This window comes from Clarias gariepinus, chromosome 9 (assembly GCF_024256425.1).
Source record: "Clarias gariepinus isolate MV-2021 ecotype Netherlands chromosome 9, CGAR_prim_01v2, whole genome shotgun sequence".
NCBI classification, from domain to species: domain Eukaryota; kingdom Metazoa; phylum Chordata; class Actinopteri; order Siluriformes; family Clariidae; genus Clarias; species Clarias gariepinus.
This window is the reverse complement of record NC_071108.1, coordinates 4,829,058-4,967,133: the sequence shown is the minus strand read 5'-3', so window position 1 is coordinate 4,967,133 and position 138,076 is coordinate 4,829,058. Positions and strand designations below refer to the sequence as shown.

At 38.5% G+C, this 138,076-nt stretch overlaps 5 protein-coding genes across 9 annotated transcripts; 1 reads left to right on the top strand and 4 right to left on the bottom strand.

Annotated features, from left to right (window-relative positions):
• Positions 1-2,504: 2,504 nt before the first annotated feature.
• Positions 2,505-4,986, bottom strand: ntpcr (nucleoside-triphosphatase, cancer-related). Its single transcript, XM_053504413.1, has 5 exons — positions 4,877-4,986; positions 3,780-3,942; positions 3,429-3,525; positions 2,870-3,070; positions 2,505-2,629 (listed from the first exon to the last, which is right to left on the bottom strand). The coding sequence occupies exons 1-5, from the start codon at positions 4,908-4,910 to the stop codon at positions 2,561-2,563; spliced, it is 564 nt and encodes a 187-aa protein (XP_053360388.1). The 5' UTR covers positions 4,911-4,986; the 3' UTR covers positions 2,505-2,560.
• A 4,721-nt stretch (positions 4,987-9,707) lies between these two features.
• Positions 9,708-17,449, top strand: zgc:113363 (uncharacterized protein LOC791449 homolog). Of its 2 annotated transcripts, none has more exons than XM_053503364.1 (5): positions 9,708-9,830; positions 11,816-11,954; positions 13,237-13,380; positions 13,900-14,133; positions 15,978-17,449. In XM_053503364.1, the coding sequence occupies exons 2-5, from the start codon at positions 11,855-11,857 to the stop codon at positions 16,232-16,234; spliced, it is 735 nt and encodes a 244-aa protein (XP_053359339.1). In that variant the 5' UTR covers positions 9,708-9,830; positions 11,816-11,854; the 3' UTR covers positions 16,235-17,449. The 2 variants fall into 2 exon arrangements, with proteins under 2 accessions (XP_053359339.1, XP_053359338.1); XM_053503363.1 differs by having other exon boundaries at positions 9,708-9,840; positions 15,978-17,448.
• Positions 17,450-26,569: 9,120 nt separating this feature from the next.
• On the bottom strand, positions 26,570-58,056 carry tfe3a (transcription factor binding to IGHM enhancer 3a). Of its 3 annotated transcripts, none has more exons than XM_053503323.1 (10): positions 57,441-58,056; positions 47,736-47,849; positions 43,414-43,654; positions 42,719-42,943; positions 35,987-36,085; positions 32,115-32,232; positions 31,033-31,089; positions 30,615-30,690; positions 30,363-30,510; positions 26,570-29,188 (listed from the first exon to the last, which is right to left on the bottom strand). In XM_053503323.1, the coding sequence occupies exons 1-10, from the start codon at positions 57,593-57,595 to the stop codon at positions 28,745-28,747; spliced, it is 1,677 nt and encodes a 558-aa protein (XP_053359298.1). In that variant the 5' UTR covers positions 57,596-58,056; the 3' UTR covers positions 26,570-28,744. The 3 variants fall into 3 exon arrangements, with proteins under 3 accessions (XP_053359298.1, XP_053359300.1, XP_053359299.1); XM_053503325.1 differs by lacking the exon at positions 57,441-58,056 and adding an exon at positions 51,587-51,743; XM_053503324.1 differs by lacking the exon at positions 57,441-58,056 and adding an exon at positions 51,207-51,253.
• Positions 58,057-59,501: 1,445 nt separating this feature from the next.
• fgd1 (FYVE, RhoGEF and PH domain containing 1) lies at positions 59,502-113,893 on the bottom strand. 2 transcript variants are annotated; one of them, XM_053504414.1, is made up of 17 exons: positions 113,029-113,893; positions 79,984-80,199; positions 79,317-79,503; positions 78,472-79,153; positions 76,372-76,610; positions 74,878-75,034; positions 73,590-73,728; positions 71,693-71,751; positions 71,071-71,217; positions 70,892-70,984; positions 70,203-70,282; positions 69,924-69,954; positions 69,725-69,826; positions 67,346-67,474; positions 67,065-67,223; positions 65,778-65,924; positions 59,502-64,888 (listed from the first exon to the last, which is right to left on the bottom strand). In XM_053504414.1, the coding sequence occupies exons 1-17, from the start codon at positions 113,174-113,176 to the stop codon at positions 64,619-64,621; spliced, it is 2,985 nt and encodes a 994-aa protein (XP_053360389.1). In that variant the 5' UTR covers positions 113,177-113,893; the 3' UTR covers positions 59,502-64,618. The 2 variants fall into 2 exon arrangements, with proteins under 2 accessions (XP_053360389.1, XP_053360390.1); XM_053504415.1 differs by lacking the exon at positions 113,029-113,893 and adding an exon at positions 91,459-91,597.
• Positions 113,894-119,203: 5,310 nt separating this feature from the next.
• On the bottom strand, positions 119,204-131,907 carry LOC128530675 (uncharacterized). The gene is made up of 9 exons (XM_053504733.1): positions 131,470-131,907; positions 128,732-128,905; positions 128,104-128,261; positions 126,477-126,675; positions 125,889-125,985; positions 124,585-124,756; positions 124,330-124,482; positions 122,070-122,218; positions 119,204-119,439 (listed from the first exon to the last, which is right to left on the bottom strand). The coding sequence occupies exons 1-9, from the start codon at positions 131,706-131,708 to the stop codon at positions 119,368-119,370; spliced, it is 1,413 nt and encodes a 470-aa protein (XP_053360708.1). The 5' UTR covers positions 131,709-131,907; the 3' UTR covers positions 119,204-119,367.
• Between the last annotated feature and the right edge of the window lie 6,169 nt (positions 131,908-138,076).

The following is a 138,076-nucleotide window of genomic DNA, read 5'->3' as shown; positions in this document are numbered from 1 at the left end:
TTGAAAAACACGTTTTTAAAACTTTATCACTGTTAAATAGTCAGTTTTTAAATGTAAATACTACTGAAAAATATTTGACTTTGAAAAGCAACATCTGTGCACTGAACTTCACATCCACATGTGCCGCCTGCATTATTCCGTGATTTTAGTTTTAGGGTTTTCATTATTTGCTTTTTTCCACTATTGTGTCATTATTTTATTTTCATTCTAACTAAATTTTAAAGACACATTAAATCATTTTAACCTAAACCGGCTTCACTTATTTCATAAAATCAAAACACAGCCACTACCACTAATAATAATAATAAAAAATAATAATAATTAACAAGAAGGAGAAAAGTTGCTTTCTCAGAGGCAAGTCTATCCCTGTGTCCACTGAAAGAAACACCTCAGTAAAAGTGACTGAAAAACTATCAAAGTACAAAGACTTCGAAATCGAGAACAAAATAATGTGGGAAATGAAAGCCATGACAATACCTATACCGTATAACTATGTCAATAACTACACCGACCAGACCCGGGTAACATCAAAATTCAAGAACTTAAGATGATTACAATACTTGCAACATCTCACATCCTAAGAAAGGCCCTTTCCATCAATAAGACTTCTACCTCATTCTAACACTAGACCTATCATTATGTACTGTAGTAATATTGCAGGAAGTTAAAAGAAATAATAATAACAATAACTAACAATAATAATAATAATAATAGATTTATGTGTACAAAACTTGGCTCATGGTTATTAAACTTGTATTTTAATACACATACTCTAATATGTTAATACACACACTTTGTATATTTTATCGGACTACCTTTTGATTTGATTACATTCAGGCATCCTTTTGATTGCCTTAGCTTATGCAATGTTACAACATTTATTTCTCTCCATGATCATCTATTGATGAAGGGAAGAGACGAACCGTTGTGTCTTCTTCAGCTCATTGCTAAGATTTAGATGTGGACTCTGTGGCGGCCGATCCATGTGTAAAAATGACATCCCTGAGCCACTCTTTCACAAATTAAGCGGGTATCCATTGTTAGAAAACTGTCATTCAATACATTCAGGTCATCAGCTAACTTCATTTTATTGCCACATAGTGTTGCTGAGCCTAGACCTAACTGAAGCAACCCCAGATCATAATAGTGTCTCTACAGGCTTTTAGAGCATGACAGGTGCATTGCTTCATCTGCATCTCTTCTTACCCCGATGTGCTGGAGCATCGCTCTGCAACAGGACACAACAAACCAAATGACCTTTTTTTATTGCTCCGAAGTCCATTCTTTATGCTCGACTTTTTTTATACTTTTTTTCATTAATAAGTGATTTTCTTAAGGCTACACAGCTGTTTAGTCCCAGTCCCTTGAGTTCCCTTGGTGTTGTGCGTGTGGAAATGTTCTAACTTTCACTATTAAACATAGCTGTGAGTTTTACTGTTGTTGTTTTTTTTACTATTTGATTTTATTAAACATTTAAATGAATTCACGATCAGTCAGGATGTTTTTCCAACCACATTTCTTCCTTGAAGATATCGGTTCACCACTATCCTTCCAGATTTTAATAATGCATTCATTATTTCCTGAGTTTAAGCAATCTCTTTAGTTGTTTTCTTTGCTTGATGCAGGACAATAATTTAAATTTTTGGAAACAGAGTAACATCTTTGTCATGACCACAGGATATCTCTTCTGACACGATTGTTTAGGAAATCAAACGCTACTCACTGCATTAGTTAGAGTTAAATAACTGAAACATATGAATCACTGCAGTAGTTATATAATTGGAAGGCTCTTAACTATTTGCACACTATCCTGGAGGCGACTGTTTTACACCTGCAGCGTATAATCCAAAAATGACTTTATTTCTAACTATCAGTCTGCACTACGTAAAAAAAACCCTAATAAAACATTTAACTTAATGATCTCATCATGCTTCATTTGTTTTTTTTAAAGGACAGTTTAATCTGTTATTTAAGGACATCAAGCTGAAGACAAGGTCTGGTCTTTATAAAATTTAGCTGCACCATAAAATTAAACATCTTTCTCTCTCTTCGCTGCCAAGTTGTAGCATTGCCAAATCCTAGTTTTGTTTTTTCAGTTTTGACAAATTGCAGGCATAAATTAAAACTAAACACTCCGTTCTAAATAATGAAACACACAGGCACATTCGTTCCAAACATCTCCTAATGATGTTTGCACAATAAAGCAACTCATTACAGCAAGAACCCGTAAAATGTTCTTCTTTTTTTCCCCCCGAACAGCTGCTCTCGTTCACAGCCGTCACTTTGACTCAGGAAAATATTCAAATAGCACATAACACCAAGAGCTGATTTGCAAATAAAAATCTGACATTTAAACCAAAGATACTGAAACGTTCAGGCTTTAACAAAGCATTCGTTAGCAAGAAGGATGTCTAGTTATAGTCACCCTTCATTACAAAAAAATAAACAGATAAAGAAAATAATCCTTTCATACTGGAACTAATCAAAACTATTACAGAAGATGATTTCTGATCATCATGAAGGTTTTATTCCACTCTTCCTCGTGTCTTCTTAGAGATCTTTATTTTAGACATTCCTTAAGTGCAGCAATAATTTCCTCCAAAATGCTATTTCTGTTCTCTTTTGTAACCTGTGAGATTAAACAAAAAAATCAAGTTAATCAAGTTAATGAAAATTAATTTATTCATAAAATACATATTATAAGTAAACAAGATATTCATCAAAGCATCAAAGCAATTACTAGTAATTTTAGTGTAAATATAGTAATAGTAATATATACCCATCTTATTATTATTGTCAGTGCAGAATATATTTTTTCAGTAGAGTGAAATTAACACTTTGGCTTGGGAAAGGAACTGCACGCAATTACCATAAAGACCTTGACGTCCTTCCTCGCTCGGATCTCCTCCACTAACCCCAGGGGTTTTCCTTTAGGAAGGGGGATCGTTCCCAGGATGGTGTAGTCCTTGCTGTCCAGAGTCTGTCTCACCGCTCGGATAAAAGCCTGACTGAAGAGCTCCATCTTCCCAATCTCATCTATAACGAACACCTTCCTGCTTTCATCGCTTGCCTGTGAAGAACAACGCAGGTAGGACTTGCAAATCAACCGACAGCTCCCAAGTGAAATTAAAAAGACAGGCAGAGGAGATTTATTTAGCTGTCTGCAAGTGTGTGTGTGTGTGTGTGTGTGTGTGTGTCAGTAAATCAGTTCTTTCCTCCAAGACAAAGCAGAATACCATGGTTTGGGTTTCTATTACCAGGCGACCCACACTGTAGTGATTTATACTTCACATTCTAGGTTCCAAGGACTGAAAATGTAATTTGTATGAAAATGAGCTCTCAGCACAATGAAATATAGTACTTTTATTTATGAAGGTGTATTTGAAACAGGGTAGGAAAAAGTCTTTCTTTTTTTTTTTTTTACTTACATTTCGAAAAAGCGGCAGTGCGAGACTCTCAAACGAGGACAGATCAACCACATACTGACCCACAGTATATTCACGTCTGCCAGATGGGGCTGTAGCTCTAACGTTAAAAATGGACAAAGCTAATTAGTACTATTCAGGTCTAACACCAGGCATTCTGCACAATCAAAAATCCCAGTTTGACTTGAACACCCCCTAGGATAATTAAGAGCCTTTAAGATTGCCTTCAAATCATTTTCCTCATTCTCATAGCTGAAGAGGGAAGCCGTCAAAACTGTTCATTTCTCCCATATACAGTATGGAGACTATATACTGTATGGGGACATTCTGTAGAAAGTGAAATATACTAGATACCCGACTCTGGCCAAGATTCCTCTCTGTCCGTTTACAGTGACTACATCAAATCCCACTCTCCTCCCGCTTTCCCGGACCTCCTCTGTGCAGAAGCCGTGGATGCTCACACCAGTTGAGCTTATCGCCTCCCAAACCTTCTGGACTAGTGTAGTTTTCCCCACTCCTGATAAAAAAAGCAAGAACAAAACCATGTCATTTATAAAAACATGTAATTCTGTTAGGTCTTATTAAAGAGCTTTAGAGCAGAGATTCACTATGAGTATTAGGGTAAACGGCAAACCATTGTCAATCGCCGACTGAGAAAATCAACCACGGGCAACCATGGAAAAATTATCACTGCTTACAGTTTTCTGGGATTAAGGGCCAGTATTGAAACATTATCAGGAAAATTTTTCTACAATCCTCAGTGCTTGATACAGTGAGGAGTTGAAGAGCTGAAGCCTAAACTTCAGATTAAACGCAGAGAACTGTTGTTTGGTCCCCTGGAAGCAGCCCTACAAGGACAAAGATTCACTTCTGATCAAGTCTTCAGGCTCGCAGCTCAGCCTAAAACATTTTTTAATGAGGGACTACGAAAGATTGTTGATGGACAAAGTGTATTGAAAAATAAGTGGATGTTTAAAAAAATGATGTACTTAATCTTCCTAAAGTTAATTAAAATAAATTCTATAGCCATTTAGAGTGCAGATACTGTAAAAAGTTACAGGATGAATCATGAGAACATTAAAATTGATGTCTTGGAAGTGACAAATGATTAAATTTTATATGGATATACTGCTATACCAATGTCCATACCACTAGAGGACGCTCTAAAACATCAGTTTCCAACTTTTAACTGCTGCTGGATGCATTTTAAACTTAATAGCATAATTTCTTCATCATTAGTAAGCATGACAAGTGTAGCAAACTTATAATATAGATATTGCATGCTTGCTAATATTCAATTCAAGTGTAAAATCACTACTGTATTTATTCCATAACAACATTAAAAATAACCTGACTGCCATTTAACATTTACTAAGTAACACGTTTAAAATTATTTCTAAACAAATGCAAACTACAGAGCCGTAAAAAAAATAATCTGATTAGCAAACTACCTGGAGAACCTGTCAGAAAAACGTGTTTAATCATGATAAAGTAAGTTAGTTTAAGCTGGAAACGAAAAACACAACAGACATTTTCTCATGCTGGAGACACAGGAGATCAACTTCCGGTGTGGTCATCACCGCGCATGCGCAGATTACAGTTAATAATACTGTTATCGTTCCACTAAAAATGATAAATAAAATAAAACAATTATAATGAACAATTTACAAACTAATGACAAAAAGTGCCACACAAAATAAAAGTTTAAGCCTATATATTTTTGGGTCGACCAAAATATTTTTTTAAATTAATATCAAGACGCAATAAGTGCAACAGACTATTTTCCAGAAATAAACACTACACACATTTTATTTATTTTATATAGCATTAATATTTTACAGCATTTAATTTCAATGCTAGTCTTTAACTAGTCCGTAATACAGTAGCATGCATGTTACTTAGCAACCAATGGCGCATGCGCAGCTGCTAAGCACAAGTTATAATGTCTGGCTTAGTATTTTTTTTTCTCAATAAAATTAATACAAAATAATGTCGATAAAATTATATTATTATAAGATAGCTATATGAAAGGAAAAAATGTCTCAGTACCGCTTTCTGAAATAACACAATAACTATTATTAACTTATTATTTTGGAGTTTGTGTTTTATTAAATGGATGTGGATTCAGCTGCAGAGGAAGGACGAGCGCGCGCGCTTCAGCACGAGCGCGTTACAGCTGGCCGTGGGTTGCCAGATCCGTTTTTTTTTTATCATTTATGTAAGCGTAGATTTGTGCATGAGCAGAGAAGCAAATGCACATAAGCACTTTTTTATCTAACTTTTGAAATAATGCTTCCTTATATTAGAACAAATTACAGTGCTGTGAAAAAGTTTATTTCTTTATTTCTTGCATATTCATCACACTTATATGATTCAAACCATCAAACTTATTTTAATATTAAATAAAGATCATTGTTTCGTCGTCTATATCACTTTATCCTGTATACAGGGTCGCGGGTGAGAAAAAGTTATACACCCCTCCCCTATAGTAAATAACAAATGAACTGTGATTTTTGAAAAGCTGAGTTAAATTTTCCTGGCCAAAGGTCCCTGGTCACTGACAGACCGGTTGAATCAAGAAATCACTTAAATAGACCCTGTCTGACAAATGAAGCATAATAAAAGACCTATAAAAGCAACACCATCTAACAAAACTTAAAAACAGTTCTTGGTGTCAGATTCTGTAAAGATAAGCATACTTCCGACTCACCTTAGAAAAATGTAATTAAGAATAGAGTCTATTCCACGCTCAAAAGAATGCTTCTGAGATACTGCAGTTGGGGTACTATTCTTGTAACGAGAGGTAGTCCTTTTACTGACTTTAGATGCAAGCAGTTACAACTTAAGCAAAATAAAGATAAAAAAAAAAAAGTTAGACATAGATTTGCATTTAGGCATGCACCCTTATCCAGAGCACCTTACATTTTTATCTTACTATACATCTAAGGAGTTAAGGATTAAGGGCCTTGCTCAAGACTTGGTGGTTTGAACCTGGAACCTTTCGAACTGTAGTCCAATTCCTTAACCACTGAGATGTCCCTGACCCAATTGATGACTAAGCAACATCGTTCTATAGAAAACAAATGAATACAAGGACCCATATATGCAAAAAAAAAAAAAAACTTCTTATATACCCTGGTTTTAAGTTTTGCTTTATCACCAAAGGTTGTCCCAGACTTTACAGAGTTGTGGTTTCCTGCTGTCTCCAATAGTTACAACCATAAATGGAGATTAACACAGAAATAGCATGCACTACGACCTAGACATCTCGCACATTCCTTAGAATTGTGGGCAACCACCAGCCAGACATCTGAAGAGTACTTGCTATGTCACTGGTTTCCTGTATGCACTTGCAGATATTCAGCAGATATTTTTCCCTCTGCAGGTGCTGCTCCGGCTGGAGGATGAGACTACAGTCCCCGAGCACCTCTAAAAACATCCTACTAGTTTCCCCGAGAGTCCTTCCCTCCTTCTCCTGCTCAGCCATTGACATAAACCCCACACACATCCAAAGAGAGGCAATACATATGATAATCCAAGACATTAGCCAGGCTCACAATGTGGACAATTAGACCCTTTCCAAATTTAGTGTCCCCCCCCCCCCCCATCAATAAGCCTAACCTGTGTCTTTGGACTGTGGGAGGAAACAGGAGTACCCGAAGGATACCCGAACTCACCATGCACGGGGAGAACATGTAAATCTATGCACACAGACACCATGGCAGGAATCCAACTCGGACCCTGGAGGTGCAAGTTGACAATGCTAAGCACTACGCCAATGTGCCGCCATAGGATATCTAGCCATGATATTTTCTAACAAGTTCAGCAGATTCTATTTCACAAAAATACCCAAATCAGTAGCTCACAGCAACCCTACCATGAACAAAGCATGTAAATGGATGGATGTGGAATTGATCAAGAAACCCAACACATCCTGTGCTCTTATGTTAAAGAACGCAGACTTTCAGTGGTCTGATCAGACCACCTCTTCCTTCCAACATGAAAGTGCATGAAACTTCCTGCTCTTGAGATTGGCTCCTAGTCCTGGTGCATAAATACACTTTATATCCAGTTACATAGAAAGATGTGAAATTTTAATAAAAATAACAAATCTAACACATCTAATGTATTTTTGATGTTCGTGGAAGTCCGTCTTATTTCCGTGTGTGTGTATATGCGTGGCTATATATTTTGCTTATGCTTGAAGCATTTGTTGTCCTGTTATAGCCTGGTGAGCTTTTTAAACCCTGTAATTGTTTTCATTATTGAACCAGTCCTGTGGCAGACCATCAAGCTTGTGTTTGTGTAAACTTAGAGTAAGTGCATTGTTTTAACAATGCTTCCTGGCCATGCTCTCCCTCCCTGACACTACAACATGATGGATGAGGTGCCAAGAGCTGTGCATTGCCTTTAAGGTTAAAATGTAACTTACCCCTAATCATTTGTTTATATTCCAAACATCCACTAGGCAGTCTGGAAGTTGAGTCATGTCAAATGAACTTCTTCTTAGTTTAGTGGAAACGTTTCACTGCTTATCCAAGTAGGATGACTGAGAATCGTCACAGACATTGAATAGGCAGGTTTGTAGTGTGATTGCACTAGAGCTTATGTATACAGTAGTTAGTAGAAACAATATAAATGTGGTAGGTGACCAAAGTTACTAGTGCAATGTTAAACCACAAGAATATACAGTAGTAGTGTGAAAATTTATCTGGCACCATATCATCTGTAGTGCCACTGTTTATCATGTCTGCATTCTTATGTACAAAACCATTCACTATTTCCAAACATACAGTACCTAAAAAATCTATGAATAAATAATATTTAAAAAGAATATTTGGATGCTTGTAAAGAAAGCAACATATTTCATGACAGACCAGTTTTCAGATGAAAACAAAAAACAAAAGAAAAACAAAACAAATGTAGGCTTCCTATGAAAATAAAAAGGTTACCCGAAGAAAATAAATAAAGTTACCAGAAGAACACCTCTGTTATGACTATCTGTCATACAAATGTACAAAATCATTCACAAACTTTTCCAAACATACTTTAAAAAATAATAAATAAAAAATGTTCCAGAAGAATATTTGCATGTCTGTAAAGAAATAAAAAAAAACAACCCTAATTTAGGCTCCTGGATTTTGTATAAAAAAAGAATGGAACAAGTGTTACAAAGTTACCAACATATTCTTCAGCATGCTCAGTAAAACCTAACAGCTGATATACTTATAAAACTGCACACATCTGTTTCTTAAAGTACTGATGTTTTTTCCAGCAAAGAGTTTTCACACCAAATATTGACTCTGTTTATTTTATTACTCTTTAGTGCTCTGTATATAGTTTATTTTATGTAGAAATGTTTTCAAAAGCATCTTTGCTTATGGCTCTGTTTATTCCCAAGACTTAGGTTTTACTGAGCATACTGGAGAATATGAGTTCTTCTAGTAACTTTTTAAGGTATGTTTGAAATAGTGAATAGTGAATGATTTATGATTTTGTACATTTTGACTACGGGATATATATAGTATATAATATAATATGGTATAATATTACACAGAAACTCTCTCGCTCCTTATATATATATATATATATATATATATATATATATATATATATATATATATATATATATATAAAGGGAGGTCAATAAGGGGTCTACAATTTTCAGCATAGGTGCATTTCCACTGTGAAAGGCAAAATCTAAAAAGAAAAATCCGTAAATCACGTTGTATGATTTTTTAACAAATTATTTGTGAATTACTGTGTCAAATAAGTATTTGATCAGTTGCTTATCAGCCAGATTTCTGACCCTCAAAGACCAGTTATGTTGCTTTTAAATAGTCCAGATGCACTAAGACTTGAGGTCGTTAGCTGTCATAAAGACACCTGTGCACCCCACAATCAGCCAAAGTGTGAGTAGATACATGGGGTATCAATGATGCTAATCACGTATCCTGTACAGGTTCACGGAGGGCGCTGGAACCTATCCCAGTAGACTTTGGGCACGAGGCAGGGTACACCTTGGACAGATCAATAATTAATTGCAGGGCACACACATGCTTATTCACACACTTCTGCCAATTAGGCATTAATTTGGACCCTGGGAGGAAACTGGAGCACAATAACTTCACAGCCAATCATTTTCCAGTATTCTGATTCATCACTAATAAAGCTGACTGACGTCACTGTTATTCTCTTCTGTTGGCAGATCTTGGGCTTGTTGCCACGCCCATCTTCCCATCATCATGATGACTCGTTGAAACTTTCACACCAATCTGGCAACGAAGAGCTCGTGCTCCCGCAGAGCTGCACGAGCGTGTGGGAATTTGAACAGTAAGGAAATTAACCGTCACTTAAACTTAACGTAAAAACCTGGGACGTTTACTTCTGTAACACTGGCTCTGTGTAAGTCTGGGTAAGATAAACGTTTCATTTTCTACATTTATTTATCAATTGTTTCTATGATTTGAACACTAAACTAGTATTTTTGCTTATTATAACGTTACTACATTTAAACGTGTTTAATGTGGGTAATTCTTGTTTTTTTGGGCACAGTCTCTGTAATGTCTGAATAACAAAATACAACATTTTGTCCTCTGAATATGTTAAGTTGCACAATTTGAGACAAAGCAGGAAAACGTTTAAAAAAAAAAAAGGTTTTTGAGGTTCTCCGAAAGAATTGGAAAATCTGGTGGTTGATTAATTAGGACATTTAACTGGTCCCCACAAAACAACAACTTTTTAATATAGAAACAGACAAAAGGTTTTATGTCTAATTATTATTAAAGTGTGTGTGTGTGTGTGTGTGTGTGTGTGTGTGTGCTTGAACTTGATATAGGTTACTAATATATACAGGTTTATATATATATATATATATATATAAGTATTTATACAGTATATATGGTTTTCTATAGGTTACAAATCTCTGAAATCTTGTCCTCATTGTAAATTACAGACCCAGTCCTGAATAACTTGGTCCCCTTTGCTGTGTTATTTTAAGCTTTTGCTTTAAATGATGGAAAGGATTCGAGTTTGAATAATATTTGGCAAGATTGTGTCTGTATGTGAAAACTCCAAAAGCATCTTTAATTTCTTATATCTAATATTGCTCATCTCAGTAAATCACAATAACTGTATGAGGATGAGTCAAAAGTTATTCGCATTCTGGCTGTAGAATTTATTAGAATTAACTTTTAGAAATAGCGAATACTTCATTTTTTGACATACTCTCCATGCTTTACACAATACACTTTGTCCATCTGTCCATCAACAAGCCTTTCCCTCAATTCCCTAATTAAAAGTGCTTTAGGCTGAGCTGCGAGCCACGACTGCACCGCTGTCCTCACATCTTCATCAAAAATTAATCTTCGTCTTTGTAGGGCTGCTTTCAGGGGACCAAAAAAAAGGTGAAAGTCTGATGGAGTAAAATTAAGAGTGTTGGGAGGATGCTTTAACACCTCAAAAGAATTTTGCGAATGTCGACAGTGTGGGCTGAAGAGTGCGGACAAGCATCGTCGTGCAAGATCACAACACCCTTGGATAGCAGTCTTCTGTGTGTAATCTGAAGTTTAGGCTTCGCTCTTCAATAAGCATCGCACCGTAATAAGCACTGTGGATTGTTGAACCTTTCTTCTGATAATATTGGCATTTGAGAATGGTAAACTGTAAGCAATTTAAACTTTGTTTGCAGATATCTAAACACTTCTATGTATGCTCTTCCGTGAATTGTTACAGCACCAGGTACACCCTCAGGCCGCAAAAAAACCGAATTACTTCACAGTGCTCTTTTGCAAATCACAAAAAAGTGAGACACCCTTTTTTTGCTAGCACCACAGTTTCAAATGAACTGATGTAACACATTTAAACCGGCATAGCAGTAACCTTGAATGGAAAGCACTGATAAAACCAACAGAAGTTTTAATATTACCGGAGAGTAAATAATTTTTGACTTACCCTCGTGCAATAATGTTGATTTAGTTAAAACATTTTGTATAACACAATATAAAGTTTACATAGGACAGCGGTTTGAAAGCTAGAGATCACATGGTTTTTCACAAATTTAACATATGTTTAAATAAATTAACTTTCATCAGTACTTCTGGATTCGTACAAATTCCATAAACAAAAATATTATTTTTATATGTCTGTCATACATTTACAGTCCCCAAAAGCCTTTGTGTGTGTGTGCATCTTATATGTGTGGTATGAGTTGTATTAATCCTGTGATTTAGTGATTCATTTCATTTTCCCCTCAGAGAAACTCTAAGTACATAGTTTCACATTTGGTAATGTGTTAGAAAGCTTCCTTGCATTTTGCATACCGCGACCTCATGCACTATATTAGTGTTGTCTATTAAATTTTCTTTATCTGATTTTCACTATATAATCAGAGGTACTGACGGACACCTCAGAAGGAGGAGACTGAAGCCATGGATGTCCAACAGCACAGCGGAAAGGATCGAACACACAGGAACCATCTCATCCAGCCCGAGAGCAGAGTGGAGGCACAGGACATCACACAGCAGCCAGGTCGGTAATGGATCTTACTGTCTTCCTTTTTGTGTTACAGCCTTTAAGTGTGTTTTTTTGCCCCCTTCAGTTTTCTCTCAATTTGCAAAAAACAAACCATACATAGTAACAAACAAGCAATATATAAAATACAAATTTTATTTTATCACATATGCAACCATACATTGAATCATACTGTATGTAGTGAAATTCTTATATGAGTGTCTGTGACTTAATATGGAAAGAATAGAATAGAAGGATTACTCTACAAACAAAAACCCTAGAGAATACAATTAAACTTTTTTTTTATAAAAAAAAAAAAAATTAGATTAAAATTAAAATTGACAATTTTTTAAAGTTACAGTATAAAATAAAATTTAAATATACATATATAAAAATATATAAATTACACAAAATTTACAGAATGTGCAAAGTGTAATAATTAACTGAAAGATATAAAAATATAAAAGTATAGATGGTGTGTGGGTATGACAGTGGCAGTATATCAAAAGCAGGCAGGACTACTTAAATATTTCTTAATTTTATACCTTTATTTTATTTAAAGTTTAAAATAGCACAGGGTCTTTCATCATTCTTTAAAAAAAGGTTTGCAATGACACAGGCTCTGAAAAATGTGTAAACGTGCAGAAATATTTTAAATTTGCTTTAATCAGGGATATCACCAAGAACATGTAGGTCATGCTGACAAAACTCCCACTGTCCTGTATGGAGATGGGAGAACCAGAAAAAAAAAGATTATATCTGCAGCTGTATCCCAATTATAGTGTGTGAGCAGATAAAAACCACCCTTCATTAAAAGGTACATGCAGTAACTGCTTGCATGGGTTTTGCCTATTAGGCATCATAACAGCTATGAGAAACCAAATTCCATAGTATGATTGACCGAAGAATGTCAATCTTTACATCTGGTGCAAATCAGGCATTGTTTCCCACCTGACCAATTCCATCCCTACATGAAGCAGGGTGGTGGCAGCAGAAACTGAGTTTGTGACCACTCAACAGAATAATAATGATAAAAAAACACAGCCAAGACAACATATGAGCAGCTTTCGGACGAGGATGTGATTGAGTTGCCCGAGCTAATTACAGATGAACTCTAAAATTCAGGAGAAACTGAAAAAGAGGTACAACACTCGTCATTCAGTCTTTTAGTGCTTAAGAAGTTTGTCAATAGTTCCTTAATTTAAATGTTGCATAAAGGTATTCATTTCACCCGGGAAAAAAACCCTCTCAGTACTTAATGTTGAGTCCTGTTTTTTTTATTTTTATTATTGATTGACAGAACCTTTTTCGGCAAAGCTTCCATGTGCCAATGGGATCGTTTACAGAGGAAGTAACGACTCCCTAACAGACAACGTAATCACGAACGAGAATGCATTATTGCTTCCTGGACACGTCCCAGTGATTGTGCACAAACTTGACAAGGGTAAAAATATTTATGTTGTCATTTCACCTTTAGCCATCAGTGAACTTTGGAACATCATTTGAGATTTTACATGAGTTTCTGTGTTTACATGTGAGACAAGAGTCATTTGTCTGTTTTATCTGTGTCAGCATTTAAAATCGTGCTCATAACATTCAGGACATTTTATCATATACCTTCATTTTCATTTCATATACCTTTTTAAGTATTTGAAAAGATTTTAAAATTGGTTACATGAATATCATGAATTTTCTTTAATTTCTCCAGCCATGTTGGTACGATGCAGGCAGGAGTTCATATATACAGTAGAAGTTACTATAATAAAAAAATAAATTGCATTTATCTGTTTTTTCTGTTTAACTGATTATTGTAGAAATTGGCTTCATGTAAACAAATTAGGCAGTTACTAAACATCGCTCCTTTATGTAAATATCACAATTATTTGTTGGATTAAAATCAAGTAAGACAGAGGTAATCATGGGGGAAGTGGCAAGTCCCTAATACATTTTTTGTCTATTACAGAGACTCCCAGTCCTCTCAATGGCCTCTCGTCTCCAGACACTATGCCTAATGGATCTCCACCTGTCTGCACACCACCCACAGCGTCTACAGGTCAAAGAGCACCTGATTCTACACACAAACCCAGCTCCAACGGGCATAACAAACCCCACAAAAAGCATCACCCTTCCTCTAGTTCCAAAAGCCAGCAGAATTTGAAGACAAGCACGGGTCAGATCCAAGATGCCGCTGGTGACGGTAAATGTTGGTAAAAAGCGAATCTAACAAATAAGAATGAATTATTCAAATATCAAGTGCATGATAATGTTCCCTTCTATACTGCATTTAGTGAACCCTGATGTAGATCAGGATAAAACAGATACGGATTTCAGATTTATTCCTTCCTTTGCCTTTAATAGAAGCTGTAAGCTATGGGAAGGCTTTTCATTTGATTGGACAAGTGCATTACTACGAGAACATTAGTCAGATCAGACACTTATATCAGATCAGGAGGTCTGAGTTTCCTCTCCAGTTCTTCCACTCCACACCACGTCTTCATGGAGCTTGCTTTATGCACAGGGGCATTGCGATGCTGGAATAGGTTTGGACGTCTCAGTCCTTGTGAAGGACAACTCTAATGTGAGAGCATACAGAGACGGTTTATACAATTGTCTGTTTCAAACTTTGTGACAAGTTTGGCCAAAGCTCATACCGTAGGTGCTGTGCAAGTCTGACGCACATGCACAAAACTGCATTAGTGCAAGATCAAGTTCAAAAACAGGTTTCTATAAAAAAAAAAACAATAAGAACGAAACTGTAATTATAAATGGTTGATAATTTGTGCGATTACCCTTTGCTTAAAATATGGTCTCAGTTACAATTTGTGAAGTTTTAAAGGAAAATTACGGTGGCCATGAAGTGCAAAACAAATTAACAAAACTGAAAACAAAATAACAAAACCCAAATCAAAATAACAAATTTAAAAACAAACTAACAAAACGGAAAACAAAATAACTAATATCTGACTGGCCGAGAAGTGCAATACAAATTAACAAAACGGAAAACAAATTAAAAAACAAATAACAAAACCCAAAACAATTTTTTTGAAGGGGGGGGGAGTTTTGTTGTTTTGTTTTTGTTATTTTGTTTTCCGTTTTGTTAATTTGTATTGCACTTCTCGGCCAGTCAGATACAAACCGGAAAAGGTAGGTATAGTTTGCGAATGAAATGCTTATCGCTGGTTGGGCGAGACATCTGTCACTCAAGATATACAGGAAGTAGGAACTTGTTTCATCTTTGTTTCTTGTGTGTTCTGCTTCACTTTAAACTATGATGGCCGTGAAGTGCAAAAAATGAACAAAACTGACTTCAGGGCCACCGTAAGAACGCCATATTTAAAACCACAATAATGTTTGCAGATTTATACACACACAAATCTGCCGCTACTACAGTACTTCTTGTATATCATGAGTGACAGATGTCTCGTCCAATTTTACATAGTACAGTGGCCGTGAAGTGCAAAACAAATTAACAAAACTAAAAAAAAAATAACAAAACCCAAAACAAAATAACAAATTCAAAACCAAATTAACAAAACGGAAAACAAAATAACTAATATCTGACTGGCCGAGAAGTGCAATTCAAATTTAAACGTTCAGCCTTATATTATAGCTTTGGTTGACTCTCAACCCACATATTTTAACCAGAGTGTCTGTATTTATATCACAGACAGTTTAAACTGCCACAGAGGACATGCAGCGAGAGGCCTCACCCACAGAGTTAACAGTAAATAGAGACGGTCCTTATCTGTCAGCTGCACTGGGCCTGTGGCTTTATCTTTGTGCCACATGTTGCCTGGTAGACATTTCCATTAGATAACACATCCCCTACCTGATGATGCTCTTGAGCTTAAATACCATTTGGCTGATCTGGAACAGCCACAGTTGGTATTTTAATGGTAATATTGCGTCAAAGAAAAAAGATCATTATAGGACCATAGAGACTTATTCAGGAAATGATGTGATTTTTACTGCTATCTCTGGATTCTGTGTTCTGAAATTGCTTGACGTCTGTGTGTGTGTCTGTGTTTTGTGTGTATACAGACTGCTGCGTGCACTGTGTCCTGGCGTGTTTGTTCTGTGAGCTGCTGCCCATGTGTTCAGCCGTGGCCCAGTGTCTGGCCTGCGGAATGGAATGCGACGCCCTGTGCTGTTGCGGCGAGGCATGCGGAGGACTGGCATGTTGCACTGGGGACCCCTGTTCCGCCCTGCTGGACTGTGCCATCCTGGAGGACTGCTGCCAATCCTCCGAGTGCCTAGAGATCTGTCTCGAATGCTGCTCTATCTGCTTCCCTACTTAGACAGGCAAATAGCCAGTGACGAAGTTGTTAGTACACTTACAGAGATGATCTGGAATGTGGCATCACACCAGTGTGTTGCAGGAAAGGTTTGTTGTTATGGAGGTTGCTGCCTTATTTATTCTGTAGTCTAGTGAGAGGACTGAGATCAAGGTGTTACTGTTGTGTGAGGAATGAATCACTGAATTTAAACCACCACACACACAAAGCAAAGATGGTTATGGTGATCATGTTATTACAGTACATGAAGGTGTTACAGTATGTGAAAAGCCAGAGGCCTTACTGTATTTAAGGACTTAATATCCATATGCATGGCCATTACTGGATTGTCGTCGATGTTTATAGCTTTAAACTGTGCCTTTTTTCACTTTTGTTGGGCAGTTAAGCTTTTTCGTAGAGCCACAACAGGGCTCGATGTATTCTGCAGGTGGGTGAACAGAATCTGTATGGAGAAATATTTTTTATTTAAGATGCAAGCTCAAGTCGTTCAAATGGGTTTAGAAATTAAGCATGCTCCAAAGATGACAGGATCTCAACAGAGACCGGTTGCTCTTTTTTTATTATTAGAGATCTTGTGATGATTCATATAAACTGTTTATTTAGTGAAATGATATCTGCACTCTGAGTTAATCTGTCTACGCACTGCATTAGCTTGTAAGTAACTTAAAATGTGACTGTATTTTTTTATTTTGTTTTGCATAAGAAGTAAAGAGGCTTTTGTTTTCATAATCATGCCTCCTTTTTTGTTCCAATAGTTCAGCAATGAACCTAAATAATATGGAAATAATCACTGTCCCTGTCATTCACTCTTCACTTATACATTTTGAGTATATGTCTAGAACGATACTTTTGATTCGTAAGCGCTAAACTATTTGCAGATCATCAGTAAGCTTGGTGAAGCCAGCCCTGAAACTAGTGTGAAAATAGCCTGGTGCCTGGACCAAGTGGCTGTATACTCATCTGGGCTTGTAGAATTTCACATGCTTTCTCAAGCTCATGGAGGGAAAAAAAGGGGAAGGTTGGTGTGAAGGTTAAAATGCTCCTCTTAACTCTGGTATGAATTTCTTAACACTTTAAGTAAGGGGATAAGCATAGCATAGACATGTCTCCTACAGAAGTAGGCGATAAGTTGAAGACCCATACAGTAAGCATCTGCATTAAACTTACTCTATGTCAGACAGTGGAAATGGAGAACTGATTATCCAGGACATTATGATCCCATACACTTATTCTTAGCCTATAGTCACTTAAAAAAAAAAAAAAACTTCCAAATCAAATCATGGATTTCTCAAGTTCATAGCCTGTGGACCTTTTTTTTTTTTTTTTTTACATGACGCTGAAATACACAGACAGACTTAATGGAAAAATACAAGTTTCACTAGGCAGAGATTCAGGTTTGAGCTGAAACAATCTGTGGCAGGAAGTTGGCCACACTTCACTCTCACATAAGAGGTCCTGAGGTTGTTGGTCCATTTGGGCCATGACCTCTAAGAGAGCTGGCTCAGAAAAAGGAAGAGACCATGACTCACTCAAAGCAGTCGAAATATCAGACACACAGATCCGGAGAATAGAGAAAGCCATAAAAGTACAACAAAAGCAGGCGGTTACTACCAAAATGAACAGGGTGTGATACAGTTGGACATTAATATGTCTATTGTCTAAAAGCAGAATGCAAAACACATTTGCAGAAAGATAGCATGCTTCAGAAGGTTAATATTTTATCCTTTCTAAGGTCTTGTGATCATCATGCCCAGTGGTAATAAATAGTATGGAGATAAACTCTGTCCAGTGAACACTGGAATTTGAACCACTGGGCACAGGATTGTGTTTTTAACACGCATGGGGTCCGGGTTTGGGCCGGAGATGGGCAGGAAAGCTATGTTTGTTGTAGAAGTGAGCCAAACAGGAAGTGGAGGAAGTGACTGAGATGACAGTGTTGGGGTGAGAGGATAAGACCCTGAACTCCACCCGGTGCTACGCTTCAAAGCACCACCGTCACCGTGGGTCCACACAGACAGGAAACAGCTTTACCAACACAACACCAATCTCAACTGCTGGATTTATTCATGAATCAGGAAGTTGACAGACCAGGCAAGTAAAAAAAACACAGCAACACATCTGAATATCTGCAGGAAATTGATTATTACTGACTTAATCTCAGATGAGAAAATATTTTAATTGATTTTCATTGACCAGACACAAAACTCACCAAACTGGTTTTGTGATACTGGAATTATTAGTGAAGAGGTTTTATAGGAAGCCACAGGAATATGTTATTTAATATGTGATATGCATACTTAATGTCCAGTCTTGTTACAATTATCCCTGATGCAAGACAATGCCGCTGTGTAAATGTAAGCACAAATGAAACAGAAAAGTAATCTGTAAAAGTTTGCTTTCCTTTATGTACAGCATGACAGGAGCAGTTTCCTTATTAAAATATATTAAAACCTTTAGAGAAAAGATTTAATAGTTTGGCAGCAAAATGAGATGTTCTCTCATGTCTCCATAGACACACAATTGAAAATGGCTAAATATTCTTGTTTTAAAAACTATTACTGTTTTGTCTGCATTTGGGAAACGTGATCCAATATTTGCCAAATGTAATAATAATCTAGTGAAAGAAAACGACGTAGGAAGATAATCCTGCAATACTCAGGAGACATGAGATGTCTGGTCAAACTCCTGGTTGTCTGGGCCATTTTTTAAGGATTAGATCTTATATGGTGCATTCCTCCTAAAACTGGTAGAGGAAGAAGCTGATGCCGCTGCAAACTGAACTATTTGTATTGCTTTTAATGTTCCTTATGGTTGCCAAACAAACCTTTTTTAATTAAGAATGTTTTATATGCAATAAAACTCCATGCATTTTTGAAAGTTCCTACCAGTGACTTATTAAAAAAAAAACACAACCAGTGCACGAGGTTTTATTAAACTTAACCAACACAGTTGCTGCCACCAAATTGCATATGTACATGGCTTCAAACACAACTGCACATTAATTTATCCTTTTGGATGAAAGTGTGGGAGGTGGCGTTGTAGCGTTTTGAAAAATCATCCAGAATTCACACTGATATAACCAAAACAATGTAAACTTTTGCTATTTTTTACTTTTTAACATCCTTTTGACTTAAAGAATCAATGCACATTTTTTGCTTGTAATATTTCTTGATTCGTTTGAAAACAAAAAAATCTAAAAACTGCCAAAATCTTATTTCGTGGTCAAACTGTTCAATTGGATCTTTGTGTAGAAAGTTCAGTTTTATGGCGATCATTATGACCCAGCCTGATGTGTCTAAATATTGTTTCTTAAACTCCACAGTGTGGTGTGCTGAAATGTTTTCCATCCACTGCAAGTTGATTCAGGCCATCAGCTGGTTATTAAACCCATTTCATAAGTGGATTCATGTGTGAAAACAAAAATAAAAAATGTGCATATCGGGAAAATGTCAGACAGGTGTTGGATACTGGAACCTACTGCTTTATTGACTACATCAGAACAGAGAAGCGTATTCGGACCCAGCAGAAACACTCAGCGCTGCACATTTTTCATGGCTGAAGGACACCGCTGCAATGCCGACTGCATTCGTTCTTAGAACCTCAGACCACTTAACATGAACAGGTGTTTCTTTTTTTGGAAATGAATCTGAGAAAGGAAACTTATTTTGACTGTGCTTCAACCACAAGGAATTTAGTCTCACAACAGGTAACACAAACGAGTCAAAACAAGTCAGAATTTGTAATGCTGTATTACAATGGTAATTGAAAAAAAGTGAATCAGAATGCATACAGGTGACAATAATGATCAGGATAGGGCGGAGCTAGCACTAATAAGCATATAGGAATTGTTTGATGTGACAAAATAAAAAAAAAATAATAATTGCATGTTTAAGTTGAAAAATATTATTAGTAACTAAAATTTAGGGGGCAAGCTAAAAAGCAAAGATCAGTTGTGAGATTTTAGAACAAATACAGGAGTTATTACCCTTATCATGATTATTATTATTATTATTATTATTATTATTATTAATAAAGAAGTAGAAAAAAATTAACAATTGGTAAAATTAGATTTAAATTCTTCATTAACTTGGAAGTCAGCATATTTGTATTTAAAGGTACTGAAATACATATAAAAGTAGAAAAGATTCTGCCAGATCTTGTCAGACACGTTCTGTGATTCAGTGATTTCTTGATTCAACAGGTCTGGCAGTAATCCGATCTGAGTAAGGCAAGTTAAGTTTAACTCAGCTTTCCAAAAAAATGTGGCTAATCACAGTTAATTCCTGTTTTAGCAAGAGGAGTGGCAATTACTTTTCCAGATAGGGCTAGGCAGGTTTGGAGAACTTTTCTAATTTTAATAAATTAAATCATCATTTTCAAACAGTATTTTGTATTTATTTCTGTTATCTTTTTTCAATGATCTGAATAATTTAGGTGTGTGAAATATGCAAAAAAAATCAGAAAGGGGCAAATACTGTATAAAATATGACAGTATATTTTATACCTCACCATCCTACTAACTAAGGTTTTATTAACAGGAAGATATATTTAAAATTAATCCGTGCCATTGTCAATCAAAACAAAACTTTGGGTAGATAGCCAGATCATTAGATTGTTGATAATTATGTCTCCCACTTTAACCTTATCCTGCAGTGGGGTTAAAGCTGAACACACAAAAGATATTTTTTTTCTTTCTCTTTTTGAGGCCAGGCCAGTCCACACAGCACTCCAGTCTGTGGAGGTCTAGACACAGGTCACTAGGTGGACTCAGTCACTGTGCCAAAACTAACACAGACGATAATGAGTTTTTTGAAAGAAAGGACCACCTGCTTTTTATTGCAGCAACCTGGGATCAAGCTAATCATAGCCACAGGAATGCAAACAGCACTACCCATGGAACTTATCATAAATTTACACCGAGATCAGACACCAAACCGTGCATACCTGCTCTTCACCTCCAACCTTCTCTCTCTTTCATCTATGACCTAAAGCCATTGTTATTACTCTCACTCACTCACTCATCTTCTACATCGCTTTATCCTGTATTCTGGGTCACATGGACATTGGAGCCTATCCCAGGAGGCTTGGGGCTTAGTACACCCTGGATAAACACACACACACACACACCACCGTGCCGCCGCCATTGTTATTATTAATTAAATGATTTTTTTAAAGGAACGTTTCAGCAAAAAGAAAAAATACACAGCTCACATGCTAATAATTACGGTTACACACACAAAAAAAACGTTTAGATACAAAGCAGCTAAAGCCTAAAAACCTTATTAAGATTCCATTAAACAAACATGACAATGAAAACTATTTATATACTTATATTTATATACTTTATATTTACATAAAGTATATTATATACTTGGAAAAAATACTAATTTTAAGTCTTTATTTTCAAGCTCTATTGCCAGATATTATTTATTTTTACATTTCTTTTGTCACTTTAATAATAAACCTATGGAAATAAACTCATTATTATATTTAGTTTGTGGTAAATTTTGTGGTGAGTTTTCTCCCATAATGTTAGAAATAAGGGGTTGAGGGTCAAGGTGCAATTCTGTCTCGGTCTGTGCGTGTGTAGTTTTCCCCGTGCTCCGGGTCCCACAGTCATAAGACATACAGATTATGGTAACTGGCATTTTCTAATTCACTGTAGTGTGTGTTCTCTGTGGCGCTCTGTCCAGGGTGCACCCCGCCTCCCCTGGGGTGGGGATAGGTTCCTGGCTTCTTGTCACCCTGTACAGAATAAGCAGTATAGCTTTTTTTATTTTATTCGGAGAGACAGGGTCGAAAGGAGCAGATTGATAACTAAGCTACTCACAGATTTCTCACCTGAGCAGTTTGTGCTTTGACCTGTTTAGCCTGCAGAGAAACACTCGAACAAACAGCAACGCTCTTATCAGAAACTCCTGTTTATTAAAATACTCAGACAGACAGTACAGTTCTGCCATCTGCTGGTCTTTTGTTGTAGATTGCTACCAAACTTAACAAATATGCTGATAATCTGATTATCTATCTATCGATCTATCTCTCTCTCTCTCTCTCTCACTCTATATATATATATATATATATATATATATATATATATATATATATGCAAGAATTTACAGTGATTTATTTACAAGTTGAATTGTTTATAATTTAATGGATGACCAGTGAGAAATAAGCAGTACTGCACTTACAGAGAGAAGAGCCTTCTAGAAGAGCAACCTCTCTTCTCAAAACGTCTCAAGGATGATCAGTGGAAACAGGATGTACCTGAGCTCAATTTTATAGTGTCATGGCACACAAGGGTGTAAACACTTATGTACAAGTTATTTTTTTTTGTTTGTTTGTTTATTTGTAATAAATGTGCAAAGATTTCAAACCAACTTCTTTCAGGTTGTCATTATGGGATATCGCTTGTAGACTTTTGTGAACAATAATCAATTTAGTCCATTTAGTCCAATGTGGAACAAGTGAAGTGCTGTGAATACTTTCCGGATGCACTGAACGTCATACACCTTCAGGATTTGGGATTAAATCTTGTCATCATTGTGTGTGTGTGTAAGAACTTTGCTGGTTCTTCCCGTGCTTGGTGGGTTTCCTCCTCGTAGTCTGGTGTTCTCCAATATGTGCTGTAGGGTTAAGTGGTGTTTACAATTAGGTTTAGCTTTTTTTTTTGCTTCCTCCACGTTAGACAATGTGTAAAATCTAAATGTGAACCATACTTATTAGATATAAAAGTCCTGAATTCCCCCTCATGTCTTTATAGTAAATGAAATTAAAAGGAAATATTTTACTGTATCAGGCTGCCAAGTCACGATGGTGTAGTGGTTAGCACTGTCGCCTAGCACCTCCGGTGTCCGGGTTCGATTCCCATCTCTGTGTGTGCATGCAGTTTTCATGTTTTCCCCGCGCTTCAGGTACTCCCTATTACTGGTTTGCTTATATAAATGTTAGTTACAAATATTCCATTGCATACATACAGTCACGAACTCACACACACAAACACACACCCCTCGATCCAGACTTTGCAGTCTTACACTCACACACACACACACACACACACACACTTCCATTCAGACTGAATGATTCCCACAAGCCTGGATGATACTTCAAAACTTTATTTATATTTTCCCATAAAAAGTAAAAAAAAAAGAAAAACTACACATCGAACAGATCAACTGAAATGAATCATGTTTGTTTTCATGTTTGAGCCGTAAAGATACAGAAATATAAGATTCTGACACACATAGAGTCATAATCACAAAGACGCTCAGCACACGGTTCAGACGCTCCCTTTCTTGTTAATGCACATATTCATGTGACCAAAAAACAAAACAAAACAGAAAATAAAAAGCCATTTCTGGTTTATTTATTAGTCATAATTGTGATATTATTAATAATATTTCCTGTACATATGTTTGGAAAAATAAAAACCAATCCAGGGCTGACTTTTTTTTCTTTTTTTAAATCGCAACCTAAATTGCACACGGTTTCAAGTATTACAAAAATAGATGAACGTAACGTCTTTCCAACCTATTGGCAAAAAAATGTCTATAGAAATGCCACGTTGTTATTTTTTTTTTACTTTTTGCAAAATAATACGAAATATAAGAATAGTGAATTCCCTGTGGAGTGAATACAATTGGTTGAACAGTTCTGAATGTGCTACATTATATATATATATATATATATATTTATTTATTTATCTATTTATTATATATGATGTAGATCTCTAGTCGTGATGCAAGCATGCACATCTGTACAGCACTGAAAAGCAGGACAGCGCATCAATCCACATGACACCCTCTCTCACTCACACACACACACACACACACACACACACACACCGCAAGCCACGAAGTATTGCATAGACTTCAGATTTATGCATACGAGATCACTTTCGCTTCGCCAAAAAACAAAAAAAACGAAAAAAAAGATTTTTTTAAAGAGGAAGGCATTGGTGATTTTTCCATTGAGGAAGTCAAACAGTCTCTTCACCCGCACGACATCAATCCATCCGGTACTTTGAGTGATAATTCATATTCGACACGTCCAAAAAAAACAAAACTAGATTTGAGTGAATATCTAAAAATAGAATTCTTTGTGTAATGTCACATTTAAACCTTTACATTACAATCCAGTGGAAAAACTACTAAACGTACGGGAGTCTGCTTCGTATCTATATATATATATATATATATCGTGCATCGGTACACGCTAACACGCAAAGCGTCAACAGCATATAGAATGCGATACAAATGAATGAAAAAAACCAACATTCTTTCATCGACACCTCTACCTGAAGTCAGCCATGCAGCAACGCTTTAATCTCATCATCTATACATTCTGCTTTAATGCTAAAATCATCACGCGCGTCATTTCCTAGACGGTTTTTGGACGAGACAAGTCTGTGTTGTAACTCGGTGTAAATGTGTCCTCTACAGTACTGTGCGAAAGTCTTTACACCCCTTCTTTATATTCTGCTTCCTGAGCCAGACTGTCTTGTATTTTAATGCAGCCTTAAAGAATAATTCTTCAATCTTTCTAGATTCTAGACACATTTTGTGGAATGTGTTTTTGTTTGTTAAGCCACCCGGTGACCTACGAATAATCCAAACATCTAACTTAGGGCATGAACCAGTGATAAACAGGTGAGGATGATGACAGATGATCAGGCCGGTGATTAGTATACTGCTGATGCTGAATGCTGAGCGGATGGAACGGACGAGGGGGGAAATGAGGTCGCTGCTGAGGTTGGTACATAATATTCTGAAATGATTCTTTAGGCATGTTGTAGCCTGTTGCGGTAATATACATTCCTATTTGTTTAATTCAATTTTATTTAATATGAAGAAATGGGGGGGGGGTGCAAGACTTTCGCACAGTACTGTAGCTCCAGCGTTCGTTTTTAACATAGAACATTTGTGTTTCATTGTTTTTAAAAGTGAAATCTGATTATTATCCTTTATATGTGAGATCGCATTAACGGTCATTCCTCTAACTACAACAACATCCCCAGTAATTATGGACGGGAGAAATAAAAATACATCACCGACCAACACATGAGCACCAGAATCACTCAACACAAACATTTTAATATAAAGGGTGTGGTTGAGTTTTTTTTTTTTTCTTTTAACGTCACCAATTTTTCTGTAAAGTAAAAATTCTATTGTAGTAAAACAAAACCATCATCAAGGCATTTCGGAGACTTTGAAGAACTACAGACTTTGGATGAAGTCTGGCAACCAAAATAATAATAATAATAATAATAATAATAAAAATCATGCTTTTTCTACTGGCCTCTATCATGAATCACTCACATAAGGAACTCGTGTTGAACACGAGCCGTTCATTTTCAAACTTCAGCTAAAATCCGAACTGCAGATTTAGCAAAACCTCCGACATCCGATCATCCTCTTATGCACTGACAGCGAGGGAGGATCAGACGGGAAGCAAAAATTAACGCCGATCATCAGTTTTTCTGCAAATCAAAAAACAAAAACGTTTCCCCTGTTCTCCCTGAAGCTGAAACCTAACAGTATTAATCTGGAGTTAATGTGGGAAATGAGATGAATGTGCGTCAATGTGTAATTAAAGTGCCTCTACATAAGAAAAAAAAAAAGTTTAAAAACTAAGTTAAAGAGAAAGGGGAAGAGATTAAAATAAATGTTAGCACTGCAAACGATAAAATGATAAAACCTGTACAAAAAAAAAAAAAGCCTAAATAATATCAGTCTGCCCTCGCCGTCTTTGTCGGAATGTAATCTTTTTCCAATTAGAATAATGATTATTCCTAGATACACGACTGATCTAAAATCATCCCATAATTTCATCCTAGAAGAAAGAAATGAAGTGAAGAGAGCGGGATCAGGGTGTTGAAGCGCTGACTTGGGTTACTTCAGTAATGAAACCAAGCTCCGTTAACATCTGCAGGGAGCCAGAAAAACCTCGCAGCAGGAAATGAAAGCAAATCTTAAAAAAAAAAAAACAGCATGTCTTTTTGTTTCCTTCTGACTGAGGATTAAATGCGCGTCCTCTCGAGCTTATTTTCTCTTCGTATTAACGTGAACACACCAACGCATTATCACTTACGATGACAACAACAGGCGTTAAAAGCACTTTATAAATAAAATTCAATTGAACTGAACTGAAATTGAACTTAAACACTGGTGTGTGTGTGTGTGTGTGTGTGTGTGTGTACAGCGAGTGTGACTGTCCCTTTCATCAAAACAGGTGGAAGTGAATCTAAAAGCGTTAACGTTTCGCTCAATTTACTTTCTTGAAATTGTTTCCAGCTGGCTTTTTTTCTTTTTTTTTGCATAAAGACGGTTCACTCGTAAACATCCGACTGAAGCGAGATTTTCATTGATTTATTACTTTTTTTAACTTCAGGACAGGATGGTTGCTGACGTACAGGTAATGTATATTATTACGATCTCTACGCTATCTGCTTATGTTATACGTGAAAAGGTGTTGTGCGCGGAATTATTAACACGACTGATGCCGGATCCTTACTGGATCACCTCCCTACAAGGCGAGTCACGCCTTAGCCTTAAACGCTGAACGTCAAACAGAAATTCATTCATCTCGATGTTTAGATTCAAATCTTTAATTTCAATCCACAAGGTGGCGTCACTACTGTTTTACACCCAGTACACCCTGTGACTGACTGAACTGTTTCATTAATGCGGGATCTCATTTTCTTAGCATATACAAAATATACATTTAATCCTTACATACATATACATTTATGTAATCCGGCACACATTTAAATCTGTCCTGGTTTTTGCGTTTTTTTTTTTTTCTTCTTCAAATGAACAAAACTGACATTCATCCCCGATGCAGCTTCAGAGTAATTTATGTTGTTTTATTATAAAATAAAAAGTAGATTGAGTTAGCTATACTTAAAAAAAAAGAAAAGAAAGATTTCATTTATCTATCTATCTATCTATCTATCTATCTATACAGCTTAATATAATATTTCTCCTTGCCTTTACTTATTATTTATTTTAAATAATAATAAAATGACTCTGTATAAGGTTCTGTTCGTGCTCTTTTCCCCCAGTTGATCAATATTCTGTGTAAGGGGATTTCCACAAGGATGTTCAAGTCAAACTGGGATTTGTCCACTGATAAGCAGAAGAATGAACCAGCATTAACATACAAGACTTATGTTGAGAAAACTTAGCCGCAGAACTGCCCCCCTCCCCCCCCCAAAAAAATAATTTGAACAGTGGAAAAGTTTTGAAGAAGGTTGCACGTCGATCCCGGACGAGGTGGCATCGAGCGAGTGGATCGCAGAGACAAAGCTGTCTAAACACTAGTGAGAAGCAGGGATAAGTGCATTAGTGTAGCAGGGGATTAAAAAGCAGTTGTTAAATGTACAATCAAAAGTCCCGGTTTGACTTGAACGCCCCTCGTATGTAGACTGAAACTCTGAGTGAATGTATTAAATTAATACATTGACAATTTTTGCTATAGTCCCACGCTAATATGTCATGTCAGTCATTTTAAACTCTAGATCTCAACAAATAATCCCGGGGAAAAATCCCAAACAAACTGATGTGGCAAAAGATTTCATCACATCCTATGAAAGAAAATGAGTTTTTTCTAAATTACACCGACACTCCAAAACCTGAATCCAAACCAAAAACTCGACCAACACAGCCTGGGGTTCATTATTTGATGTAAAACATACTGGACGTAGGACATGTGGTTACGATAAACATCAAAACAGTCCATCTTGCATTATAGGATGTAAGTTGATCTGGGAAAATGTGCCTACAATAACACACACGCTCCCGTGTCTAACTTCTTAAGCTGAATTAATGCTTCTTACTAAACAGACCCGGGGTCTGGAAAACTCATCCCGTCCAGACAGGACTTTAAATAAGAAGCGCCATGTATATGTTATATTCTATAGACATGAATGAACTTGGGCGTGTCTCACTATCCAGTGCGGCGTATAAAACAGAAAAACGCGATCCCTGCTCTTTCACCAATACTGTGTATGTGCTGTTTAAAAAAAACAAAACAACAACAACAAAAAAAAATATGGACATGATATATGCGTTTGTGTGAAATGCCTACTCCTGCTTCGAAGGCAGAACGATAAAGACAGGAAATTCTAAAACGTCTGCTTAAAATCTACGCATGTCCGCTAGCATCATACGTCGTCTTCTGAACAACTCTCCGCTCCGACAATCCTTATTGTAAACTCAGATACCTCTTAAATTCAGAGGTAAAAGTTGTAGACCGCGTCTCTTCATCAGCGCAGGAGTCACGAGCCATGCTGCATTTGAATCATTTTCATCCTTTTTTTCTTTTCTTTTACAGTACGATGATTATATTGACAATTGACCTCAGGATACACCGCCCTCTATTGGCCAGTTTTTTTTATTTTTTTGTTTTGTTGTGTTTTTGCAAGCAGGAATAGAGGCGCTGGAGGGCCTTGTGTTCGTTCGCTTTGGCTAACAGAGCCTGCTAATCAGCGTTAAACTGCGTTCACGTCCATCATCACAAATCCTCTTCCATGCTGAAGCTGCTCCTGCGACTGCTGGTCTTGGAGGCGCCCGGCGACACGGAGGACAGCAGGGGGTCGGCGCCGCCGTCGTCCATCAGGATATCGCTCAGCCCCATATCTCCGGCCATCAGACCGGGGCTGAACATGGAGGAGGCGTGGTCGTCCAGCTCGCCGAAGGTCAGCGTTCCCAGGTCCAGTGGGACGGTCATGACCCCGCCCACTGGAGAGGCGGAAGGGGGAGGGGAGAGTAACGAGGAGACGTGGGTGTGGTTTAATGGCGGGCCGCCCAGAGTGAGGAGTGTTTTGGGGGCAGGGTCAGCGCCGGACAGTACAGATGTGAGCTGCTGTTGCTGCTGCTGCTGCTGCTGCTGAACGACGATGGCTTCTGGAATCTGAGACGGAGCGAGGCCGTGGACACGAGCCTGCATCTCCAGCTCCTGAGCCGAACCATGCGGAGCAAGGAGAGAACAACAAATCAAACGTCTGGGTCAGAGTCAGAGCTCCAGCAAACATACAATCTGAACACAAGACTGTAACCAGGGTTAATAAAGGACACGCAGCTGTAATCCCATCTCTCTAACTTCATCTCTTTTTTTAAAGGAATTTATTAAATCACTAGATACATCACTTTAGTTTAAAAAAAATCTCTTTTTGCTTTTTCTCTTTGCCTTTTCCCTTCAAGTCTTCATTTTCTTTATTTTGTCTTTCTTTGTCCTCTTTCTTTAATATTTTTTTTGCTTTTTCCTTTTATCTATTTTACCTTTAAATTTTACTTCCTATTTTTTTTTCTTTGCTTTCTAGTTATTTTCCTTTCTTTTTTCTCAGAGTGCTGTGAAAAGTCCCTTCTATTTGTTTACTTTTTTTCATATTTCTATCCTTTTCCCTCTAGATTTTTTCCTTCTATCTTTTTGCTTTTCCTTTTTTCTCTTTCTTTCTTTAATTGTCCCTTCTTTCCTTTCCCCATTTAAAATTTCCTTTTTTCTGTTTTTCCTTCCATTTATTTAATTCAAGTCATTTGTAACTTTTTCCTTTCTATTTCTTTCCTTTCTTCATTTTTTTCTTTTATTTTCCTTCATTTCTATTTCATTCCTTGTCTTTCTTCCTTAGAATTGTCTCTTTTAATTTGTACCTAAATTTCTCGTTCTCTTCATTTTATTTCTTTCATTTGCTTTTATTTCTTCCCATCAGTTGCCTTTATTCTAATTTCCTTCATTTTCCTCCATTTCTATTTCTTTCTACCTTCACTTACACCACTCCTTCCCTTTGTCTTTCTGTTTCTTCACTCTCAGACGGTACACTCTTGACAGGGTTTAAGAAACTCTATTGCACCACGGTGTAACTCCCGGAGGAAGATTTCGAACTAAAGTGGTGCTTTAGTAGAAAATCTTGGTTCACTTCACAGCTTTCATCTCAAATCCACCTCTACAAAGAAGAAACTCCCTTAATAGCTCAGTTTCTGGCTCTCTACTCATCACTCCTCAAACACTAAGCCTATCCACACTGTCCTCGAGCGCTTCACAGCACTCGGAGATCCGGCTGTAGCTCCTGATACGTTTACGGCATGCTGTGAAACCGCTCTGTAACACTGGGAGCAGAGGAAGGGGTTCAGACCTGTATGCGGAGCAGCAGCGCGCGGTTGGTGTGCTCCAGCTTCTTCTGCCTCTGCTCCATCTCCTTAGCCCTTTGCTGCTCCTTCTGTAGCTTGCGGATGTAATCCACCGACGCCTTCAGGATGGTGCCCTTGTTCCAGCGCATCTCACTGAGTACAACGGGCAAACACAGGTTAGACCAGATCCAATCCCGCTTACAACATTCAAGAGAAACTGAATGAACTGGAAGGAGCAAAGCAGGCTTGATACTGACGGGTCGCAAGACTTGGGAACGAGGTCTCCTAGTTCCTTGATGCGGTCATTGATGTTGAATCTCCTCCGCCTCTCAACTGCGTAGAAATAAACTTGATTAGCAGCAAAAAAGAAAAAAAGAAAAAAGAAAAGCACAAACTGCCCCACTATTTATTTATTTATTTATTTCTGTATCGCCTAATGCTAATTAAATCCTTCTTCAGGAACACACTGTTGTTGATTTTCTTTTTTAAACATTACTTCAATTTACCCTAAAAGAATGAGTTTTGCTCAAAGAATTAAAAAAAGAAAAGAAAAAGGGCCGGCCACCGGTTACTTTCTGTTTTGAGCATTAATTAGAATATCGAAGTGAAAGTTCATGAAAGTTTGGTTCAGAAACCACAATGGAAGGTTTAAGAGCAAGAGCTGATGAAACTCACTAAGGTTGTGATTGTCTTTCTTTTGCCGATCCTTGATGATAGCTTTAGCCTCAGCATCTGAAAATATTCACATCATGGAATAATGAGATTTTCTTAAATACTTTACACTGCTTAGAAGTAACACACACACACACACACACACACACACACAAATAGAAGATTTTAAGACTTTGGCCTGATCGTGGAAATTATAACTTATTATTTGTGTCCGCCACAGGAGGAATACATTATTGACAGATTTAAAATCTACATGATGATAATTGATTTCAAAGCCCGATGCTCAAGAGAATGAGGTCGGAAAATTACCGACTCTCAGTGGAAGTGGTACAGGGGTTGCAGACGTTACACTGACTTTAATTTGCGATTACAACCCTTAAATTTGCCTTAACGTTAATCTGTCTCAACTTTAAAGGGCATCTATTCTGCAAATTTTTTTTTTAGCCTTTTAAATAGTTCTCCAGTCAAACAATAATAATAATAATAATAATAAAAAAACAATCCCTGCTTTGTTTTGTCTCTGTTTTTCCATGGTTTAAACAAGCTGATTAGATTTCCCCCTAATGTGACCTCATATAAAAAGATACCCCTTCTTTAAATAGTCCAAAGTTTGACCTTTTAAATCTTATCAATTTAATTGGGTCATTCCAACGTTCCACCAGTGCTTGGATACCATAAAGGTTTCTCAGTATGATCGGACTTCCTGCTTCACATCTGAAACCCCGGCCTCCCAGGAACTCCTTTAATGACCCAAACGTGGAAATGGCTTAGAGCGAGGTCAGGACTGTACGGGGGTGGATGTGGAAAGTGAAACGTTTCTTTAAAAACGTTTACACCGTTTAAATTTTTTACTGCGGCTAAAAGTCTCATTACCGTACTGTCTTTGAAGTCTTCTGTAAACGTCAATCAATATCATACGCCTTCATATACACTTTCATTCACAAGTGAATTTTCATCTCTAGTCCTGGTTTGACTTGAACGCCCTTCGTACATATAACTCAATACAGATTGGTGCAGAAATAAAGAGAAAGGTTTGCATGTGTTCATAAAAAATGAAGGGGGTTGAACAGGGTGACGTCCTGTACCTGTCAGCTCGGTCTTGACGTTCTGCAGGTTTGCCGGACAGGAGTTGCTGACGGTAATGGTGGGCGTGGTCATCCCGGTACCGCTGTAGACATCCAGGAGATTTCCCGAGACTGGCAGCTGCAAACCACCAATAGTAGCAGAGAGTTAAACCAGGCCCCGCCCAGTCACTGCGTTACCCGCCTATCTAAACATTGCAACAGCGTGGTGTGGTATGCCATGTGCATTTAGAACGACATTAAATAGATCTGATAACTCTGAGCTGCCATTTTAAGTTTCCCACATGCGTTCTGGCTGGTGTATCATTTAGTGCAAAAATCAGACAGATGACAAACAGTAAGTGAAACGAGGTCGTTCTCCATTCTGATTATATGACACCGTCTTCACTTGTGGTTTGGAAATCCAAGTGTATAATGCAATAAGTTGCATGAAGGGGCACGACCAGATGCCCAAGCTTGGATTACTCATGTTTCTAAAAAAACAAACCAAAAAAAACTCTTTTGCATTTGCAAAAACGTGTGAATATCGTTCTTATATCTGCTTCTACTCTATCAAAATCACACATTCACCTTCTTCACATGCCATACAGACGTAAAAACCTGCCACGCTTAATCCAGTTATTATTTACAACACGCAGCCACCGTCTCGCCTCGCCTAGCCTCGTCTGTCTCCTAGACATAATAACACATCTCCTGCACTGTGTGCACATCCACACCGCTGAACCAGCTTTAAACAATAACAGTATTCCAAGGCCGTGTGCGATACCGTGTTCTTTAACAAAAAAAGCTCAAGACTCCACACAACCTTGTGTTCACTGTAACGGTCACGTCAGGTTTATTGTTAAAATAAAAAAAAGTTTTAAACAAATTTAACATTAAGGAATGACCAAACAGCAGAAACTACAACAACGACGACGACAATTTGTTTAACGATTTAAGATCCCGAGTGTAAAGTTCCAGCTACACAAACAGCCATGGTGTTTTAACTTCCTCCAAAACTTCCTCTCTCTCCTGATTGCCTGCGCGTTGCTGATCGAACATGGCCATGCGCTCCCTCCGAGATTAACCACACAGACAACGAGACTCCGAGACTTCTCAAGCCTTAATCACTCACACACTTGCACACACAGTGTAAATACTTTACACTGATGTTTGTAATCCAAATGAATTCGTACACTAATAAAAAAAAACTAAACAACAAAAACCCCAAACGTCCTACCTGTTACTGGTGACATCGACATAACTACGTCCTGCTGCATTTCTCATCATAAAATTCTGAAAGTCAAGAGAGAGGGGAACCCAAAAGTGCTCGGTTTACCTCAGTCTTAAGCCGTTTCTTTTCATTCTCCGGCACTAAAACCAAAATCCTCATCTTCTCTGAACTCTCCGACAGCATGCACTTGTTCCTCTTTCTCTTACAGCGCTTCTTTTTTTTTAAGGAACGTTGAGAATGGGGAAATATCTCTCAGATAAAAAAATAAAAAAAACCTTTTACTGTTGCCTATCAGTGTTAACACACACAAAAAAAACCCCATGCCTCTGTGTGTGTATAGCCCGGCCCCCTCCCTCTGTCTCCCTCGCAGAGGGTTCCCCACCCTGCACCGCCCTTTGGTAGCCATGTGTCAGAAGTGTCTGTTGGTTTCCAGAGAACTAACTGGATTCCAGGAGCTCGAGCACTAATTCAACTGTGCGGGTGCAAAAAAAAACGTCTCATTAAGGACGTGCCGAGGCCTGAGCGCTGGATGGGAACGCTTGTCCAGTAATTATGACTGTTGCAATTGCTGCAACCAGTGCTTCTTCCTGATTTACAGATAAATTAAATGAACTCGGTGCCAGGAACATAAAACTATATTCGACACGATGTTGAAACGTACATCTGATGCTTCCGGAAGGATCAGATTTCACGTCTGACGCAACGCTGATCTTTCTCAATATGGAAGAACCCACGACACATAAGTGCCTCTCTTAGGAAAAAGTCCTCACTAGTAAATCACCTCTTTTTTCGGTTACTACAAAGTATTTTTGTGACTTCAGAAACAAAATCTGAGGGAAATTAAAGGCTGAAATTAAGAGAAAGTTACGTATATTCAGAGTCAAGTTAAGCAGCTTATGTTTCGATCATAGCTATCTTTCTTAAAAGAATTCTTTTCGTGATCATTTGTTTATTTATTTTTTAAGTACGAACGTCTGATTTGACGTCTGGCTGGTCAATCGTGTCTCTGCCTTGAAACACAAGCTTTCCCCTTTGAACATGCCAAAAATTTGGGATAGGAAACATAGACTGTTTTCTTCTACACTGTTAAGAAAAAAAAGACTTCTATGGTTATATATAAATTACAAGATGTCAATCATTCAAATAATACTCTATATTCTTAAAGTTTTCTAAACAACCAATCGGGTGTGTGGCAGCAGTGTAAAAAAAAAAATATATATATGGGTTAGCAGCTTTGGGTACCGTTTGGGTAACGTCACAAACGTGATTTGTGAATATTTCTATAACTGGCTCTGGGACCTTCTGCGTTATTTACACTATGTACAACAGTCTTTAGAGTTTTCTCAGAAAAACTGGCCATAAACAATACCTAAAAATGTACTTCAGATAACTACTCGGTACAGGCGTGGTGAGCAGAAAAGCATCTCAGGCAACACAACAAGTCTGGTGGAGGTGGGTAATGGTGTGGGGAACTAGGCATTAACTAGGCATGCTAAGGGCCAGTTAATTACGTAATATCACACAAAACTGAGTGCTGTTGTGATGAATATCAGCATGGCTGCGATGCAGTCATTAGGCATGAGGAGCCGCTTGAGACTTTACGTTACATTTCCACTTATTCCGCGTTAGCATATCAGCTCCGTTAACTTCTGAGGTTCCACAGTTAAATCCTAAGTAGCATTAAATGTAAAGTTAGTTAGTAGGGTGTAGTGTACAGCGCCTTGTTTCACACAACCAATCGTGCCCTTCATTAGAGGCATTGAGGATTCAGCCTTATGTTAGAAGCTAGTTAGCTTTGTAGCTAAACGTGGAGACAATTCTGGACGACTTAGAAGCAGTTATTAGGCAGACAACCCCAATCAGTAATCCAGTAACGCACAGCCTTAACCGTTTGAGCCACCACTGTATCATAATATAATAAAAATCAATCACGGCTTGAATATTACAGATTAATTTTAGTATTGTTGCTGATCACATGCATCACCGGCAAATAAAAAATAAATAAATAAATAAATAAATGTTTTAACGTTTCAGCACTTCTTTCTTTAAAATGATGAGCGTGAACGCAAATTGTAAGCTTTAAAAGTGACAAACCATAACTCTAGACACTAAGTTACTATTTATACTTGTGTTTCGTGGTCATTACTGTGAAATCGCTTAAACGTCCACCATCTATCTGGTACATCAACTACAGTGACACCGATGCTATTATTAAACCCTCTTTCATGGTCCTTCAAGCAGAACTGGTGGAAATGCTCGTTTTTCTGTGTTATTTTTGGCTCCTTGTTCTGTCGCACACAAAAAAAAAAAAAAAGATAAACATCTCAGACTCCTGGTCTGCATTCTAGATCATGAGCACAGGCATGTTTCTAGGTTGATACTCACTCCAGGTCCATATCTTTCACGGTGTCCTAATAATAGTGTTCCTGATACTCGAACAGGAAGTGCATGATGTGTTTCCTTCTCCATGTCAAAACGTACAAGTATCTTTTTGTACTCGCCTCTTTACAAACAAATCGATTCATGAATTAATTCATACACCTTAAAATCACATTAACCCTTCTGTAACGACTTGCTCTGATTGAGGAGCGCTTCGAAATCAGGACGGTTTCATCCACCATGTTTTTTTTTCCGGGGGGGGGGACGGGACGCTAAGACATACCGTGTTGGGCAGCTGCAGGCCGGTGTCAATCAGCGTCATGAACTCGGCATCATTTAAACTCGACTCCAGGCTGATGATGTCATCGATCACGCCGTCGATCTGTATGGAAACAAAAACAATTAGTTAGGTTAGTCAAGCAGATAAAGAAACTACAGCTGTCTGACATTTAAACTTAACGGTCCCTGACTTGGTCAGTGTCTGAGCTGAGTCATAAGGCTTCTAGGTCTAAAATAAACCCGGAGCGTGGCGGTTTCATGGTGACACACAGGCCACGCTGCCATGAGACATACGGCAGGTCGTTTTAAACTTCATCTAAAACATATTGCAGCTCATTAGATGCCCTAACCAGATAAAAAAAACATTAACCTTAGATAGAATGTACTTCATGGTCTGGATCTGCAACAGCCTGGGTGAAGCCCACACTCCGGTTTATTAAGGAGACGCACAGCTTTAATAGCCAAAACAACAAAGCGTGCTAAGTGTGCAGGCGCCCATTGGGCTGCTAGTGTGATATTTACCAGCACAATGTGGCACTGAACAGAGAGCGCACGAGAGGGGCTGGCCAACTTCACGAGGACCTGACAAAGCGTGCTATTGTATTTACAGAGGGAACTGAACATACCGTTAAAGGAACTAGACACACTGCTGCTCCGTTATTAGAGCAGTTGCATTAATTACTAAATAGCTTAGTGGCTCTAAATTGGGTTTATTTAAAGATTAAGCTTGCATTGTTTTGTAGTGCAGATGATAAATTATAGGAGGTCTGACCGCTCATTAATAGGTTGTGCTATTTGCAGCTAAGCCACATTTTCTTTGTCCACAAATGTGTTTTTATTTGATTATACAGTTCAAAGCAGCGGCAGATTACTTAATAGTTACTAAACATATACTGTGTCAATACCATTATTTAGCAATTAATGGCATTTCAACAGCAATGTGTAATCAGACACTTTTTAAACTTACTATGGACAAATAAAGTCAAAACCATCTATGGCTAAAAACATACGAAGAGCAAGGCAGAGAAATAATATAACCATCACTACATGGAACAATTTTTTATTTTATTTTAATTATTCCCCTAAATATTTATGGTAATTTTCTGTCAATCATCAATGGCTAAAAACATACAAAGAGTAAGGTCTATGCTACAGAAAAATAATATAACCATCACTAAATAGCACGATTTTTTATAAATTACAATTTCTCTAAATTTGCCTGAATATTTACGGTAATGTTCTGTCAAAAGTAATCGCACATTAGACATAAGGATGGTCCTCTAAACTGCATTTGCCAATAAAAACATGATGAAGAAAAAAAAAAAAAACACTCCATGCTTTCTATCTTTTTTTTTTTTTCATTTTCGCATTGACCAGGGTTTAAACAAGCCAATTACAATGTAACCCTATTATGACCTCATACAAGAACAGCCCCTTCCCATTGTTAGGGAGGCTGTCGCTCAGCCCTGCTTGTCGGTCTGATCTTCTGTAAGGGGTATTTCAGCTGGATCATTAACACACACACTTTGCAGAGCTCTGAGACCTGCGTTAACTTGAGAAAAAAAAAAAAAAAAAAAAAAGAGTAAAATATAGGACCTTTAAAATTTTACGAATTTAAATCTAAATGAGCAAGTTAAATATTATGCAATGCAAATATCAGCGTTTATGTGCCTTACATACTAAATTACTATTCCCACTTGCACACACGTTATATATTGTTGTTGGTCTTTCAGCTGCTCCTGGCAAAGGGTCGCTACAGCTGAATTTCCAGTCCGCACAATAACTTGGCACAGGTTTTTATGCCGGATGCCCTTCCTGACGCAACCCTCCCATTTTATCCAGGCTTGGGACCTGCACTGCATCCAGTGGCTGGGGGGGTTTGGGTACCGGCTGGGAATCGAACCCGGGCCTTTCCGCGTGGCAGGCGAGAAACCTACCACTGAGACACCAGCCCCCCCCGCCTATTTCAGAGAACTGACCCACCAGTGCCCCAGTTACAGTTTGTTTCTGCAACCTACAGAACTTTATTTTTTAGCCCCGCCCCCACATTTGGATCCCTCTACAGTAATGCGATATTTCAGTTAAAACCTTCACAGTAGTAATCTGTTGTTGATATTTCGGCTACTCTTAGCACAAGGTCCCCACAGCGGACCACCCGGTCCCCACACAAGCTTGGCACAGATTTCACCCGGATGCCCTTCCTGGTGCAACCCTTTCATTTTATCCGGGCTTGGGACTGGCACTGCATGCGGTGGTTGGAGGTGTGACCACTGACTAGGAATCGAACCCGGGCCTTTCCACATGGCAGGCGAAACACCTACCACTGAGACACCAGTGCACCTTTCTAAAAAGCAAGGGATATACTCTACAGATTTCACCGTCTTTCACTTCTGTATGTGTGACTGAAAGCCAGGATTTGCAGCTTGAATGAGAGTGTACTTGTGGAGGATAAGTAAGAAATCTGATTAGAATCTGCAATTCATTTAAACATAACATAGTAGTCTGATGACGTGCATCAGATGCCGGCTTCGGAATTAAATTCCATAATAGGATCATATCGAAACATTACCCTCTAAGCCTTCTTAGGCTAGCAGTAACAAAAGGCTACATGTGGAACCACTGAGCAATAGGAGAAGTTTTGAGTTCCTGTTCTTTAATAGGTCATAAAAACCCTGACTACGGCACAGTTCCCCCCTCCAACCCTAGACATTATTCAAGCACAAAGGCGCGCGCATTCAGACATGTGTTCAGGATGTACTCGAATTCAAGGAGGTAAAGTAATAGGGAAACTCTACACATTGGTACTCAAGATGAACACTATAGACTGGAATTTGAAATGGGAAAATTAACTACATTAGAGGCACTTATGTAATATCTAACTTTTTTAAACATCATCACAAATGAGCGAGTGCTGCTGTAATGAATATAATATTTGGGTTGAATCCCAAATAGTGTTAAATGGAAAGCTGGTGCGCTATATGTAGGGTGTACAATCCCTTGTTCCAGACACCAAGTAGCTCCCTTGATCTGGGGTTAGAGAGGGATTCAGGATACAGCCTTGTATTTAAAGCTAGTTAGCTTTTCGACTCGCATCAAGTTGTAAACAGAACAACAGGGACGGTTCAGAGGCAATTCGGAACGACTTAGAAGCAATTATTAAGGATACAATTTGTTGTTTAAAACGATGGATGTGAAAAGATCCTCATCCATCTTCTGAGGAGTTAAAATGGTGAGAGATGTTTGACTGACAATACTAGTCCAAACATCAGTGATAAAGCTGAAGGCTAAAATATCCTGCACCAGGCTGCTGATGAGCTTCTGAACAAAGTCAAGCAGTTCTGGAAACACTTTCTTTACTTTTTTTTTTTTTTGGGTTGGGAAAACTAATATTTATATTTTATTGCATACATTTCCATTTAAATAAATGCCATTTCGTAGGCACCATTTATCCAGTGTGACTTATGAATCTCCTCAAACATCTTAGCAGTTGAAAGTTGAGGACCTTGCTCAAGGGCCCAGCTGTAGTCCAACACCACTAATCTACTCCTGCCACAAACAATTCTGCTTACTAGCAAAGCATCAGCCCCTTTCCCTTGGGGCTCTCTGTGGTCCTTCAGTACTATGGAAAACACTCATAAACCACAATTGTGATTGCTGAAATCAACAAAAAAATGTACAATTATAGGGAAAGAATTCTTCTTATCTACATGCAGTTGATGGAGATTTGTGGGATGCACATCCAGGGCACGAAGCTCCCGTTCCACCACATCCCAAAGATGCTCTATTGGGTTGAGATCTGGTGACTGTGGGGGCCATTTTAGTACAGTGAACTCATTGTCATGTTCAAGAAACCAATTTGAAATGATTGGAGCTTTGTGACATGGTGCATTATCCTGCTGGAAGTAGCCATCAGAGGATGGGTACATGGTGGTCATAAAGGGATGGACATGGTCAGAAACAATGCTCAGGTAGCCCTTGGCAGAAATCGAGACTCATCAGACCAGGCAACATTTTTCCAGTCCTCAAATGTCCAATTTTGGTAAGCTCGTGCAAATTGTAGCCTCTTTTTCCTATTTCTAGTGGAGATAAGTGGTACCCGGTGAGGTCTTCTGCTGTTGTAGCCCATCCGCCTCAAGGTTGTGCGTGTTGTGGCTTCACAAATGCTTTTCTGCATATCTCGGTCGTAATGAGTGGTTATTTCAGTTAAAGTTGCTCTTCTATCTGCTTGAATCAGTCGACCCATTCTCCTCTGACCTCTAGCATTAACAAGGCATTTTCGCCCACAGGACTGCCGCATACTGGATGTTTTTCCCTTTTCACACCATTCTTTGTAAACCCTAGAAATGGTTGTGCGTGAAAATCCCAGTAACTGAGCAGATTGTGAAATACTCAGACCGGCCCGTCTGGCACCAACAACCATCCCACGCTCAAAATTGCTTAAATCACCTTTGATTGTGATTGGTTAATTAGATAATTGCATTAATGAGAAATTGAACAGGTGTTCCTAATAATCCTTTAGGTGAGTGTATATATATATATATACTCAGCAAAAAAATAAACGTCCTCTGACTTTCAACTGTTTTTACTTTCAGTAAACTTAATGTTTAAATATTTGTATGAACACTAAAAGAGTCAACACCATAAGACATAAACTAAAAATGTTTCCCAATGTGTCCCTGAATGAAGGGAGGATCAAAATCAAAAGTACCAGTCAGTATCTGGTGTGGCCACCAGCTGCTTGAAGTACTGCAGTGCATCTCCTCCTCATGGACTGCCTATTGCGGACAGTCTGAGCACTGATGGAGGGATTGTGTGTTCCTGGTGTGACTCGGGCAGTTGTTGTGGCCATCCTGTACCTGTCACGCAGGTGTGATATTCGGATGTACCGATCCTGTGCAGGTGTTGTTACACGTGGTCTTTCACTGCGAGGATGATCAGCTGTCCTTCCTGTCTCCCTGTAGCGCCGTCTTAGGCGTCTCACGGTGCGGACATGGCGATTTATCGCCCTAGCCACATCAGCAGTCCTCATGCCTCCCTGCAGCATGCCTAATGCACGTTCACGCAGATGAGCAGGGACCCTGGGCATCTTTCTTTGGGTGTTTTTCACAGTCGGTAGACAAGTCTCTTTAGTGTCCTGCGTTTTTAGAACTGTGACTTTAAATGCCTACTTTCTGTAAGCTGTTAAGGTCTTAACGACCATTCCACAGGTGCATGTTAGTTTATTGATTATGGTTAATTGAACATGCATGGAAAACATTGTTTAAACCCTTTACAATAAAGACCTGTAAAGTTATTTGGATTTTTACAACATTATTGTTAAAATACACAGTCCTGAAAAAGGGACGTTTCTTTTTTTGCTGAGTATATATGATGTATAAACTTATACATCAATAAAGAAGGACATTCATTTCTGTCGATGTTTAAAGGGTAAAGATAAATTAAAATAAATATATATTTATTTAAAAAAAAACACCACCGCTTGTCATGTAGAGACGCAAATTACGTGTTCCGTGTGCACGTGAGTGCACGTGGCTATGTTGTTAATATACAGGACTTTGCAAATAAATGTTGGAGAAAAAGGATGTCTTTAAAAACATCTAAAAAAAACCTATAAAGCAAACTAAACAGTAATTAATGAAAGATGTAAGTATTTGATGTCAGGCTGTAAGAACCCTTTAGTCTCAGGTACTGTATGATTTGTGCAGTTTTATAACCGAATGAACTACTAAGTTTTACTGATCATCCTGCAGAACCATCTGGAGTTCTACAGACGACTTCTGAGGGAGACACCTTACAATTTACATTTAGTTTTTTGTTTAAAAGGTGTTCGCTTATATAATGTGCTGCTTTCTTTGCTGGGACACAAATGTTTTTCTGGAAATTTCAATTTTGTAGTGGAAATCAGCAATGTTTTTGTACTCACTCAATCATAAAGTCATAACAAAAAATCTATAACAAAGTTTGTACTAAAAAGCACAGGGTGATAAGACTTTTGCACGGTACTGTACATACTAGATAGTGTGCTCAATTACCAATTAATTCAATAAAATAATCAATAAAATAATTATTTTTAGTGGTGACTATATATATAAAATAAAAAAATGGATTGCAAAGAAATAGCACAGATTTATAAGATCAAATGTTTTTATGGTTGTTTTGTTTTCCCGAGTTTTAAACTTTAATCCTTTGTTGTTGTTTTTTTTTCTTTTTTAAAGAAGATCCCATTCACTGGGCGAAACCGCAACAGTTTTTTGCGGCAGTTGACATCCGCTGCATACACCACCTCTCAGTACACCACACTCGCGCTACTGCTAATGTACCTGTTTTTATTCTGTTAGCGCGAGAGCGAACTGTCTGCTTGAAGTATAAGCACAGCCCAAATGACGTTTCACTTTGCATGGTGCCGTATTTTTGTTTAAACCCATTAACACTACACGGCATGCCAAAGAACAGGTTTCTGCCAAAGTACGTGCAGCACCTTCTAATCCAAATGAAAACGCATACTTTATCCAAATGCAGGGAAATCAAGCAAACCACAAACTGTGTGAAAAAGTCTTTGTTTTGTTAACTACTGTTTCTCATGGATTTCTGGCCACCAAAATCCACATCGACACATGGACCTTTTACACTACTGTGAATGAAAGTACAATTGAATTTTATCGAAATCCTAAAACCTGACATACGCAAATATGGGATTTCTGTAACAGATCGGAGTTTGTCACGGTTTAGAAATTACCTCCTCTTTATTTGAGCCGAGGCTAAGCACGGCCAGTGGGCTGCTGGGAGTGCTGCTGGCGGCCGGAGCCAGTTCGGGGGCGGAGCCTGATTGAGGCGAGGGCGACACGGCCAGCGTCTGACTGACCCCTCTGTTTCCGAGGGTGTGAGAGAGGTACTGTTTCACCTGCTGCCTCTGTGCCTGCTGGATGTGATACTTAGTCGGGTTTTCCAGGTGAGTCTGCACCTGAGGAGAAGCAGAACAAACATGATTAGTTGCTCAATCCACACTTTATAACCGTATCTGGACTAAAGATGTATGCATTTTTAAAAAGAGCGGCTTTATTCTTTTATAATTCGGTGCATGTTCTAATGTAATATATCCAACATGATGAATTACACATGAAAATCTCTTTTAAAAAAAGCAGTATGTAACGTATGTTCCATCATCTAGGGAGTGGGGCTAATTTCTGGACCAGAAAAAGAAGAAGCCTACATCAAAACAAATAGTGAAATCCATTGTACAGAATTTGGCAAATCGCAGGGATGAAATTATATCTCTACTTATGGTTTAGAAATACATCACAAAAATTATAAACTGCAACTTTAAATCTTATTGACTTCTCATTGATGTCTGTGTGAAAAAAAAATAATAATAATAATAATCTGCAGGATACTGCAGGGTACACAGAGTCCCCCCCCCCCCAGCCCACCTACCTTCAGGATCTCCACCGGGACCTGCGTGGTCGTTGGACGAGCGTTGGGCAGAGAGGACGAGACGGAGATGGCGGGAGTGGAGTCCAGAGGCCTGAGCTGAGCGCTGGACGCCTGCTGCTGGGCCTCTCTCCTCTCCTGGTCCTGCGCCTGCTGCCTCATCAGCTCCTGCCTCAGCAACACCCGTGAGGACATGGCGGACGTACTCAGGGTCACAGCAGGAGCAGCGGGGGCAAGTGAGCCACTAACGGAAGGGGGAACAAAAATGGTGTAGGTTACAGCTTTGAGCACCTTCCTGTGCCATCACATTACTGCTAGAATTTAAGAGACTGAGTTAGCGATTAGATGGTGATGAGTTCAAATCCCAGGCCTGTCAGTAGGCAAAACGATTCATTCACTATTGCCTAGTTTTTAATTCTCTCTCAATTATAAGCAATCCGGATAAACAAATCTGGCAAATGAATTAATGTAATACGTCAGTGTCTACTAGAATTTAAATTACTACTGATCTAAAATCAGCTTCTCTTTATTAATATAACTGCTCCGAGTTAGACAGAAAACGCAAAAACTGATCTGACATCATTATTTTTTTTTTATTCCAAGTGAATTACATGGGTGTGAAACACTATTTGAAAATCCTTCCACCCAGTGTGTTTTGTGCTTATCCTGTCAATCATTTTATAGAAACACCCCTACGTAACATGTAAATAGTAGCAATTATCTTATTTATGTCAAGAGGTAGGATAAACACTGATCAGTCATAACATTAAACCACTTTCCTAATATAGTTTAGGTATCTCTTGTGCTACCAAAACAGCTCTGATCCATCCGCTTATTCTAATGTAATATATAAAGCATGCACAACGAATGAAAATCCCACGTTTAAAAAAAGCAGTATGTAACTCTAAAGTCATGGCCGCAAATTAAATGTGATTCATTAGCCCAGGCCACCTTCTTCCAGGTCCGATCCTCACAGGCCCCTATTTCCTTAAATCTCAATCAGATCGAGCATCTGTAGGATGGTCACATATTGCAGGACTTAAAGCATCTGCTGCTAACGCCTTGGTGTCAGATACCACAGCGCACCTTCAGAGGCCATGCAGAGTCCACACTTCAGAGTTGTTTTGGCAGCACAAGGGGGAGTTGCGCAACATTAGGCGGGTGGTTTTAATGTTATGGCTAATTACCCGATTCCAAATCTAAGCTTAAGTTTGAAATGGTTGCTTTACTTTTAGGTTTGGAGTGTATAAAAGCAGCACGTAAAAAGCACTTTGAAAGTTTCTAAAGGCAATTAGGTCCGACAACAGGAACACATACACACCCCAGAGTTCTTTCACTTACAAAATCTTTGCTTTCACTTCACCACTTTCACTGTGAGTAAAATCAATTATGCATAACACTAAGCCTTAATCTTTAACAAATCCACCATCGTGTTTCTGCAAAGACAAAAGGAATGTATTTTAAATTAATATGAAAGAAAAGAAAATCTGATTCCTACAGTTCTTCTTCTGGATGCACGCTTTTTTATTTACAATAAAATGATGATGGCTTGCTGTCAAACCACAGGATTCCACATGAAGGAGGAGTCTGAACCTTGTTTAAAAAAAAAAAAAAAAAGAAGAAGAAGAAAAAAAAAAAGAGATTTTCGATGAACTAGAAAGGCCAAAACATCCCATCTGGTACTCAATGTACCAGCATAAACCTCCAAACAAATCCAGAAAAAGCCACCGTCCCTAAACTAAACACAAAAAAAAATTAATTAGTTAAAAAAAAAAAAAAAAACACACGCGCACGCACACACGAAATGTGTCCAAAGTGTCGAATTTCCCATAAAAAAGTCCCGCGTCTCTCTTCTTAATAGGTCCGGCGCTGTGCTGAGTCACGGTGGGAAGTCCCAGAGCTTCAAGCAGCCAGCGGCGGCAACAACAACAGCAGCAAGCAGATGTGCTCACACACGCTCAGCTCCGAAGTATGCAAAGTCAGAAAGAGCGGCAGAGCATTCGTAACTCACAGCTGAGAGCGGGTTCAGCCCGTCGACTTTCCCCAAACACTTCTCTGACCTTTGAAAGGTGTGTAGTTGCGCAACACTTCAGTCAATCAGGCGTAATCAAATCTTCAGTCTGACGGCAAAAATTCCACACCGGGGCTGGGCTGTTTTTATAGGCTTGGATTGGGGAAGAAAGAAGGAGCATGGAGTCTGATTTCAGAGTTTAGTCTGTGGCGTAATACGTAGTGGATCGCAGTACCAACCTTGACTGTTATACACACAACCATGGAGCGAAGCAGAAGACTTTGAAAATACCACTTAGCTACAAAACACAAGCTTAATCAATAACTGTCGTGTCAAACGGTATTTATCCAATCCTCAAACACACAATGTCACTGATGCTTAACAGTAAGCAGCTCCTCATGTTTTTACTGACCAAACACACTGCAATCCTGTCCACAATCCCAAGACTTGTTCTTTCACAGGTCAAAGTTCACCTAGGTTAAGTCAATAAAAATTGAAGCTGGCTGCTCCCTAAACTAATCCTGCTTTCACATCCCACGTTCTTTCTCTCTCAGGCACTACATTACTCATCTCAACAAACTTTATTAGTGATTATAAGTGCTTGCTCTATAAACATTAATTATCTACTTAAATCTCAAACATGGCCATTAGTGCCAGGACAATTATTTAAACAATTATGCAATTTAATAAAAAACTGATTTACTAACATATCGCGATTCTTTTGTGTGCCAATTCGTGTACTGCAACATTGACTTCATGACCTAATTTTTTAATGATTTGTTAATTTAAATGTTTGCAGTTCCTCTATAATCCTACAGGTGATGCTCTCTAAACTATTCACACTTTGGCAGGCAGCACAGCGTCCTGTGCGGTAGGAGCAAATTATTTGTTTGTTTAAAATTGTAACAAACTCAGGAAAAAAAAATAATAATATCGAATCGTGATATTGAAGCGCAATACTGATCAAATCGTCACTTAGGTATCATGATAATATCGAATCAGGAGGTCCCTGGTGATTCAAATCCCTACTATTTAAAAGTTAACTGATTAACTGATCTTCGATTGATCAGTTTTCGATTTAGAATCTGTTCACACTAACTTGAAATGATTTAGGTGAATTTACTAATGCCGAATTGTTTAAAATCGACAAATTCTTAAAAAATACACGAGAGAATCTTCTGCAAATACGCGTGTTTTGCAAGAGTATTTACTCTTCCTTAATTGCATTACTGATACCTACTATATACTCGAGTGTGGAACAAAAGTTTGGCAGGAAAATTATTGCTTTTGTAATGTTAAAAAACAAAAAAAATCAGCAACACGTGGCATGAAGCATTTTATTAGCATTTCAGCAAATATACCTGGTGAAAAAAAATTTGTAGAGCTGTGATATTTATTATAATATGGAATTTAATCACATTTGTACGGTCAGTTTTTGATTCAGAATCAATTCAGACTTTTTGGACTATTAAGATAAACACTCAAATGTGAAAATTCTTTAAAATTGACCAATTCCTTAAAAATATTCCACAGTTTTGACAGAAAATTGCGTCTATTTTCTGCGTTTTGTGAAAGTCTGGCTATTTCTTCCATATTTAAGTCTATACGCAATTGCTGAAATACTGCCACCTACAGGACTGGAGTGTGGCACAGAAAATTGCCAGGGAAAAACAAATTTGCGTAGACATTAAAAAATAATAAAAATTCAAGTTAGATAGCATTTCAATGCCTATTAGATATTTTCAGTAGTGTGAGAAATATATCTGCTTGAGACAAATCAGACATTAAACATTTGTGGTATCAAATTGATTTAAAAAAAACAAAACAACAACACACAATTCCTAAAAACTGAATCAAATCACCAGTCTTGCTCTGATTCTTAGCTCCTTGCATGATCAGAATTCCGAAAGACTCAAACTAGCCCTGCTCGATGTCAATCAGAGCGACACTATGTAAATCCTCAGAACCTGCAGGCTTATGTATGCAGAAGAGGGTGGATAGCACTTTTGGCTTGTTGTGGGTGGTGGAGTGAAAAGGAGAGTGCTACACTGCTACACAACACACAATGAAGTGAACCTAAGGTAAAGATTTTTACATATGACTTAACTTACAGCGTTTTCGTAGCTAAAAATACTTGAAAATTCATTATATTTAATATTTTTGCATGACAGTATTTTTTTTAACCGTAATTAATTTCAAATTAGCCCAGCATGTGTGTCAGTCATATGATTAAACCTCACAACCTTCTTCTTCCTCCTCCGTATCTGCTCACATCCCTTTCCACCATGTGCATTAGAACGTACAGGAAACTCACCTGACTGTAATGGGCTGACTCTTGAGCTGATAGAAGGTGTCCGAATCGGATGTGAGGATGCTGTCCACCTCGATGTCAGCAACGATTCCTGACTCGGGTAAAAGTGGTTCCACGCTGATGAAATGAAGAGAAAAAAAGAAAGAAAGAAAGAAAGAAAGAAAGAAAGAAAGAAAAACAAAGAACCAATTTAAAACAAGAAATACTGTATTTCCCAACACTGGACAAACCTACACTGAGTGGATTCTTTAGGGAAAGTTTTACTCGGGTGAAACTAAAGGTCAGGGTGGCAGTAGATCATGAAGTCAGACTGGAGTATTCGTAAGCTAGTCTGCGCTTGATTTATAGCAGACTTCATTCGGGGTGAACGAAATTACGTTTGGCTTGGGCCCAAGACTGAACCAGTTAGCTCACTAACAGACAAATCCTGAATTAACTTGGTGACTAAGATTGATGGCTGCACTTACACTGTAGGCCTGGATCAACAATTCATAATAATCTTTTGAGACAGAACTGATTTTTCTGTTTAAATATATTCACTTTCACAAATGACGAATGACCAATTGATACAGGATTTGGTCTAACATATGGCCTAACCATGACAACAATTACAGAATCAAACCCTGAAAAATCAAATGTCAGTGTTTAAAAGACATTCAAAAGACCAGACATTGAATATTTCTGACTTGGAGATTCAAATCACACACATCAGCAGAGAGAGAGAAAAACAAACCCCCAATCCGAGTTGTTTATCCATACCCGATCTGTTTCAGATGACAGCGAAAGAAATCTGTTCGCCGTGTAAATGTAGCCACGTACTCACCCCCTATCTGTACATCTCCCGTTTTTATTTCAAATGACTTCAAATTGGGAAATCACCCCAATCTAACAGTGTATGTCAAGCCCAGTTAAAAACCACCGAGACAGAGGAAGGAAAGGTATGGTACAGGATGATGTTCTCAACATTACTGACATTCTGAACATATTTTACACGCAGAGCTGCTAACCACATTACAAACAGAACTAGAAATGGCCATGATGAAAGAGACCAGCTAATAATGAAACTCCTCAAAGCCAATAACACTGAAAACTGTAGACGAACAAAACAAAAGAGTACAGTATGAGGAAAAAGGAAAGATATATCATGACATAATAATTACTCAGACTGTACAGAATGCTTCCAGGACACTTCTGTACCGTCTGTTATGGAAAACAGACAAAGGATTTTTAAAGAGTTATTTTAGCTCCTTGTCTGGTCAATTAACCCGAACATCAATCTAAAACGAGTGGTTTATTAGTAACAGCAGTAATGGAAAGTTTACGAACGGAAATGTTTATGGTTTCAATAAACGCAAAGAATGTTACTGTACACGTTTCAGTTGTGCTTATAGAATAAACCTGAACTGACTGAGACCACGGAATAATAATATTTTTTTAGAAAAAATGTGCATATGTGTTTGGCATCTTTGCTTTTGTTTAGTGACTTATTTTCTACATTCGACAACAATATTGAGGATTTCAAAACTTTGAAATGACACATATGGAATTACGTAATTATGTAACAACAACAGTCAGTTGTTATTTTAAGACACAGAGGTCAGCTGTTCTGGAACAGTTTTTTGAACAGTATTGCTCCTACCTCTGCTAAAGTTCATTTAGAGTCACCAGCCTCAACAATCACCAATTAACAAACAGCACCTCGTTGTGAAAGATTTATTTGTGATCGTGAGTAGCAGACACGTCTCAACATTAACTGTTCGAAGGAGATTATTGTATATTTTGGACGCCTCCAGGATTGCTTTACAATGTAGAATAACAGTGTAAGCGCTTGTAAACGTTTCAGAAACAGACGTTTACATTGAAGTCTACATTTCTGTGATGGCCCACATTTTTAGAATTAGTTTATACAGTCAGTTTCTACAATGACTTACATATATATAAGAATTGCTACCTGATCATCTATATTTTTTTCAGTTGTTTACGCAAGGGTCTACATTTCTTTTCCATCAGTTTACACCTCTGTCTACGTTTTACCAGTTTATCTCAGTAAATCTCAAGAACGATCATCGAAAACGTTTCACTGGAGTCAGAAGTTTTCCTTATGATTGTGGTTGCAGGTACCATACTAGTCTGAGAGATGCATGGAATTAAATTCATTAAAATGTACTCGAAAACGAAAACAAAAGAAGATATTCTAATATTTTGAGAGTTTTGATTCTCATGAGTGTAAGCCATGTAATCATCGAAATTAAAACAGAAGGCTTGGAAATTTCTTTTTACATGTAATAAATATAGAATATATATGAAAGTTTCAGTTTTTGAATTAAGTTATGAGAAAAAAAAAACGTGTACATAATGTTCTTATTTATCGAGATGCTCTACATAAAATGAGTTTAGAAGATTCTAAATCGACATTTCTAAAAGATTTTTTATACCATAATTGTCTACGGTTCTATATGATAAAGCCTCATGATATACATTTCTATAAAACTACGCAATCATCTAAAACTAAAAGTTAACATGAGCTACATAAGATTCGTCGACATGATCTAGATTTTTATAGTATGATAAAAAGGGATGTGCGTATTTATAAGATCCACAAGAGTTACAAAATATTTTACATATTTACACGAGGATTTACACGATTGTTTTCAATTTTATAATTAACTTCTCACTATTATTTTGTTGTTAGTTTTTCAGCCTCTCTCTCATTAAGGGTCGCCACAGCGGACCATCCGACCCGCACAACAAGACACAGGTTTAACGCCGCGTGTCCTTTCTGACCCGACCTTCCAATTTTATCCGAGCTTGGGACTGGCACTGTATCCAGTGGCGGAGGTTTGGGCATTGGGTGGTAGTCAAACCCAGGCCTTCCACATGGAAGGTGAGAAACATACCAATGCCACAACTTTACACTATTATTATGTACAATTCCATAATACTAGTTTACATTTCTACACGATATGGATTTAAACGATCGCCTTCAACTTTATAATTTACTTTACGCTATTATGTACAATTCTATAATACTACTTTACATTTCTACAAGATGGATTAATGCGATTGTCTCCAACTTTACACTATCATGTACAATTCTATAATACTAGTTTATACTTCCACAAGATGGATTAACGCAATTTTCTTCAACTTTGTAATCTACACTATTATGTACAATTCTACAATACGACTTTACATTTCAACAACAATGATTTACACGATCATCTTCGTAATTTAACTTTACACTATCATGTACAATCCTATAATACTAGTTTACATTTCTACAAGATCGTCTACAAGTTTATAATTGAACTTTACACTATTATGTACAATTCTACAGTACTAGTTTACATGACCTTCTACATTTCTATGGTTTTCTACACATCTGTAATATTAATTAAGAAACTCTTCACATGACTTTTAACATTTCTACAGCACTGGTCCACATCCAGCACATTTCTGTAATAAACACATCACCTCTCTGTCCCACGACTTCACATGAGTTTCTGTAACATTGAGCCACTTCACCATGACCCTGATGTGATGTACAGCTTACACACACACACACACACACACACGTCTGTTCCCTCCAGAATGTAAACAGACCCCAGATCAAGCTGTGCAGCCAGGCTGGATTTCCCCCAAACACACAAACAGCTCGTGTTTTACTTCTTACTCTTTACAGACAACATGCTCTCTCTCTCTCTCTCTCTCTCTTTCTCTCTCTCTCTCTCATGTGAATTCCGCGATCAAACTCACACACAGCAACGCCCCGATGTAAATCGTTCCCTTTCCTGCGCGTGCTGTGGCCATGTTGCGCCCTAACGTTACCCAGATCACCGGCCCGGAGCACTAACCCGATCAGACGAAACCGCCGAGGACATCTTACACCGTCCCTCTCGCTCAGTACGGGTCCGATCCGCTCCACGGATAAAGAGAAATCCCCAGTCAGAACCAGGAAATCGCTCGAGTTGCGCACTCCGAAACAAACGCCGATAGTTTCTAAAATTAGGAAGCGAGACTAATGTTGTGAATCGCCAGAGGGCGCCATCGCGCCGCTTCAGCCGAACTCCACCGTGCTCTACGCACAAGCACGAAGCCCGCCTCCTGAAATGTGATTGGCTCACGGGATCACGCCTTCTCGCTGTTATTGGCTAGATGTTGATGCGTTTTTGCCATGTGCTGCACCCTGGTGATTGGACGGCTCCCTAAGTCAATCATAGTGTCAGCGCGTTCAAGAGGCGGAGCAAACAAATAAACAAACAAATAAGATGTTAAAAGAGATAAAATTAAATACGGCAAATAAAAAAATACAACCAGGTGAAACTTAGATCACAAAGATTTTAAATAAATAAATAAATAAATGAAAACATTTTAACATAAATAAAATAAATATTAATACCAAGTGAAACTGAGATATCACAAAACATTTAAATGAATAGCTAAATAAGAATAAAAAAAAGAATAGAATAAAAAATAAAAATATATTAAAACCAGGTGAAACTAAGATAAAAAATTTAAATAAATAAATAAATATTCATAAAAAAATAAAATAAAATAAAAATTAAAAATTTGGAAATAAACAAGTTTTGCAAACAGGTGGAATTTGATGTACAAACATTAATAAATATTTATCAAAAAAATGTTTTTAAGATTTGTAAAAAAGCAGGCCATTATGAGACAACTTGTATATAAATATTAAAAAAACAATTTTTATTTTAATATGATTCAACTGTTGATAATGTCTAGTTGGAAAAAGTATTGCATTATACACAATTTATGTTTGCCACCAGAGTACCAGCAGTTCACTGTGCCTTCTTTTTAATCTTAAATCTATTTATCTCTCATTATACCACAGTATGTTGAATTCTCACATCTGATAAGTCAGGAGGTGTGAATGATTGTCAACAACAGTAGCTTTGTTCTTCCTGTATCTCAGATCATATCACGCTAGCTCTAATAAATACATCATTTCTTTAGTAGCAACTTACACAGGGACTTGCATGGCAGACGCTATATGAAATAATTAAACTAATTGCTATATTGTTGATATGGTGAAGTTTACTGCATTTATTAAAGGATAAGTTTCTGGGTACCAAAAATAAGAGTTAAAATTTTTGGTTTCCTAATACGGAAAAATCTTTAGTTCCGAGAAACACAATCCCTTTCTAACCATTTTGTTGTTGTATTTAAAAGAGAGAGAGAGAGAGAAAGAGAGAGAGAGAGAGGGATTGCTGCTGCAATTGCATAAGTGATGTTTTTTATAGATATTATATGCAATTATGAAATAATACATTTACATACAATGTAAATTTACATTACAACTTTGTGGTCTTAACAGGAACTCCTGCTTTGTGTTAATGTTCAGCAACCTGACCCATTGTTGATTATTTTTATATAACAGCAAGTGTATTACTCCTTACTTATTAGACCTGGGTTATAAAAGCCAATAACTAATCTCCTAACATGACCTCAAGGCCAAATTGATTTCTGTTTGGGTATCTTTATGTTTTTTTGCAAACAGACAATGCCGACGAAGGTATTCCTTCATGCATGCGATTCCCTGCAGTCAGCAAAGCTTCAGCCTAAGCAATATAAAACAGCACAGGCAGCTCTGCTGAGTCATTTCCTCTCAGATGTAAGCCCGGGATGAAGGCAGGAAAACAACTGGAAAACGACTCCCTTCATTTCTGGGAAAAGTTTTCATTTTAACAAGTGTGATGGTTTTCATTATGAAACTGTGTTCGTTGGGACTTTTCTCCAAAACACTGCGACACAAAGGTCACAGACGAATAGCACATTGTGTTTTCTTTAAGGGGGGAAAATGATTTTAACATCAAACATTCTTTAGAGACTGGATTCTGGACTTGTCTTTCAGTTTCATCACATTGCCCCATCTACATCTGCAAATAATAAAGTTTAAAAAAGTAAATGTTGGCTGTTTATGGTCATTTAAACACGGCTTAAAGACATATGGTAATTAAAAGGCCACAGCATTATTTACATGACAGAAAGCAGCCTGTGTACAAACTAAATCCGAGCTGTGGTTGGCTTTTTTTCATTTTTTTTTAAACAGACTGAGGGATTATAACGAGTCAAAACTCTCGAGTTGGAAGACCGTTAACCCCATACTAAAACGTCTGATCCTGTAGTCTGACTTCAATGTCCCAACAAACTTAAAAAACAGAAATGAATCTTGTTAAATCAAAATGAAGCACACTGAATCAAAATCAAGTAGTTTTTAAAAAGTTGTACTATACTGTCTGGGTGGCATTTATTTATTGCACTTACAGAATTCCTTCTGGCTGATTACTTTTATTCTATGATAAAATAGTTCAAAGATCATGGGCGTGGTCTCTTTCAGGATGACCCCGCCCCAACAAACAGGCCATGAGGACACAATGAATATACGTACATACTGTACATAATGTATGTGTATATATATATATAAAACAGAAATTCTGTTTGTTTGTTTGTTTGTTTGGGTGGCAGGTGGCATTTGTGGCGTCTGCAAAGGTAGTTCCACATGCGTATCACAGGTGTAACAGTGCAACAGTAGGTGGTGTCATCGTTAACTTATATGTCATACTGTAAGCGTGTCACAGGCGTTTCTCTCAGCATTTTAAGAACGTAAAAAAAATTAAATAAATAAAAAATGAAGGACTTGGAATTTATAGATTGGTGTAACCAGAAAAAGGAGAAAAGAATGTAAAAGTGTTAAAAATGTGTACGCAAGGCCGAGCTTATAGCTACTGAAATCCTGGATCAGACTGCAGAGTTGACAGCGAAGCGTACACAACATACTACTGGAACCTTGCCCTTTAAGGAATCATTGAATCAGTGAAATATGATGTCCATGCATATAAGTGTCTCAAGCCCTTTAAACTTTGGATATGCAGTTTGCAATTCTTTCCGCTTTACAATCTTGACATCAGATCTGATTGTTTTATTACCTGATGATGTAACCAGTGTATAAGGTCAGTTCGCATGCAAGATGTGTGTCATATGAGACTTAAATAACAAATAAAACATGATAATGAATCAGATATGACAATATAACATCTGAATCGTAATGCTAAAATCCTTATTACACAATGTTAGCTCTTGTTTATTTAAATATGGGAGACTAATTCTGTTAAATTGCTATCTGCCTTTTCTTTACGCTTATTTATGCTTTCAGTTTCCCTGGGGTTTAAACTGTTTTCTCCAAATCAGATTAGAAGTGCAGTATACAAACAAAGGATTTAACAGATTTACCATGACAAGCATGACCATATGGGGAAAATAAATTGATGTTTATCTACACGGATGAGTAAACACCTCCTGAATGGAATGAGGTCAAAGATAAAATTGGGTGAATAATTTAAAAGCTTTACCACCCAGGGTCTGTTGGCTAAGCGAGCGCAGAACATAAACAGTCTTTGTGGTGGGTTATCTATATGCCCTTAGATTCGGCACAAACAAGGTCCTTGTCCTCCGGATTATTATGCGTGTCTAAGTGAAAGCTTCGACCGAGCCTCTATCAGCACTCCGGTGGCGAGAGTCACACAAGCCCACTTCCTTTTTCCTGTAAAGCTAAGAGCTTAGTCTGCAGTCTGTTGGATGATTTATCAATCAAAGTGTCACAATAGAGGCATAAAAAAACCACTACAAAAGTTGCTGAGTGCAGCGAAGTTCGGGTCAGATGAGAGAATGTGACAAGCAGCAAGTTGTAATCAACAAGGAGGTCAAACAGTCCTAAAAGATCATAAAACTCACACAAACACACACACGCAAGTGAATTGTCTCAGCTGTGATAGTCGGTTCACTCTCGAAATCGAACCCTTGCACTTGTGGAGTAGTGTTGCAAGGGTTCAATCTTTTACACATCAAAAGAGGAATTCCTTTCTCTGTCGCCACAACGTCTTTATCTACTGCTACACACCTTTAAATCGTTATGGAGGAAAAGCAGGTATCGAGTCATAACAAGCTTATTGATCACCCAAGTCCCAAGCTCACATCTGACTGGTATTAGTTAATAAAACACAGTAACGTTATAAAATGTCTGACTGTAGTGCTGCTGCAATTCCAATCACATGTTTACATTAGTTAACTTATTCTATTACATTATCGGTACAATGCAGCGTCAGCACTTTAAAACCAGCGCTAAGATTTCCTTCACTGGAAAAAATTTCAGGATGGAGAAGTTAGCACTTTGTGGTTTTGGCAATAATAACTTCACGTGAGAGGGAATGACTGAGTATAGCACACTATGATGTGCTATCAGGAAATGGTTCAATAATTAATATATATATATATATATATATATATATATATATAAATAATTTATTATTTTATTTTTAATAAACAAATAAGGTTCATTATTCCTAACCCAACAATTGAACACGTTAAAATTAATCATTACTTATTAATGGTAACAACCTCAGTTTAAGTTTAATTTATACAGATTTAGCAGCACAACCTACAAAAAATTAGTTTTGCGACAAAACTTAAAGAAGTTGACACAAATTTGAAAAAGTCTGTTGAAAATCCCACTTTCGTCGGTTCTTAATAAGAAAATGAGGCCACTAAACATACAATGTCTGCAAGTGTTCCCCCTGGTGGTATACAAGTGAATAGATATATGAGCTACGGAGAAATATTGTGCAAAACACACATCATTGGTTTATAAATTTTTAACCAAATTTTTTTTTAACAGCAATTACTAGATTAATGATGAAATAACATCAAATATAAATTAGATTGCAACAGCAACAACTGCTATGGGAAAAGAGCAAGATCTAAAACAAATCAGATCATGCTGTTATCTACCACATTACCGCTGAATATTTTCTTATAACAGCACATAGGCAATGTGTCTTACTTTTAAAACAATTGTTTATGTTGTAGGTTTTAATACGGCAGTTAATCTGGTGGGACGTTCAAAAAACAAAAAATGGAAATCAATCCATTAATCAATGAAACAGCTACCTAAACAATATTTCAATTCAATGTTTCATACTAAAATTAAATTATGTAGATGAAATCAAATTAATGGGAACAAATATTTGTCCTGTGATAGGCTACAAGTGCCTAAAGATCCAATTCATTAAAAATTTTAATATACCAAGCTCAGCAGCAACCTCATTTCCCCCCTCATCTGTTCCAACCATTCAGCATCATTAGTATACTAGTATACTATACAGACCAGAACTGATCATCTGTCAACATCTGCACATATACTGTATGTCATCATATCTGATCATCTATAGTGCTTTATCCTGTATACAAGGTCGGGCGACTATCCCAGGAGACTTAGGACATGAGGCGGGGTACACCTTGGATGGGGTGCTAATCTATCGCAGGGCAAACACACACACACACACACACACACACACACACACACACACACACACACACACACTCAAATGCTTATTCACACACTGCAGGCAATTTGGTGATGCCAGTTAGCCTAATGTGCATGTTGTTGGACTGTGGGAGGGAACCGAAGTACCTGGAGGAAACCCACCAAGCATGGGGAGAACATACCAACTCCATGCACACAAACCTGAGGCAGGAATCAAACCCAGGCCCTCACGGTGCAAGGTGACGGTTCTAAACATTAATGTATATACATAATATAATATAATAAAATAAAATAAAATATAATATAATATATATATTTATAAACTCTCATGTCATGCAGGAGAAACAGGAGTCTGCACGACTCACCTCAGCAAGTTAAGAGATTCAGATGAATCAAGGATGACGAAGACAGTCTGATGTTGCTCTCCAGGTAGCTCTACCTGTCTGCTCCTCTTCTCCAAATCCGGATTGTCCTTTTCTTCCCCCTGCTGCTGCTGAGGTTTTAAAGACAGCCCGGACATTTCTCCAGAACAAAAAAACCTGCTGTTGTATCTTTTCTTTTTTCTTAACTCTTAAACCCTTATTCAGGATAAAAATACAGAAACCTTATGTATTTTGTATCTATCTTTTCAATTTGCCTGTTAACGGTAATACTTAACATAAGCAGTTGTTTGATCTTGTTTCTTTGCTCTTTGATCTTTTTTTAAATGAATCAAAACAACATGACTAAGTTACGCCGCTGGAAAAAAACAAACAAACCAAGCCTAGTTACTATCTAGCTCCGAAAAAGTGTTGCACATTCACATACACACACAAGCACACACAGATAAACTAGCTATCTGTCTCCCTTCTTTAAATTACTTCTTCATTAAGCTATTGCTTAATTAATTAAGCCTGACCAGCTCTGATGTCCGGAAGCCTTCGCTTGAAATGACTCATCTAGCCCATGAGATCCACACAAGTACTGGAGCGAGCCATGGAGGAAGCTGATGACTCGTTTTTGAAGAGTCGATTCCTTCTGTTGACTCTGAATTTTTAGAGTCGATTCATTCTGTTTCACGCACTAAGACAGCCTAACACGTTTTTATTCGTTACAGAAATACATAAAATGACAAATCTTTCCGATGTAAAGCGTGTTTAAGTACGTAACCAAGAAATAAATCTCCAACTAACAAAAACAAATCAAGCGCTAACTTGTTTACTGTATCAGTCGTTCATGATTAAAGTTGTCATAAATTTATTTAAAGACCAACCTAGATGTATTTTTATTTTTTATGTTTTTTCCCTGCAAACATTAATCCGTAAAGCTGACTGTGGTTATTATATCCATCGCTCGAATCGCACAAAACGTGCCACGCGAGTGAATACGTTGCTGAATCGACTCGATGTCGACTCTAACCGTCCTGGAATCGAATCCTTATAAAAACGGAAAATCCCTGAAATGACATCATACCGACGACTGATCGCCAGAGCCTGGAGAGACAGGCACATTGACCAACAGCAGCGCGTGTGGGCGGAGTTTTGTTTCTTTTCCACCAATCAGGTGACGAGAGAAAGTACATGTTTACAGTACTTGCAGTTTTAAAAGGACCCTGTCTTTGATTCAATTTCCTAAGAAATTTCGTCAGCACAGAAAAGATGTGGAAAGACTTCCATGTAATTTATAAAATATTTATAGAAATAAATTACAATATAATATAATTACAATTAAATATTATCGTAGTTTTAACAAGATTTTCATTGTAAAATACTGATAGTACTATAAGGAAAATATTATTTAATTGCATATAACAGCATTTTCCAATGAAAATTTCTATCAGTACTATGATAATAATAATATTAAATTGTAAACTATATTCTGTATAATATTTGAGCTACGGAGAAATATATATTTCCCTGTAGACATTATAGTGTATAATAACTCTATAATGTCTGATTCCAACACATCAATAGCTCTATTCTATATAGAACAGAGCTATTGATGTGTTGGAATCAGACATTATAGAGTTATTATACACTCTATAATGTCTACAGGGAAATATATATTTCTCCTATATATATATAAAAAAAAAATATATATATATATATATATATATATTTTTTTTTTAAATATATATATATATACATGACATGCAGGTTAGGCTAATTGGCGCTCCCAAATTGCCCTTAGTGTGTAAATGAGCATGTGAATGTTGACCTACTACAGTAAATACAACAGTAATCATAACTGGCCCTTCACGGTCTCTAGTTCGACTAAGTGAGATTCCTAGATGGATGCAATGATAACTTGTTGTGCTTAATAATGACTCAATAATGATAATGTTGTGCTTAATAATGACTTAAAATGACACAAAGCACATATTGTTTAAATTACAAAAGTAGTCAAAATGACATTTTGTGATCCAAATTAAGATTAAACACTCAAGATGTTTTTTATTCCTTTAATTCATAAACATTTCATGATCTTGCACAGATTTTCATTGGGTTATCAACATACAATGGTACCCAGTGGCCTGCCACTAATATAATTAACGATAATAATTAGAATAGTACTTGTAATAACAGTAATACTCATCATGTGTACAGCAAATTTATACAGATTCCATGAAGGAAGGCAACAAAAAAAGACCTATGACATTAACATGGTGATTTTGAAAAAACAAAACATAAAAAAAACATAAATGACACATTTTGCATAATGCAAATATGTTAGTGCTGTTTTTTCTGAACAAGTCAACACAGGAATATGGTTTTTTATCTTTAGTCAAGCTAGGTCGCCTCTGATGGTGGCGAAAGTGGAGGCGACCTCTCCGATAAAATTTAACAAACACGATTTCCAGCCAAACTAAACATTTTTGTCCCACAAGGCAAGATGCCAGAGCTTAATTCTTCACTTAAAAAAATCCGACAGCCACGTGGTCTAGAGATAAATGTAGTAGTGAGGGCAAAAACATCCATAATGCCTGCTTCAACTTAATTTATCTTCCTTCACTTTTTAAAACAGCGCTGCCGAATAACCCTGAAGGATAAAAACGATATGAGTGTGTAAAAGATTAACGTCAAGCGCTGCTTCTTCTAGACACTTTCCCTAAATTAAGTGTGTAAGATCCTGTCAAATTTATGGCATGTCTAATTTACGTCTAAAGACAGCAATACGCTGACACTCTTGTGGAAAGAAGTGCTTTTCCAAAGTAGATTTTCCGACAGCTTCTTGGTAAACTTGTGTGAAAAAAAAAAAAAATTAAATGCTACACTGAAGCAGGAGACAAAATCCAATCTTGCATCCTGACGCCTAAAATGACAGTTTAGTGATAAACAGAATCAAAAAGTAGCATGACTGCGTTTGTATACTGTAGTCATTGTTTAAAAAGGCATCACTCATGCTACCAGAGGAAAGAAAGGAAGTTCTAGTATATGATACATAAAACTGAAATGAGATTTTTGCTGTTTCGTAGTCATTATGAATCTGTTCTGCACACAATCGTTCCTGCTGTTTAGTTCTCGTAGCAAGAACTATATAAAAGTATAAAAAAAAAAACAATAAATATGTGTGGTAAAAAAACACATAGATAATAATAATACATCAACACAATAATACATCCCTTCTGCAGTATACTTTGGCAAAAAAAGCTTTTTTTTTTCTACAACAGAAATTCTAATGTAATGTGCAAAAGTCTTGAGCCACTCCTCATTTCTTCATAAATTCAATTAAGTAGATTAAATTACAGTTGGGGACAGAATCGGAGAATTTCTTTTTCTTTTCTTTTTTTTACTGCAACAGGCTGCAAAGTGCCCAAAGATACAATTTAAAAATCATTTGTTTACACACGAAGCTCAGCAGCAACCTCGTTTCCCCTCTCGTCTGTTCTATCCACTCAGCATCAGCAGTATAATATTCACTGATCTGATCATATCAAGCACCTGTTTCTCACTGGTTCATGTCTTAATTTAGATTGTTTTATTCTTAAATGATTCATTGATCACCGTGTGGCTTAACAAATAAAGAACATTAATTGGAAACTGGGTCAGGTACAGAGATTTGACTGAAAATAGGATAGAAAAGGTAAGCCTAGAGAACTATTTCATAAGTTAAAAAATACAAGATCTTTGAAAGCAAAATGAGGAAATGGGGGGGTCAAGACTTTTGCACAGTACTGTGTGTAAAAAGGAATGGCAAAAAGCATGAACTTGTAACAAAGATGAAAATTCAAAAACAGGTAAACAGATATCTGGGATGCTGGAGGTCTGCATGAGTGAACGCGTGGCAGGCTCAACTGATGACTGATGAGTGGGTGATGATCAGTATGAAGTATGAACTCACACGCATACAGACATTCAAGGAGACTCTCTTTCTCTAAGGCGATTACCGTATTTTCTGGAGTATAAGACATATAAATCTAAATGAAATGCATGTATAGAAATATTTATGTGCTGTAAAATGTCGCTTTTAATCCGTAACACTGGGACGGTGAAAAGCGAAACCGCTGCTCTAATGACGCGTTGTTTAGTATATAATATAATTTGATATAGATTATTGTGCCATTTGTTTTTAAATCAGTATCAGCTGGTTTTGATGTTTAATTTGCCTTTTTTTGTTGCAAAAAGTACAGGCAGTTCAATGCACTATGATGATATATATGTATGTATACTATCTTAAATTGTGATTTTTTTAGTCCAGAAAATACAGTAAACCTTTAATAATCTAGAAAATACAGTAAACAGTCCACTGCTCATGTGATTACTCTTTTTTTTTTTGTTTGTTAACCCTTTCAAGTGAGAGACAATCAGGCAACACGGGAAAAAAGTCACTGAACTAAAGAACGGGCAGACTATGCTCAATCAAGCATGGTGTTTTCTGACGAACAGAGAGCAAGATCCAAAACATTTCCCGACAAGCACAAAGAGTTCCAGCAATCCAGCATGAGCAACTCGACCCAATCATACCGGGGGATCCCAATTTATCGACAGAATCCTAATACAACATATCGACTTTTTTTGAGGAAAGTATAAAAAAAGACGCACGGTCTCCACAGGATGCTCAGGATGTCGGTCCAAATGGCCACGTAATAAATTTTACACCGAGCTCGGAGATAACACCTGACCCACAAAACTGGGTTCTGAGCAATAAATTATATATTTACAGACTCGATTTTGTATCTTTTACCACTTTTCATACACAAATACAACACTGTTTAAAATGCGCAATAGGATCATCAAAACCTTTGCCCTGTTTCATTCTATATATAACCTTTAGGTTCTTATCAAAAAACCCATGTTTACCTTAATAAGAGAGAAATTTCACAAATTAAAAACTAGTCGGCTTCATGAACACTCACTCACTCTCTCTCTCTTTCTCACGCTCTCAGTCTACAAAGTCTCCCAGTATCGAAATCCAACCAAACACTACTGCACACTCGACACACATTTCTCATGACTAGTCTTTTTTTTTTTAGCTCAGAGGAAAAATTTTATTAGCACTGGGATTTAGAGCCCTATTGTTTAATTGAGACTTTTAACAGTTTTATTAATCCTAGGTTTTTAGCAGAGATTCTCTTTTTTGTGTACATTGAGATTAAGCCAAATATTGCAAAGCTGCAGTTCAGTAAATGGCCATAGGGTGGCACAATGGAGCTATCCTGGTGCTGGAGGTTGTCTGTTTTTCTGTGGGTAAGTTTATGGTTGGGGGTTTTTCTGGATGCTCAGTCAGCGTAAAAGGTCAGCCTGACAAAATTCAGCAGAGCTACGAGTCGAGTGACTCCAAGTGGCACAAGAGATTCGAGTGCCATAATCCTGACTATAGTACATACTACTGTGTATGGGTCTAAGTGACCTGGCCCATTGCAATGTTAATAACAAGCAAACGAATCCTTTTTGGTTCTACTACTTGAATAAAATGTATTAAAATCAAAGTGTAATTTAAAAACCAATAAAAAAAACATGATTTAATTTAAAAAGAATTATACATTTTGCGGCTATACTTTGTTCTCCAGCAAGGTACTGTATTGTTGAGATATATGTAAAGTACTACGAAAGTTCTTCATATACATATATGGTGGCTTAGTGGTTAGCAGTGTCGCTTTGCACCTCTAGGGTTCTTCCCGCCTCTGCTCCGTGTGGTTGGTGGGTTTCCTCCGGGTACTCCGGTTTCCTCCCACAGTCCAAAGATATGCAGATTTAGCTAACTGGCGTTCCCAAAGAGTTTCGACACACCTTCTGATCCCATGGTTGTTCCTGATTTCTATTTCTTTCTACATATCCAAAATATGCAATGATCTCCTTTGAACAGTTAATATCGAGATGTATCTGCCACTTATGATCTGTAAAGCCTTCATAAGGACTTTAATCTAAAATGCCGTAAATTGGTGATTTCTGGGGATGGTACCTCTACATGTACTTCTCCTCTGCAGCAGAGGTTTTAGTCTTGCTTTCCAGTAAACGTCTTCATGAGAGACAGTTTCGTCATGGTGCTTGATGCGTTTTGTAAATGCACTCAACTTTGCATTATACTGTTCCAGAACATCTGACGTTTGTGTCTTAAAATAATGACTGACTGTTGTTGTTGTTGTTTTTGCTTAATTACCATATTGCCATATGTGTTATTTCATAGATTTTGAAAAAAAAACAAAAAACATTATTGTTCTAGAATGTAGAAAAAAAAATCATTGTATTAGAAGGTGCATCCAGACTTTTGACTGGTACCGTATATATATCCAATTTAAAATGTCTATTTCAATATTAAATACTGTTGTTATACAGCATGATGTGCAAATCCTTTGACCCATACAAAGCATAATATATACTATATATATATATATAACCTAGATATTAATGTATATTTAGGATTCATGTATATTTAATTCTCAACACCCCTTTTTTTAGGGAACGCACTATATACTTAGGAAGAAGGAAATGATACACCTTCAAACCAATTCTTTCGTTTTACTTATGAGATTCCTGGTTACTTGCACCACTGGATTGCTCTTTATATAACTAAAAACACCTTACAGATGAAAATGTCTATCCACCGCACTATTCTCTATCCTGACCCTGTTAATGCTTGTTTGTATTTTCTAGTCACCTGATCACAATGTCTTCTCCCCAAAACAACACGTTTACAAGCACGGAAACTCTGGCAAGAGATCAGTTGTTTAAAAAACAGCACAGTACTCATTTTTGGATAAAAAAAAAAAAAAAAAAAGCAGATCTGTCTAACAGTGAACTCTTCAGCCGGCGGAGGTGGAGAGACGATATTAAGCAGGGTGACTATACTGACACGGCGGTTGACGCACCATGTGCAGGGCGATCACACTCACGGAGGATGAGCAATACACACAGGATAGTACCTGTAGCTATTTCATGCAACTTACGACTGACGATAAGAAGAGGTTTGTGTAAAACTTGTTGTGTGTGTTTGTGTGTGTGTGCACGTCTAAATGTGTGTTTGTGTGTATTTATGGCAGGTAACTGTCCTTCTCGTCACATTTGTACAGTTCATGTGTGCAAAAAAAAGAAAAGAAAAAGAAACGAGAGCTTTCATAAAGCGATCATGTGCTTTCTCCTAGAGAGCTCTGTTCCTCCGCTTCTTCTTCCAGAGCCTCCGAGATCGAACCGTGCACTTGTAGCTCCTCCCCTCTCCCGGCTCTGGAGAGCACCTCCAACCAACGGCGTTGGAGCTCTTCCCCGTCGGCGCTGAAGTAAACAGTCAGGTGACTCTGGCTCATTTTGAAGGCGTAGCGCCGCTCCAGACGGTCACATGACTCGGGGAGGGAGACTTCGAAGCCGATGAGAGGGATGCTGCGCTGGGCCTTGACATCCTGCTCATAAAGGCACGAGAGGAAAACAAACACAGGGTCCTTAATTCCTTAATTAATAGCTTAATCCACCTAATTTATGTTATTATAAAGCATGATGGTGTTTGACCTGCATGTAAACCAATGCATGTGCCAAAAAGTAAGAAATAATAGAGTTGGGGTGTGCAGTTAAAGAAAATTAATCAATTAAATAGCCTTGACAGGAGTTACACAACGATTTTATCTTTTATTCAGTAAAGAGTGTGTGAGTGTGTGCCCTGCGATGGACTAATACCCGGTTCAGGGTGTGCACTAAGTCTCCTGGGATAGACTCCAGGCCCCTGTACACCAGATAAGGTTTTCAAGCGTTTCCCCAGGCTAGCAATATGCACTGCCATACTCTCATGTGGTGGTAGGTGGCAGCAGCGAGCTGCACAAGTATGAAGGTAAACAACCCATACTCTACTGTGTTGTCACGATACATCACGAGATATTCAACAGATAGGCTGGGCTTAGGTACAATTTTCAGCAGTTAAGCTATACAGTATTAAATGATATATTGAACTTAACTTATATATAGATTTATTAAGACGTAACCCGATCGTAAGTCAAGACACTGTTACCGACCTATCAGAATCAGGTATTAAATACTGCTGGGGCAATATAGGTCTAATCTCAATGATTTAAGAACTTTTTTCAGAATTTCGAAACTATAACTCAGTGCTCGACATCAAACCCTTTGTTGATGTATGGCAGTGTCAGTCACCATGTGTATGTGTGTTCCTAGAAAGTAATTTTTAGTTTTTTGTTTGTTGACAGACAAAGAGTGAGACAGAAGAGAGAAACGAGTGTGAGTGCTTGAATGTCCGAACTATGAACTATGCATCATGTAACGGACGAGCAGATTTCCCACCTGTGGAGCACCATAAATGTAAAGCACCAGGGGTTCGTTTTCAGGGACGACAAACCAGGCCTTCTGCCAGCCGCGGCCGCTGCCCTTCTCCATGTGGTGCAGGAAGCTGCAGAGGACGCTGTTCTCCGCCGCCACAGAGGCCTGTTTCTGCAGCACAGATAGAGAGAGAGAGAGAAAAGAAAAATCAATCTGTTAAACAGATCAGACTAGGGCGAGGATTCTCCAGTATTCCCTGCTTGAACTTGAGCTTGGAGTACGGCCTATGTGGAGTTTCATATGTCCATGTGGGTTCCCTCAAGGTTTTTTTGTTCCCTCTTACTTTTACAAAAAAACATGCCTTCAGCCAAATTGGCTATGTCAAATCGCTTCTAGAAGGTGAACGAGTTTGCAAAACGTGCGCTTGGAAAATGCCCAGAGATGGACGGGAAGCTTCTCACTCAGGGTGTACTTTCACCTGGGTCGGCTGGTTGCTGCTGGGTTTTGGCTCATCATGCAACTTAATGAGCATCTCAAAGGCTTGACCCCTGATCCATGAGTACTACTGTCACTCATGCACTCATTTATTTTTTAACACAGATTCACCGTAAATGCACTGTATGTATAAGGTGGTATCAAAAAGTTTCAAGACTAGTTTGTTAACACACCAACAAATGGCAGCACAAGGCTGCTCGCACATCATCCTGTGTACATCGGGAGCTGCGCAACCGGTACTAATCTGGCTACGTATGTTACCCATCTACAGTTTTATCATGGACAGCAAGTCAGAACAAAAAGCGAACATGAAATTCTGTGGCAATGTGCATCAAAAACAAAAAAGGAACCTGAAATTCGCAGCATCGGGAATTCGTCTCCAGGGGACAGATCGTCAATAGTGAATACTACTGTCGCGTTTTAAGGCGTCGGAAGGAGGAAATACGGCGAATGTGACCAGATCTATGGCAGAAAAAAATGGATGCTCCACAACGACAATGCATCCAGGAGAGTTTCTCGCCGGAAGCAACATGATTTCACTTCCACATCCACCATACGAGCCGGATTTCATTCCTCTTCCTGAAGATGAAAATCCAGGTCCAGCGCGAATCCCATAAGGTGCTTGACATGCTTTGAAAATAAGACCTCCAGGACATGTTCCAGAAGTAGGAAAAAATGCTGGGAGTGCTGTATTGTTGTGCAAAGGTCATAGTGTGTGAACGTAGATAAATAACTGTAAACAGTGAATGTCGAAACCTTTCGATACCACCTCGTATCAATCATCTTTGAAAGTCTTCATGTTCTTTAAGTCCTTACCTCTAGAATGGAGCGTCTCCTCTGAGTGCTATTGGTCAAGCTGGCCGGAGAAGGCGGGACTCCCACCAGCGTCGTATAGCAGTCTATACACACCCGATTCGCTCGATTGTTATCGTACAACAAGCGCGCACGGAATTCCGAGCATTTCCCACATACCACCTACAAAAAAGGTTTGGAAAAACAGAATAAATTGTTATGAACAAGAGAACAAAGTTATGGATATTTTTAAAAAAATATAAAACGATTCGGTTGGTGTGTTGTGTGTATAAGGTTACACATACATGTCCGCATGCTTTGCAGTGGTGGCGTCTCTTAGTGATGGAGTTGAACGGCTCCTGGCACTTCATACACAGCGTTACTTCTTTTTCCCGGATCGGAGTGGGAGCACGCTTTCCCAGCTCCGTGCAGTTCTAAACCCAAAACAGGGACAGTAGTGGTAAATAAGATTAGAGGTGTAAAAATAGCAGTGGCTCAGATACAGCTTAAATAGTTCTTGGGCATAAACAGTTGAAATATGCATTCCCTCTTAGGTTTTTATTATATTTTTTAAGTTTTTTTAATATATGAATTTTATCAAAATAATTTTCTTTCGCGATGATTGTTTCTTTTACTCGCTTTCCTCTTGGAATTCTCTGTCGCAGTAAAGAAGGTGTGTCCTCTGTGCCTGTCAGTCTCAATGAAGGAGGTGTGTCCTCTGTGCCTGTCAGTCTCAGTTCAGGAGGTGTGTCCTCTGTGCCTGTCAGTCTCTCTGAAGGAGGAGTGGCTTTTGTGCCTGTCAGTCTCAGTTCAGGAGGTGTGTCCTCTGTGCCTGTCAGTCTCAATTAAGGAGGTGTGTCCTCTGTGCCTGTCAGTCTCAGTTCAGCAGGTGTGTCCTCTGTGCCTGTCAGTCTCAGTTCAGCAGGTGTGTCCTCTGTGCCTGTCAGTCTCAGTTCAGGAGGTGTGTCCTCTGTGCCTGTCAGTCTCTCTGAAGGAGGAGTGGCTTTTGTGCCTGTCAGTCTCAATTAAGGAGGTGTGTCCACTGTGCCTGTCAGTCTCAGTTCAGCAGGTGTGTCCTCTGTGCCTGTCAGTCTCAGTTCAGGAGGTGTGTCCTCTTGCCTGTCAGTCCCACTTCAGGAGGTGTGTCCACTGTGCCTGACAGTCTCAGTTCAGGAGGTGTGTCCTCTTGCCTGTCAGTCTCAGTTCAGGAGGTGTGTCCTCTTGCCTGTCAGTCCCAGTTCAGGAGGTGTGTCCACTGTGCCTGACAGTCTCAGTTCAGGAGTTGTGTCCTATGTGCCTGTCAGTCTCAGTTCAGGAGGTGTGTCCTCTGTGCCTGTCAGTTTCAGTTCAGGAGGTGTGTCCTCTGTGCCTGTCAGTCTCAATAAAGGAGGTGTGTCCTCTGTGCCTGTCAGTCTAAGTTTAGGAGGTGTGTCCTCTGTGCCTGTCAGTCTCGATTCAGGAGGTGTGTCCTCTGTGCCTGTCAGTCTGTCTGAGGAGGTGTGTCTCAGTTTAGGAGGTGTGTCCACTGTGCCTGTCAGTCTCAGTTCAGGAGGTGTGTCCTCTGTGCCAGTCAGTTTGTCTGAGGAGGTGTGTCCTCTGTGCCTGTCAGTCTGTCTGAGGAGGTGTGTCCTCTGTGCCTGTCAGTCTCAGTTCAGGAGGTGTGTCCTCTGTGCCTGTCAGTCTCTCTGAAGGAGGAGTGGCTTTTGTGCCTGTCAGTCTCAATTAAGGAGGTGTGTCCACTGTGCCTGTCAGTCTCAGTTCAGCAGGTGTGTCCTCTGTGCCTGTCAGTCTCAGTTCAGGAGGTGTGTCCTCTTGCCTGTCAGTCCCAGTTCAGGAGGTGTGTCCACTGTGCCTGACAGTCTCAGTTCAGGAGGTGTGTCCTCTTGCCTGTCAGTCTCAGTTCAGGAGGTGTGTCCTCTTGCCTGTCAGTCTCAGTTCAGGAGGTGTGTCCACTGTGCCTGACAGTCTCAGTTCAGGAGGTGTGTCCTCTTGCCTGTCAGTCCCAGTTCAGGAGTTGTGTCCTATGTGCCTGTCAGTCTCAGTTCAGGAGGTGTGTCCTCTGTGCCTGTCAGTTTCAGTTCAGGAGGTGTGTCCTCTGTGCCTGTCAGTCTCAGTTAAGGAGGTGTGTCCTCTGTGCCTGTCAGTCTAAGTTTAGGAGGTGTGTCCTCTGTGCCTGTCAGTCTCGATTCAGGAGGTGTGTCCTCTGTGCCTGTCAGTCTGTCTGAGGAGGTGTGTCTCAGTTTAGGAGGTGTGTCCACTGTGCCTGTCAGTCTCAGTTCAGGAGGTGTGTCCTCTGTGCCAGTCAGTTGGTCTGAGGAGGTGTGTCCTCTGTGCCTGTCAGTCTGTCTGAGGAGGTGTGTCCTCTGTGCCTGTCAGTCTCAGTTCAGGAGGTGTGTCCTCTGTGCCTGTCAGTCTCAGTTCAGGAGGTGTGTCCTCTGTGCCAGTCAGTTTGTCTAAAGAGGTATGTCCTCTGTGCCTGTCAGTCTCACTGAAGGAGGTGTGGCCATTCTGTCTGTCTCTCAGTGAAGGAGTTGAGGGCTTTCCATCTGTCAGTCTCAGTTACGTAGGTGCGGCCTTTGTGCCTGTCAAATCTTAGTATTTCGAACTGAATCATTTAATAAGATGTGCACCATACACTATATAAAACATAAAATAAACACAAGCTAGATTAAAGGATGTCTCACCGGAGAGTTGGGAGGCGTACAGTCGTCCTCGCGCACCGAACAGTTCAACATCCTGAACGTCTCCACACTCTGCTCGTGCTTTTGGATAGTGGCCTGGATCGCCTGAGAAACACGAACAGAAGATGTTGTGAGACATGATACAAAAATCCTAAGTAGAATAAAAGCGAGGGACAGGACATGGTGTGCTACAGACGCTTACCTGAATCCAGTCTTTCTTTTCTTCTTCTGTCCTATAGGTGAAAAGATTAAACACAAAGTCAGAGTGCTGCTATAAAATACATGGATGATAAATAACCACATCACATCATGCCCTCACTGCCATCTAATTCACACGATTCGAGATCAAATAGACAAAAATATATCAATCTCCTCCCACAATCACGCCTTATTAAAACACTTTCAATGCACAGAACTGTTTTGGAAACTCCACCATGTTGCCTGCCTTGTAGCTGAGAGTGTGTTGCTCAGTTAAACTCACCTGGCCTGTAGTTCGAGAGAGCGCTGTTTCCCTGAAACCAGAAACGTCCGGGGCATGTTCATACTGCTCGTCTCTTTCAGCTGTGAAACATGATGAGTTACAGGAAGATTTTAGTTCATCTCTTATGACCTGTTTTTAAAAGTTGTAGTTATTATTTTTCTATTTAGAGCAGAACCTTTCTTTTTTCACTTTTCTTCAAGTTCATAAGAAATTAAGCAATATCACATGAGAGGTGTTGTAATGAATATAAACAAACAATACTGTACAATACTGACAGCATGACCTCGGGTTTGCTATTGCTTTTATACAACAGTTTCACAAAAAAACATTTATTATCAACAGATTATGACAAAAAATTTGACGTCCTGTAAATCTCATAAGTTTCTTTTCATTATTTCACTTCGGATTATCAGTTCTGTTAACTTCAGGGGTTAAATCAAAAGTGGTGTTAAATAGAAAGCTAGGGTGTACAATCACTTGTTCCACAGACACTAAGTAGTACCCTTGATTAAGGGGTTAAGGGATTTGGGATGCAGCCTTGGGTTGGAAGCTAGCCATACATAAAAGACCACAGATGGTTCAGATGCACTTCGGAAAGTCTTACAAAAATGACAATAAAAAATGATAGAGAAACAGCTGTTTGGGTTATTTTAATTACAGCAAGGTTTGTCTACTGTATTTGTACAAACCTCCATGCCGTCTACATCAATCCGAGCACGCACTCCAAACTTCTGTCCGATCAGTCTGAGTTTTGGGACACAGTACAGCAACCTGTCATTGAACTAGAGCGAAGAAAAAAAAGACAAGCTATAGTTAGAGATGAATCCCGAACACTTAGAGAGGACGTTATCTGACCCAAACCGCTCACCAGTATGAGGTATCTGTCCTGCGAGGTTCCGTTTTTGGCTGACAGTTTGAGGATGTGTCCCTCTTTAATGAGCTCATTAGTAGGATTCACAATATCCTCTTCTCCACCAAGCAGCTCGTACACCTTCAGCAACTTTCTCATGCGCTCCTGAGGAACACAATGGCATTCAAGCTTGTAAAATATCACACAAGAACCAAAGATTATGATGAGAATCTGTTCATATTTATATGAGAATAAAGCATTCAAATCGTCACCGTAAAGAAAAACTAAAACATTGGTAAGAAACGCTTTGAAAGGCGAATCAGGGCAGAACATCTGATGGTGCCAGTTTGAGCGATTTTCTTTCATAAAGCACAGCCTGTGAAAGCAAAGCACTGGCAATTAGCAACCCTAAATGACAGACTCTAGACGTCCCCCTGTTCATGAGAACGATGCCCATCTCTAATTACAAAGCGGTTCAGCTAAGTGGCAGTGTGAGCTCTCAGCACAAACACTCCATCAGTGCTGGGTAACAGTGTGGCGAAGAAGTCGAGCTTGACGTCGTCGAGTTTAGCAAAGCGGGCCTCATGGTTCACGCGCACGCTTCCAGATATGTGTGTTAGGTTTTGGAAAGTCTACTCACCATTTTCCTAATGGCCGCGTTGGAATGCTCGGCTGCTGTAGCAATCAACTCCAAGGACTCTGATAGAGAGAAACGACAAATTATATTGTAGGAGTGAAAACAGGGAATTATGTTTCATGATAGGAGAGAGCTGACCGCCTGGGTGTGGGGGGGGGGGGGTGGCAGTAAGGGGGGAGACGGGGGAGGGCTGTTGTCCATGACTCAAGGAAGCTCTAAAGCAATATGTATAAGTCAAATGTAAGATGCATTAGTAGCAGGATAAGTGGGAACATTGGTGGCTTATACAATGGTATGTTACAATGGTATGTTTCAGTAGTATTAGAAGGAGCATGGGAATAGTTTTAGTATGTATTAGTTGAAGTCGTAGTTGTAGTCATGTTGGCAGTATCCGAAATAATAGTCATGATAGTAATTGTTGTGGTAATAGTAGTAGTGATAATATTCGCAATTGTAACTGTTGCAGTAGTATTAGTACTAATAAGAACAGTTGTATTAGTAGCAGTAGCGAGAGCAACAGCTGTAATGTTAGTTATTAGTGAAAGTTATAGCAAGAGACCTTTTTTTTTTACATATTACATTGATATCATCGATTTTACTAAAATGTCAATAAAATGATATTAAATTAGCTTTACCTAAGCATACCATTTTTTAAACCATAGTTTATTTTTATTTATTTTTGCTCATCTTACATATTTTACTTGAGTTGAAATTCCTTAAGTTAAAAATCTTGATACATAAAGAAATTTTTCTTCAATGTAGTCCTTGTAGTAACTTTAGTAGTAATAGATGTAGTAGTGGTCTTAGTAAAGATACCTCTTGTTATTCATAAGCTATAAAATATTATTACACTCTATTACGTACTGTAGTTGTCACATACGACATCCCATCAGTGAAAAATACTGTACTGACACAGTCATTTCTGGCTCATTTTTTAATACCTAGTAAACACTGACCGTTTTGCACCTGCTGGTATTTACTCCAAATAAAACTCTCATTCTGGAACGAACTCCTCCGCACTCGCATTGTTCGTCCGTTTGTTTTGATTTGATGTGTTTTCTTTCCCCTCAAATTAAATTTCAAAACCAAAGAATGAATTTATACAAAAATAAACGGTTAAGCACTCGGATGAGTTTTTCTGTTCCGTTGAGACCTAAAACACAAGACGGCCGTGTGTTTTCAGGAACAACGCATTTATGGCCTTATAATGAATTGCAACAGCATTTCCATGGTATATGATAGAAAGAACTGAAAACTATTCTTTGTTTGTCAATTAAATGGACGTGCTAAAATCTTATCTTAAACAGCGGTAGCTCTGTATACGGATGTCTTTTCAAATTTCAGTTCTTGAGCCCTAAATTAATTAGGCACTATATAAAGGTTTCTTGGTTATGTCTGGCTAGATGATTTTATCTTTAACTCAAATGGATGTTCTCTGAAAAATCCAGCTAGTCTTTACTTTAACGTAACTGATCTCGATTTAGACACACAATACGCCTGTAATCTCCGGCTCTAAGTAATCACATTACTACTTTGCGATTTCCTTGTGATTTTCTCTGTTGTGTCATTTTCCTGAAACAGACTCTCTATAACGATGCACCAGAGGCACGGCCTGTATTCTGGCATCCGGTAGCTCATCTCAAGCTGGATTTTTCAGCATGAGGGTCAAGTGCGCGGCTCCTCTTCTGTCCATGCACGGTAACTTGGCAGGAACGCTTTTCCCAGTAACACAAGCCCGGCTCTTTGTGTTCTGACTACAGAGAAACAGCCAGCGTCTCAGAACTCTAGCTACCACCACTAAAAGCAGACGGAAGTCTGTTTACAGTTAGCGGAGCCTGCAGAAACGCCGAGCGCTCTCGCGCACACGGACACACTCACACATTCACACACACAGACTCACTTTGTGCATCTTTAAAATCCTCGGCGTCCTCGGGCAGCCGGTGCAGGTAGTCCTTTAGTAGGAGCTCGTATCGAGGGATCCTCTGGACGGGCTCTAACATGTGGTGCTGGAGGGTGAGGTTTCCGCACATCTCCTCTTTCTAAACACACACACACATCAACAAGAAGGGGTTATTGTTATTATTATTATTGTAATCGCTAAGGCTTTTAATTGTACTAGAATTCGCTTCTCGACAAAGTCTTGACTGTGATTCATCCTCCAGCTGAGCACAGAGGCGTTGGCACACTCGTTATTTTTAATCAAAACCGTCCTGCATCAACATCCCGCATTAATTAATAGAAAGCAGTTGTCAGACGTTTTCGTGTGAGTGTCTTTGAATTGAATTAATTGTATCCTGCTTGTGCTTTTTTTTTCCTTCTTCTTTTTTTTTTTCTGAGCACGGGTGCGAATTAAGTAATGCTGGCGTCTAATTAACACCACTTCGAACTGTGCGAAAGACGGAGCTGGCAAGAATTCGCGGCTTTCACACATCTGTGGAAAAAAAAGTGCAATGCTCTTACTCATCCCAGACCAGCAGAGCGTTTAACAGAAGGCCCCGCTTCCACTAACCGCTGAGGAGATTATGCTCTCGTATCCGCGCCATCCACCCACACACACACGAAAAAACACAGGAATTTTTCCAAGCCTTTCAACGAAGGAACGCAGGAGTTCATAGAAATGGGTGGTAAATTACTAATAAAATGTAACAGACACGGCTTCCTGTTTCTCTCAGCTACACCGAGGAGCAGTTCTGGAAGGAAAGGAGGGAGGAGATATTATTGCATAATCTTGTGTTTATCAGATTCGTGAGACTTTTAAAGGTTTTAGTGGAGAAAGTGATCCGCTAGTGCTACAACAGGCCCTTGAAAGTGTAGCATGTTTGCCTGAACATGCGTGTGGCAGCCCAGCCGACATCAGAATCATTTCCCTGTCACGTCTGACGATTTTAATGCTAACTGGAACCCATTTGGCCACTAGAATCACGAGATATATTATAACCATTAAGAACCACTAAACGTCTTTAAGACCAGCAGAAATACATTAAACCCACAGGGAACCTTCTATTCTATAACAGGATATTCAAAGACACTTTAAAACCTACTAGAACTCATGAGAATTCCCAGCAGGAGACCATTAGAACACATTAAAGACCTTTAGGAATCGCTGTTTAGTTAGCAAATTTGAACAGAAGCGCATCAAGAACCCGAAGAACCCCCAAAACGGCCAGCAGGGTTCGACCTGGTCCTACCTGAATGTCATGAACGATGGCTTTGAACTGTGAGGAGCGCTCCATCCAGGTGTTCACCAGCTCCATGGCCGTGTCGAAGTTCTTCACGTATTCGCCATACATCTTCAGGAAGGGAGCGAGTTTCTGGAGGATGTCCCCGATCCGCGGGTTTACGTCCCTGAAAAAAAAAAAGTCAAGAGTCGTAGGGTCAAGTTGGGGTCGCTTGAGGACAGCAGATACTACCTACACATGGAGGTTGTTCCAGTGAGGTGAGGAGGTCGTGTGGGAACATCGATTCGAACATTTTGGTCAAAGTGCAGGAAATGACTGGACAAAACGTTCTTCCTGACGCAGCACTGTGGTATTATTCAGCGACTGCTCGGGTCTCTCGGTTTCTCACCAAGGCTGGGTCTTTCTCGCTCTTATACTATTTCCGTTCTCTCACACTCCCGTTTACTTTGGCTATGTTTAAACTTCTCTCCACTGTATGTACTCTCACCCCCCTCCCTCTCTCCACCCTTCCTTCATCTTTCTGTCTCACTCCCCCATCACTCCCTCACTTCCATCTCCACCCGTATGCTTTGTTTTCTCCCATATTTCCAGCTGCAGTCAGACTACAAATTTGCGCACCTTCCTGTGAAACAGGGCCGACCAAAGTTTTTGAACATTTTAATCTGAATTATGCATAATTCAATTTAGGAGTAGTTGTACAGCTTGTTTGGCTCCCTGTCTGACTTGTTTCCTAGCAATTTTTTAAACTAGTTGATAAAAGTCATAGTCTGTGATTATGCGATTAATCACAAGTTTAATATAATCAAATTTATTTTACTTTTATTATAAACTTGCAATGTTGGAATAAAGAACTGCATGACAAACTGCTTGGAGAAAACAGATTATCCAGTTTTAGAATATCTCAAACAAACGTTAAAATAAAAGTATGGGACATGGGAACCCACTGACGGCAGGGCTCGAACCCTCAGATTTAAAAAAAACCCAACAATCTAGAGCCATGACCACCTGAGCCTCCACTCCCACATCTTACATTTATTGTATTCTTGTAAAAATAGTTCCCCTCGAAGGTAGCTCACGCACACAACTTTGGTTTTATCCAAGAGGCGTTTTATAATGAAACTTGGTGATGTTTCCTCGGTCATCTTGTTATCTGCGCTAAACGTGCCGTTTTTCACACGCAGCCTGGTAACCGCGCTGCATTGTGGGAAGCCATAAGGGTCAAACTTGGTCATATGATTACTTTGCGTTAAAAAGTAATAACGTGTTAATCAGTGTTGGATGTAACATATTACAAAGTAACGCGTTGGAGTGCTTGGATTACTTTTTTGGTGTAACGAGTAATCTAGGTCCGCCATTTAAGTACTCAGTTATTTAGTTATTTTTTCAAAAATGTGATCCGTTATTCAGACAATTTAGGTAATCCGTGAGTTCAATCTTTCCTCACTAGTGTGCGTCTGCCTTAAGCTTATTTCTGTCCTGCCTCCTGTCTTCTATTCCCCTCACCATTCCTCCATGCGTTTCTCCAGCGCTGGCAGCAGAAACTGTTGATGGAAGCAGTAGATAGAGCAGATGTTGGAAAAGATGCCCATCACCACCTCGCAGGGGAACGAGCCTCTTGCTCGCGCCTCCTCCATCAGCCGCCCGCAGAACACCTGGTCCAGGAGGTGAAGCCTGGACACGTACGCCTTCTCCGTATGGAGGAGCTCGCTGGCGATTTTAAACACGCGCTGCTGCACTGATAGCTGCAAAGCAAAACACACACACACAAGCACACACATCTGTTAGACATCTGGATTGACAGTCCGAATGTTTTTAGAGTGTGGTGAAAGCTCAGTGTCCTCCAGAAAGCTTTGGCAGACCCTTCTAAGGATCGTATATACAGTACAGGGTACAAAATATAAAGGATAAAATTACAGAGTTGACATGAAGCTATGGGAGAAGTATTTCTGGTATTTCTGTGACCATTAGTGCAGGTGGCAATGTGGTGAAAAGCAGCGTAGCTGTACTGAAGGGTGGATTTAAAACAAAGTATGTTATAAAGAAGAGTCCGGTACTAAGATGCAATCAAATCAACAAAACTTGTGACATTTTTGTAATAAGTAATGATTCCATTTCACATTAAAAAAAAAAAAGGTATCAGATAAATCATTTAAATTGGTTCTTAACATTTTTTCAAAATGTTTTTCTTTTTATTATTACTTTTTTACCATTCGCATATTTTATAATTTTTTTTATTGTACTCTTCAGTGTAATTTGTTTATTGCAGAGAAATCCTTCTTTTCAGGTCATGGCCAGTTGTATAACCATTTAACTGCATATCATACAGTGTATGGCTGCGTATGGGTCAAAATTTTGAATTCGAGTTTGAATTTGAATTCGTTTTTGAATTTTTGGAAGGGAATCACCAGGGACCACACGATACAACGTTATCACGATATCTAGGTGTCGATTTGATTTGTACTGGATCACGATTTTTAAAAAAATCCAAATTTTATCCTCAATCTTTTTTTTCATTATTCTGTCACAATTTCAAACAAATATAGGAAATAATGTGCACAAAGGATGCCGCGCTGCCTGCCAATGTGTTTAGAGGAACTGCAACTGCAGGAACTTATACAGTACATGCTGCAGCCTTAAATGCAAACATATAGGAATTAAGCATTCATTTTAAACCATCAATTTTGGAGTTATGAATTGCCACACAAAAGAATCACGAGACATCATAGAATACGTTGAATTTTTAATTCAGAATTTCCATTCTCTCTGCAGCTACAGTATATTAGTTTGTTATTATCTGACTTGAGGGATGTTAAACTAAAGGAATTTAATTCACGAAATAAGGTTGATTGAAACAGGACAGGAATTTTAATGCTTTATTTCAAGTAAAAAAAAAATCATATTTTGTCTCAGAGATATGAGCATCCCAAGATAAAGGATTCTTAATGTACAGTACCACTCAAAAGTTTGGACACAGGTTCGGATTGAATTTCTACCTTCTAGAATAATACTGGATTTTTTGATGATAATCAAATTGCACATATAGCATTACATAATTCTTATTTCTAATTTATTTATTATTATTATTATTATTATTATTATTATTACATAATTTCTATTATCTGGAATGGTTCTTGCAAGAAAAGTATTAAGTGCTTTTGCAAAACCCCTCAAGCACCATGATGAAGATTAATTAAATATCAAATGTTCAAAGGAGCTTATTGCACATTTCGGAATTAGAAGGTGTGTCCAAACCTTTGATCTTTGGTAGTGTATTTTTCAAAGGGCGTGTTGAGCTAAAAATGTGCACGGGAAACACTTTCACTTACTGGTTCAAAAATACATAAGTGGGAAAAGGTAGACAAACCACTAACTAAATGATTCGAATTGTGTTCGAACCAGAGTTGATTTTCTCATTTTCTTCGTTGGTACGAACCTCCAGAGTATATTAAGTTTCTACAACCCAAAAGAACAATCCAAGTTTGTGTCACTTTCCGCAGTTGGGTTCATTTGAGTTGGAACATGCCAGCGCTGTTGAACTACAACTTTAACCTTGTATGCAAAAGTTGCATCTCAAGTAAGAAATAGTTTTATAATAAGACCTACCTCAACAGAGTCCTGTCTCTCTGCTTTGGGCTGAGGCTGTATGGCCATGGCGTTCTCGCTCTCATCCCCGCTCCCTTCTTCCAAATCGCTGTCTCCCTCCGAGTCCCGAGTCCCTTCCTCTACGGCAGCGACAGCTCCTTCTCCCGCTGGTCCTTCGACACAACCGCACGAGGACGAGGACGAGAGGCGAGGGAGAGACATGCACACCTCTCGGTCGTCTCCGGCGAAGCACAGCTCCTCGCTGTGAGACGGAGAGCTGATGCTGTCGATGCCGCTGTCCCGATTGGTTAGTTTAGTGTCCGTTTGCTGCGGAGGAAGAGACAAGCGGTCAGGAGGGATTTCCAACTGGCCGAGGTCTCTTATCTCTATTGCGTCCAGGAGTTTATCGGAGGCGCCGTAACCGGACTCTGTGGAGAGTCGCTTTTCTGAGCAGGAGGCTCCCAGTTTGTTATCCTCGTCCTCTATGTCTTCCTGTATCTCCCTGTCCTCTTTGTCTTCCTCTTCCTCGTTTTCCTCCTCTTCTTCCGTTTCCTTTTCCTGCTCCTTCTCGACAGAAGCAGGCTCTATGTCCTCGTTGAGGGACGTGCAGGGTAAAATCGCGTCCGTAGTGGGCTGTGGTTCCGGTACCCTCGGCACACACATCACTCCACCTGTGATGTCAGGCACCATGATGATTTGCTCCCTGAAAATACACAACACCATTTAAAATATGAATTTAGAATTTAGAATGTAAAACTCTTTCACCTCATACTTCCTGATATTAATGTGATAATTACATGCTGGGAGGACAAACAGCAAGGACAGTGATGTATAAATGATGCTGTATGGATGCACTTCTCTTTCACCTCTCAAATTTCTCGATGAGTGACAGGACACAGGTCGGGGAGGAGCTTCCCTCGGTCCGCGTCAGAGGCGTCCGTGATTGGCGAGGGTCTGCTGGGAGTGGGCGGCATGGAGGCGGGGGCAGGGGTTTGTCCGGAGGCCGTGGTCGGCGGCCGCTCTGTTGTTGGAGGTGCGGTGGTTTCGGGGGCACTGAGCGAGACAGAATCAATAAAGCAATCGCTACTGTAAGTCTGACCGGGTCATGTGACTACATCTAATCGAGACAGGCATACTCACAGGGTCAGTGTAAGTGGGTCAGATTGTCATATTCTATTCTATTCTATTCTATTCTATTATTATATATTATTATTATCATAGCTTTTTAATCATGCAGTACTTGATTTACAGACATTTTACAAAATGAAACATGACTGTGAACTAATAAAACCTAAAATGGGTTGTCCTTTAAACAATTAAAATCATGAGGGATGGCAAATTAGAGTTGATGTAAGAGAAATAATACACTTGATGGGACATGATGTTGTAGGAAAAGACTGTGGGAATGCTGACACTGATTATTTTTCCTATAACAGCACACATACACATGATTTATTCCTTAAATACAGTCCACCAAATGTAATAAAAAATGACATTAATATGTTTCAACAAAAAGAGAACTCAGAGACCCACCTTGCGGTTTGGGACCGGGTAATGGGGGGCGTGTTTTAGGAGGCAGAGGCGGGGTTTTTTGAGGCTCGTCCTCGCTTGTGCCATTGCAATGCTGCAGTCCTAGGGGCCCGGGGTCCGAACAGAGACGCTGAGGGACCTCATGGGCTCCTGGACACGGGCCTGGCTCCAGAGACAGACTCTTTGTCAGGAGCCGGGGACTGGACGTGGACGACGAGCCTAAGAGAGACAATTAGAGAAAGACATAGAGAGTGGGTGAGAGAGAGGGTGAGAGATCAGTCTTTTGCATACAGTGTTGAAATACCATTCATAAAACCACGAAACAATTGATCAACATATTTGGTATTAAGTTCTAGACTAACAGGGTTCTTCATGGGTTCTTTGGATAATAAACCCTCTCTGAAACAGAAACCATCTCTTGTATGGGTTCCCTAAAAAATTCTAAATAAATAACCTTCTGGTGAATCAGTACGTGGTTTAATTAGTAAAAAAAAAAAACAGGAAAGCAAACAGATTCCAGTGGACCCCTGATTTTTTTGACTGACCAAACAGACCACATGCCTTCCCGTTTTCTAATGGCTAGCAAGACTAAAGATTTACAAACACACATGACACATGGGTTCACATAAAAACCAACTGACATGAAGCGAACGTAAACCCACAGCAATCAGTCTTTTCCCCTTGAGTAAATCTCTTTTAGTTCTAACGATGTTCACAAAATCACATCAAGGAGTCAAAAAATGGAATCCATCACTGTTTGAAGTTGCTTCATTTGTAACCGTTCACATCAAACTAGGTATAAAGTCACATATTGAGTGATTTAAGGTACAGTAAAAGCTCGGATTGCGAGTAACGTGGTTTGCGAGTGTTCTGCAAGACAAGCAAAGATGTTTAATCAATTTTGACTTGAAAAACGAGCAAGTCTTGGTTTACGAGTACCGAGTATCATGTATCACGTATGCGCTTCTTGTTTTGACGCCGAGCGTCACGCGATCACAACTGAGCCAACGGTCTTTCTCTCTCTTGCGCTGCGGAATTGTGGGTAATCGTCTCCTCTGCTGGGTCTTAGTGCGCATCTCTTACTGGTATAATCAACATCCGTGCATGCGTATACTGTTTACTATACCACTGTGACCACATGTGTGTGCGTAAAAGATATTTTATTTTGTAAAGCAAAAGCAAGTCTCATTAGAGAGGTTAAAGATACATTTTTTTCTCTCAGTATCAGCCTGGTCACAAACAAACACACACACACACACACACACACACACAGACACACACAGATCCCTCCTACTTTTGCCTTTACAGACACACACACTCTTGACATACTCATCAATTAAGTTTTACACAAATTAACGAATTTTCTCTTTTGTTTCATTCAACAAAAGCTGTTTCAAAAGTGGAAACCCACAATACCAACTTTGCCATAGGCATGCGTTCAAAAACTACATTAAAAGGAAAGTTTTAATTGTTTTTATATGCAAAAATACTGCATGACGATGATGATTATTCTAAATATGATTATATTGTTGGAAATTGGTAATATCTTTGTGTGGCTGGAACGGATTATCTGCATTTATATTATTTCCTATGGGAAAATTCATATCACAACACAAATTTTCATCCTAAGAACATGCCACCGGAATGATTAAATTTGTATATCAAGTTACCATTATATTATGATCAGAGCCTTTAAATATTTCTCTCCAAATGTACACATTCTCTCACTTTCTCTCTCTCGCTGCTGCAGTCATAAACACGACACTTCTTTCAGGCTTCAGTGTAAACAAAGAGGCCGAGGTTATAAGTAGCACTTTTTTTCTGGCTGCTACTCGACTCGAGGTGATCCACAGAAGAGCGGCAGATGAAAGACAACCCACTATTTAAATGCAAATCCAAATAAACTCACTTTAATAAATGCATTTGGTTGTGCCCGTTGGATTACAGGCTTACAGAAATGTTTCCTGACAGCTGAGAGATTTTCACATTCAAGAACTGTGGCAGAATACCCGAGGGCACGGAGCGATGCCAAATCTCGACAGCGGCATTACGGAGAGAGAGCTTTTGGGCTGGATTTAACACAGCCAATAGCTTTTGATCCAGGTTTGAACTCGTGCTCTGAAAGTGACATCTAAAATGGTGTTAAAGATGAGTGAAGTGCAATTTCTGTTCTGTAGAGGCTCCTATTACTCTGATAAACACAAAAATATTTGACTCTTAAACTTTTTCTTTTCTTTCCCCACAATAAAATAATCCGAAATTACACAAATTACAATTTCATATTAGAACCAAACAAAAAGGATTAAGTCATAACTTGCACATTCGCAAGAGGAGGGTTCTTGGACTCCTTAATCGCTGCTTTTAACTGTTTGATCTCTGTATATATATATTATTATTATTATTATTATTTTTATTAGTTTTTTTTTTACATTGCATTATTAACAATTTGCATAAAACATAGTGTAATATGTTATTCATGCAACATAGTTATATAACATATATGTCCCAGAAATTAAATAGGCATTAAAAATCATATTTCTTTATCATTTATAAATCTTACCGTACTTATTTAAGCCTATTTTATGAATACGCAGCCAAATTTACCAGCCAGGTCAACTTCCATGTGATTTAGTTCTAACAGACGGCAGCTTTCAGGAGCTTTTGCCAAAACCGTGTGAACAGTGAGAACGCCGCTCACGTGCGTCTGGAGTAGATTATGTAGGTCAGTGTGTTAAGATTGTCGGCCTACAGCGTAGCCATGCTGTGTTATGATTTGCCTATTTAGCGGCCCAATCAATCCCAATGCTTCACGGCTCCGGTCACATAACAACGTCAAGAACAAGCTTCACCCACACGCATGGCAAACAGGACCATGAAAATATTCCTGTTTTGAACAAAAAAATTCATGGATTCCTTTTGCAAAAAAAAAAAAAAAAAAAATTGAAACAGGCAGGGAATTTTTTTAAAAGGGCCACAGACAGGTCGGAGAGTGTGCAGTCTACCCGTGTGATGTTGCATTTTTTTTTTTCTTTTGAAGAAGAAAAAAATCTGGCTTGTGTGCCACGGAGGTAAATGGTTCCATATGACGACACTCGTACCCACTCCTGCCAGCAGGGGACTGAAATGACTTCCACATGCTCCGGTAAAATGCCTAAAGGGGAAGAAACAGGAGAGGAGCAGACAAACAAAGCTATCCCAGCCGCAGCCTTGACCGCTCAGTGTCTTCTGGGTTTGCTTTATTTTACTCCTTGTTTTTCTTCTCGAACCTCCTCTGAAACACTCTTTTTCTCGCTCTGGAACGTGTGGATGTCTAGACTAATCATGAACAGCAATTTCTGACCTAGAATCCCATTTTCGTTGAGATACGTAAAACCTTTCTGCCCTGCACGGTTATCTGTGCATAACACATACATGAAAATACACACATGAAATGTTTTCACAGTTTATGCAGCATCGCTTTTTAAACGCAATACGGAAGGTCACATGATTTACACAATCAAAATATACAAACACAAAGCAAGCGTTATAAATTAATGGTATAAAGCATAAATCTGTAAAGGAAATTTATGCGACACACAAGACATATTGTTCCATAGTCATCAAAAAGCAGACGGAGGAAAGATATTTTCCATTCGTTCTTTTTTTTTCTTTTGCAGTCTCAAGACCAGTCTACGTCATTCAAACATCTAAACAGATGGATAAATTCTCTCTCTCTTCTATTTCACAGACTCTGTCTGCTCTTTCTCCGAAAGCACAAATTACAGTCTTCTAATCTGTCTGCTGTAAAGCTGTGGATTTTAGTTGATCTCTAATATGAATGAATTATTTTTCTGCCACTGGAACCACAAATAAATGTTGCTTTAAAGGTGTAAAGTCATGCATTACAAACTCAGATTAGATTCATGAATCTGTAAGTTTAACCTAATATCTCTTTGAGTGTAGGTGTAGATAACACAATATGATTAAGTCAGAATTTACACATATGCAACTTTTCTGCTATAAAACATGGGTACACTGCCAAAGCAAACAATCGCAAGTCAAGTTTTAGGAATGAATGTATACGCCTTGAGGGGCGTGGGTAAGTAAAAGATATGAAGCGAGAAAAAAACATCAAACTGCACACGATTGCTTGGTTCAAACCATTTGTTTGGATTGTAGTGTGCCCACTTTATGCCTATTTTGCATACAAATATAAACATCTTGGTTGCTATTATCAGGGTTCCACATAGTGTGTGTGTGTTAGTGTGACGTCAGATACCTGTCAACATGCATATAATAAAATGATAAACTGAGACATTAAATAAGCATTGAACATGTCAACTTTCATTGAACATTTCAACTTTCATTGAACATTTCAACTTTCGCTTTTTTTAGTTCCTAAGCTTTTCACTTTCACTCCTCAGCTTCTTTACTTTCGCTCCAGTGTTTCGCTTTCGCTCCTCAGCTTTTCACTTGCACTTTTCAGCTTTTTACCTTCACTCCTTAGCTTTTTGTTTTTACTACTAAACGTTTTTCCTTTCGCTCTTCAGCTTTTCACTTTCACTCCTCAACCTTTCACTTTCGCTCTTCAGATTTCCACTTTCACCCTGCAGCGTTTCTGTTTGCAGTTATAACACAAACATACCACATGCACGGATGTTAGAGGACTGCATCCTCCTTGTCACACTGTCACTTTATAGTCACTAAGCCACTTTATGCACTCCATACTGCACATAATTGCCTTTTGCACAACATTCATTGCGGACATTCCTTATACATTTATACACAAGTAGACACACTCTCACAATCGTGTGTGTATGGGTATATACATGTATGCATATGTGTGTATGTGTATATATATATATATATATATATATATATATATATATATATATTAGGGCTGCAACTAACGATTATTTTGTTAATCGATTAGTTGGGCGATTATATTTTCGATTAATCGATTAATCGGATAAAACCTAACTGCTTCTTTCATTAGATATTTCGCTTAAAACTATTTAAAAAAAAACATAAATCAGGGTATTATTTATGTATAAAAATAAACTTTAAAAAATGCAAAAGCCACATATAGAGTTAATAATGTTTAATTTGGACATTTTAAACCTTAAATGAAATGTAGTATATAATATATACAGTATATATATATATATAGTTAAAAAATACACTGATATATTCAGTTGATAAGCAATAAACAGCTAAAATAATGTAATTTTGTATAATAAAATGATGTATGCATAAGTAAGTTTGTAGTGGACTATAAAAAAAACTGTAGAAATGCAAAAAGCTAATAGTCACAAATATACTGTTATTTGCATTCGCTGAAAATCACAACAATCACTAAATGTAATATTCTACTGTTATTCACACCGTGTAAATTAAGCTGATCTAAAATAGCGCCATGTAACTAATCACTGTTGCTCATGAGGTGATTGCGCAATGTGATGCTAGTGAGTAGCACGTGAACAGATCTAGCGCGCGACTGTCCCGAAGTTAGCAAACAGTTTAAACTAAAAGCACTTAAACTATACAACTTTTACACGATGGAGAGATACAGTTTTTACTGACTCTGCTGACGTTTCGCTATCCGTAACACCAACACGTTTTCTCTTAAAGTGTTTGTGCATGACATGCCATGAAAGCTCGGTCTTGCATAGCGTGCAGGTTACCGTCTTCTTAGAGGCGTTTAATGTAAATCGCTCCCATACCTTGGAGGACTCGGGACGCGCACTTTTTCCTGCCGGCGCTTCTGTAACCTCCATCGCGCGAGCGGCTGTGTGTATTTGTGCATCTTGGGGTCGCGCTTCTCAGTGACGTGCGCAGCCCAACTAATCGATAACGGCATTCGTTGACAACGAATTTCATTATCGATAATTATCGATTTTATCGATTAGTTGTTGCAGCCCTAATATATATGTGTATATGTGAGTATATTCTGTATGTGTATATATGTATACTTGTACTCACTTTTTTTTCCCAATAATACATGTACAATATTTATACTACTGTATTATCCATATGTATATTTATTCTTATAATTGTACACCACTATTGCTTGTGTAGCTTGCACATAAGAATTTCACTCACATGTACGGTACCAGTGTACCAGTAACGTGATGTGACAATAAAAGCGACTTGACTTGTCATTGGCCAACCGATTTAAAATTCTCTTGCTGCTCTCTGTTTTGTTCCATAGTGGGTTTTAAAGGATCTTATCTCGAAAAAAAAAAAAAAAACCTCACACATTAGGAACATCAACTCACACATCACTTCCTCTGTGCGTTACACGGATAATGCAAGCACCTCAAGCTGAAACATTACAAAACCCATACTATTGAAGTGTGTATAACTTGTGAATAAATATGATTTGATTCTTTCCAGAATCAGTCATAATGAGATTAATATTAGGTAGATTAGTAGCCTACGCAATATTATTAAGTTAATGATTTAGTGACTTAATATATATATAAATCACTTAAAAAATACTAATATTCTTAGTACTGATAATTATTACTTAATTACTGTACGACAGGTCTTTACGAATGGTAACTGTCATCTACATTTTTTTTTCTTAAACAAAAGAAGACTTTTATCTTTATAAATGTCAGCAGCATGTTGATAGCATTAGATGTCTAGCTAGCTCAGACAACACACTCGGTTTGCTCTTCAAAACACAGCTATCCTTGTTTAAAACGTGTAGCTGTCAAATCATAAAACGGCATAACACGCACAGCACTGTAAATAAATAGGGAGATTGACAATGTGCTAGATAATATGATATAAAAACATAAAACAGTGTGGAAATTATTGTGCCTTTAGATATGTGACACGTGAGTGCTCGCTTTGTGTGCACACATTTCCCATCTCCCAGCCAGGGACTCACGCTAACAATGCTAACATGCATAACAACCTGCAGTGAAGTCTCCTTCTGACTGAGTGACATTTTTATGCTCCATTTCCCATGGAGGTCTTTCAGTCTAAAAGATACAGTAAAAACTGCTACAGAAAAAAAAAAACTCCTGTTAAACCTTTAGAAATCCATTGTTAAGTGGAAAATGCTAAGATACATGTCTAGTTAGCATTCTAAATAAAACAGCTATTTTAAGAAAGAGCTCGAGATCCTGTTTTCTTATTTTATATCAGTAAAATCATTAAAACTTAAAATCATCACTAATCCTTACACTAATGTGTAAAAACAGCAATGGTTTTTAAAAGTATTTTCTTCTGTAATTAGCTAATGAAATCTCACTTAGGTCTAGCTAGCTAGCTGATGTGGGGTGGCTACTGTAGATGACTAGCAGGGAGTTTAACCTCTATAGGCTATACTCTATGTGAACAAATGATTTTATCTATAAGTTACATCAGTTTGACTTTAGTTTGTAATTGTTTTACACTGGTACAAACAATCATCAGCTAAATCCAACCCTGTGCACTAAACTACTAAATAGTGCATGTGCACTCTAATAGATACTAAATCCATAAATAAATCCAACCCTGTGCACGAAACTTTTAAATAGTGCGTCCCAATAGATACTAAATCCACGACTAAATCCAACCCTGTGCTCTAAACTACTAAATAGTATGTATGCTCTAAAAGATGCTCAAATCATGCATAAATCCCACCCTTTGCACTAAACTACTAAACAGTGTGTTTTAATAGATACTAAAGTCATCTACATTTACAGTAACTAATATAGCAACTCCTTACAATCTTATTTATTCAAAATGCATTTTCCGAACGCACTGCTTCAATTTCCACGTGTGTCAGCCATAGAGTGTGGTGTAACTGCTACATACTGACCTACACACGGACCTGTATATAAATGCAACATTCCCATAATAAACAGCAAACAGGCCATCTAGCTTGCTGCAGTCTCACTGTTTCATAAACTCTGTGTTTAATCATATCCACATAACCACATTTATCTCACTTTTTCCGTAAATAAAGCTCTGCTTAGAAGTTATCCTTTTGCCTGAGTCGAAATAATTATTATTATGGGAATACTCCATCAGGGAAACATTAAGATGAATATACAGTATGCACATATCTGTGCATGGAAATGTCCACACCCGTTTTCACTACTTACTTGACAAAATCCATAAATGTGGTGAACAAATAGATCTTGAGCAGTTACTGTACATATTAGAGTATTATAATATCTCCAGTGAGTGAATGAAAAGACTCAGCGTTATGGTAAAAAATCTGAAAGCTGCATGAATGAGCTCAAGGTCAAACCATTAGAAGCTGTACATGAATCAAGTGAGCAAAAAAAAAAAATCACAAGCACCCACCCACACACACACCCACGCACACACTTCTTTCTACGCAGGGGCAAACAGGACAAACTAGGAACCTGCAGCGTAAGGAAAGCGAGCATTTAGGAGAGCCAGAGATTCCTCCGCAGTGTGGAACAGTGGAGCAGACAGGATTGAGTGTCCTGGGCTTTAGACGTCTCCACAATAGAGACAGATGTATGGCTGAGTAAGCAGGCAAGTGTGAAGAAGGCCACAGATTTAACAAACCGTGTTTTCTGGCTTTCTTTCGAGGGGATGCTTTATCTTACAGATGGCACAGTATTTGGTCTTTTTATTTAAATAAAAATCCGCAAAACGACTGCATTACCTTCTATCATGAAACATTTTACATTTACCACTGCTGTTTTTATTGTAAAACAGTTTCCTGGTTGTGTTTTAAGGTTACACAAACAGATTTTATGGTACATTACCAGTGCAGACTTTACGGCATGTATGAGGTATTTTAGATATCTTAAAAATGCATTTATTTTACGTAAAGGTCTCAGCACTTCAGGTGTCATTTCTTCTCTGTATTATTAGTGGTAGTAGAATTATCTTAAATGACATTTCACAAAGTTTCTTATTCTTACAAATCATTTACGGTTGCATCAGGATTTTAGCAAAATCTTTTTTTAGATTTATATACATCATAATTACTGTGTATAACTATCAGCCTACTACAGGCAATGAGATCATACAATTACTGGCAATCCTCCACCATAGCAACCAATCATTAGTCTATAAGCCATCGTGTGAGAGGAGTTTGGTGGAAAATGTTTTTAAAAAATGCATAATGCTGCATAATCTTTCGAAATATTTCCTTTTACTTCCAAATTATGTCATGAGGAATGGTTCCTCTTAGTACTCACACATGCACATCTGATTCTAGAGTCCGGCTGTAAGAGGCGAGTACGCATGGAACAACAGAGAAATCAGTGCTTGCATTTTATCTTTGACCCCAGTCTCACTTTAAGTCGAACGCAAACACAAAGCCACAAAACCAAAAAAAAAAAAAGGAAAATCTCAAAGAGATTTTTGAAACGCCTCCATTCGAGCTTAAGAATCGATGTCTGATTGACTGTATCTGTACAGATCTATGGATTTGGGCTCATTCAAAAAAAATCAAGTGACCTGCTGCTTTGGCAGGTGCTTCTGGATCAATGGTCCATTTGAAAATGTCATCCTTCGGCTGACCACGCCATCCATCTTATCTGACTTTTACATGAATATTTCATGACTCCTGAATAGTCCAGTTTGACCCTGAAAACCTTGAAAACATCTGTATATGATATCATTAAGTTGTAGTATTTGAGAGTGTGTAGCGTTTATACATTTTAAAAACCTTCTGTTACGAAATGGTGTTAACAGGCAGTTATTGCCATTTCACTTTATTTTATGTTTAAAAGAAAAATGCCGTGTATACATACTTTCACGCAGGAAGCACACGTGAAAAAACAAACGAATTACTCACGTGCATTCGTTATTATCTTGTCCACAGTGACTGAAAGACTTGTTGCAAATTGTAGGCTGGGGACTATTTTTATCCAGTCATCGCCGACTACACAGACAGGACAGTCAACACGCAGCCGGCACTCAGACACCAGCTCGATTTTAAAGACATGGTGTCAACAGATGAGCCAGGTTTTTTTTTTCCTCGCCTGATATCATCACACATGCTTTTAGAAGTCCGTGTCAGCCATGAATTATCGATTTATGTCTGCACTAGTGACTGGAAGGTTGTCGGATCAAATCTCAGCACTGCCGGCTTTACGCTTAACCAGGTCTTATCAGGTCTGTGCTTAGTAGAACAACATATTTATATTTGCTACCAAATTCATTTATAGTATATAATCTTAAAATGACAAAATTGCAACATTTTTATTCAACACAGACCTGTGCAATTATTTCACTGCAAAATGCTACAATTTATTACAGGTAATTGTTAATAATTTATGTATTTTTTTAATAGTTTTTTAAAATATTTTTAAAGGGGATAAATACATACATATTGCCAAACATCCTCGTAATAATCATTTATGGTGTTATTTGGTGTTAGGCTAGATAAATATGTTTAAATAAAAATGGTACATTTAATAGGTACATACAGTTTGAATCTTAATGTGTATCAAAATAATCGCAATAGCATTAAAAAAAATGAAATCATGCATCCCTAGTATAATCAAACATCAGGCAACTAATCACACCTATAAACAGACCTTGGGCATTTGGGCAGTCTGAAACACAAGCCCTGATAAATCTCAAAGATCAGACAGACGTGACATTTGGGCCTCCGACTCTGTGAGTGCCGCGTCACGCATCTGTCATCCGCTGTAACCGATAAGACATGCCGGCCAATCGGAATTACCTTCACGCAACCGTGACTAGAGGGAAAGGCTGTGCATAATGGACCATGCCCCCAGCTAGATATCCAGCTTCAGTGATATCTATGGCGATGCTTTTGTAAAGGGAGACCTGAAGAGCTGAATACCAACAGCAACGCCCACCACAACATGGCACGACAGAGGGAGCGTGGGCATCGTGTTCGTCTCCCATCATAGCAGGGCATTAATCGATTCCTGTGGCACAGGATGTGAGAACGCCACTGCAGCTGCAAGATCTGGAGACATCACACACACGTACACACACGTACACACACACACACACACACATATCCACACCACATGTGCAACATGCATCCTGGTCTAACCTTAAAATGCATGCACAGCAGGGATGGTCATGGCAGTAGTGCCTCCCTGAGCATCAGCATCTCTTTCTCTCTCTCACACTCACTCGTACACGCGCACGCACAGACATGCGCGCGCGCACACACTGAATGCAACATAGTTGCCAGCAGAGCTTCTAATGTATCCCTGACTGCATCCTGCCTCAGTGTGCATGAGAAATAAGACTCAACCGTGCATCTAAAAGCTGTGAAAAATGTTGCAACATAATGAACACTGCAAGGAATAATCATTTTGGCACACATATACTGTATGTGCAAACCTTTGTATACAAATATATATATATATATATATATATATATATATATAAGATGATAAATATGAGATCATGATGCAGATGAACATGATGACATGGACACCTTGATTTTTTATTTTTTTATCATTGCAATCTTCAAGCAATACAAATGCACATGCAGAATGCATTTATAGAAAGATAAAAAGCTCTTACCTCGGAGCACATTGGTTTTCTCCATGTACATCGCGCAGCAAAGCACGAAACCGGTCATTAAAATACAGCACAGGGGAGACCTGTCTTCCCCACACACTCTTTAACGACGGGGGGAAAAAATAATAAGAAATAAACGACAAATTATAGGAGCAAAAGAGCGGAGATCGCGCGCACTGAAACGGTTAACGCAACCGAGCACCGAATCATATCTCAAAAAAAAAAAAAACGAAAAATCAACAGCGTTTAGGGCTTAATAACAACGAACACATCAGATATTATAAATGCAATCCTTTCCCAGCGATGACACTTGAAAAAAAAAAACGAAATAAAACAAAATGCTGGGTTTTTTCTTCCCAATTCCCCCACCCCTTTTCCCTCTGCCCCCATTAGCGCGCGCAGCAGCAGCAGCAGCACCACAAGCACCGCTCTAGCTCCGCCCACTACTGCTCTCGTAGTCCCGCCCATTCACGTTCATGCCCCATCTTTGAGCACTGGCCACGCCCACTACCGGTCCTCAGTTGCCTTGGCAACGTGTTCAGAGGTTCTAGTTGTGACATAGGTGTCTGCAGTTAACATTCCTCCTGACAAAACACAATTACTGTGTTTAACGAACACCTGCGGAGCGAAATGCAAAGGACGTTGCGCAGTGTTTAAATGTCTCGCACCGTCCTGACCAAAATTAGGCACAGGGTAGAGAGCTGAGTAAACACATATAGCAAGAGCTAAAGTGTCACACATACTGTAGTTTTGTGCAATACGCTGCAACACTGACATGTGCATTAACTTAACTGATTTACACATTTAGATATCAGTACTACAGATACTCAGTAACCCACATGGCTCTTGTACCTTATACATCACTATACAATAACTGGATTATTTATTACTATCACCTCGACTGCAGATGTGTTTTTTTTTATATATTTATTTCAATTCTAAAAATCAGGCGGCATGGTGGTGTAGTGGTTAGCACTGTCGCCTTGCACCTCCAGGGTCTGGGTTCGATTCCCTTCTCTATGTGCTTGGAGTTTCATGTTCTCCCCGTGCTTGGTGGGTTCCTCCCACAGTCCAAAGACCTGCAGATTAGGCTAATTGGTGTTCCCAAATTGCCTGTAGTGTGTATGTTTGTGCCCTACAATGGATTGGCACCCTTTCCAGGGTGTACCCCTTCTCGTGCCCTAGGTCTCCTGGGATAGGCTCCAGGCCCCCTGCAACCTTGAATATAGAATAAAGCGATATAGACGGAGAAAGTGAATTCTTAAAATTCTGATCTTGAATCTTTATTATAAAATGTAGGTTTTCTTTAATTGCTAAATTTTCATATCAAGCCCCCAAAAAATTACAGTGGTACTGTACACCACAGCATATGAATTTAATCAGTTCTTAATGGCGAAATTTTGTATTGCGAAACGCATTTTCCCATAGGAAATAACATAAATGCAGATAATCTGTTCCAGCCACCCAAAAATTACCAATTTCCAAAACTATAATCATATTTTTTAATATAAAAACAATCAAAACAAAAAATTTAGAAAGACATAGACACAGTCAAATATGTAATAAATAGACTTTAAATCTCAATTAACCAAATTAATCCATGATTCCTCCTGGCACCAGCTGCTTCAAAAAAGAAACTGAAAGTGGTTACCTTTCCTTTTTTTCTGTTTTTTTTTATGTGCTAGGCTTTGGATTAGACTTATGGGCAGATTTAGAGAACAAGCTAAATATATACATATAAATAAAAATATACATACCCCAAAGGCACCAACAATATCTGTTAACTAATTAAATTTTTTTAAGGGTTCTATACACATTTTATGAGAGGTTGTATTTTACAGGATAATATGAAATTAAATTAAATTTTTAAATAACATTTTCTTACTTGGTGCATCAAACAGTGCACAAATTACAATGAAGTAATTAGATTGTTATTTTGCTGGTAGAAAATATTGTTTTATTTTTTTAAACCCAAACCTTTCAACATTGCCTTAATTCTATTTTCATTCCGCCTTGAAAATCGTTCATTTGAACGACTTCATCGTTTCTAGCCAAGTCACTTCATTAATCAGTGTACAGCTAGTTTATATTTGATCTACATATATTTCAACTGCCTGTCACAAGCTTAACTGCATCTCATGTTAAATGTATGAACTCACAAGTTCTTTTTAGGTTATTACTGAAGAAGACTAATGTTCGCTGGTAGGATTGCAAATCACTACAAGCTAAATGCATTTATCAATATGTTAATAATAACAGCCATTAGGGACTAGCCTAGCTTCTGCATCCCTCGACAGATTCTGGATTCCCAGTATGCCAGAGTGACCGTAAAGTAAACGTGTGGTCACCTGCTGAGATTCAGGCACAGACTTGAAATGTGTTAATTGAACAAGATATACAGAACGATCCACCGTCTCGTTTGAAGAAAAGAAAACGAAAAAAAAACATGATGAGCCATTTTATGTTAACATCAGCGTCATGCTAAGAGCATGTTAAAAAAGGGCTTCTTATGCATTACAGGAGATGAAAGCTGGCTTTTAACTCTCAATGGGAGAGATAAAATGCTGTATGGACAGTAAAACCACTTTGGTAATTGGCTTCAGCTAATTGGTTGCCATAATCAGTTCACTAACTCACGTCAGTGGGAAAGCAATGTGGGTCAGTTAGGGTTAGCAGTGTGCTGTTTTTGAAATGTGGATTACAGGAGACGAGAGATTTAGCCATCATTTTTGTTTCTTTTACATTCTACAGTTCATTTTATATGATAAAAACAGACAAGAAATGATGAATGACAGAAATAACTTGCTTCTGCTAATTTGCCTAGTGTTGTAAACATATTAATTAGACACCTATATACAGAGTATTAAAGACCTGATACGTACACACCGTTACGGCATCTCGATCCGTCCATCTTAAAAATGTGGGACTGAGATAAAGAATGAGGCTTCACCTACTGCTTCCAATTCAAAGTAACACTAATCGCAAGTGCCTCATGTAATCATGGTACATTTTATCATAGTGTGAAGTGTGTTCCTGAAAGGCGCAGGCTCTGTGCTCATTCTGAAAGGACTTAATAATCTCCAGCAGAGACTCCATTCAGACTGGAAGCCTTTAAGGCTATGTATTGTCCCTACTTTCTCTCTACTCCTTCTTCGCAGTAAACCCCGCTGGGTCTGTAGTACTGTTGCTCTGTCCGGCCCTGGCACAGGTTGAAGGTTTTAAATGGAGAGATTTACCCCATGATTTCCCTGGAGAGATGGCCATCTGCCTCTTGTCACCCAGCCCACTCTCGCTGCTCCTACACATACACAAACGCCAGTGATAATAACACACACGACATGAACCCGGGGGCATTCAAATACTCACAGGCAGATGACAACCAGCCAGCAGCTCTATTTATAGACTTAATGAAGGCTCCAATGAAAGAGTTACACTATATACACATATATCTGAATACGTATCTGTCTGTGCGAACTGTACACACAATCATTTACCATCAACACTTGCGAGCGACATGAAGGCGGCTGGGAGTTGTTTCCACATCCCCAGTACAGTCCTGACCTCACTCTAAGCATTTATTTCCACGTTTGGGCCATTATAGGAGTTCCTGGCAGGCCGGGAAGTCTGATCGTGGCTCCGACGTACTGAGAAAACTTACTACCTTGATGGTGTCCAAGCACAAGTGAAACACTGGGATAAGTGCATTAGTGTAATAGCAGATTATAAAGAGAAATAAAGGGAGGTTTTTCTGTTATTCTACATAATCCAAAGTCCCGATTTGACTAGATAGATAGATGGATATGTAATAAAATACAGGCTGAAAAGGTGACTCTTTAATGTGTTAAAAGTAGAAATATAAGTATTATGCTCTGGTGGAAAGACATCAAATCTAAGATCTTTGACCAATCATGAGCTAAAAATCGCGCTACAAGTATAGTTTTAAATGTGTGTGTATATATATAATTATATATATATATATATATATATATATATATATATTTTTTTTTTTTTTCAAACAATTATGCTGAACTACCATCGAACCAAATTGATGGAACACTCAAAGGTCAACAGTCCCATGAAAAATCATGGTACTTGTATATGGTTTAATACTTTGAACTTTTTACTTTGAACTTCTTAAAATGATTTGGCATTAAACTGCATCTCATCGGATTTTCTGTTTCTGTTTGATTTTCCAAGTGAAAGTTTTATATATATATATATATATATACCATCAGACTGACAGTATATGTCTATGTACCTAAAAATGTAAATGTGGTTCTTCCATAAACTGTTGCCATAAATTTGAAAGATCACAATTGGCTGTAACGTCTTTGTATTCTGTATAGCATTCCTACTTCTCTTTACTGGAACTAAAACACCCAAACCTGTTCCAGCATGAAAATGCCCCTGTGAACCTCAACCCCGATGAACACCTTTGTTACAACTTGGAACGCTGACAGCCGTCAAAGCATCCTTGCCTGACATCGGTGCCTGACCACACTAATGCTCTTGGGGTTGAATGGGCAGAGATTCTGGGAAGCCTCTTAGATTTTTGGCATGCTCAAAATCCTAGTGGAAAGCCTCCCCAGACGAGTGGATGTTATTATAGGAGCAAAGGAAGGACTAAATCTGGAATGTTCAAAAAGCACATGTATCTGTTTGAAGTGGGACAAAATAGGCATAGAAATGTGAGGGTTAATCAGTAGCTGAACAACAAGAGGGGAGGGGATCATGCATCATATAATCGAAATGTCAGGGATAAAATCTTTGTAAGAAAAAAGTTTTCTTTTTTTTTTGCCCAATGAACATGCAATTGAGTTAATTATACTCAGGTATGTGCAAATCTTCTAAAATTAGACAACGACTTAAACTCTTTTCACATCTGTAACTACCGAAGGCCTCAGAATAATGCTTTTACTCTGACAGTTTCCCTTACAAATAATTTCCTGACAATTTCCTGTACTTTAGCCGCAGTGTTAATGTCAGAAGCAGATAATGTGACAAGCACGATACCAATTATACTCAATAATTCGCTTATAAGAGCAGTTTTATTTTTATATATGGATCCATGTCTGTATTAAGTCTTTGTGAGGTGGATTTGTTCTGTTGAAACAAGAAAAGCATGCAGGCTTTGTATCCTGTGACAGCTGGGTGAAAAGAGGGTTACCACGGCTGACCCTTTGCCCTTTTCAGTCCCGCCCTCCTTTATTGCCCTTTCAACCAACAAACCGAGTTATCTTAAGAGTAATTAGCAGCATGCACGTCGCACATGGGGACCGCCACTTCAGATCTGTCGCTTGTGCACAGAAGGTGAATGAGAGTAGATTTTTTATGATCAATGCTTTTTGTGAACGTGTCATGGCCAATACAATAAACGTGACACTGGAGACTAATAGACCGACATTCTGTGTTTATTTTTTTTCCCTACATGAAGATCCTGTTGGAAATGAAGAGTAATTAATAATTATAGGCCTTTGACATTAACTCGAGTATATGAGAGAAGGGATTCAATTAAGAGAATGCACTTCATCATCTAGTGGACAAATGGTAGACAATGTCCCTGTGTAACACTGTTCCCGGGTCTCTGAGGTAATCACGGGATCTAATCATGCTGTATTAAATTATCTCTAAAATTATCTCTTAAACACACTTCATCTTTATTCCTTTGAGTATACGACCTGTCATCATCATCTGTTCTATCACACAGTCTGCGAATGCTCTGATAGTGACTGCAAATGCATGGTGTATATTAATGTTATGATACTTTATTAATGCTCTAATAATAGATATTCCTATAGCAGATGCTCCATAAAATTTGGGAGCAATAATACAACAGAATGAAAAACAGGTAATTTAGTGAACCCCTCAACACTCATGGTCTATAAATGATTTTATCCTGTGTATAGTTGAGGTCCAACTATACATACTTATTTTTGATTCATGCTTTCATTCACCATTTTAGGAATGTACTAAAATGACAAAAAAACAAACCAGCACTATGTGTACTCCATCGTCCACTATCTTAGTTTTCCTCAACCGGAGTTCCATAGACTATGTGTTTTTTGATTATAATTAAACGACATTTAATTTAGCTAATTACCAAATCCCCCACTGCGACTTATACAGACGTTGCCATGGCAACATACTGTAGCTTATAAATCATTTTTCTCTAGTTAAAACAAATGCTTTAATTGCACCCCGTCTTTAATCCACTAAATAAAAATTGGAGATGAATAATTGAGCAAATTACACAAAGCTAATTTAGAACAATAAATCTATTTTCATCACAAAGCTAGAATCATGTTCCCGTTCAGACGGCTCACACTAAGCAAACAGCTAATAAAAATGTAGATCAGTGACATTTGATAGTTTAATAAACAGAGTGTCTCTGTAAGCTTCCTACTCCTTCCATGTTTGTGCTCGCCAAACAAATTAATACGGATGTAAAAAAAAAAAAATCCCAGTTATGCATTCATCTCCTTGTTGTTTGATGAAGACAGTAGCCAAGTGTAAATACATACAGGACAAAATCGTTTAATATATTTGAACTAGAAATCACATTATCTAGTAGATACACCTTGAACAAGATTGACTTTGGATGATGACTTAATGCATACGCTGCTAATGATGCTAATCTGATGAACAGGCAAGAACTTGAGAACTTGAGTCAAAATCTGATTTTGCTAGCAACAAGCTAGCCAGCCATGATTAGTGACCTTGAGTATGTACTTTTTCAAGACACTGAACTATATGTCAATTTATCTAAACAACAACAGAAAATTTGTTTAAGTACAAAGCAATACTTGGTTTAATGCTAACTGTGTAAGCGGCCATGTTGAATTTCAGACGAATGCGGCGGGATGTTCTTCTAGCCCTGAAAACAAATCTTTTTTTGATGTTCGGTCTTTTATTTTAGTGTAATTCTATATTGCGTGTGTGTGGTCCGTCTACGTGCCCCCTGGCGCATCATGCGACCAATATATATTTGTCGTATCTGTGGTAGTTATTTACAGGGTTGGGTTGCTAGCTCGACGCCCGATTGTATCTGAGCACTTGGGGGTGAAGGACCTTAAGGCTTAAGGCTCCAACAGTCAGAGACAACCCGGAGACGTCGGGGCTCGTAGCAGGGACCTCCTGGTCCGTAGTCCAACACCTTAACCACCGAGCGACCCGGCCCCCTTATCCTATATTATATGTATGAAAATATTACAAGTAGAGGCAGAGTTTCTACCCAGGTAAAACATGTAAGTTGAACAGAAATGAACAGTAGTTAACCCATTAAACAGAATTATATACATTTACAATTTCTATTCATTGTTGAAAACACAGATAAAAGTATGACAATATATATTACAGTATATCAATATGTAAAAGCTGCATGAAGCCCTGATCTTTTCTTCCAGTGCTAGAGAAGCTTTTAAATATTCAAATCCAATAATGTCATGGATGGTAGGATTAGGAAAAATATGCTGACCTTCATTTCTCATTGTTAAACATAATAATGCAGAGGAGACGTGATGAGAGGGCGATACAGTAACCTGGGAAGTGAATTACAAATGACTACCATGAACTGGATCTCGCTTCCCAAGGTCAGTTTACTAACCCACAATGGCAGCTTTGTATTGTGTCCCTCTGGGATGGAGCTGTGGTCTAGTTACAGATTAAAGCTCAGATTAAAAACACCAGGGTCAGACTCCAGTCCTGGATGCTGGGATTTGTGGTTTCTAGTTTTACTAACACTAAACCCGGGGTGTGAAAGAAGGTTTAGAGTTAAACTGTGCGGTGACGTCACCTTAAAGGACTGGAGCATTACAGCTTTAAAACCAACAAAAAAATGTTTTTTTTACCTATCAAAAAATGTCATGCATTGACTTCAGTCATACTGAGCACTAGTGTGTAAAGTCAGATTAGGGCCTAAAGGATCTAGGATCAGGGTTGATTCGATGGCTATACTGTAGCTCTGATTTAGTTGGTTGTTGTGGTTTTAAGGACAGTGGTGTTCAGTGTCAGCTGTTTGTTTGCCTCAACGATCGACTCGTTCCCAGATGGGTGGATCAGTTTTCAGGCGCTTTCCTCCTTCAGCTGTCTCTCTCTCGAACACACACACACACACACACACACACACAAAATCATGTAAAAACACTAAACCCTAACACGAAAAAAGAAATTTATCACTTTAACTTGTGAAGTTTATTTTCTGCAATATTGGATTATAGGTCTATCTAGGTCTGTTACGTTTATATTCTTGAAATCTTATTCATTACAATGACAATTACTCTGGGATCTGTTGAACAAAACAAATAAAAACAAAACAGGATATCCAAATGAGATACGGTGTTGTCCTTGTATCCTCGACCACTGCTGACTGTAGACTATCGATTCAAGTCGCTTTGATCTTACAGCTTTGCGATTTTCAATTTGCTTCAATAGCACTAAAGTTTATTCTCTGAACAGCTACTGTATATTATTAGAAGTTTTGAAATACCTACAGAAGGTTTTTAATAGACGCTGAAATAATTTGCTCGTGGAGTTAAAGATTTTGTCATAATTTTTTTTTAAAAAGACACTCCAGTACAGTAGGACATACAAAGTTAAAAGAAAAAGAAATAATAATAATCTTGCAAAATTAGAGTATTTTGAAGCTACTTTGTAGAAAATGCAAAAGTTTTGTTTTTTCTGCACAAGCTATGGTGTATTTTCGACTATAATATTTTAGACTATTTACGGTTTGATTAAAATCAATTAAATAGTAAAATCACTGAAATGAACAACATTGTTTATTTACATATTCATTGTTTATCATATTTAATGTTTGATAAAATAGTCATAAAAATTACCAAATTATAGAACACACTAATGGTTAGAGAAATCCTGTCAAATAACTTTCTCAGAGCTCAAGGTTTCACGGTATTATTATAATAATAATTATTATTATTATATTATTATTATATAATCACGTTACAGTCGTAGTATCCATAGCTGTAGTTTCACAGGCATTCCACAATATGAAATACTTTTCCTTAAAAAAAGCACAGCATGCAATTTGAGAAAGGTGTTAACCGTGGAATTTTTGGATGAAGGATAAACCGTGAGTAGATGCCACTCAATAATTAATATCAATGTTTAAAATAGGCAGGATTTTTAAATCAGTTCAGTCTCAACAAGCTGATACAATATTTAAAATGTTTTTTGTTTTTTTTCTCAAGAGCTCAAACCCCAAAGGGACGAGCTGAGGCTTAAGAAAATAAGTGGTGTTTACTCTGAGAGGTGTTTTATCAGAGTTTCCTTTGCGGTGTCTTTACAGGCCTTTCTTTCTCCTTTAAAGAGACACAGGAGATATGAGACTAATCTCAAACTCTGCACTCCCAACAATCCTTTCCTACAGAGACAGTGAGATAGAGAGTGATGGAGGTTGGACTGGAGAAAGCTTTATGAGATAAAAAAAAAATCAATGCAAATTTAAACGAAAGAAAAAAAAAATAAAGACCTTTTTTTTTTCTTTTCCGAGGATGAGCTCAGTTTTATTCCAGACAGTAAATCTGCACTTTTATGAGCTGGATTTTTTTTTATAGCTGAGGTCTGTAGAATCCATGCTGCTGTAAGACACTTTGGATTTTGATAATATTAAGGTTTTCAGGTTCTGTTCACTAAGTAAAAGCTTTTCACAGGCTCTTATTGGATTCTCACGTCTTGGAATCTCAAGTTTGCACACAAAACCTTTTTCTCGAAACACGACCGCATCACATCCTTCACTTCCCTTCATCAAGTAAGGTTCAAAAACAATTTTCACACCTCAAATCAGTCTTTGCCTTTGTGTGTTTAGGAACGCAGGGAATGCTGTTAGTTCAGTTATTTTTGACCTGGTATTTCAGAGACTGGAATGACACACGGGAAGTAACAGAGATGATCCTGCATCCAAATTCAGACGAATTCAACGCTTACGCCAATGACTCATTTTCCCTTTGTCCACATAGCAAGAAAGCGCGTGATGTCCGACAATAAATACTACCCACTGCTGTGAATGAGGTCCATATGCTGAGCTCTGTCCATAGGAGGAGAAGTAACGATAGCTTCCCTCGTCGCTCTGCTGCTCCTGAGTGGATTAGTGTGTCTTGTTTCGTGTGTCTCGAATCTTTTCCTGTCTTCTCCTATTACATTTTGTGTTATTCAATAGCAAAGCCTAAACGCACACACACACGCCACATACCACACACACACACAAACACCCTACTGAGTCACTTTCGTAGGTATTCTGAGCATTTCTGGTGATTTGAGGGTGCACATTTGTGCTCGCTCGCTTTACAGAAAAAAAACACTTGAGGAATTGTATGAGCCGGTTAAAACTCTCTCGTGCTGCTTCTCTGGTGATTAAAGTTTCCACTTACTCATTCGCTTGTCCTCATACAGACACACACACACATAGCTTCTCCCCCACTATCTCTTTCACTCCCTTACACACAGCCTGTGTCCTTTCCACTATCCAGCTATCCAGCCAAATCTCTCTCTCTCTCTCTCTTTCTCTCTCTCTGCCACGTTGCTCGTGGTTCCTGGTGGCGGTATGGCGTTCCCACACACTGACACACTGACATACTTCTCCGCCATCCTGTTTCTCTGCTATTCTCTATTCCGCGGCAATTAATCACGCTTGTCTCTCTTTTCTGCACTTCTTCATCTCTTGCTTTTCACCTCTTCTCTATCACCTCAGTGTTTTTTCTCCATTTTTCTCCCCATAGATGCTCCTCTCTCCTTAGACGCTGCTGTCTTGTCCTTGCTCGAATGACTTCTCCAATCTCTCTCGCTCGCGCTCTCACACACACAAACACACAAAAGAAATACATTACCATACTCCAAATGAGCATTCAAATCACTAAACCCCATAGCTATCCGCTAAGCACGCACCAGCATTCAATTAGACGACATACTGTGTAAGATTTTGCACACTTAATAAGAAATTGATGAAACAAAGAAACTTTGTTTGCATACCAATAAGACATTTACTATGTCTTCATGGTCGTCATTTAGATCCTCAACTAGAGTTACGAGTTTAAAATGTTCTCCCCATGATTGATTGGGTTTCCCCCTAAATCCCAAAATCACAGTGGGTAAACTGGTCATGATACATTCATTGCCCTCTAGGTGTGAATTGTGCATCTCATCCACGGTGTGTCCCTGCTTGGTGTCAGATGTTCCAGCTAAATGCAGTGCTTTGGATCCTGTCCAGGATAAAGTTCATACTGAAGAAGAATGAACGAGGGGAAAGTATTGGGTTTACACATTAAAGTAATTAAAACAAAACAAGATAAACACCAACATTTAAGGCAAAAAAACTCTCCTTGCTTTTGGCTCTCATTTTCTCCTGTTAAGTTTGAAAGTTGTGTTTCATTTTATTTTTAAATAATTCTAAACAAGTGATGTTTCCTGCCTCCCAAAAAAACAAAAAACATAGTTTTAGTAGATACAATAACTTCACAGCAAACCTTATTAATACTTTTAGCTCTTCAAATATTTGGGATAATATTGTGCCAGCTACCATTCCTTAAAATCGCTAGCTTGCTGGATACTTAATATAATGTTAATATGTAATGTATAATATAATGTGCCACTTTTCCGTGCTAGCTTGTAATATTTCCAGCTTGCAGTTTCTATTTTTGGTCATACAAACAAAAAAGAAGAAGAAAAAAAGTAAGATTTGGATTTACTGATATTTCTTTAACATTTAATGTGTGCTAGTTGTAAAATGTTCAAATATTTAATACATTTAAATGTGGCATAATTTTATGCTAGTTCCAATTTCTTAGCTTAGCTGAAACAGCAAGCTAGCAAGCTAATATAATGTTAGCCAATTTCCAAAAATATATAGACTGTAGTGAGTATCTATTTTTTAACAAAATAAGCTTCATATTTATTGCCATTTCTTTTATTTTTGATGTGTGATAACTGTAGGGTTCACAAATAACCAGAAACTTTTACATTTGGGTAAACTTTAAGCTAGCTGCTATTTCTTAGCTCAGTGGAAATTGGGAAATAGCTAGCCTAGCTAATATAATTTTAGCAAAAGTTTCTTGTTAAAAAATATAGGTTCTAGCATGTATTTGTTTTAAAAACAACAATGATAGCATTAAAGATAATGTAAGCTTTATATTTATATAATTTTATAATAAAGTTAGGTAAATTTTATGCCTGTTAATTTTTTTAGATTAGTTGAAACTGCTAGCTAGCTAATATAATTTTAGCCCATTTTCCTTTCTAGCTTTTAATATTCCCATGAAATACTGATTCTAGTGAGTACAATAAAAAAAAAAGAACAACAAATAGCGAAGATAATTAAGATTTTTTTTTCATTTATTGCTAGCTTGTAATTTTCCACAACATATAGATTCTAAGAATATAATTTTTTTTATAAAACATTTAAAGTAAGCATTAAATTCGCTGCTATTTTCTTTTACATTTGATGTGTAAAGTTTAAAAATGAACAAAAACATGGAGTTCTGTAAGGACATGGGGACATTGGGCACTAAGTTTATATTTTATAATATTACAATACAATTTACCCTAATTAAAAAAAAAAAAAAAGGTCTTTCATTCTAAATCCTGGTGATGCATTAGTATTTGGTTAGAAAGTACACAAAACGTGATGTAAACGTGACGTACCTTTACACACGGTCACTTTTAAAAACAGTAATATAATTTTTTACAGTTCTTCACCTTGACTTCATAGAAATCTAAATACATAAGTACTCGACAGAACGGCAGACAGACCTAGTGGGGGAAGGTAGGATCCTGTCAGAACAGTCACCACACTTTTTTCTGCACATACTGTCACCATGTTCACAGCCGAAGCACTCTCACACAGTACCTGCTAAAGATCTCACGGGGCATGGTGATTAATCACACACTCTCCAGGCTAGCAGGCAGAATGAGATACCATCACACACAGACACACACTCGGCATTATGTTTTTTAACTAGGGGCGTGTATTGAGATGGTCTCAAAAGGACAACCTGAGGGGTTTTGGGGGTTGGGCAGAACAAGGTTACGGTGTAACCTGCACTGAGGTCCTAAGTGGCTTGCTCAAGGAGGCAAATTATTTTGTGTTTGAAAGATTGTTTTAGCCTTTCAGGAGGCAATATATAATTTGTTATTCCTTAACAAACTCAACATTAACATTCATATTCCAGAGCTTTTTTTTATTACCGTGAAAGAGCACTCACAGGGGGACCAAAAGACTCAATAAGGACCATTTTTATCTCTTCAGGAGCAAACAAACCCCATAAGGTCCAATTATATGCTTTAATGACGTTTCTCTACAATTATGTCCCTCTCATTAAAGGTGCAAACACAAATACACATGAGGGTTTTACCAATTAACAAGTGATTATGCTTTAAACCCCACAGATAATAAGATCAGACTTGCAATTAACGCTTTGCTTTCACCACTAAGTATGAATCATTTCTGAGCCTAGACCTGACTGATCAACCCCAGATCATAACACTGCCTCCAGAGGCCTGTACTGTGGCCACCATGCATGATCCACTTCACCATGCATAATGCGCTTACCTTCTTACCCTGACGCGCCAATCACTCCGGAATAGGGTCAATCTGGACTCATTAGACCACCTGACCCTTTTTATCAACGCTCCAAAGTCAAATCTTTGCTCCCCTTAGCAATTTGAAGTCTTTTTTATTAGCCTTACTAACAAGTGGTTTTCTTATGACACAACTGTTTAGTCCCAACCCTGTGAGTTCTCATCACACTGTGTGTGTTTGGAAATGCTCTAACTTTCATTAAAAAACATAGCTAGTGGTTTTATTGTTTATTTTTTAACCATGCAACTTCACCAAGTGTTTAAGTGACTTCCTTTCAAAATATTTCGCCGATCACATTTCATCACAAAGTTGACTATTTCGGTAATGCGTGAAAAGGTTCTTAAACCAGTTCCAGTAATGTAAAATCTCCTTAGTTATTTTCTTTGCTCGATACAGACCAAAAAATTTACCCTTTTGAAATGGCGACTTTTTTTTTTGGCCAGGCAGGGTAATTGACTATTTGGTTTTGGCATATATTTGGCAATGAAAAGACACGGTTTCGATCATAGGATAAAATCAGAGTGAACCTCCCAGTTCCATCTCCATCAAAACACTCTGGTTGTTTTATAGAACCACATAGAACCCCCATTCTATACTATACTATACTATACTATAATATACTGTACTATACTATATTATACATATTACCACAATAAAATAAAATTAAATAAAATTCATCGATTAAGTTCGATCATGAGTTTAAACCATAGGGAGCCCCCTGGTTTCATCACAGATCAGAATTTAAGTGAACTTAAAATAAAAGTAGAATAAAAACACATAATAAACTCTCTTCATGTATTAGATTCAGAATAAAAAACAAGCATTAGACTCCTCTATGCATTCTGAATAGAAATAACTCTTTCGTTTCGCCATGGATTGAAAATAAACACAATTCTTGGGTCCCAATCCAGATTGAAAACATGGTGAAGTTTCTGCTTTTAGCATAGATACAGTAAAATCTGCATCGAATAAATCTCCTTATGGAATTTCATTTTCATTTTCTGGGATTCTGCTGTCTTTTTTGTGACATCACTGCCAGGTTCGCTATTCCTTCGTGCTGTTCACCGTGCCACAGCTCGGCCTGCCAGGTTCGGCTGCTATTTATACCATCAGCTGGTGTGAGTGTGACTGAAGCTTTTGTCAGTTCTATCTGATAGTCATTAACTCTGAACGCACCATCCCCCCTCTGCTTAAAGCAGCTGCTCAGGAGTGAGGAAAACTACCCTGCAGCTGCATTTCAGCTCTGAGTCCCAGCTGGGCCACATAGTGTCTGGAGCTGGAGGTCTCCTAGGATGCAATTAGCTGATTTCTTATTGGCGAGGAAAGGACAGAGGAACTGTTTCCCCTTCCCATGCCCTTATACATCACGTCTTTCCCCTCAGACGCTGATGATCTAATGGTTCACATGAAGGAAAACCCTGTAATCATAGCACGGCGCTCTAGTGTTGACGTTTCCGGTATCTGAGACGGATGAAAGGGGCCATGAGAATATTAACTCGGCATGTTAACGTTAGCATGATGTCTCATGTTAAAATAAAATACACTGCAATATGTTGTCAAAATATTTGTTAAAAAATGCATAATGAACAAAGGACTTTAACAGATGGTTTGTGTAATTCAGAAATTGCTAATTTCCTAAGATTTTATGCACTGCTTTTTTTTTACGTTTCAGATTTAAAAAAAAACATACAAACTCGACAACCGTGGTGAGCTCAAAAGCATCTCAGGACCAGGGACCAGATGTACTAAAATGTACAGGTCCATGAATGTCTATTGGGGATCCTCATAGACTCCCATGTAAAAATGCCCAACTTTAAAAAAAAAGATTTTGGTCTCCATAGCCAGATTTCCTTTTCACAATTTCACAATTGTATGGGGGTAAATTTTTAATATAACTCATTGATCTTCATTCAGGTTCTATATATTTATGCTGTGTACAGGGTTTCAGGAGCTTGGAACCTATCCCAGGAGACTAAGAGCATAAAGCGGGGTACACCATGGACAGGGTGACAATCCACAGCAAGCGCACACACTATGGGTAATTTGGAAATGCCTAATCTGCATGACTTTGGACTGTGTGAGGAAACCCACCAATTAGAGAAATGAGAAGTTGACACAAGCGGACATGTAGCATATGAATCAAATGCTTTAGTGTTTTAGCTAAGCTCGCTAGCTTGTGAGTGGTAAATGATTTGGGTAGACGGCGTCCCCTTTATGGAATAACCATAGTTTAAGGTGTGTCAGCTCCTGCCAAGATAGTGACACCCTGAGTGCCTACATTTAAGCTTTAAAACTCTCTTCACCTATAGGTTACGTGATTGAAGGTTCCTCCACTTTTCACGTCTTTTCATGACAATCTATACTCAGGATGCAATCCTATAGGCATATGGGTTACAACTGGAGTCTGCTCCCGTGAACGTGAAGAACGGGAATGTAAGGCTACAGGATCACTGAGCCTGGACAGATGAAGATAAGAAAAACCTTGCCTGGACTAAACAGATACAGATATACTGTACACAGTGGCATTGTGATCCACGCCAAGCGTATACAACATTATTTTAACCGCACATACTGTAGAGACTTAACTGTATCTATTTTCTTTAAAGGCTTGCCAAGCCATGCTTGTTGCCGCCTCACTGCTCGGCTCATTCTTATTAAAATAAATAGAAGATGCGGAGGCGGTAATGAGCAAAACTTTCTAAAATTTTTAGCAGAAACAGTACAGTTAAGTCTTATCAGTACATGCTGAACCTTTGTAATAGTTGGTTTATTTGCCCTGTGATGAGAAAAAGCATATTAGTTCACAGAAATGAAGCACAAACTCATGTAAGAACGCTGCACACACGCTAGCATGGAAGCGTAATCAAATGTGGCATTTACTTTTATTTTTTTCCCCTCCAAACATAACAGTGTTTTTTCAAAGTGCTGAGCAGGGAAGACTGTTGTTTTTTCACCTGAAGCCATTTATATACGAACTTGCGCAAATGCGCTCACGCATGCCAGTCGGTTTGTACACACCGGTTTCTGAGTAAGCACTTTAGCCGAGCCATTAGCGTCTTTGATCTCAGTTCCTTTCAACGTCATTTTCGGTAAAATAATAACAAAAAAAAAAAAACAATAAACAGATTTGCTTCTTGCCACTTAACCTACAGAAGGGTTGCAAACTCTCAATAGCTTAACGCTGACCAATACATTTTGTAACGTACACGCTAAAAAAGAAAAGGACTTGTCCATGTAATCTAATCTATGGGCCAGATGGTTTTTATATGACTGTGGGGCGTAAATAAACTCCTTAAAGGGTAGGTCTGTTAAATAATAGGCATAGAACCTCTTTGTCCCAAGTCAGCACATTTTCCTATACGGTTACAGGAATTAAAGCTGCAGTACGCATCTTTTTAAGAACACTTCAGCTTAATCTGGCTTCACATTCCAATTGCTATGCTCTGAGAAAAAAAATATCTCTGTGAGAGACCGGACTCAGGAATCTGGCTGGTGAAAAAATTAACGGCTGCATCCCTTAACGTCTAAAAGAAGGCTATACATCTGCAATCGGCAGTGTCCCAGTGAATATTTAGCGAGAGGAACGCCTGACCATTGAATATCAACGGATAACTTGTCACCAGTTTGCGAAAGAGACGCATCTGTGTGTGGGAACTGTACACACAATCATTCACCAACACTACTTGCGCATTACATGACTTCAGCCGGGAGTTATTGTCACATCTGTGTACAGCCCTGATATCACTTCAAGCCATTTCTTCATGTTTGGGATTTAAAGGAATTCCTGGGAGGCCAGCGTTTTAGACGCTGAGCATGCAGTTCGATCATGGCTCTGGCGTACTGTGAACTCCAGCTAACTTTTTACCTTGATTGTAGCCAAGCACTGGTATAAGTGCACTAGTGGCAGGAGATTATATAAAGGAATAAACTAAACCTGAACCAGAACTACATCTGGTCATCTCCTGCTAGAACATAATAAGAAAAAAATAAAGAGGAAATTAGCTAGCTAACTAGCCATTCACATGATAATAAGTTAGCTAAATCAATCAAAACCGTGGACTAGGCAGCACCCTGGAGTCTCCACTTCCCCCGGTGGTCTTACTAATAAATTTATTATTTGGACTCTACAAAAAACTCAGTGAGGTAAAATAAAGCCTACGGTTACTGTTCTCTGTCTGCCAAGGTTCTATGTAATAATATTTACAATTAAGACAATCATAGTGTGACTTAAGAGTTAGTTTTAGAGCTCGCTAGTCAATCCGGAGGCGGCTGCTCTTGTTCCCACCCTATATATGGACAGGCAGCTTAAACTCTGGGCATAACAGGACTCCGGAGGTCTCCAGAGGACCTGACTCATTCACACAAGTGTTATTCTCCTCATACAGCACAGACGGGTTGCCAGACTCGCTTCCTGTTCGTCCGAGACCCGACCCGGTTCCCGCGCTGTCATAACAGCTGCCCGTTAAAACATTCAATTTAGCTGAACAAGTTGTTTTGTGTGTTTTTTTGTTTTTTTTCCCTTGGCGAGATGTTCGTGATCTTCATTAGGGGAGGAGATAAGCTTGTTTTACAGTTAGCAAAGGAGCTCCGAAAGCCATGTGACGATAATCAGGGGAGTTTTAATAGGACACCAATACACTCCCATCCTAGGCAGATGCAAGATTTTCTTTTTTTTTTTTCTTCTTCTCTGCAAAACATTACAGATGCACCAAAAATCCCTTACACTCCGACGAATTCGGGAAAGATTCCATCTCCCAAACATAACAGAAAGCATGCTGGAGAATGGAACGGTTTCAACTATTTTTGCAATGCTACAGTGTTTTGTGGTGGTGTTAATGCAGCATGGTTGAAAAACTTCCACTGAAGAATGTACCTAATTAAGCACCGCTAATCGCTTCCAATGTGATTTGCATTTAGCCTCCATTATGATATCTGTCCAACTGCAATTATTATTATTATTATTACTGTTGTTGATATCCCACACTGACAGAGGTCTTGCACTTGAAGCTTTGCTTCTGATTCCATCCCCAACCCACCACCCCCCATTAGCTTGCACACTGGAGAGAAAAAAAAAAAAACCCAGAAAAGTATGCACTTCAAATTGAGCTGAGGAGTCTGTGTGTGGCGGGTGGGAAGGTCATGGGAAGGCTGTGCTATATTGGGAGTCTCAGAAGCAAAGCAAATTTCCCAAAGCCTCTGTTTAAAAAAGCACGGATGATGAAAACATTCTGCTCAAGCTCACAAGAATAAATAAGCCATCTCTGTAACGCTTTTAGAATTTAATGTAACCGCCTTAAAGGTTTTACATGTCATTAGGAATATCAGTGTTGTTTCACACACACACTCACACACAAATTACACTCTCAAGCCTTAAAGGTATATAAACAGCCAGACATCCAAGTGTACCACACTTTTTTTAGGAATGTTTCTGGCCAGGACCCTAGGAGAGGAAAAGGAACTGTTAAACATTTTAGAACTTCCCCTTCCCTTCTAATATAATGTTAATTACTCTATACATTATGTGACTACTGTACGAGGCCCCAGTGTCAAAGTCTTTGTAAGTATTTGCATTTTTAAATCATTCAATCACCTTTTGGTTTTTGGCACAGAGGGGAAAAAAAACAAGCAGGTCATGAAACGCCTATTTAAAGTTGTACAGTGACAAGTGAACTAAACGTTGATCACCAACTATACTAACTAGAGGTTCATGGGCACCAAAGGCTCTCCTATGCCAGTGTGTCTGGTCCAATCACACAAAAAAGCCAATGAAGCACAAAAAAGTAAACGCCGGCCATGATAGAAAGTCACCAGAACACCCATTGCACCACAGCCCCCTGTGCACTGGGCCCAACAAGGAAAGAACCTCCAAACTCCCCTTAACCCATGGCGCCCACAGGGATCCGCAGGTGGTTTCAATGTTATGGCTGATTGGAGTATATATAGTATTTTATAACACAAGTGATAATCACTTGTAAATAAATCATAATTAATAAATAAAAATTCTGAGGTAAATCCCTGTGGTATAAGAAATAACAGTCAACTTTGGTTGGTAACAGTACTGTAATAGTTTCCTGTAACAGCTAACACTGCTATGCTGTAATCCTTAGGCTGAAGAAATGCTGTAACTATACACTGGATGGCCAATGGTTTGAGAACCATTTAACCATTACACCCAAATGTGCTTGGTGTCCATTAGATTGTGAAGCATGGCTGTAGAGATCTTTATTTAATCAACTACAAGAGCATTAGTGAGGTCACGTACTGATGTTGGGATGTCTAGAAGGTCTAGGGTTCAGTTTATCCCAAAGGAGTTTAAGAAGGTTGAGGTGAGGACTATATAGATGAAAGTGTTTGGCCAAACCTGCAATGGCATTGTATTTAAATACATATACATCAAGATGGAGTTGGTCCTCCTTTTGCAGCTATAACAGCTTCCACTCTTCTTGGAAGGCTCTCCACAAGATTTTGGAGTGTTTCTGTGGGAATTCGTGCACATTCATTCTGTAGAGCATTTATGAGGTCAGGCACTGATGTTGGACGAGAAGGTCTGGCTAGCAATCTCCGTTCCAGTTCATCCCAAAGGTGCTTGAGAGGGTTGAGGTCAGGGCTCTGTGTTAGGGCCAGTCAAGTCTTTCCTCACTGAAGTCATCAAACCATGACTTTAGAGTCTTTGCTTTGTGCATGTTGGAATAGGAAAAAGGGCCTTCCCCTTGTTCTATTGTTAACAAAGTTGAAAGCATAGCATTGGCCAAGATGTCTTGGTATAACGCTGAAGCATTAAGAATGCCCTTTACTGAAACACCTGAATTCAATAGTTTGAGAAACTACTTTTGTCCATATAGTGTACATGAAGGCTGATTTCTTCCACTCCAACCCAGACAGGCCATGTCTTCATGAAGCTTGCTTTGCGCACTGGTGTCATGCTGAACTTATGGTTTTGTAATGCTACAGCATACAAAGACGTTATACACACTTGTGTGCATCACAAATGGTCAGGTGGTCCAGATGTAATGAACTAATCACAAGGCACAAGATCACAATTCTGATTCATGTATATAATTAAGTGCGCCGCTCTTGGCTGAAAACATAATGCACCGTTTTACATCCGCTCATGGGCGCACACGCGCGCGCACACAACCGCAAATCAATAGGCAATACATTTCCTCGTGAAAGCTTTGCATGCAGGAAATGCCTATATCTCTACTCCCCCATGTCCTTATCATACTGTGACGGACAACACAACGCATACATCTGCTGGTCAGCTCTCTCTCTCTCTCACACACACATACACACACACACACAGATAGAGGAAGAGAGAGACGCGCTCTGGACGCATGCTCCATCCCCCTGAGCTTAATTGCATTTCACAGCGCAGTGCTCGAGCAAACAGCTCAAAGTGACACACACACACACACACACTCACAAGCACAAACAGTGCACAAGCAGTGCGGCACCAGAGCTTTATCTCTATGTGCTTTATCTCATGTTTTCCCTCCCTCGTCCAAGTGAAAGCCCTCATCACCATGCTGCATCCTCTGGGTTCTCTCTGATTAGAGATGTAGCTATTAATTAGATTTCTTTATAACCAGGACATGCGCACAAGATTCTAACAAAATGCATGGCACATATGAATGCACTCGCTCTGGTGCCGCATAATGCGCGAGGTACGTCTTGCATCCCGAGTGCCATAAAAGAACCCTTAGTGTGAACCTGATGCAAAGACGCGTTGTCCTGTCTGTAATGAAGTGCGTGCGTTCCTGCAGGTGAGTGAGTCATAATGCTGGGGTAGAAAAAATAAAAAACATTGCACTTAAAGTGTCTCCGCGTGCACAGTGTGACACTGACAGCGTTGTGTGTCCTTGAGACATGCCCTAAATGTATACATGCGATGATGACATTGTGGACACTCTCCAAGGTCCATCCGATTAAACGAGATTTGTAACGCAATGTAGCTAATGAATGCGCAATCCATGCGGAGCACTTACCGCTTTTGCGGGATCCGGGCTGTGGGCTGAGATGGTAAGAAAAACGCATCGCCTTGAACTGACTGGAGAAGCTCGGGTGCGGGTCGGACGGCTGTTGTGGCGGCGGGCTGAAGGCGATCAGCGCGCTCCGGGGCCGGTTCAGCTGCATGCCTGCGCCTGCAATCAGGTTTGCAGGGCAGGGACGCGGGATCAACACTTCCAAATAAGTGATACAATCCGCAGTCAGGACTAATCAATAATCAGGAATAATCACAAGTGCTTAAGGGGGTGCGCGTCTCTGCGCCCAGGTGCGCTTCCGAGCTGCGCGTCCAGACCGGATCGTCCCGCGATCTGGAAGCTGAACGGTGTCCCGGTCAAACGGTAGCGAGGTGCCGGCGTGCCATCCAGCTGCTGAGTAACGATCCCATCCAAGGCCCTGTGGACGGCGTAAAACTCCATCAAAGACAAGGGTTTAATCTCTCCGCTGTGCTTTACTCAACATACCCACACTCATTACCTTGACCGTATTTATTTATTAATTTATTTATTCTAAAACAAAAAGTAACCGCCAAATAAAATGAGCCTTTTTTTTCAAATCATTAAAATGCTTGTGTGTGTCTTTTTTGTTTAAAAAGAGTCGTAACACTCCACGTTTGATCTCTTATAACACGAGACTACCTACATTTATTCTTCGTTGCCATCGTGTTAAAAAAAACTTCAAAAGAGTCGTGCAACTATTTAATTACCGCAAACGATTACACAAACAAACTAACAAACAAAAAAAGTTTAGTTCTTAATCCATCTTCCTGCCACGTCTTTGTTCCAAACGCAGGCCTGTAGGAATATCTCCAAAGTGCCAGAAACAAGAACAATAGCCATGTCAAAAAAGTTCAAAAAGCTTCCCGTTCACGCGAGACGGTTAAAGGCAGAACAGAACGTTGCTCCGGCCCGTGTGGCCGTTTATAACGTCTCCGTATAAATAACCGATCCGGTCCGGGAAATGTGCACACTCAGCTGCTTGAGCCCGGATTCGAACCTCGTCCAAAACCTCTCCAGCTCTAAAGCTCTCCGCTCCGCATCCTGAACGCGCTCTTACCGCCACCACAAAGACGCCGTGAAGCGCGTGAGTCGCGGGCTAAAATCCAGGTGCATTGTTTGTTTTTGTGGGTTTTTGACTCGCGGTGCCCTCCGGTGGGTAGACAGTCGAAAAACCCCGACTCCAAAGTGCCCTCGGAGTTTCCAGCTCCTTCCTTCCTTCCTTCTGGATCCCCTTTCTCTCCTGCTCCCTCCTGTGCGCTTTACTCAGAGGTGATGTGCGAGTCAATACGGAATCGACTCCTTCCGACTGAGTCGGTTCGTTGAATCGATTCGCAAGAAGCAATAAAGAATGCAAATTCCCTTGATTTATGTCATTTTTTTAATTGATGTTTTGTTTAATGTGTAAACTGCTTTTAAAATATGTTCCATCATCAATTTCGAATTAAAGAATTATTTTGTTAAAGGTGGTTAAGTAGTTAGCCCTCTCACCTTGCACCACCAGGGTGTGGGTTCGATTCCCATGTGTGCGTGCATATTCCTCCCATACTTGGTGGTTTTCCTCCAAGTGATCTCATTTTCTCCTACAGTCCAAAGACATGTAGATTAGGGTAATTGGAATTCCCCTAGTGTGTGAGTGTGTGTGCCCTGTGATGGATTTGTACCCCGACTCATGCCTTAAATCATGTGAAGCAAGTTATCTTTTTGACATGTCTTATCCGCTGCACAATGTTTGCACAGTTAGACTGCATATTACCTTGTATAACTTATATTTATTACCTACTGCACCTTCTGTACAATATTCACCCTCATCTTTGTACATATGAACACATAACCCCACTTACTTAATTAAATGCTAACTGCATTTCATTGGCTTTGTACATATACTTTCTACAACAACAGTAAAGTTGAATCTAATCTTATCTATATAGAAGTTGAGTCATGTCAAATGGACTTTTTTATTGTTAGGTAGAAATGTGTCACTACTCATCCAGGTAGCTTTTTCAGTCTGACACTAATCTAATCTAATCTAATCTATCTTGAAGCTGAGTCATGTCAACTGGATTTTTCTTCTTGTTGGGTAGAAATGTTTCACCACTCATCCAAGTAGCTTCTTTGCTCAGGTGCTAAACTAATCTAATAAAAATAAATGCATTGCAATTGTAAGTCTTTTTAATATGCAACATTTTTACAAACATTTAAAGTGGTTAATAAGTCATGTGATCAGGGGTTATTATACATTTTGCGAAAGAAACATGACTGACACTGTGTTGAAAAAGAGAGCGCAGTATCTGATTATCTTCAAAATGTTGTTAGTACTGTGTATGAAAGAATGGTTGGTATATCAGACTAATAAAACAAGGCATTTAAAAATTTGAAAAAAACTACATACCTGTTAAACTGGAAAACATCACTAGATCTTCCTTCTGATTTAAACTGCTTACTAAATTTCATTACTTATCTGGCAAAGAAATGTATAGTTATCTCGTGTACCGACTCTAAAGATGTGTTTGGCACAAGTGGCTCATCTTCTTCCTTTGGAAAAACTTACATATAACTTACAGAACAAATCTGAACTGTTCTGGTAGATATGAGCCCATTTGTGGGATCTACTTGAATAATTATGACCCTGATCCTGACCACCCTTCTTTTCTCTCTTTCTTTTACATTTCTTTTCTTTTTTCCATGATCACGCTTTTATATGAACAGATTATTGTTTGTGTTTAAATGTTTGCTGTGGGTGTCAATTATATATTGATCTGGCTCTGCTTTTTTTGTGGTTAAAAATCAATAATAAAAAAAAATTAGAGACAAAATAAATCATTTATATATAAAGCGAGTCAGTGAATGCATTAATCATTACACAGGCTAAAATATGAAGTGATAAAATAAATATGTGATTCATAAATAGTAAAATGTACCATAACCTTATCCAAGACAATATTTTATTGAAACTGCAGGTCATAAAATCAAATGAATCAAGCACTCACGTACTTTGATTCACATAAACCGGTTTGTATAGAAGAATACCTTATATTAAATATTGTGCAGTTTGGGACTTACTCTAGTACTACAAATATTACACTGAATGCGTCTTTTAATTGAATCGATCACACGAGTTGATTCGCTAGATAAGTTGCAACCTTTCATTTATTTTATGTTGATGTAATTAAGCCGAGTTGAGGATGTATTGTGGCGTTCGACATGTTAAATACCTTGTCTGTGGTATCTTGCAATGATCAAATGATCATGTAATTTGTGCAAGGTTCAATAAATTAAAATAAATAAATAAATAACTACATTTGAAATTTAATATTTTATATTAAAAGCTGGCTAAGTAAAACTTGTTGACTGTAAGGTCAAGTTTTTTATTTTTTTATTTAAAGGATATGTTGATTCAGTGGTGGTAAATCATCAACTCAAAGCTCCCACTCTTTGATTCAGTTTGTTTGGAGGAATCAGTAAAAAAAAAGTGTTAATGCATATCAATACAGTTCTGTCCTCATCCTTACACTAAGGTATTTGTATGATATTTGGTTCTAAATAAATAAAGTTATAGACTTGCTATACTAATACCAGGTTGTCTCAGTAACTAGAGTATCTAGTGCTCTAGATTGCAGTTTGGGACGCAGCCTCTGGCTGACATATGAAACCAGAAGCCAAACCCTCCTCCTCCTTCTCCTCAGTCCATGCTTTTCCCAAAGTCTGTTTCTCATTTGGATGTCCCCCCCACCCCCCACCCCAGTCTATGGGTTTTGGGCTTGAAATCTGATGCGAAGTAAAAAAAATTAGAAGAATCTCTCCCACTCTCTCTCTTTTCGTGTGTGAAAGTTTTTTTTTAAACAAACCACTTACAGTAATTTATGGCCTGATGTGTCCTAATAGACAGTATGATTTGTTATATTCCCTGTACAGAATATTTACTCAGGGGTGGGGGGGGGGGGGGATCAACATGGTCTGAGTAGAAGGAAGTGAAACAGATGGAAACAGAAGCCTAGCGAGGTCATGACCTCTTTTGATGCGAGTCGGAGTTGAGCTCCAGGACCTCAAAAAAAGAGCAGAGATTATTTGGGTTGCTATTAAAAATAAACGTAAGCTGAAATACTTTTGAAATACGGTTAACTGTGACGCATACTGCAGCGGAGAGGATTATACACCGCGGAAATTATTCCTCAGCCATCTTGTCTACAGGGAAATGGATCTGTTTTTATCATGTTATGAGATTAGAGCAAACCTGGACATTTGTACTCATTTTTAAATTTAAATAGTCTTGGCGAATAATTTTAGTAATTACATTTAGAAATAGTTCATTAAACCTAAAAGAGAAAACTGATGATGGAAGTGTTTGCTTATACACTGTCTGGTCTGTTGCCAGAAAAAAGTTGCCACTTTAGAAGGACCTGCATCAAGCAAAGAAAACAACTAAGGATATTTGAAATATAAATAATTGGAAATATACAGTAAGAAAACTACCTGTTAATCAAATAGGCAAAAAAAGGCTCCAAAGATTGGATGTTGGAGAAATCGAAAAAGGTCATGTGATCGGATGAGTCCAGATTGATCCTATTCCAGAGCAACGTGTACGTCAGGGTAAGAAGAGAAACGCATGAAGTGATGCACCCACAATGCATTGTGTCCACTGTACCAGCCTCTGAAGGCAGTGGTATGTTCTGGGGTTGCTTCATTCACATTATGTGGCAATTAAATAAAGTCAGATGATGACATGAATAACCAGGTTATCACATGGAGTTTTTCATATTCCAGGACTCCACGATTATGGAAAAAGTGGTTCCTTACACAAGTGATCCTTACTTGGATGTTCTACTATCTTATATCTAATTAAATTTTATAAAATGTACAGTATGCCATTCGGTTAATCATTACCAAATGATTAGTGTTGAAAAGTTTCAGTGGTATAAAAGGAAGAAAACATTTGAAACATGCGGTCAGTGGAAAATGATCAACTTCAGGGTCATAACGGTACGACGCCACTTCATCACGGTTTTGTTCCAACACTCATCTGGAAGTATTCTTATCAAAACCTATGTAACATTAACCTAAACACAGGAGCCAATAACTAGCTAATGCTCTCCTTCCTTAACTCAGAGAATAAGGAAAGCCAAAAAAAAAAAAACTAACCTCAGTGGTATTTCCTGTAACTGTTTATACTGCGTTTGATTCATAAAAGGTCAAAGAGGTAGCTCATATTCACAGCATGTAGCCCATCGACTTCACAGAACACTTTGGGAGTCGTATACGACCGCGCCGCTTTGATACGTGTGTGGGAGGTCACTAAGGTCAAAGAGGGGAGAGAGAGAGACGACGGAGAGCACTTCTGCTTCTGCTATTCCAGATCGGCCCCAAATAAAACTCGTGCTCACTCCATTTATATTGAAATGTATATGATTAGGGGTAAAAAAAAATTGAGGTCAAATCGAATAATACGTATTAATAAGCTTGTGAATATGGAAGTAGGTGAGATATTGGTGCAAATGCTGAACACAAATTCACGGCATGTGTAGAAGATATAGCGTTGATATAGCGTCCGAGTTGAAGCGACGGAAGATGATCTGGTTGAGCTGAGGATAAAGGAGAGGAGGTGAGAGAGCTAGACAATGTAAAGCACTAAAGCGCCGCCGCAGCGCTCTGTGTAGTTGGAGGCAAAGCCAGGGCTACAACGGCAAATCTCACCGCATCATTATCAGCGGCTAGACGAACCGCAGTGTGGCTAACGTTAATTAAAGTGTTGAAAAGATTTTCAACCAGAACATTTCAAACTCCCAAATGGATACTTTACTGAAAATGTTCCGTCACCAGTCACGGTCTAGCCTTAATCTAAGCTGGAATATGTAACGCTCATATATCCAAGCTGTCACTTCGTCTGAGAAGGCTGTTATTCATGCTCGTATACATGTAGCTTTAACGGCTGACTTAAGGAGAAGTCTGGAAGGAAGTCTATCCATCCTGGACAACATCAGTACATTATGACTCACAGATAGAATTTAAGTCACAATACTGTGGTGTGTAAAAAAAGTAATGAAAGCAGTTCTCCAGAAGGTGGTAGCCTTGCTGAGGGAGTTCGATTACATGGTTCAAAAGGGCTCCATAATGTCAACAAATCACCTGAAGACGAATTTATTAACCACGTTCACAACACTGCTATTTTTAAAAAAAACATGTTTATTAAAAGAATCAATAGGTAGTTCATGAAAATGTGAAATGGAATCATAACAGTTGACAGACATCCACTTTTCATAGATGTAGTCAGTCATTAGTCTCACTCACACACACACACACACACACACACACACTCTCTTGAAGAGATCAGAATCGGTCTCTTTCCCCGGTCGGCTCCAGGGCGCACAAGGATTTCCTGCTCCTCAGGCTGTACCTCGGCTGCGGACAAGAAAATTGATCCGTATTAGCAAACGAATGCAGCTGAAAACCCCAGGAACAAAAACACAGCCCGGGTATGATAACATCTTATAGACGTCTGCTGAATCTCTAAACTCTGATCTGTATCAATAGGCAGGGATGGAAAGAATGGAACGTCTTGGTGGATTCCTGACATGCCTGGGAATTAGGGAGGAAGAATTCAGAGAACGTGCCGACAGACTAATGTGAATAAATTCTGCAAAAAAAAAAAGGAAAGAAAAAAAAAAAGACCAAGGTCATTTGTTTCTTTTCGCCCATCAAGGATTGAGTTGCATCCCAGGATTAAAGTCTGAACAAACCAAAAGACATCAGAAACATAAAAATCAACCGGTACAATATCATTACAAAACTGTGTGAGGAAATGACGGACACCCTGGCATACATTTACAGATATACACATTTCTAAAAAAAAAAAAAAAAAAAAAAAAAAAAGACACTCGGCTTTACTCTGGCTTTCTGTGCTAGTTTCACGGTTATACAGCTTTCTTTATCTTTGCAGCACGAGGACTAAACTGTTCAGAGGTTTAAGGGTCTGGAACACCGGCACAGAGCACAGGCTCCACAGAATTGTTCTGAAGGAATCAAATCTTTTGGATTAAACGCTTCACCGCGTCACGCTTCATTTATTTTTAAATCTCGGTTTAAGTGTCAGTTTGGCGACGAAATCCGGACTTTAATGACCTTGTCATTAAAATATGAAACCGTAGAAAAATAAATGTTCACCTGTCACGTTTGCTGCTTGTTACCGTAAAACGTAGGATTAAATGCTTCCGCTTGGGTGTGGTCATTACTTTAAAGGTTTAAACTAGAGATGTACCCATTGTATACATTTTTTTCCCTTAACATTTTTCTTAATGAAAAAAATCCATTAAATGCATGTATATACTAAAACAAACTATTAGATTATTTTTACATTTTCTGCACAGGATTGATCAATTCAACATCGAGGGTGATCAACATTCACCTGCTCCCACTGAGAGACAAGCTTCTTAAAATGCAGATGCACCATAAGGAGGTGGGAATAAAGCACGGACGCACATGATTTGCTAGTCCTGGTCTGACTGATGTACTGGCTACTGATGGCTGATTCAGACTCTTGATGCACGGATGCTAGAGCGAACACATTTCCTGCTCAGTGTGTGTGAGATTGGCTCACTGGTCACTGGCTGATCGATCGCTGCATCTTTTCATAAAACTAGATGCTGCTCTCGATGCTGAATCAAAATGTCATAAGAGAATGTCGTAAGAATGCAGTTTGTAATTAGTTTTAATTGAGTTGTAATTACAGTAAATAGCATATTATATATGCGATTTTTAAGTTTAAGACTTAGATATATAAAATGAGCATACACACATTCTATATAAATAGATGAGTCAGCCTCACTGGTTTCAATTAGTAAGTCAGGGAGCACGATATTAATAAATGGCTGTCCTGTAAGGCTGATCTGATGGTGGATAAAAAACAAAACAGAGTTCACAGTGGAAAAGAGCTCTGAGACAAAATGGCATCCGGGATTCCGCTCGGGATTTAAAGGTGCAGAGACAACACTGTTACATTTAACATGCGAAATTTATTTCCTTATGCATGATCATGGTTTTTGTCCGCATGATGGCACTGTGGGAAAAGGGGACAGATTTGGGTAAGTGGATTGGTATGCTTTACACTGTATATTCGTGTCAAAGGCGTATAAGACTCACTTGGTCGGACTTGAGAACAAATCGGACTTATGAACACGCTCCTGGAACGGAACAGGTTTATTTGTTAAGGTAACATACAGGCTTTGGTTTATTACAATCTGCCCACAGGATATGCTAATTTGAAATATGAAAAAAGGGCTTACATCTTAAAAAAAAAAAAAAAATTACTACGAAAAAAAAAAACATTTGTTCATCTCAAAATTCAATAGATGATACTGTACATTTTGTAATACGCGATTATGAATGTGTGATTGAAATCTACTTAATAAATGCGATTTCACACTTTCATGCACACTTCATGGTAACACGAAAAAGTTTAGTTCTTTACAAAATTCAACAGATGGCGCTGTATATTTTTAAAACCGCGCTTATAAGCATGCAATCAAACTCCACGAGAACAAAGTCGCAAGCTCACCTATATATATTTTGTCTTGGTCCATCACATAAAATCCCAATAAAATACATTTATGTTTGTGGTTGTAACATGACAAAAATGCAGAAAAAAGTATAAAATATATTTTCTAGCTAGCAAAAGCATGCACCGTATGCCGCGTGCACCTTGCAATTGATATCAGGTTTTTGTGCTTTCATGCAGACGATTTCTTTTTTGCTTCGAGAATGAAGATTGAAGAAAACCTGTCTTAAAATATACCCATGTATGTGTAATCTAGGCCTGAAATGTGAGAAAATTATCTGCTTATTCTTGTTGGGGGCGGAGCTCATTTCAGGCCAAAATAAATTTTTTAAACGCAACCCTGAAATAAATAAGCCAGCCGTAATTGTCTACTTAATGAATGCGATCTGTATAGAAATGTGATTTCTAGTTTATGCAAGTTCTTTGATAATTACTTCCATGTCCAATTGGCAAAATGCATTGGACCCAACATTCCTACCTGGTTGTGGCTTTCTTCTACGATCACGCTGTAGACGACTGCTGAAGAGTTACGCACTCGGGAGCCTGAGGAACGACGCTGTCGCCTTTTTGGGATCTCAGAGGTGTTCGGAGCCTCCAGTGGTGGAACGAAGCTCTCACACTTTTGGCCTAATAAGCACAAAGACAAACTCTCAAGAAGAATTTAATAAACAACTAAGGATGTAAGAGTGCAGCATTTACCAGAAAGTTGACGGCATGAAATGGTCAATATAGTCAAATAATCAATATAGCTTTGTTACATGAACTATACATTTATTTAAAAAAAAACATTTACACCGAGGACGTGAGACGTAAGTAAATGTCTCCAGCAGCAAGAACAAGGCGATACGAGCGCACAAAGCATAAGATGACTAATGTGGTGAGTAGGTCTGTGTGGCAGTGTGGGCACGGACGAGCATTATCTGTATACAGACAGGAGGCAGGAAAAGCGTGACCGTTTTCACCTGTCTGATTATTGAACTCGAATGATGATGACGAAGCCTCGAACCGTGTGAGAAAACATGTTTGTTCTTATTGCAGAAAAATACTCCTGTTCAATAACTCGACCCGAGTCCATAATGTTTGAGTTTCATATACACACAGGAACACAACACGGCGGGGAAACACAGATAGGCTTCGCCATCCATCACTGTCGAGTGTTTGAATTCCGTAATCACGCCACGTCTCTTTTCAAACAGCATGCACGGCAAACAGAGAGGCTGCGTTCCCCGATAACCAGCTCTTTCGCTCAAACATAACACTCTCGCACCTTTGATTTAGCAGAGTGATTACTCTAACCTGTTTGGACAGCTTTTTTCCCTTAAGTAAAATGATCATTTAAAAACTTCGCTTGATGATCTCAATCATATAAGTGTGAAAAATATGAAAAAAAACCACATATTAATATTAATAATAAATATAGTTGCAAGCAACAATGACGAGCCCAAGGACACTGCGCAATTTGCACACTTCACACACTATATAGGGACGATTTCAGCTTGAGCCCTAAATACTTGAGTAGTTGAGTGCGTTGGTGTGTGTGTGACATGTGAGGGTTAATGTGTGAGAGAGAGAGACAGAGGTGTGTGCGTGAGTGTGTCGTGCATGCGTGTGTCTGTGAAATCTTATCTTATCTTAATTAGGGATGCACCGAAATGAAAATTCTGGGCCGAAAACGAAACCGAAATTTTTGGATGCACTTGGCCGAAAACCGATAACGAAACCGAAAATGGCTTCATTAAAAAACATGTTTAAAATATTTTCTTTTTGTTTGTTTTAAAAAAACTACAAATTAATTAAGCAATCAAACTTTTATTGATAATAAATAACAGTAATAAGGCTGTTTAACAATAACAAAACTTGCTTCCAAGTGCTTCCAAACCGCCGACATACTCCGTGTTTGATGCGTAATGACAGCGCGAACGAGACGGGAGGATGGGAGAGACGTGGCGACAATTTCGGCTTTTATTTTCGGCGCTTTCTTACGTTTCGGCCGAAACCGATAATGCTATTTCGGCCGAAAATTTTCGGCGGCCGAAATTTCGGTGCATCCCTAATCTTAATATTATCGTGTCCTAATCCATTTTCAGTGCAAGTTTAAGGCATTGTCATGGCTGACCCGTTTGAGATATCAAAACTCCCTCCGCAATTTTGCATCCTCAATGTCTTTAGATCACATTGGCCCGGTTTGGTGGCGATCGTATAAATTCCCTAGGAGGAGTATATCAAAATCCATCCATCCCAAAATAACTGACTTCCTGTTGAGTTGAGCTCAGGACATGCAGTGCGAAAGTTGTTCGGCTCAATGATCTCTAAATGTGTACAGAGGTGCAAGTGTGTACGAGCTATGTAGCAAAATCTCGTCTGGGGGCCCGAGGGCCACGTGACTCTTAGGCATCCTAAGCAGATTCCAACCTGTCTGCCAATTTTTATATGTTTTTGAGCATGCTAAGACGCCCAAAAAGAAAACCTTAGAAAAACAAGATCAGAAAGGGGGGAAATACTTTTTCATAGAACTATAAATCACACCTACTGATAGGCTGCGTGAATCGACACACTAGGATTGAAAGAAAGCAGCCGCCTTCTTGTGTCTTCTCCCAATCTGTGTGGTTTATGTCCAAGCAACAATTAAATCAAACGTTACTTAATCTTTTTTGTTTAAAGTGGATGGCGAAAAAATTAGCCCCATCTTTTTAATTTTTTTTTCTTCTTCTACTTCTACCAAAAAGACATATGCTTACTTCTGTGAAGGGAAGAAAAAGACGACAAGGTGTCCTGTACAGCTCGTGAAGGATGCAGGATGACCAAACTGCTCTCCTCTTCTTGATCCCACTTTTCCTCCCAGTGCCTCTTTCTGGGCTTGGTCCAGTCATTTAATGACCCCGAAAGACGTTCTTGGGGGATGACGGGGGGGAAAAACAGAACTTAGACTTGTGTACACACCCATAATTGACTTTAAATCGGAAGGTAAATCCTAGGTGAAATCTGCTCCGTACCTGCTTTCTTTAGCGTTTGCTTAAGATTACACTGAGTCTCTTTCAGCTCCCTGAGGATCTCCAGACTTTCCTTGTTCACGTTGCGGAAACGGGTGGCGAAGTAGAGCAGAACGACGCACGCGATCGTCACCATGGCCTTCCTGAGAAGCCCGACCAAAAAGGCGAGACGCTCCTATACCACATGTAAAATAAAATAAATTAATAAAAATAATAAAAATAAAAATAATAATAAAGTTCACAATAAAAACAACTTATTAATAATTATGTGTTTGAGGCGTTCTGTAACATTTATGGACGGAGTCTCCAGTGTAAGGATTCTGTGCCATGGATCCTTTGTATAAATCACAAGCTACAAATTATACAATTAAATAAAAGAAAAGAAAAACAAGAACTATTAACAAGAAAAATAAATAATAAAAATTAATGATAAATGAATAATGAGTACCGGTTTGCAGACAATTAATTAATCACGATTAATCACAATTTTAATGCAGACGATTAATTAATCACGATTAATCACAATTTTAATGCAGACGATTAATTAATCACAATTTAAAAATACTCAGATTTATTTATATTATAAACGTACAATGTTGAAGTAAAGAAATGCATGACAAACTGGTTAGAGGAAACAGATATTTTATAGTCTATTCTAAAATTTACATGGGAAGCCATTAGGGTCAAACTTGGTCGTATGATTCATTTGCTTTAAAAAAAATTAATAAATAAAAGAAAAAAAAAGTAACACGCAAAAATTTCTAGATCATTCATATGCATTGACGTGATAATACTGACAGCCCTGATGAAAAAAGTAACACGTATCTTTAATGAATTTCAAAATTAGAAGCGATGAGAAATGGTGCTGTTTCGTAAAAAGAATAAAACATAAAAACAACAGTATCAAAGTTTTAAAAGCATTCCTTCTAGTTTTTTTTAAGAACACACCTCTTCGTGCTTTATTCCCTTCATACAATGCTCAAATATATACCATATATATATATATATATATATATGGTATATATTTGAGCATTGTATGAAAGGAATAAAGCATGAAGAGGAAAATTCATGTCAGACCCCGGACAAGTATTCCCTTAATATATATATATATATATATATATATATATATATATTAAGGGAATACTTGTCCGGGGTCTGACATGAATTTTCCTCGTATGTGTATGTATGGTTCAAGTCAAACAGGGACTATTTCCTGTTCCCTCAATTAAAAATTTGTTTTTTTGAGAAGTATACTTGATTTCTTGTGTTTGTATAACTGATCACTGCTACACATATTAAAAACCCACCATCTGCTGATAACCGGGACTCCCATCTTCCAGCACCGTCCTACAAATCAAACGCTCCAGGTAGACGTTCAGAGCCACCAGGCCGAACATAAACAACCTGTAAAACATGAGTTAGTCATTTTACAAAACAACATAAAATTGAGATGTATGGTTAGATATAAAAAAGAAAAAAAAAACAAATCTAAAACAATTTTCCATGATCACGTGAGACCCCTCGAACCCGACTCCAACACTCCAGATCATCAGCGAATATCTGTGCCGGGGATTAGCTTAATCAAAGAGCCCTTCAAGAATCTGCCCTGCGAGTAGAAAAACACTCCCATGTGAGTGCTATCTTCACCTTGCCGGTCTGCTGGAAGTGACCGCATTCAAGTCTGCTATTACTGAAGCACATTACTAAAAACGTTTATCTGCTTAATCATAATGAAAGCGCCGGAGGACATCGTCCCCTTTCTGACAAGTGTGAAAAATACTCTTCAGCTTGCAAAGTGTCTTTCGTATTCCATAGAAAGCTACAGCAATTTCGCTCGCATTATTACAGCCTCGAATGGAAACCCTGCATGTAAATACGCGGTGATATTCGCTCACCTCGCGCCCGAGGTGCGGCGTGTAGAGGTGAGCAGGAAGGACGCGCAGAACCCCAGCGCGTTGTACAACAGGGAGCTGAGGGTGTGAGACTCGGACATGATGAAGCTCTGAAGGAAAGCGACGCGGTTGAAGATCTCGGCAAACGCCACTTGCTGCTCCTGGACCGAATGTCTCATCTCGGTAAACACATCCTTCAGACCTGCAACGCAAACATTAAACGAGGAATAAAACACGGCTATAGGAAACTAATCAACGTTTCTTAAACGCAGCCTGATGTGAAGTAAAAGTGTTTTATTATTTCTGTACACCCATGCGTCCAAAGTTAGAAAGAACTTGTCATACTAATAATCGTTTATAATAGGGCTGCATGATTGACACACATCACGATTGCAATTTAAACTGCGATATGTAACTTTTAAACATACCGTATTCATACGCGTATTCAAACACGTATCTGTTTGACGATATTCATTTAGCAACTCACAATTATAAAAAAATTAATAAATAAATATATTTTTGACAAATTCCACATAAATTCCTGACTATTTATATATGACCTGTAATAAACTGCAGACTTTTGCGAGTAAATAATTGTACACGTCCATATTGTGATTTTGTTACTTTTAATGTTGGACAGACCTCACTTTTTCCTCTCCGTCTTGTTAGAAAGCACTGGTACTGGAGACTCCTTCCATACGCATCTTCTTCACTATAGTAACAATCATACACTGTTGTTCAATAACTAATGTTTTTACTATTACCTTAGATGACGTCACGTCTGTCTATGCATGTCCCTGAGAATGAAACATTACTGATATAACAAGTAGTCTTTTACAGTACAGTATACGTTTTCATTTGGGATGGTAAAATGTTGCAGTTCCTCTCTAATCCTATAGGTGGTGCACTCATCGGCATGCCGCACAGCCTCCTGTGTAGATGGGCAAATTATTATTACTTACACTTCGAAAAATGACATCTTGGCAAGTGAGATATCCTTGAAACTAGCCGGAAAAAAAATTCCTCTTCTATTAGCCGATAAATGTTTTTCTTTCAAAAAATAAATTCCTTAAAACCAGCAGAATTACCTGCCAACGCTCACAACTTCAGTTACATTTGTCAAGAAATAAGCTTAATATTCTCATATTTGGTTTGTTGCTGCTTTATTTTTAAGAAATTATAGAAAGGCTTGGCTAGAGTCGATGCACAAAATTTGGGCAATTATTTTTATGGGGCTTTTTTTTGGGGGAAATGTAACAGAATAAAAAAAATAATTTAAAAAAGTCGAATCAGCAGTAGCTATAGATAAATAAAAAACACATACGGTTCAGGGACAAACCATGTGTAATCCTTAGTACTGCGGACCGTACAGACCTACTCTCACCCATGCTGCGACCGATCGTTAGTGTAATTAACTATTATAACACCTGTGATGCAGAGTGACATACACTGTATATAGTTAAACGCTTCAGTGCTGTTACAGTCTATTAAACTCTCATCCAATCAGATTACTCGGACAGAACTAGCTATTGTATAATAAACAATGTTAAAGACAAAATATATGAGTAATGTTATGCACGGTTATGGTTCATGCACTATATGAGAGCAGACCAGTATTGTCTTCTGTTACCCTTGGTGGAGTGCTGCAGTGTACTCTTCAGCTCTTCTCCGTTACGCAGGATGGTTTCCTGAGATTTCAGAGCTGCACTTTGGGCCTCCACTAGATCCTCAGCCATCCTCTGGGTGGACGCAAGCTGCTCGGCCACGCCCGCCGAACTCTCAGTCAGCCTGAGAAGTACAGACACGCGGAATTAGAAAAACATACTACAAGTGACAGACTGATATACTGTATAACTGGTATAATTATTCATTTTGTGTGCTTTATCAACCTGGTGTGCTTTATGTTTTCTGCACATACTACAGTACACTAAAGAGTCAGCTCAAGAATTAGTGGTAAAAAGAAAAAAAAAAAAAAAAAAGACCATAAATTATTTATAGAATTAAATATTAACCCGAATTAAAAGATAGATCTGTTTTTTTTTTTTTACTTAAAAGCCTTCACCCACCTTTCCCAGGGGTGGCAATAATTATGGAGCTGACTGTCACTGTGGACAAATGCAAGCCTTCTTTTCCAGGCAGGTGTTACACAAGCAAGCGCTCGTAAAACTGTCCACCTCGGCATTTCAATAAACTTTAATGCTTTTCTTAAGACTGTAATTAAGTTAAAATGCTCTGCGGTACTCAGGTTGTTGGAGCACCTGTGGATGGTGTTCTCTGCCTGACGCTGCCACTGCTCACTCTGGAGGAAATGGCAAATGCTGTGGGCGTGGGTGAAGAACTCGGTGTAGGTGTTAAACGCGACGGGGTCCATGTCACGGGTGCAGGTTTTCACGTCGCTGCCCTCTGGACACTCCGGAAAACTCCGCCCGGACCTGTAACGAACCCGGGTGACTTTTTAAAATGGACAGTAGACAGGCTGGAGATGATTTATGGAGTGTAATTATGATACGCAATGCAGAGCAAGTTGGGATGTAGCCATGAGTCACATTTAGCAAGCATCAATTTAAATACGTAACACCTAGTGCTGTTCAGAGCACATGAGTAAAAAAAAATAAATATATATATATATATATATATATATATATATATATATATATAGATATATATATATATATTTTTTTTTTTTTATAAATAGATTTTTATATACAGTATATATATATATATATATATCACATATACACACACACACGATGAGCGGGCCCGCAGGCACAGTGGGCACATGCATTTAAAGGGGATGTCCCAGGGGAAATTTTATGTTTAGACCTTAAAAAAGCCCCAGATGCTGGGGGGAAAAAAAGCGCCACACTATGATATCACTAAACATGATGTCACTAAACATGAGGTCACTCAATATGATGTTCGGCAGAAAGTTATTAACCACAAGTTTAAGGCTCCGCCACAGCTGACCCATTTTGAGATACCAAAAATCCCTTTTTTTTTTGTTAGATCGCATAGGCTTGGTTTAGTGGCAATCCTATAAATATCCCTAGAAGGAGTAGATCAAGTTTGACCTGACTTCCTGTTGAGTTGAGTCTATGACATGCAATGTGAAAGTTGTTCAGCTCAATGAGCTCTAAATACGTACTGGGTTTTGCGTGCATACATGCAAGTGTGTATGAGCTATGCAGCAAAATCTTGTGTCAGATTCTGAGGCGTTTTAATGGCAGCAATGTCACAGTGCTTGGGCCCTAAAAAAAAAAAAAAACTCTGGAATGTAGGATTTGTTCTTTACGGTGCTGAGACTCTTCATCATCATCATCATTTAGGACATCTCTCTTTGCATGGCTCGTTTTACACATGAAACCAACTAAATGAGTAAATGTTAATAAAAAAAAATTGCCCGCAGCTTTTACAGCTTTAAAATCTAAAATATAATAAACGTCATGTTTTTGACATCAGGCATTACATAATCAATCATTTTCATCTACTTTTTTTTTTTCCATCGCCAGCAGTTTTAGAAGCACTTTGCTTGCACAGCTGATGCTGATACATCCTGTTTCTCTAGATGTTATTTTATTTTTAGAATTTTTTGGTATACTGTGCTTAACTTTAACCCTATTTACAATATTAGTTACACCCTGGATTTCTCTTCAGGTATTAAACTATATTTGCTATAATTAAAATACTTATTTATGATGATTTTATATATTAAAATACATAATTTGTATTTCATGAAAAACCCCTGCAAATTAAATAGCGCCCAAAAACTATCATAAAATATCATAAGTCAAGTTTCCTTAATGGGCTGTCACATGTCGAGGGTTCATTATAATGGTAAAATAATACTTAGTTATAATAAAGATAGAAATTCCTGCTGTAATATAATTTTGATAACTGTGTTTGTTACCACATAAAGACCTTGCTCAAGCGCGCAACAGGTGCAGCTTAATGGTGCTGGGGCTTCACCTTCTGATGATCAGACAATCAGTCAGTCAGACAATTCATTAATCCTGAAGGAAATTCCAGATCCAGATATCCAGCAGCAAGAGGGAAAGTAACCCAATGACAGGTTCGTATACTGTATATCCTACATATAGTCAGTATACACCGGGTAATGGAGGACCTGACAAGAGTGTGCTGCTATATACGTGTGTATACAAACACATACACACACACAACATATACCAGAAGCATATAATTAAAATCATTTCTGTATATACACCGTATCATTCAGAACTCATATGTACATTTACATTTAGGCATTTGGCAGATGCTCTTATCCAGAGCGACTTACATTTTTATCTTATTACACATCTGAGCAGTTGAGGGTTAAGGGCCTTGCTCAAGGGCCCTGCTTAACTTGGTGGTTGCAGGGTTTGAACCTGGGTTTGAACCTGGGATCTTCCGAACCGTAGTCCAATGCCTTGACCACTGAGCTACCCCTGGCCCATGACCTCATGCACATAAGTATCATGTTACTTTTTTGCACATGATATCTTCTTGACATGTGTATCCACTGCACAATGTTTGCATAGTTACACTCCATGTTCTGTCTGATACAAAACATTATTATTTATTGTAAACAGGCCAGCTATGCACTTCTGGTTGGATGCTAACTGCATTTCACTGGCTCTGTACATGTAACTTGCACAATGAACCTGAAGTTAAATTTAATCTAATCTATAAATAAAGTATGTAAATCATAAGGTTTACTTTTAAAAGGAACTAATCAGTGAAATTAAGTTAATTGCAGTGCAACCTGGATGTGCAATTTTATTTCATGCAAAGTGATCCCAGGAGTCAGCACTGAGGATATAACTCTGAGCTTGCAATGCATTTAAGTCTAATCAGACCCAAATGCAATCCAATGCATTTAATTTTTCCCCCAAACAAAAACGTTTGTGCACGCATGGATCTGTGTGTGTGTGTGTGTAAGAGAGAGAGAGAGAGAAAGAGAGAGAGAGAGGAGCGTGCATTTGTGCATGATAATTCGGACCTTCTCAGGTGACAGTGGGTGAACGCCAGGGCCATCATGCTCTGCGTGTCCTCGGAGAAATCCCGACAGTTCGCGTGAACTCTCTGCAGCGCGCTGGACCAGCACGCGCCATACCGCGTGTGCCCCGCGAACTCCCGCAGCCTGTGTAACTCCACGCGCCCTTTCTCGGCTAAAGCTTTATCCGCAGCCGCACAGCGCAGGAGATTAAACACGACGCAAACGATCAGAATGATGCACATCGTCCCTTCCGTTGAACGAAAGAGAGTCGAAACGCATCAAATTACAAAACGAGCTCGAGCTCAGCGCGTGCACAGGGCCAACTTGTAGGCACTTCCGGTGGGGGATTATCAAAGCAATTAATTTAAATAATGTCAACACACACAACTTCTTTATACATTTTTTTTTTAAATAAACTACTTTTGACATTATTTCACGTTAAAGCAAACTTATAAAAGGTGAAATAAATTCACACGACGTCTCCGTTTCATTAAATCCATCACCCTGCCCTCCCTATGGCTCCCTGAGGAAAAACCGCCATTTTGAAAGCCATTACCTCACGCGGTCCCTCAAGTATTTATCATTAAAAATCAAATACCGTGTTTATCACGTAATAAAAAAAATGTCGCTTATAATATACTGTATACTGTTTGGGTCTGGGAATTCAAAAGAACATGGGCCGTGCCTGAAATGTTGCCCAGACCTATTGATACTCCTATAAATGTGCATTAAAGTTGGCTTACATGAGGTGGTGTCAAAAAGTTCCAAGACTAGTTTTGTATCACGCAACAGAAGGCAGCAAACGGCTGCTCGCACAGTCACAGGAGGCACCGACCCTTCATAAGTCAGCGTGCCAAAAGACATCGCCCTGTGTACGTACTGTACATCTGGAGCTGTGCAACTGGTGCTAATCTGACCGTGTGCGTTACCATGTCTGCGATTTCATTATGGATAGCATGAATCCTGCATGAAACTGGGCAAATCTGCCACAGGGAAATTTGACATGATTTACGGCGATGCTGCAGCGAGTCGTTCCAGTGGAACGCGCGCTTTAACATCACTGGAAGTCGACGAGAGATCTGGAGGACCTTTACCGAGCTCAACCCCCCCGGGAGCACCCGACAATTTGTGCGTGATGACGTCGGAGAACAACCCACATCATTGCCGCCACTGTCGGTGTGTCATACGAAACGGTTCAAGCAATCCTCACGTCTGATTTGAACGCTCGCCGTGTTGCTGCCAAGTTCGTCCCCAGGCTGCTGATCCCGGAGCAGAAGGAACAAAGTCTGCCAAGAACTGTGCTGTCCTTTATGTCAAGGATCATTCGCTGGTGACAAAACTTGTGTGTATGGGTACGACCTTGAGACGAAGCAAAAGTCCTCACAGAGGAAGAACTCATCATCTCCATGACCTAAAAAGGCAAGGCAGGTCCACAGCTCAACCAAGTGCATGCTAAACGTCTTTGTGCATCGAGAATTCGTCTCCAGGGGTCAGACAGTCAATAGCAAATTCTACTGCCAGGTTTTAAGGTACCTGAAAGAGGACGTACGGTGTAAACGACCTGAGGAAATCTCAAAAATATATATATGCCCCTTGTATGTTCAACAAATCATAATCATAATAAATGTATAATAATTTTTAAGGCATACCATCAAAATAAGAAATATGTATATATTTACTCTTACTCTTACTCATTCATTCTCTATAACACTTATGCTGTACAAAAAAGAAAGCACCACAGGCCGCAGTACCTGGAGGTGCGAGGCCACAGTGCTAACCACTACGCCACCATGCCGCCTATATTTTTTACTATGCTAAATGTTTCAAAATGTTTCCAAAAACATTTTGAAAAAGAAACATAGCTGACACAAAGTTGAAAAGAGGAAACATAAGCAAACATTTATGATTTTTTTTTTTAAAAAGATGGAAATCACATGTTTAAATGCATTATAAAATTGCAAAAATTTAGGACAATACTGCATGTTTTGTGCAAAGTAATGCACATTTTAGAATAAATAAGGAGCTTTCATATGTATGAATAATACAGTATTTATTTTTTAGGTTTACATTGTCAAAAGCATTTTATTTGTCTCTTTTCATATGTGTGTATGTGAATATCTTAGAGTGTCAAAAATTAATTAAGTTGAATATACCTTAACTCTGTGTGTGTGTGTGTGTGTTGCACCCAGCCTTTCCAATTCCTATTTAAAGGAGAAGTAGCTAAAGCTAGTTCAAAATGCAATATGAAGTCACTGGATGATGGGATTATTTGCATTATAATTGATTTGTCATGATGATTTACATATCAAAATGTGCGGAATGAAGAAGGAACCTTTTCTGAAGAAACAATAATACAACAAAACAGAATAAAAAATAAGACTGATTAGAATGCATAATAATCATATTTACAAATACAAAAATTATTTAAGAAGACAAAAGTGATAGTAAAGAGTTCAATAAAAATAGATGAATAAAAACAATTATAGAGGTTATAATTTATTGTTATATCACACATTATTTATTTTCAAACAGAGGCCTTATAAACTTAAAGAGAAAAAAAACAGAATGCATTGCGGCCTTATGTCATTTCCTCTCCAACTGGTAAAAAAAATATCAGAGCTTTGTTTAAGCATGAGTAATATTTCAACTAGACTCTAAAATAATTTGTTCACTTTCTTATTGAGTTTTATTTACCCCCACTGCTTCATTTATAGCTGACATAAATTTATTCGCCATGCATTTTATTAGCACTCATATTTTCATGACGGCTTGGGACTTTGTCAACTTCTGCTATCGTTTCTTTTTAGGGGAATCACCACAGCAAATTACAGTATTTCTCTATAAGTTTATAAAGTGCTTATAATTTCATAAATGACCATGTCTTAAAATAAAGTATTACAATTATAAATTGTAGATGAAAAGATTATGGGATCAATCGAAACTAAGATTTATGAATTAAAAAATTATAAGTATGCACAGCTCTCAGATCTGGCACAATTTTCTTTTTAAAATTGCAACAACAACAACAACAAAAAAGCTGTTTAAATGTTTACAAATGTTTATCAAACATCATAGCATTTTAGGATTCAGGAGTTATTTTTTTTGTTTCTATTTTTTCCCTTTTCTGTTGTCAATTTTGTGCTTTCTTAATTACAATTAAATGTGTTTCATGTAGCACATTGGACCATGGGGTCAGAGATTTGCTCCTGAGTTCAATCTTTATCCGTTCATCTTTTTGAATGTTGTTATTTAATAATGGAAATCTTAACGTAATTGCACATATGCCATCTTATAAATTTAAAGGTCACTTCTTGTGAGTAAACGGCAGAAAGCAAGGGCAAGCACAGGAAACACAGTCATAATAACTGTACAATTATTATAATAGGTGCATTTATTTCTTAAAATAATATTTCATGCCATAGCTCTGTTGAACTGTCAGATCTGATTAGTCAGAAACAATTTAATAATTCTCTAAACAACAGCAGTTCTAACAGTACTTCCAGATGTAATTCCAGCTGTTGTTCTACATGATATACGATGGATAGTAAACTGAAAACCAAAAAAGGGTTTGTATATACTGTATATATATATATATATATGCAAAAGTTTGGGCAACCCTTAAAAAATAACAGATTTTGGTGATTTTTTATTGAAAAGATGTTAACACAGTCTCTCTTGGAAATAGGAAAAATGCACAATATTTTCAGCAAACATTGATGCAAGAGGAGTTTGCTCTAACATCTTTTCAATTAAAAAATCACCAAACTGTGATAGCTGTGTATAGCAACTCTAAAGAAGTGATAACAGGATTTAACTTGTCTTGTGGATGTGGTACAAAAATAAATGTAACTAAGAAAAAGATCTTTAATTAGTAAATAAATAATCATATTCATTAGCAAACTATCAGGGTATAAGAGGAAAAAACCTTGAGTGTGTGCTTCTATTATAAAATAGTCTAATTCTCTGTGATGGTACAGTGGTATCTGTGCTTTAGGTTATCAATATTTTTCTACAACAGCGCACTCTGCCATGTTAGCAGTGTCGCCTTGCTCCTCCAGGGTCGAGGGTTGTCTGTGTGCATGGAGTTTGCATATTCTCCCAGTGCTTGGTGGGTTTCCTCCAGGTATTCAGGTTTTCTCCCACGGTCAAAGGCATGCGGGTTAGACTAACCTCCAGTGTGAGGAATATGGCATGTGGACAGGCCTTGAGTGTTTAAGACAAATCACTTCATTAGTCATCATTGTAAAAAAAAAAAAAAAAAAAGGCTGCTTGTACGCTTTCTCATTTCTCTAAAAAGCACCAGTCGTGTGACACAGACACATCAGCCAGGCATGTGGGAGAAAGTAATAAAACGGAGCTTAAATGATTCTGTGGGCTGATTTATTTTTTTTCCCATAGGCATTGTGGTGTTCAGACATGTGAGCTGCGTAAGCTGTGTATCAGTTTACATTTGATCAATGAGATACAGTATGATGCTTTAGGGAACCTCTGTCCGATCGCTTTTCCTGAGAAGGAAACAGAAGTGAGATTAACAATACAACAGGTGGTGTCATCATCAAAGGAACGATAAATATCCTGCACGTCATTGATTAAACAAATGGATTACACGACAATGATGAATCTTTAACTCTGATTGGTCGAAAAGGGTTGATTCACTTTTATATCATGGTGCTTATTTGAATGGTGCTTCTATGCAACGAAAATGGTGTTATGTAACCAATGGGAAAATCAGATAATCAGATTGTTATAGTGAAACTTTCAGTAATGAGATGTTTGAGTAACATTGATGGAAGGAGTCTCCACTGCAGTGACCGCAGAGTGGCGGGAAGCATGACAAGCTAGGTCTTTTTGCTTTGTTAACTTCGAATAAAGGTGAAACGCGAGGCCTGGTTATAGCTGTTATAAATGATAAATGACTTCCTTTTGTGGGTTAAGCATTAAAATCTAACCACGAACAATTAAAACGATGACATAGAGTCGGAAGCATGTATCCTGTAATTGCTAATGTGTGTTTGAAGGTAAACATAAAACCATGTAATGGGCCTGAGGGAGACATTAGAGTCATTGAACGGGAAGCGTGCAGTGGATTGCACAAATTGTAAGTAGGCTGTTTCTGGAGCAGCTTAAGGGAATACAAATAGCAACACAGAAAGTTAAGCGATTGTTTTATTGGACCAAAGGAATTGCAAATTAATGATAATAAGAGATATTAAGGTAAGAAAAAGGTACTCTGTGTTCATGGGTTTTTTTTCTTACAATGATTAGATTATAATAAGCCTCTGTCCATGCAAGGTCTTGAGGAATATAATTTAATATAAATATAATTCTGTTCAGGTCTATAAATAAAAACAGTGAACCTCTTAAAAAAAAAATGGAAACGTCTCTTACATCAGACAAACAATCAAACAAGGGATTTTTTTTTATTAACCTCTTGAGACCCAAACGTCCTCATATGTCCCCATTTATACCGCTTTATCCTTTATAGAGGGTCCTTATACACAGACCCTAAGGCAGGAATCGAACCCGGACCCTTGAGGGACAAGGTGACAGTACTAACCACTAAGCCACCATGTCCTCATATGAGGACATTAAATTTTGTCTCAACCCAACAATTGTCTGTACTTCCTTATGTGATCCTCATGTTGGACTAAAACTCTTTCTGTTTAAAGACATCCAATACATTCATAGTTATCAGGTCCTAAGAAAGAGAAACAATAAGGAGAAACTGCAATATACACAACAGTAAAGCTCGGATTTAGAACAGTAAAAAACTTTATCCTAATAATGTAATGATTTTGGGCGGTACGGTGGTGTAGTGCTTAGCACTGTCGCCTTGCACCTTTAGGGTCTGGGTTTGATTCCCGTCCAGGCTCGATTCCCATCTCTGTGTGCATGAAGTTTGCATGTTCTCCCAGTGCTTGGTGGGTTTCCTCCAGTACTTGGTTTCCTTCCACAGTCCAAAGATATGCAGGTTAGGCTAATTGGCGTTCCCAAATTGCCCGTAGTGTGTAAGTGTGTGTATGTGTGTGTGCCCTGCGAAGGATTTGGCACCCTGTCCAGGGTGTACCCCGCCTCGCGCCTGAAGCCTCCTGGGATGGGCTCCAGGTCCCCGCGGCCCTGAATACAGGATAAAGCGGTATAGAAGATGAGTGAGTGAGTGAGTGTAATGATTTTACTCATTCTGAAATCCTGGATATTTTTTGTGCAAACAAATAAATAAATAAATAAAATATGAATGGATCATTGAACAGATTGCTTTGGGTCACTATGTACTCGATATAGCAATTTTTTCCCCCCGTTTCCTGAACAGGCAACTTGAAGTGCAGGATCGTTACAGATTACAGCAAATATCACAGAAGATCTCTCTCTCTCTCTCTCTCTCTCCCTCTCTCTGTCTGTCTGTCTGTTAAATCACCCTAGATTTTGTGGCTATATCTGTGTAATGGTTTTGATCAGTTTTTTACTAAGCAGAGGGTTGTTTAAAAAAAGAACATAAGCTTACATCTTACATCTGGGAGAATAATAATAAAAAAAAACTTCTCTAATGCTTTTTGTCCTCCAGCCATCATCGTAGGACAAAAAGGGGAAAAAGAAAAACATATTTTGCTGA

What these genes read in the sequence shown, in the direction of transcription:
- ntpcr (XM_053504413.1), bottom strand. Translation starts at nt 4,910, where the DNA reads ATGATTAAACACGTTTTTCTGACAGGTTCTCCAG. An exon ending in TTTTCTGACAGGTTCTCCAG is followed by an intron (nt 3,943 to 4,876) that starts GTAGTTTGCTAA and finishes TTTTTTTATCAG; the next exon opens with GAGTGGGGAAAACTACACTA. An exon ending in CACTGCCGCTTTTTCGAAAT is followed by an intron (nt 3,071 to 3,428) that starts GTAAGTAAAAAA and finishes TGTTCTTCACAG; the next exon opens with GCAAGCGATGAAAGCAGGAA.
- zgc:113363 (XM_053503364.1), top strand. Translation starts at nt 11,855, where the DNA reads ATGGATGTCCAACAGCACAGCGGAAAGGATCGAACACACAGGAACCAT. An exon ending in GGACATCACACAGCAGCCAG is followed by an intron (nt 11,955 to 13,236) that starts GTCGGTAATGGA and finishes ATTGATTGACAG; the next exon opens with AACCTTTTTCGGCAAAGCTT. An exon ending in CCAAGATGCCGCTGGTGACG is followed by an intron (nt 14,134 to 15,977) that starts GTAAATGTTGGT and finishes GTGTGTATACAG; the next exon opens with ACTGCTGCGTGCACTGTGTC.
- tfe3a (XM_053503323.1), bottom strand. Translation starts at nt 57,595, where the DNA reads ATGTCCGGGCTGTCTTTAAAACCTCAGCAGCAGCAGGGGGAAGAAAAG. An exon ending in GAATCTCTTAACTTGCTGAG is followed by an intron (nt 47,850 to 57,440) that starts GTGAGTCGTGCA and finishes TCATTTCATCAG; the next exon opens with CGTGGAACCACTTTTACCCG. An exon ending in CGTCAAGACCGAGCTGACAG is followed by an intron (nt 31,090 to 32,114) that starts GTACAGGACGTC and finishes GAATATTTTCAG; the next exon opens with ATGCTGAGGCTAAAGCTATC.
- fgd1 (XM_053504414.1), bottom strand. Translation starts at nt 113,176, where the DNA reads ATGCAGCTGAACCGGCCCCGGAGCGCGCTGATCGCCTTCAGCCCGCCG. An exon ending in CTCATCGAGAAATTTGAGAG is followed by an intron (nt 79,154 to 79,316) that starts GTGAAAGAGAAG and finishes GTGTATTTTCAG; the next exon opens with GGAGCAAATCATCATGGTGC. An exon ending in ACTGCAAAGCATGCGGACAT is followed by an intron (nt 67,224 to 67,345) that starts GTATGTGTAACC and finishes CCTTTTTTGTAG; the next exon opens with GTGGTATGTGGGAAATGCTC.
- LOC128530675 (XM_053504733.1), bottom strand. Translation starts at nt 131,708, where the DNA reads ATGTGCATCATTCTGATCGTTTGCGTCGTGTTTAATCTCCTGCGCTGT. An exon ending in ACTGCAGCACTCCACCAAGG is followed by an intron (nt 126,676 to 128,103) that starts GTAACAGAAGAC and finishes TTTGCGTTGCAG; the next exon opens with GTCTGAAGGATGTGTTTACC. An exon ending in GTCCCGGTTATCAGCAGATG is followed by an intron (nt 124,757 to 125,888) that starts GTGGGTTTTTAA and finishes CATGTGGTATAG; the next exon opens with GAGCGTCTCGCCTTTTTGGT.